The following is a 144,179-nucleotide window of genomic DNA, read 5'->3' on the forward strand; positions in this document are numbered from 1 at the left end:
ATCCTTCGGCAGCTCTGGGCCTCAGTTTCCTTAATCGGTCAGATGTGATCATTCCTGTGCGGTCTACCCACTGGGCTTTTCGGAAGACCACGTGAATGTACGTAATGAAAAGACGTTTAAAAACATAGACCCTTGTCCAGATGTGTAGCATTGTTATGGGTAGAAGAACAGGGTGTGTGGGTCACTGCTGGCAACACGTGACTTGTCAGATTTTGTAGTTCCATGTTCAGTGTCTGAGATCTGTGAGCGGCTTGGAAAATAGGCCAACCAGGCAAAGTGTTTACCTTTCTAGGAACCCACACTGTGGGTTTTTTACGATTAATTGTACATTCATCCATTTTCTCAAACAGAGCAGGGCAGACAAAATGGTAGATCTTAGAGGCCGAGCACTGCATATACGCCTTATCTGTGTCACCTTATTTAGTCCTCATCACAAACCTAGGACGCATATCTTATTGTTTATTCTGTTTATAGTGAGGATACTGAGGCTCAGGCAAGGGAGACAGTGTGCCCCAAATCATGCAGTTAATAAGAAGTGGGATAGCACGTGAGCCCCCGAAATCTGTGGTCCTCTAGTATCGCCAGTAAGTCAGTTACAAATATTTGATCTTTCCTGTCTCCCTTCTTCCTTCCCTCCTTTCTCCCTTCTTCAATAACCCGGTCAAAACTCATTGGGTGTTGGCTTGTCTGGTGATAAAACTAGACAAAAGTGTCAAAGCAACCATTTAAGAGTTCTAGAAACTCACCAAAATCATACTTTTCTGACAAGAACATAAAATGGTACAGGCAACTTGAAAACCAACATAGATTTTGCAGTTATTTACACTAAAATATCCCCCCAAAAAGTTAAACATAAACTTATTATCCAGCCCAATATCCGCTTTTAAGTATCTGCCCATATAGATCTTCTTCAACTTACAGCGGGTTTATAGCCCAATAATCTCATCATAAGTTGTCAATAAAGTAAGTGGCAAGTGCATTTAATACACCTAACCTACCAAATATCGTAGTCAAGCAGACCGTAAATGTGCTCAGAACACTAATATTAGCTTACAGTTGAGCAAAGTCACGTAACACAAAGTGTTGAACATCTCATGTCACGTTTGGATACTGTGCTGAAAGTGAAAAAACAGGATGGTTCTATGGAGACAGGATGGTTGTAAGTTACTGGTGGTTTATCCTCAAGATTGCATGGCTGACCAGGAGCTGTGGCTCCTCCCCCTGGCCCGCACTGAGAGAGTATCATGACTGCATATTGCTAGCCCAGGAAAAGAGTAAAATACAGAATCTGAAGTGCAGTTTCGAGTGACTGCATATTGCTTTTGCACCATCATAAAGTCGAAAAATTGTAATGTGAACCATCTTAAGTCGGGGACCATCTGTATTGGTTTTCTATTATCGCTGTAACCAATCACTACAAACTAAGTGACTGAAAACTACACGAGTATATTATCTTATGGCTTTGGAGGTTAGAGGTCTAGCAGGGGTCTCACTGGCCTAAAATCAGGGTATCAGCAGGGCTGCATTCCTTCTGGGAGCCTCTCAAGGAGAAACTTCCCAGCTTCTAGAGGCTGCCCACCATCCCTTGATTCATGGCCTCCTTCCTGCATCTTCAAAACTAGTTAACAGTGGGCTGCATCCTTCTTAGAGAGCATCACTCTGACTTCTTCTGCCTCTTCTCCTTTGAAAGGACCCTTGTGACTACACTGGGCCTACCCAGAGAATCCAGGGTCATCTTGCTTTCTTCCACCAGCTGATCAGCACCCTTAGTTCCATCTGCAACCTTAATTTCCCTTTGCTGTGTAACATAACATATTCACAGGTTCTGGGGATTAGGACATGAACTTCATATGAAATAATCCAGGATAATCTCGTTTTCTGAGATTGGCTGATTAGTAAATTGGTCATCTTTGGAAGCCGTTATTCTGCGCTATCACACTACCCACAGTGAAAGAAAATATGTGTCCACACAAAGACTTGCACATGACTATTTTATCCATAATCGTCCCAAACTGGTAGCGGTCCAAATGTCCATCAACTGGTTAATGGATAACAAAGTATGACAAGTCTGTAAAATGGGGTAGGATGCATCAATAAAAAGGGAGTAATGATACATGTTACATCACAGATGAGCTTCAAAAACATGATGCTAAGTGAAATAAACCAGATGCAAAAGATACGTAATTCCCTGTGTATGGAAATTCCAGAAGAGGCAAATTCATGGAGACAGAAAGCAGGTGGGGGGGGTTGGTGCCTGGGGCTGGAGAATGGGGCCTGGCTGAAATGGACCCTGGGAAGTTTGTTGGAATGATAGAAGTGTGCTAAAACCAAACTCTGGTGATGGTTACACGGTTGTGTGAATTTACTAAAAAAATTACTGAGTTGTATTCTTTAAGATGGGTTGATTTTATGGTCATTTATAATTCACTAAAGCTCTTTGAAAAAAGAAAGCATTTATGCAGACCCAACAGGGAATGTGACCTGGCAGAGGTTGAAGGCCCCATGAGGAGCATGGCTCAGCGTGGTGGCAGCCTACTGGATTCAAGAATTTGATTATACGCACTGGGACTGAGCAGATAAGTGAATACACTGAGAGTAGAGGAGGCTGGTTTTCCCACTGTTAGAGGAGGGAGTTACAGAGAAGGAAAGGGGAAAATGAGGATGAATACAGTTATGTTGGCCTGTCATTGGAGGTATTTGCGTAAACTTGTGGTTTCCGATATAGATAAATGTAGAGATTAGCGTATATGTAAATATTACATATACATATGCCTGTATATCTACACATACAAATATTGATGAGCTCTTTCCACTAGGAGGGCCTAGCAACCAGGACAAATGGCACACCTGGTTGCTCAGGTAATGGTTTCTAATACCATATTCCACTAACGGGGACTAGGAATCCTTGGAGAAATGGCTGACTCCAGGGCCAGGGCAGGAAAAGTATACGACATGCTAGAAATATGTTCTGCCAGAAAGTCAGGACATGGTTACAGAACGATGGGGGCACGTTCTCAGAACCTGGAAGCCATCTTGAAGGGGCTCCCACTGGTGCAACCTGGGACATTGGAGCATCAGAATATATCATGATAGTAGTAATGGTTGAAAACCCACGAGACGGCCACCCACGAGTCCACACTGGTATAAACGATGGCGTGTGGGAGAAGAGAAAGCTCCACATCACGGTAGAACGCCAACTGACCAATATAGGAGTAACGGGGTTGGGAAAATCTCCATTCAGCAGTCATTGTAATAATAATAATTCAAGCAAAACTAATTAATTAAAATGGTTTCAAATTAAAAATTAAAACAATATACCTGCATGTGATGACATGCCAGGCCTTGTTCTTTGCTATAATTCAGAACAGACTGAGATGGGAGGCACTGTTTGTTTCTGCCCTGAATGGTCACAGGCTCCTTTTTTCCAAGTTTCTTTTCATCTGTGTGATGCTGTGCTTTTTGTGTCTTCGCTGTTGGTGGGTAGCTGTCCCCTTTCTGCTCCTGCCAGTGTGTCACTTGCAGGTCTCCTGATTGTCATGTGCAGTCTGCGCTGGCTGGGATGCCACAGAAACAAGCGTGTCAGGGGCTGCGTCCCTGGCGCTGCACGACTTGCCGTGTAGGGGCGGGGTCTGGGCTTTCGCGAGTGGAGGTTGGGACGTCTCTTTTGTCTGCTCAGATTCCTTGTGGCCTCTTTCCCGGCTCCGAAAATAGTCTGAAAAGGTGAGATTGAGAGTTGGCTCTCAGTTGCCACCACCTTTGGTTTGGGGGAGATACCTGGTCTCTTTGCTTCTAGCAGCGTCGGTTGACAGGTCAGCGTGAGAATGAGCGTCCCCTGCTCAACACTGCAGCCCAGAGGTTGCCGAATGTTAGCAGACTAGCCAACGCCACCTGCAGACTGATGTGTCCACTGACAGCCGCTTGTAGGTGAAGGGTGACTTCAGGGGTGCCTTCCAGGAAAACACCAGTCGATGATTCTTCGTTGTTACAAGCTGAGTAATGGTCTGTCACACCTCCAGGCCCAGACCGTTTTGCCATTTCTTCGCTTGCCAGTCCACACATTCCACAACACTCTTTGTTTGCATGTTGGCTGGGCCCCTGTGAGCCCCAAAGCTGTGTCTCTCCTTCCTTCTCGGGGCCTGGGAGAGAGGTGGTTGGGAGAGCAGATCCCCAAGACAGCTGTCATCTCTGCAGACCACAGTGCCGGGGGCACCTTTGGGCTTGGGGATTTGGGCAGGACAGATGGCCTTGGGCTCTGGGAAGCTGTCCCAGGAAGTTCAGTTTACCACACACAAATGGACGTTCATCATCCTGGAGCTGGAAATTCGGTTTCTGGACTCATTTTTATGTGCTATTTATGTTGGCCACTGTCCTTGGAACAACCTTGGCCAGCCGAGGGTTGAGGGAAATTATGCCTTGTCCACTTGGAGAGGATCATTCAAAAAGGGATGGGTTGGCTGGCCAGGGACTTTTTTGATAGGGTCTGGCATGCCCCTGCTTGTCAGGCCTTGGTTCCGATTTGGGCTGAGTGCTCTCTTGGGAATGGTAGCAGGGGTGTTCCCTGCCATGAGAGGCCCCACAAGTCTGCTTGCATCATGCAGAAGGCACTTTTTTTCCCAAGGAACAACCCTCATGAGCCAAGGAGGGTCTGCCTATGTGGCCTATGCATCAGAGCCTTTGCAAGGCTCTCCTTGCTTCTTCCAGGTCACATGGATTTGAGAAGCACCTGCTCTCTGTGTACACCCCTATACCAGGCCCAGGCACATTTAGCCCTGTGTGATAGAAACCACAGGCTGGGAGGTAGTGCTCTGCCAAGAGAATGAGACAGTGTATGCGGACGTTTCCCCTTTCCCTTTTGGAGCCCACTGTCTTTATCTGTCATTGAGGGGGCCAGATCAGAGGCCCTTGAGGTTTTCCTGCAGATGGTATAATACCTGCAAGGACAGCTGCCTGTCAATTCTCCTCGGTAAAGGGTATAAGTATTTGTTGCCATATGGAGACCCCTTGGCATGGAGCTCATACGGGGCGCTGGCGACATATAAGATCTTTCCTTTGTCTTTGGAGTTAATGCAGTTTCCCTGTAATATGTCTCTGTGCAAATTTTTTTAAATCCTACTTGGGATGCACTGGGCTGCCTAAAGCTGAGGCTTAACACCTTTTTACCAATTCTGGAAAAGTGTCTGTCAGTATTTCTTTTATTTAGGAAGTCTCATGAGCTATATCATAAATAAAGTTTCCCTTTCTTCCATTTAGTTTTTCAGGGAAATACTTAAGCCAGAAACATGTACATTTCGCTCATAGATTTGAGCGTTGGCTCTGGTGGCCCCACTCCACGCTAAGGGTCAGGTTCACATCTGGTCCACGTGGTACTTGTCTCAGGACCCAAGCGGAAGGGGCAGCAAGTACCTGGGCGGATTCTCAGGCACATGAGAGGCCAAGACAGACTACATACAGCAGCACATCTAACCTCGGCCTATGTCACGTCTACTCAGATTCCGCTGGCCAACGGACATGCCATGGCCCGGCCCCAAAGAGCGGGTGGAAAGTCCACTTCACTCAAGGAGGGGGTTGAGAAGAGATGATTATCGGCTGAACACTAATACCCTCTACCACAGACTGTCCTCCTAGGCACAGATACTCACTTGAAGACTCCAACAAAAGGCACTTCCTCATTCCCCAAGACAGTGCCCAGGTTTCATCCAGCCATCACAACAAGCTCAGGATCTTGTAACCGACATCATTTCTCTTGGTCCAGAGGCCTGTGAGCTGAAGGGACAAGTATTTGCACTCCCCACCCCTCAGAAATTCCCCTACACAATATGCAGTTCTTCGAAGAGCAGGGACAAAGTAACCACAATTATCATTCAGCTATTACTGAAAAGTGGAAGAACGGGAGGCCCCAAGCAGTGGTCCAGGGTCGTCTTGCTCCTGGGAAAACGCCCTGAGATCCCCCTCTCATGGGGTTAGGCAGTGTCCCTGGATGAGGCCCTCGTTCCACTCTCTCGGTGCACCGGCCGGGTCCGCAGCAAAAATACCTGCTGCTATAGCTCCAAAAAATATATATATTTTTTCCTCGGGGGTCTGCAGGTCTTCTGTTCTGCTCCAGGCTGTGGGCCAGGTTCAGGTGGTTGTACTCAGGGGTCCCCAGGTTGAAGGGCAGCTGCTGTCTAGGGCATGCTTCTCTCGTGGTGTGTCCCAGAGTGGGAGCCCCGCTAATCATTCTTTAAGCATTTCTCTCATTTCTCTGCTCCCCGGCCCATTCTATCTCTGGGCCACTTTGTGAGTTCTTTCTTTACATCTTTTCCAGTTCATTAATTCTGGTGCCAGCTGTATTTATTTATTAGGTCTCTGATTTCTGATTTCATTTTCCGTTTCTAGAAATTCTAGTTGATCGTTTTTCAAGTATGCCTGGTCAGTTTTGAAATTCTCTTTTTCCATTGGGTTTAAGCTTATAGGCCTTATTTCATATTTCATATGTGTAGACTGGCCCTTGGGGGTCAATTTTGCTGCCCTTCCTGCTGACTCTCACTCACAATGGCTTCTTTCCTTGGATATTTGGTCATTTTTCATGGCGAGCTCATATTTAGCCGATTGTCATCTGCAAAATTCCTGAGGGCCTGGGCTGAGCAGGCGTGCTTTCCGAGAGATTGTGTGAATGCTCATTCGTGGTGTCCAGGGATGCCATCCGCCTGAAATCACTTGAAATCTACCTGTCTGCTTGGAGTTCCCCGGACCAAGGAGCTGTTGTAAGTTCACCCGAGTGAAGGCAGGCTTGAGTCACGTGCTCCCATGGGACACTCCCTGGGTATTTCTCCCTCAGAACCGAGGCTGGACACGGCCATGTATCCTGGTGGGCTCCTTTTCCAGTGAGTGGACTGGAGGAGGTATAGCGTCCAAAGTTCTAGGTCCGGGCAGAGGTTCTAGTTTAGACCTCCCCTGTTTTGTGGGCCAAAGGTTTTTTTCTGCTTCTGGGATTAGCTGATGCCCCCAGGGCATCTGTGCTTTCAGGACTCACATGGTGTGGGCATCTTCAGTGTGAACTTTTAGCCCTGTAGATTTCCCACACCTGTTTCCCCGCCCGCCCGCCTGCCCTCCCTCCCTTCCTTCTTTTCACCTTTGATTAGTCTTTGCATTTAAATTTCTGTTTATTGTGTCTTACCCAGCATATCTGGATGTTTATGGTGGGAGGCTGGCCTACCGCGTTGCCAGGGGCTGGAGGCCTCCCTCTCTAGTATATTTATCGCAGTCCTCCCTGAGCACACAGCACACCCTGTTTTTTTGAGGCCTTGGAGGGCTCAGCCCTGGACTCAGCCCAGGGGCCATCCAGGGCAAAGACAAGACCCAATTTCCCTGTATGAGGTTCTTGTCAGAGAGAGGACAGGGCACACAGACACAAGGAGGTAAAGAGGAAATGATCACCATGCATTTATTGAGCACCAACTATGTGCCAGATCCCGTGTCAGTGCCATGTCTGTCTCCTCATGGCATCTTATTTGATCGTCACGTGAATATTTTGAAAGGCTCAGAAATGTCAAGCGAGATACTCAAGGTCTCACCTCAAGCCCTGTAGACTGGGCTGAGAAGCCAGGTCTACCCCCTTCTCTCTGTCCTGTGCTTCTTCAGAAGACAAGGTACAGGTGGGCCCGACTGTCTGGGGCAGGTGCATGGGGCGCTGTGTGACCCTTCAGGAACCACTCTGTATACCTTGTGGGTCGGAGCGTGTGTGTCGAACCTGGTGGTGGGCATCAGTGAGTGGGGGCTTAGAGTGGATTTCCCCTTCCCTTTTCGTGATGGTTGTAGAAGTTCCAAAGGAATAGACAAGTAAATGTCTTAAATGGGGTGTGGGGATACCGTACTATATGCGAGGGCAGGGGGCTGTGGTGTGGTTGGGGCCAGAGGGGCTGTCAAGCCTCAGTCTTTGAAGCCTGTATCTGGAGCCCCTGGTGACCCAAGCATGGACGCTTTGGGTTGAGAGACAGGTGCGTATGTGTGGATGGGGACTTGGCTGTGAGGCCATGCTCCAGACTCTTCACAGATCTAGCTGCCATGTTGCTGGGTTGCTCCCAAACATTACCTGCCAGGACTCGCTGGAACCAGGACCCCTGGTTAGTTGTGTTTTTAATGAAGAGTCATTCCCAAGGATGGCAACAGCTTCAGCATACAAGTCCAAACTTAAATCTTCTCTCCCAACCCAGTGGTGTTTGCTTACACCTATTCCAGTGAGAAAGTCCCGTTTCCTGTCTTCTCCCTGGCACGGCCCCCAGTCTCCGTGCAGCCACTGAGAGGTAAGGCTCTACCAGATGCTGGGGGCAGGGCAGAAAGAAGCTGCTCCTCAGGGCACATGGGGGCCCGGTGCTGTGCCCCACCACTGTCCCAGTCAGCGGGGACAAGAGCCTGTCATGCAGGGAAGTGTTCCAGGACAGCTCAGCTGCCCCACGCAGAGCCTGGAGCTGACCATCAGTTCAAAAAGGCTTTCTGGCCCAGCTGCCTGCAAGCTGGGACCTCTGGGCAGCGTTCTGGAATGGGAAGGGATCGCCAGGGCAAGGTGGGGAGCAGAACGGTTAAGAAAGTGGACACTGGAGTCAGACAGACCTGGATTCAGGTCCTGGTTCTGTCACTAGCTTGTGACCTCGGGCACGTTCCTTAACTTCTCAAAGCCTCAGTTTCCCCACCCGTGAGAATGTGAGTAACAACAGTGCCCGCTTCTGTGTTGCTGCCAAGGGCCTTCCACGCAGGCCCTGACACATGGTGAGCAGCCAGGAAATGCCCCCTGTGGTTGTCATTGCCGTTCGTGTTGAAGGGACCCCGGAGTCCTTGGCACTGGGTGGTGTTGGCTCTGGTCTGAGTGGCAAGAGGAAAGCCTAGATGAAAGAGCCCAGGCATTTAGAGTTTTGGTGTAGAAACTGAGTGGCCAGTGTTGGTGTGGTTGTGGCCCTCCAGCTCTGGGAGGAGGCCACCTGTCGGCCCAGGGGGGTGACCTGGTGGTTGAAGAGGAATGACCCCTCCCTCAGAGCTCTCTCTGGAAACCTGGCAAGTGAAACCCGTGCTCCCCACTCAGATGGGCCGGTGTGCCCCGTCTTGCCTGGTGAGTCCCTCCTGGGAGGTCAGGGAGGCTGCCATTAGGCACCCATGCCTCAACATGATTTGGGTTTGCAGTCCACCGCTCTTCAGCCGCGTTTCTCTCTGGGTTTCCTGCCTCTTCCCTTGCTACTGGCTGGCACTTGAGATGTTCGCCTTCACGAGTTTGCATTTCCTTCAGGGTTATGTCTAGTAGCACGTAAGGAGCAAAAAGAAAGGAGGATAATCATGACCGACAGGGAATGGTGCCCCTTCTTTCCTACAGAGTCACGACTGTGAGCTTTGTGACAACTCTTTCTCTCCCTTTGGTTGCTTTCGTCAGTAATTTCTGGCTCTGTGTCTGTGCTCCGGAGAGCGGAAGCTCCCAGAAAGGTGAGCGCCAGCCAAGAGACGGGTGCCGCGTGCCGTCAGAGAACCTCAGGGGGATCTCACTCCACGTTCATGACTGTATAGAAAGCCACAATGGCCATGGGATCTGTGAGCTTTTTTCAGAAATGGCTTTGGCATCCTCAGGGAGCAAGCGCTAAACCACCACCCCTTACGGAAGTGAGCCTACAACTGGCAACGGGCTTTGTTGAGCGGAACTGTCAGGTTGTGGGGATGGAGAGGGGGTGAGGGTAGAAGTGGACAGCTTTGGGGTTTTGCTTTATTTAAGGCTTCCGGAATCTTCCATGAACATCTTCTTTGCCCATAGAGGGCCTCCTCCCAGGACCTGGTGGATCCACACATCCCTGGACATTTTAACAACCTAGGAAAACAAATCAGCTCTCTATCCAAAGAGGGATTGAGCACAGACAATTACGACGGGATTGAGGCATTTCAAGGCTGTTACAAAGGAGGCTGAGGCAAAGACAAGAAGGCGGAGAGACGGAGACAGTGCTGCTTAATTCTCAGCACTGACACGGGACTGGTCACTGGCTCTGGAGCAGACCCTCTGCACCCAGACCTCAGTTTCTCTATCTGCTACCGGGACATTGCTACGGGTCCATCCACTTCTGACTTGTAGCATTCATTGATTCCACGCTTGAACATTGCTCCAGGCCCATGCTCTGCATGACTTCACACTGAGGAGTTCTCGATCCATTCAGAAACAAAGAGAAACTATTTTGTGAATGATTGAAAAAAATTCTCTTAGAAAGCAAGAATTCCCTAAGGGCTGGTTAGCAGAGAGTCCTCAGAATTCGCAGAGAGATACCAATCATCCCGATAATTCCGGACCAGGATGTGGCAGAGAGATGCCACCTCTTTGAAGGGGATGCCAGGCCGCCTTGGCTCCTGCCTACAATCCCTCCCCACCCCACCCCTCCCTGAGTGCACAGCCAGAGGGCTCCTGTCTGCCTGGCCTCCGTGGGCCGGGATGCAGCAGGGGCTGAGAAGGAGCTCTTGAGAAGGAGCCACAATTAATAACTGCCCCTGCACTGAGGGGCAGCAGATAATAAATTGGCCCCACGCACTGAACCAATTCCCTGCAGCCCTGGAAACATTGCAGTCCACCCCCTCTCTGCCATCACTAACTGAAACGAAGAAACAACACTCAACCATGATGCTGAAATTAAAATAATTGCTTTGTAGATTTGCTGAGTACAAAATTCTAGGTAGGTTTCTTGACCCTAAGTTTTTCTCGCTGATTTAGGGGCCTCCTTGCCTCCGCGGCCTGGGGTGCTTTACATTCCAGCGTTGATGGTTGTGGCCTGGAGTCTAAAAGAGCTGGGATTGAACCCAGTTCTGTGTCTGTCTCCCATGTGACCTTGGGTCAGTCACTGAATCTTCTCAGTTCCCTTGTTCTCAGAAAGGGGAGAAGGGGATCTTGCTCACAGAGCTATTAGGGCGCTGAGCTGCCATTTATTGAGTACTTGCTGTATGCCAAGCACATGGACTATGTCATTTAGTATTTTCAGTAACCTCGTGGTGGCGGGGGTGGGGTGTGTGGAAGGGTAGTATTGTTCCTATTTTATAGATAAATTGTAGGCTCAGAGAAGCCAAGTGATGCACCCAAGACCACAGCTGGTAACTCCAAGGAGCATGATCGCAGGCATGAACCCTAGATTCCCATGACCTGAGTGTGATGGCAGGCAGGCAGACGGCCTCCTTGGGGATTGTTCCAGGGTAAGGCCAGGCAGGAGAAGGCCCTCGTGGGGGGTCCCCAAGCAGTCTCTTTCTCTTCCTCCTGGGCAGGCAGGCCTCTCTGGAGGTTGAGCCCAGATCCTGGATCCTGGAGGACGGCACAGGGTTGCTGAGATTTAAGGAGTAAGTTCAAAGCAGAAAGGAAGCTCTCTTTAAAAAGAAGGTCAGTGTGAGTGTCGGGGCCAAAGGAGGATGGTTGAGAATTCCTAGTAAAACTTTATAGCTTCCGTGTCTCCGCTCCTCTAAATCTTCCCATGAAAACTGCGCATCTGGGGGGCCGTCTCGGCCGAGTGAGGGCAGGAGCCACCCATTAGCCCGGCCAGGCGGGGCTTTCCGGCTTCATTAGTGGCCATGCATGGCCCCGGTGGACGGTGGCCTGCTAATTGGGGGCCACCACGCTGCAGGCCCACCGGGAGGAGACGTGGCTGGCAGAGCCCGCGGGACCTGGGAGGGCCCTGCCGTGGCCCGCCCGCCCTGCTGGCCTGCATCTGGGCAGAGGAAGCTCCGCTCTTGTCCCTTTTATGCGTATTGACTTAGTGGAGTGCAAACATGTTAAAAGTTCACTTTCTCCTTTATAGGAGTCTATAAAAAGGCTCTTAAACTGGAGTCCTAGGGCTTGAGCGAGACAAATGTAGGATTGGGCCTTGGGGAGGGTATAGTCCATCCCCCTGCCTTCAGCACAGAGGTGTGAGCCCATTTCGGATGTTGCTTCAGCTTGAAGTCTTCAAGCCCCGGCTTGGCTGGTCCAGCCACAGCGGACTCGTGCCAGTGGGCACAGGGCTCCGGATGGGGGAGCTGCCCAGGTGTTCTGCTTCTGGTGAGTCCCTGCGGAAGGCTGGCTGGCCTCCGTGGCCCTCTGGGATGTGAGAGCCAGAGAGGTGGCCTTGCCCAGGGCCTGTGGGGGTGCCTGAGATCCTGGAGTCTCTAAGCAAGCCCAGGAAAGGAAATGTCCCAGGTCCCCAGTGTCTGGCTAAGTGAGTTTGTGATAATCGTCCCTGGTGACTTGGATCCGGGGACGGCCTGCTGGGGTGGGGAAAAGGGTGGAGGCCCAGGATGGAGTTGTACCTCTGGTGTCCTTGGGTGGTCTCTGGAGCCACAGAGCCCACAGTACCCCCTGTCCATATAAAATGCTCCCTTTAAAGAGTGACTTGGTAATCAGCTGATGAACCCTGGGGTCAAGTCTTGGGAGGCAGTGTGCAGGCTTTGGGAAATTGCTTTTGCTCCTCAGCCCTTAGTTTCTCCATCTGTCAGGTTGGGGGCCTGTCCTTGCCCCACCTGCCTGCCTCTCGGGGTTGTTTCGAGGCTGCAGTGGGGGAGGAGTGTTTGGGAATAGTGGGAGAGGTGCTTTGTGGCCCACAGGGGCCTGATCTGTAGAAGGTGACCCTGGCTCAGGGTTTAGCACCTGGTGCGCCTTTGCTTCATGAATGGCTGATGGATGGGTTAGTGAATGAATATGCTGGTGCTCACCCCAAGGGCCGGGCCGGTCACCCTGTCCTGCTTACTGTGTCTCGGTGTATTCCTTAGCTGCGGCTTTGGGCAAGAAGGTATGAGCTGGTCCTGCTCACGGGCACACACCGTGGGGCGTCGCCCTGACACCTGCCGTCTCTCTGGGCCTTGCTGACCTGGCCCCTGCCTAGGGCTGTGCTCTCTGAAGGGGTTTGGCAGCACAGCTGGGGCCTCCAGCCCTTGTCTCCCCACATGGTGCCTGGGCCTAGTGAGCAGGTCCCTCTGGGCACTGGGGGTGGAGGGTGGAGTGAGGGCAGCCACAGTGGTCAGCAGCAGCCTTCACGGCCTGTCCAGTGCAAGGAATTCCACGTGGCAACCAAGGACGAGAGTGAGCTTCGGCCCCAGCTTGAACACGTCTGAGCTTTCCTGAGAGCAGCAAGTGTTCAAAGCTAAGTGAAAGGCAGAAGGCAGACAGATACCTTCTGGAAAGGACAGTCTGGGTGCAAATCTCATCAAAGCATAGGAGGTTAGCGTGGGTTCTGCACCTGAGGGGCAGGCTGGCTTTGAAGTCCGAGCTGGTCTTGCCTCTCTACCTTGCGTCAATTCCTTAGTCGCCCTGAGTCCATTTTGTCATGAGTAAGGTGGGGATATGTCACTAACTGTAGAGTATTTGGGGGGACTTTAATGCAGTGAATGTGAGGCACCCTGTCCAGTGTCTAAAACACAGGACTGTTCAATACATGGATGTTATTGTTTCTACCACCACGATTAGCAATCACCGTCTTTATCACTTTTGGTAGCCTAGAGCCATTTGCTGGTAGACATGCCCTGGCCATGGTTTTTACTCCGTACACTAAATTAAATGGTATGAAAAGCTTGAAGTGTCTTTCTGGAGAGCTCCACAAACTGAGGTTCTAGAACAATGCTGCCCAATACAGTAGCCACCAGCCACATGAGTCTGCTGAGTGCTTTAAAATGTGACGAGTGAAAATGAGGAACTGAATTTTAAAATTTTACTTCATTTTAATAGCCTTATGTGGTTCATATCTATCAAATTGGACAGCACAGTTCTAGAAGATTTCCTGTGAACTGGATACTGCCTAGCTCTTCTCTGAGCTGTGTCAGTAGCAGATGGAGAAGGGTTTGTCAATAATTCCAGCACCTTCAGCTACATACAGTAAAGGTTGGGTTAGAACTGTACATGGTATTGGTAACCACCTGGCCAGGGTCTCTTGAACTTGGCCCACATAGAGATGGGCTAACTCTCAAAAACACTGACCATGGCCAGAGTTTGGATGTTAGCCATGGAGGTCCATGGCTTCTAACCTCTATGGGAATCAGAGCAACAGAAAGAATAGTTCACATTTCTTTATGTATTTGTCCCTGACACCATGCTGCCAACTCTATTTTACAGGCAAGGAGACCCCACCCTCAAGAGGTGGGGTGACTTGTCTAGCCCCTTCGTCCCTTCTGTGTTCCTCAGACCACAGAAACAGAGGACCAGCCAGTTTTCATACTGGCGGAATGCCAGAGGACGGCTCAAGGTCATGGGCCGTGGAGTACTGTTCTCCCAGCCGGAACGGGAAGTAGTTTCCCATTTTATATAGAATGGAAGAATGAAGGCTCACAGGGGCCAGGGAACCTGCCCTGATCCCACAGGGACTTGGTCAGTCCTCCAGGGGCAGGACGGTGCTCAGGGGCTGCTGGTCCCCGAGCCTGCTTCTCCCATCACCCGAGTCCTCGCCGCCACCGTGCTCCGACTTCCTGTGGCTGCTGTCGGAGTGGACAGGCCACGGCGCAGGGCACGGCCGCCCCAACCGGAGCTCGGGCTGGGCCCAGAGTGGGGTGGTCCTGCCTCAGTGGGGCGGGGTGTGTTGGTTGGTGGGGGCGGGGGGGGGCGACAGCTGACAGCCTTAATAGGCACATTGTCCCCTTGCTGCCGAGAGCGCCGCCTGGCCACTTCCTCACACGCGGCGCGCTGGATGAGCTCATGTCTGAGGCTGCGGGCGGCGCGGGGCAGCGGGGCTTGGCTGCAAAGGAGGCCCGGGGCCGGCGGAGCGCGCGCGGCCTGGGGCCGGCAGAGTCGTGAAGCAGAACGTTGTAATGAGTGACGCCGGCTGGATTTATGGGGCTGCGCACGTGCGCCTGGCCTTCCTGCGAGGGCCTCCGCTCGGGAACAAAAACAAGTCCTGGCCCAAGCTCGGCGCGACTGGGTCTTAACAAGAGCCCACTAATTACTGGAAGGCCCCGGCCAGGTCCCCAGCCTGTGGAGGAGCAGAGCTCGGGGCTGGTTTGTGTGTCAGCGGAGGCTTTGCCAGAGTCCTTGGTCTCTACTCGGGAGGCCCAGCCGGAAGCCTGAGGCCTGCCACTTGCTGACGATGGCATTGCATAAGCCACTGACCTCCTCGCTTTTCCTCATCTGTAAAATGGGGCAGTATCCCCTTGGAGGCCACTGGGAGACAGCGTGAGAGAACGAACAACAGTTGACTTCGCAGTTTCCCATTCCTGGTTCTGAATCCCGGTCCTGTCAGCTTCTGCTGTGTGGCTTGGCCAAGTAACTTGACCTCTCTGAGCCTCGCTCCCTCGCCTAGAAAGTGGGGATCAGAATGCTCATTTTGCGGGGTGGTGAGGAGGATTTGAGCGGCGAGCGCGCGCCGACTCCTCAGTGAACCTGGTGCTCACGCCACTGCCACCATGCACGGTCCCGTCTGGCTGTGCCGTGACTGTGGCTTTCTGCCCCGAGCGTGGAAGTGGCAGACGGGTTCTTGAAGGCCCTGTGTCTTTGTGACTCTACTCCTGTGCTGTGGTGTCCAGGCAGCAGAGGGTCAGACCCATCCTGTCAGGGGCCCGCGTGTCCCTGGTGCTCTTTGTGCTGGGACAAGAGCCCGACAGTGCCAGAACCCGGGCCTTGGGCCGGGCGGGCAGCAGGACTTGGCCCTCCTGTCCTAGGGCCGGGGCTGTGAGAGAGGGGTTCCTGAGTCGGGCTTGTGTGCTGGGCAATCAGGAAATGCCGCCGGGGGCCCCTGCCAAGGACACCTGCCCTGGGGCCAGCGCCCTCGCCTGCAGGGCCTGGCACGCAGGCAAGGAGCTCTTGGCTGCAGGAACTCAGAGGTCTCTCCTGAAAGCATTTTCTACCGTTTTCCCTGTTTATTGGTATCGTGGATTTAGCATCTAGCCAGAAAGTTCCCATGACCACTCCCTTTTCAAATCAAGAGCCAAAGAAAGCAGAAACACCAGATGCCATGAGATCCGGGCTGTGGTTAGCAGTGTGGCAAGAGTGTGCTGAGCTGGGGCCTGGTGCCAACATCAGACTCCACTCTGAAGCCACCATGTGCCCACACAAAGCCAGAGATCCGGCGGGGTGGGACTCCTGGCTGACTCGTATAGGGCTGGAGTGTCAGCAGTGATGGTGTTCTCCCCGGTCTTCTCACGGCCTTCTCTGAGTTCGGCTCTGCCTGGTGACTAGCCCTTGTGGTCCTGGTGGACTCAGCTCAAGCGTGATTCACGTAACCACTGAGAGCACACCCCTTCCTGCCCTAGGCCTTTGGGGCGAGTCACCGAGGGTGCTGTACAAAGGTCCTGGTCCCTGGCCTTGCCAAGGGCAGGGTTTCCTTCACTTGCTCACTGCTGCGTGCCCAGGGCCTTGTTGGGTGCTGGGCCCAGAGGGCTCAGGGAATCTGTGCAAATGAATGATACTCCCTGTGTGATGGGGAGACAGCCTTGTCAGCACACGACAGCTGCCCAGGAGGCACAGGGCTGTGGCTGGGGGTGTGCGGAGTGCCCCGAGTGAGGGCATCTAGCCCAGAGAGCGATGGGATCAGGGAGAGCTCCTTGGAGGATGTGGCAGGGAGGTCTAAGAGCAGAGACCTGAAGGGTTGAGCAGGATTACAAATACAAGGTGGCAGAGGCGTGTTCCAGGCTGAGGAACTGGCGTACACAGAGTCCTGAAAGCAAGATAAGAGTGGCCGGAAACAGAATCCATACTGGCGGAAGGAGAGGCAGAGGTGGAAAGGTGAGGCCGGTGAGGCCGAGCAGGCTCCCTCGGAGCCTAGGCCCACAGCAACTTCAGAAGGCAGCTTCTGAACTTGCATGGGTCCCTCCTTCCTTACCCGTTCTGCAGATGGAGACGCTGCACCATCACCCAGGGCGTGGTGAGGACTGAGGCAGCCGTGTGCATGTCCGTGTCTTGCAGGCTGTAAAGGGCTGAGTGGGTGATGGTTTTGGGTGCTGGGGTGATGAGGCCACTTGAGGCCAAGGAGGGCTCAGGAGAGGTCCACCTGCCAAGAGAGGTCTCTCGGGTGTCACGCTCCCTCGAGGGAAGTTTGAGCATCACCGCAGTTGTTTGGACTTGCCTGTAATTACATCCTGGACAGGCTGTCAGTGGCTGTGGGCAAGTGTATCCTACACTAAGGGAAAGTTCCTCACCGTTGGCCGCCCCCCTCGCCCACGGTGGCATTGACCCTACCCGGGATGTGCCACAGGGCCAGGTGAGCTTTCTCCGGGGCTTTGGAGGCTGCCTCGAGGTGGACACCAGAGGCAGGACCTCTGTGGGACCTAACGAGGAGCTGCTGGGGCTCAATTATGCGCCGGCCCCGGCGCCGCGCCGTGTGACTGACAGCTCATTACCCCACTGCCGTTTTGGGCAGTGGAATTTAATCTCCCAGATGGGAAGCAAATCAATTTGCCCATCCACTGCAGCTGAGCCTGCTTGAGGTCTACTCTAATTTATTCTCTTAAGCTTCGGAAGCCGTGCCGTGTCAAGGTACAGAAATATCAGCTTTCCCAGCCAGCCCGGGCTTAGAGTGCACAGGCGGGCATGTTGAGACGGTGGAGCCCGGGGCCTGACTGGGCAGCCGTGGTGGTCAGCCGGGGTCCTGGTGCGGGAGGCTGGGCTCATCACTGCAAGAGTTGTACGTGGGGGATGGAAGTGGCATCGGCGTCCAAGTCATCGAGACCAACGTCGCCTGCCCCAGGGCTCAGGGCCAGAAGGGTCTCCGGCCAGCAAGGCACGGATGACGCGCTTTCGTGCGTTCTAGGGCTGGGTTACCCTACGCTGTGGTTGTGGGTCTGGTTCCAGGGCTTTGGACACAAGATTTGGAGGGTGTCGTTCTGGGACTCTGAGCTTTCTGCCCTCAGTAAAGTGTGGTCAGAAGTCCACAGCCACGGCGGCGACCTTCACCTTGTGACGCTGGGACAGTTTTCAGGGCGATCGGAGGCCTCCTCCCCCGTGATGACATTACCTGTGGCATGTGCGCCAGGGCCCATCATGGCTCCCCCTCGACTTTGGGTGCAGGGCCCCGGCAGACCTTGGAGGGCAGTCTCGGTGCCCCCTGGAAGCATACTCAAGGGGGCTGTTAGCAAAGGTCTGCATTTAACACAGCACAACTGGCCTCTCTGAGGAGAAATTTCAGCAGCTTTGTGGGAGACAGAAGTCCAGATGCTCCCGCTCAAGGTGGACGTTTCTCCGCACGTCCTTCACATCTGCACTCTGCTGACGCACGGCTCTGGAATCTTCTAGATGTGTGTGAGGGACTGTGTGAGAGAGAGAACGTGGGTGTCAGGGGCGTGGAGGGGTGAGAGTCCCTTCGGCGGGAGAAGGGTGTGTGGAGGACAGTGCCTTCCACGGAGAGAGCAGTCGTGAAGCACTCTCTCTCTCTGGAGTTTGACAAAGCGGCCCGGCTGAGTTGATTTTTAGGGGTCAGGGAAAGGCCAATCTATTTACACACCTTTGCTAAGGAGCATGGCGGGGCAGTGATGGGGGCCGGGGTTAATGAGCAGTTTTATTACCTCCTTGTCAGGAGGGTCATGGGATATTATTTTGATATCAGGGGGCCCGCAGAAGCAAACACAACGGGTGAGGTTCTAAATAGAAGAAACGCCAGAGAAAAGGGGGCCTCACCCCTGGCCATTGAGCGTTTCCCTTTCTTCTCAGCCAGGGATGGGCCCAGGACCCTCCTCCCACCCCAGTGCTTTCACGGGGATCCCTCCGGGGCCACACCAAGGCCAGCTCCCAAGATAATGCTGGCCGGTGGCACCGGGCCAGGAAAATTAAACACCGTGGTTGCCAGTGAAGGAAGCAGCCAGGCCACCCCCCGGCCTGCCCAGGGGCACTGACGACACAGCCTGAGTGACAAGTAAGGAAACTGCCTGAGCACTGCCTGCCCCCAGCCCTGACTGGCCCAGTCGGGTCTTCTGCCCTCCAGCCTCGGGACGGGACCGGGATTGGCGAGACTGGACGACAGACCGAAATGACTGCTCCCCTCTTGTTTTCCGGTCTTCGCTTCTCGCCTTTTCTCCGTCAGGGCAGACCGTAGCTGTGACCGAATCTATCCGCCTGACCCTGAACGGGAAGGAGGAATTCTGCCAGATGAACACAGGCACGGACAGACAGCTCCACATACCAGGGGCAGGGCCGGGCTGACGTGGGGTACCTGGCAGCATGTGGGGTGCAGGTCTGGGCTTCTCGGCCCCCGCAGACCCTGTGGCTCCCCCGCCCCCACCCCGGCTGGGGCTGCCACGCCTGTGTGTCGTCTGGCCACTCACCCCCAACCCCTTGTTCTCTTGGCCTAGGAGATTGCAGCCTGTCCTGGGGAGTCCTGGTCTAGGTCTAGGTCATCTGCGGCCCAGAACCCTCCCTGCGTATGGAGCCAGTGAGCTCTCTCCTGAGTCCCTGCGCGTCCAGCAAGCATGGCTCTGGGTCTCCCACTCTGCTGGACAGAGGCACTGTCTAATCTGCCCTTGCAAGAGGCCTCAGTTTGAGGGCTCATTTGTAATAAATACCCAGCAAATCTCGCTGGCCCCTAGATTGCTTTAAATACATATTTCTGCTCGTCTGTCCTCGAACACGTTCTGTTTATGCTGCCAGGGCTGGCCACACGGGACCTGTCAGTGAATAGGCAAGAAGGCCTCTGCCTAACTGGAGCGAAACGTGGGGGTGCATACCAAAGGAGGGGCCACCTTTGGGGGTTCAGATAACATAGAGTGGGGAGAGCTTTGTAGAGTCAGGCAGCTGGGTTCAAATCCTAGCTCCAGCGCTGAGGCCTGTGTGACTTTGGGGAATACGCCTCACCTACAGGGGTGTGTTGTACTTTTCTCATCTGTAAAATAGGGATAGTGTTACCACCATTGCGGGGTTGCCGTGGGAAGTAGCTGAAACGGATGTAGAGGACCAGGGTGTGTTGGGTACACGCACAGTAGTTATCACTGTCACCTTCGTGCCAGTTGGAGCCCTGGAGCTCTGTGAGATCTCAGTTGGGGGAGGCAGAGGCTATTGTCTGGATTATGCAGGGAGGAGCCCCCGCTGCCAAGGGCAAGGACTGCTCCTCAGAAACAAGTTGGGGGGGGGTGTTGTCTGCCTAGTGCCACCACCAGCTCGCAGGGCTGCATGGCCCCCAGGTAGCAGAATAATTTCATTTTCGGTAAATTCCACTAACTGCCAACCAGTCTTTTGAATAGAAGCGTGTGTGCCTGTCAAGTTTCCCTCGCAGTTACGCCAACTTTTCTTTAAAGTAATGAGCTGTTTTCTTTTTTCCCTGTAAACATGAGGCTGACATCAGAGAACAATTTTTGATCCTGGTTTTGAAAGCTAACTGGGTGGTTTAGACATGGGAATCCCAGGCAGTTGGCTGGCTCTCTTTCCTCCGTTTCACTGAAAAGAATTTCTTCAATGAGCCCACATCTCAGGGGCGAGATGCACTTTGGATTAGTGAAAGTTTAGAAACATTTAGGTGATTATGGTAAATAATTCACGCAAATCCTGACAAATGCAACTTACTCTTTTGGGCATGCGGAAGGGAGAGCAGAAACCGGCCCCCTTCCTCTAGTTGCTTCTCAGTCCTTTTGGCGCCATCTAGTGGAGGAGCCCTGCTAAACACAGGATTTGCTTCTGCGGTCCCTTCTTCAAAGTAGAAGAAATGCAATTCACCTAGCACCTTTTTAACCCTGGGTCCCATCTGTGTTTCAGTTAGAAATACCACCGCGGTGACCTGGAATCTCTTTAGTCGCTGATTAGAGTGAGCCCGGGATCGCAGTGGTCAGCATCTCTGCATTTGGATCTGGTTGTCCCTCACGAGCAGCGTGATCACTGGCACGTTACTTAACCTCTCCCAGCCTCAGTGTTCTCAGCTGTAAAATGGTTCTGATAACGGGAACTGCCCAGAGAACTAACCCTAGGACAGAATGGAATGATGCCCTTATGGGGCTCAAGACAGTGCCTGGCACACAGTAAAGGATCACTCTTTCCAGCTCCCGTTAGCCCTGCTTATTTCTCGTCCCCCTGCACACCGCGGATTCTACCTCCAGAATCAATGCTCTTGGGTGATTGGCTGCACAGTAAGGTTTGTCCACACGAGCAGTGTGAAGGTATTCCTTAGGAAGCGATGGCATCTTCTTGAAAACACCACGATAAACTATAAACTTATTATTGCCAAATTCTCATCAAGAAGTAGGAAATCTAGACTCGGTAGAGATCTTGGGTAAAAAAGGTGAAGATTTTAATAACACCTTACTTTTAGGAGAAACTTGGGACAAATCATCTTTCAGGTTTCAGTTAGCAGTAGTTGCCTTTTCATTGAAAAGCGTGGTTGTTTGATGGCTCAGGATGTCTGTTTTGGTTTCATTAGGCACCGTTTTGAAAGGAAAAATGATCCTTTACCTCCATCCATGATATGCAGTGTGCTGCATACTTTCTCTTGGTTAAATTCCATTTTAGAAGCAGGCAGGTCTTTTTTTAATTTTATTCTTTTTTATGTTATGTTAATCATCTTTTTAAAGAGATCTTCTGTGTGTTGTGGGCAAATTTAGATAAAGGCAAAAGTACCTTTTGAAGCAAATAGTGTCTGTGTTTTTGCTAACAGATTTTAGGTAACAAAAAGTTTAGCCCCTCTGGTCCAGCTGAGATCTTTCTAACTATTTCTGACCCTTGACCAAGATGGGTTTGAACTGTACGGGTCCACTTAGGCGAGGATTTTTTTTGATAAATACAGCGCAGTACTATAAATGTAGTTTCTCTGCCCTCTGCTTTGCTTACATTTTTTTTTCTCGAACTTTCTTTATTGTAGCAATACGGTATAAATACTACACGAAATTTACAGAATATGTCCATCGGCTCTGTTATCAGCAAGGCTTCAGTCAATAGTAGGTTACTGGTAGTTAAGTTTGGGGGAAGTCATGAGTATGGGGGGGTTTTCAACTGTGCAGGGGTTGGCACCCCTGACCCCCACGTTGTTCAAGGATCAGCTGTCATCTGCGTCACTAAACACCCATAGCCTCGAGAAAGCTGGCAGCACATCTTGGGAACCTTGGTGGTGGCCCCTTGCCCTTGGAATGTTCTTGGCAGCAGGAACCCTGTCCTATAGGCACAGAAGGCCCAATGCAGCCCGGGTAGAGGACTTGAAGCTTCAGCAGCTCCATTCGGCAAGAGGCCTAGGGACACTGGGCCCATCCATGAGCCGGAGAGAACATCCATCGGGCGGGGGGCGTAGGGGGCGTCGCAGATGGCAGGAGAGAGCTGGGCTCAGAGTCTAAAGACCTGCACTCGAATACTAGTCTGCCGCTTGCCCCCTGCATGGCTTTCGGTAGATCTGCTTCCTCATTCATGAAATGGGGAGAACACCCTTGCCCGGTGTCACAAGGGTGGAAGAAGAGACTTCACATGAGCTCCCCCTCCCAGCCATCAGGGACTGAAGATGCCCGTGTCCGGGCAGCAGTGGCCCGGTGGTGTTTCAGGGGGTGGGGGGTGGATGGCTGCCCCGCCCTAGCCCGCCCCCCCCCATCCTGTGATGAGAGGAGCCCACCTAGGGCTCAAGGGCACAGTAACTTGAAACACGCCAGTCACAACAGCAGTTTAACATTTTACTAAATCAATTCACACAAATTCCAAATTGCAAATATAATTAAGGACAAAAGATTCTGTTCTGCCTTTTAAATCTTTCATTTTCAAATCCATCATTAAGACAAAAAGTAAACAAAAATTAAGTCTGCTGCAAATTCATGATTTTTCTTCTTGAGGGGAAAAAAAAAAAGGAACATTATAGTAAAAAGAACGCCACTGAGTGTACAATAAAGCACCACGACACACGGTTACAAAACAGGCTTCCTGGATTCGGCCACACATAGAAGACACTGCTCTCCCCGCTGTTCTGCGTCAAGCAGGATTTCATTAAAATAAAACTATAAAATCTCCTAGGTTACACTAAAGTCAGACACGGTCTGGAACACAGTGCTTAACAATAGTAATGCCAACTATCAGTGCTAACGTAAAAACATTTTAGAAGGTCAAAAACAATTAAACTGGAAACCAAAACCTTATTTTCCCTAGATGAGCAAAATTGGAAATGAAAGGGTCCCGCCTCCCAACAGGAGTGAAGGGGATTTTTCTTTCTTTCTTTCAAATTGGAGGCGGGGGCACGGTGCAGGCTGGCTCTGTAGTTCCTCAGCCTAGTTGGCGTCCAGCTTGGCCATTTCCTGTACATAGATGCCTATACTCTCGCTGTCAAAAAGCACAAAATACACCGTTTTGATGGAAGAGGACATTGTTGACACGAAGTAACTGGAGATGGCCTTCAGGATCAGCTGAGCTGCCGTCTGTTTTGGAAAACCATTCCTGCAGGACAGAGAAGTGCTCAGCAACCAGAGAGACCACTGCGGCCACCGCCCTGCCCCCCTCCCTCCCTCCCTCCCGGAGGCCCCCAAGGCCGTGCGTACTGCTTTGTCTCACGTTGCCTCAATGGCCCCTCCCGGCGGATTCCCATGGCTGCTCATACAAAGGCATGAGAAAGGCCAGCACCTGCCACACCAGGGAACAAGTGGGCAGAGAGCTACGACGTGGAGAATGTTCTAGGTGCCCTCCGAGAAACGGGACATGCCAGGTGTTCTGAGAGCAACCAGCAGACAGGCAGGATCTGCGTTTTAGGCATTAAGTCTCCCAAGGGTAGCGGGAGCTCCTAGGTTTCCCCTCCCAGTGCCCCCGTGACTGGCAGGGGGCTTGACGCACAGCTGTGCGTCTCACTCCCTGGGACAGCTGGAGGCCGGAGCTTCTCCGGGGCGGGGGGTGGGGGAGGGCTGTTCTTCACGCACACAGGTAGAAAGGTTACACCCCTCACGCAGGCCTGAGACTTCATAGGTGCCGGGGCTGCTGGCCCGGAGTGCATCCCAGAACACACCAGCTTGCACCATCCAAAGGCCAGGGCCCAGGGGAGCTGCGGGTGCAGGGAACAACTCCTGGCCAAGGGGGCTCTGCATCTCGAGGGACAGCATCCGAGTCTCCAGGCCAAATGGCTGGGAATTCACACCTATTTCCACTTAAGATGAATGTCAGGTGGCAATTGCAGCAGGAGTAGGTGCGCAGAATTCTCAAGACTCTCAAATGAGGTCTAGAGAGACTGACACCACTTACTCCAAGTGTGCCTGAGGCTGTTCCTGGTCAACCCTGCAGGTGCAGGACCCAGGTGACCCGGGACAGTGGCAGGAACAGAGCAGCTTGCCTAGTCTGGCAGAAATAACGTGGGCTTTGGAGCCAGTGGCCCTGGATTCAGATCCTTACCGACTGATACTCGGGTGGGAGTCTGGGGCCCGTTTTCATGGGGATTTCTTTTTTCATTGGCAAGTCTACAGCCTTCGAACTCCCCTGAGCCTGGGCGCCCTGTTGGCAGACCAAGTGCTGGGCCGACCCGCCCGTGCTGGCTGCACCTCTCCTTCAGATGGGATACCTGCCCCTAGGTGAGAGGTTTTCAAATGCGTAAGGTGCGGGGTCTCTCTTAACCCTCTGAGCCTTCCTCACTCAGTGCCTGGGAGTTTTGAACTATCTTCGCTGGCTCCCTTGGCGAGCCACACTTACTCCATTGTTGTCGGGACTCAGCAGCTCAGAGCCACAGGTGAAAACCACTCTGGTGACCCGTTTTGCATCAAACAGGGCTTTGCCCAGCTTGAAGATGGGTCCCTAGTGACTTCTGGGTGCCTCGCAAGTGAAGCTCGTTCTTAGCAGACAAGGGATGTCACCCAGGGCACGTGCCCGGCCTGTGCAGAGTGGCCTGTGGGCCACAGTGGGGTGTGAAGGATCCGTCACGGAGGCGGCACTCACAGGGCCGCCCGCACACGCGAGCCTGCCCATGCGGAGCCCGACTGCGGCTGAAGGAAGAGCTGCCCAGGCGTGCCAGCTAGATTCCTCTGGAGCCCACCCTGGGTGCTGGGTCCACCACCAGAGGAGGAAGGGTGACCAGCAGGCGGGAGCGGATGGAGGGTGGTGGAGACCGTGCGTGGAGACAAGTGGGACCCACAAGGCAAGGCATTCCCCCCCCCGCCCGCCATCCCCTCTCAGATCTGCAAGCTCGTTTGGGGAAGCAGCTGTTCTCGCTACACCTGACAGAGGGACCCTGACAGTCTTCACAGGATAGGCTGTCCGGAACAAGGCACGTGATGACAAGTGCTGGAGGACATAAACTTGATCTTCCATTTTGTGTGTGTTGGGGGGGGCGGGGGAAGGCCTCTGCAGTGAGGATGTTGCCAGGACCATGTGTAGCCGTGAGTGTTGTGGGGAGTCCAACTCACACCCACGGTGGGTGCATGAGGGCATAGGGGCTGCCCTTCACCCAGTCCCACTCCTGAGAGTGGGACCAGGGCCAGATTTTATGCAGATACAGGGTCATGGGGTCACTGGAATAAGGGCCCCTTTTGAGTGTCTCACAAAGAGCCAAGATTTATTTTCCTGCTGTAAGTTCAGCTGCTGCCCAAAGGGGTTGCCAGATCACAGCCCCTCATGTCATCTCTGGTGAGAAAAGCCTGGGGAGGAGGCAGCCAGTGGCCCGATCTGCAGGACCAGGGAGCTCGTGGAAGCTGCAGCAGGACAGGAAGTAGCTGGGGCTCCAGCCAAGGGAACACTGAGGGCTTCTGGACCACGCAGAGCTTCGTGTGTGGACGTGGCCTGGCTGGTGGGGGCTGAGCGGGGCCGCGAGGGGTCGATCTCAGCCCTGGAAGCCCAGCTCCCCACAGCGCGGGCGCCCTTCCATCCGTGTCTGCGTCCCACCTGCAGGGTGAGCTGGCCTCAGGTGTGGGCCTGTAGAATTTCCCTGCAGTCTGTTGAGCAGCCGGATGGTCGCCGCCCACCTCCTCCTGCACCTGCACCGCCGGCTGGCCCGGGGGCCCGGCTTTGTTGACTGCCCTCACCCGCATACGGTGGCTGCATCCGAGCTGGGGGACAGGTGGTGCTGTGCAGACACTCTGGTCCCTCTGCCCTTGCTGACCAAGAGCACGCCTGTCACCGCTGCCGGACTCCAGCACTTGGTGACACAGACCTCCCCCTCTAGCCTTCCATGCCCTCCGCTTCGGACTCCTGAGAAGGGGTGTGTGATGGTCCGTGAGGGGAGGTTCTCTCCTGTCCCTCTACGTCAGCCGTTCTCAGTTTTCTCTCTGTCCACATGCAGAGTGCTGGGCTCCACCAGGCGAGTCCGATTCAGCAGGTCGAGGGAACACCTTCTGAGAACACCACTGTTCTCATGGAGCCAGCATGGACTTTCTAATCTGAGCTCACAGGGTGGGCCCCACGGTTAAGAACCTGTAAGTGGGGGAGAGAGGCAGGGGTCCGAGGTGTCAGGCCTGCAGTATCCGAACCTTGTGGGCCCCACGACTGATGGAGCAAGGGCTGGTGTCCTCTTTGAAGCTCACTGTTGGGCATGAATGAGTTTCACTTGTTTCCAGGAACGCCTCCCGTTAACAAGCCCATCCCTCTGTCCTAGGCAACCACGGCCTCCAGAACGCCAGCCACGGGACTGTGGCCGCTCCGGACCGCACAGGCCGCCGGGAAGGACTGGGGAAGGTACGAGCTTTCCTTATGTTGTCAGGGCTTCGGAGTGGATTCGCGAAGCCGCAGTTCCAAGTGTCTGTAGCAAAATGGAACCGTGTCCTCACATCAGGGGTGGCTGAGGCGCACGCGGTGGCCTGGGCGGAGCAGCAGGGCCTTTCGGGGCTCAGGCCGTGGAGCCACACAGGGTGTGAGTCCAGGCCCTACCTCTGTGGTTTGCTGCCCATCCGGGGAAGCGGGGTGGGGAGTCCAACGCACCTACTGTGCCAGGAGGCTGGGAGTGGTGAGCAGGATCCAGCGTCCCCATCAGTCACAGTATCTATCCAGCAGGGAGTCTGGCAGGGACTTCAAAAAGGCTCACGTGGTGGGAAACTGCCTTCCTCCCAGGTCCCGTGACCGTGCTGGCCTCTGCACCTTCCCTGGGCTGACCGTGCGGGCTCAGGCCCCCGGAAAGCTGCTGGCCAGTCTGCGATGCCTAGTCGTTCTGGAGGGCTGTCAGCCGCTCCTGCCGGCACGCACGGTGCGGCAGGGAGACGCGGGGGCCCCGGTGCGGCAGGGGCCAGCTCCAGGAGCACCAATGGCCTGTGGGGTCTTGCCCCTCTCCCGGCTTCCTGGCTGCTTGGGCCCCCCGCTGGTTGCTTCGCTGCAGCCGCCCTCAATGGCCCTCCCTGCTTGGCCAAGTCTTTGGGCCCTCCTCCCCCAGCTCTGGCCTGTTGCCCCTGTGACTGTCACTCTGTCCATCTTCTGAAGACGGGAGACCCCCCCCGCCCCCCAAGACACAGCAGAGCAAGAGGGGGTTGGGGCTTCTGCTCCAGTGTCAGATTGGGGTTTGAATCCCAGCTGCCCTGGGGCAGGGGCGTTAGCCTCTCCAAGCATTAGAGGTATTTCAAGGGTACACGGGGCGGTGATGCCAAGGATGCTGCTGCCCCCCAAGAGGTGGGTGTCCCTCCTACCCCCCCCTTGGGGGCTACGGGGCCTGTTAGGGGCTGTGGGTCCAGCCTGTGCCTTAAGTTTCTCTGCAGCCAGTGTCTTCGACTTCGAGCAGACTAAGGAGATGTCTGAGCTTCCCCTGAAGTCATTCCAGTTGTCTGGGACAGCCCTTCCCAAGGGCCTTGGGCCTCAGCTCCCCTAGATGGGTGCCAGGGGACCACGGGGGCTTTCTTGATCTGGTGCCCTTTGGGTCAGCCTGGTCCGGGGGCTCCATATTGGTTGTCTTTCCATTCTACCTGGATGGCAGGGGTTCTGGGCTCACCAGGGCCACATCAGAGAAGAGGGTTCCTCCAGCACTGCTGAGCCCCCACCTTGGATGGGGCATCGCCAAGCATCCCTGCCATCAGGGAGCTCCTCTGTGGGGCTGGCAGGCACACAGGAAGGACTCTAGCCAAGGGGCGGTGTTGAACAGGCTGATGAGGGACCGTGGAGAATCCTGTGGGGAGAGGCTATGTCCTGGGAGATGGAAAAGGGCAGGCAGACCTTCTGGAGGAGACAGTCTGGGAGCTTGCCTTGGAAGGCAGGGCAGGATTAAAGGTGGATTCTAGATGGACTCGGGTTTCCATGCTGTCTAACTGTCCTGGCAGTCTTTGAGAGGGTAGGGCTGGAGGGCATGGAAGGTTGGGTGATGCTGGGAAGGTGGGCCCCCGGGTGGTCACTTTGCTGCTAGGATTAGGTCCCCCTCACACTGTGCTCCTGGGCCTTTCCCCTTTGCCGTGTTCTGTGTGGCTTTGCGTAACTGCCTGTGTCAAGCTGCCCCACCCGAAGGCCACTCTCTCCGGAGGTTAAGAGCGGGCCATCAGGGGAGAGCAGTGGCTGTCGTTCTGGACGGCATGCGGGCGGGCCAGGGGGCATAGCCCACTGTGGCCTGTTGCTTCTCTCACTCCACGGCATTTAGGCTAGTGATTCCCCCCATTCCGTTTAGTTCCATCCGATTTCTCGTCTAAGGCCCGCTCCCGGGGTGGAGGGAGGCTGAGGTCAGGGAATTCCAAGGTGGGGTTTCCAAGGCTCCCTAAAATCCACTCGTGTAGAGTGCGCTCAAGTAGTGGGGCGACCATCTGCTGGAGGGCAAAAGGGGTCTGTTGACCAACGGGGACAGAAGAAAGGGGTTCCATGTGCCTCATTTCACCAGCACAGATGCCAAGGGCTTCCCCGCAAATTCTGGCTCTACCCAGTCCAAGCTGTGGCACCTCAGGTGAGTGAGTTAACCCCTCTCAGCTTCCGTATTTTTTGGTTTGTTTTTTTGTTTGTTTGTTTTTACTTTGAGTAGAATTAATGCCAGTGGGGCAATAATGCCGACCGGGGGCTTAGCATAGTACCTGGGACTCAAGCAATACCCATAAATGGTAGCTTGAAAAAAAAACCTGGCGGTTCTTTTAAGCTCATAAATCTAAGCAGAGTTTAATCAAAGCCCCAAAGTACCTATTCCCTTTATACTACCCCTCCAGAGACGGGTCACCCCCGAATGTCAAACAGAGCTGACAGAATGGGGGTATCCATAAATACTGTGACCACAGTGCCCACGGACAGGATGTCCAGATGCCAGAGGCGGCTTCCCCAAGGCCAGCCTTGGGCTCCAGTGGGCTCGACGGTAGGCCGTGGGGCCAGTGGGCTGGAAGGAGGGAGCGCACAGCTGCAGTCTTCCTCCACGGGCTGGGCCTTGGCGGAGAGAAAGTGTTCCCACTGCTCTTTACCAACATGTTTGCATTTATACCGTTTTAATTCCAACGGGGCTTTTATGCCGGAGACACTGGATGCCACAAGCAAGCTGTTTTATTTCCCCTCCTAAAACCCACTGTGATTTACGGGCCGGCTCTGGTGTAATCCCAATCTCTGCTCATGAAAGACAGGGCGGCTGTCTACACTGCTCCGTGGGGCCAGGTCTGCCCGACAGATGTGGGGCTGGGGGCTGAGCACACGTGCTTGCCTTTGGCATTCTGCCCTCTTTAAAAGCTTCCAATTGATTGTTTTTAAAAAACTTTTTACTCTGTGAAAACCGTAGAGAATTACTTTTATGCTTCAATTAAAAGTTTCCCAATACCCCTATGAAAGAATATGAAATTGTTGCCTCCAGTAAAGGCTCCTATTGCTTCTTTCTTCAGAAGCACCTTTCATCAGAGGAGATCAAAGTGCATCCGAAGCACTAATTGAGCCTCGGAGCCATCTGTGCGGAAGGGCCGTCCCCAGAGCCCTGCTCCCTGATAAGGCAGGCCAGGGTCAGAGAGGCTAACTCATTTAGCCAAGGTCACACAGCAGCGCAGTGCCGAAGAACAGACTGACTTTTTATGGGAGGTGGGAGAAGCAGGAAGCTGGCTACTTACACTCTAGTTCACAAGCACTTTGTCAAAAATGGTTTTGAATGGTCTCTGGCACCTATTACTCATCTCCCTGGTTCTGGGGAACGTTCAAGCTGCGGGGTGCTTGCTGACCCCTTGGGACGCTCGCTTCTGGCTCTGCCACGTGCTCTGACTGCCCGAGGGGCTTCCAATGCTCTATCTCCCTTAGCTTTTAAGAGGCATTTAAAAGTGTTTTACAGTCACGTTCAACATAGGCTTTTGGCAAAAGAGAAGAGACAGAAAAAGCGTAGTGATTCCAAGTGTAAGCAACTCTCCAACGAGTGGGTCATCACATAGCTCCGGACGTCCCTGACTTCGGCGGTAGAGTGGCACTCCGCATCCACAGGGCGGGGAGCTGGTGGGAGCTTTCGCTTCTCCCCTGCGGGTTCCTCTCCCCCCACACATACTGTGGGGACATGGCGGCTTGGGTGCTCCAGCTTCTTTTTGCTAGTAAGCCCGAGGACACAGCGCACTGCACGAGCACAGAGGACGGAGGGCCCTTCACTTCAGGTAGGACCTGGTACCGGACACCAGGGCTGCTCGGAACTCCAGGACCAGGGAGGGGGAGGGGAGGCCCGTGCAGCCTGGGAGGGCCTTGCGGCTGCTGGAGGTGGGCACGGACGGAGGCGCTAGTCACAGCTCTCCCCCCATATCCGTCCTTGGGTAAGTCCTGCCAGCCCTACGCGGCAGCTGTGCGCTCCAGGAGGCCCTGGGGCACAGGGCCGGCGCCTGTCTGCCTGGGGGCAAGGCCTTCCAGGCGCAGTGTCCCAGGCTGAGGAGACAGGACGCCTGCCCAGGGCTAGCTAGCTCTGTCACTGGAGGGGTAGAACCTCGGTGATGGCAGCGTTCGGGATGACGGCACCATTACAAAGCTTGCCCAAGACGGAAATAGCAAACTCCACTCTCTGTCCTCCTCATGGGTTGGGAAGAGGAGTGCTTTGAAAAGAGGAGCTTTCTAGAAAGGCGAGAAAGGGGTTTGAGGATCCATACTCAGGCTCACCCGGCACAGCCTGCGGGCTCCAGGGAAGTTGGTGTGGTGTCGTCACACAGCCCTGTCGTCCTGGGGCACTGGGAGGGACTGACGGCAGAGACCCAGGGAGGTGCACCGTCCGGATGGGATGCCCCAGGTGCCGCCACGGCGAAGACAGAGTCCGGGGTTCTGGCCTCTGTCGGGCCCAAGATGTCCACACTGCAGCCTCTGAAGGCCCGTTTCCCTTGGCTTCGGTGCCCAACCCAGACAGCGAGCCTTCTGGGACGACCCCGTGATGGGATGGGCGGGGGGGCGGGGCACGGCCTCTTCAGCATGCCACGGAGCTCCCAAAGCCGTCTCCCTTCTCAGAGCTCCTTTAATTTCGGCTAGTGCACACCCAGAGCCTACCGTGGATAGTTCAGGGCTGGGAGGTAGGCTGGGCCCAGCCCTGTTTCACGGTTCCTTAAGTGCCCACTCAGGCCCAGCCCTCCTGAGCTCGACCGCAGGACGGGGAGACAGAGGCGGAGTGCGCAGGGCAAGGACGCTTGGGAGAACAAAGGTGAGAGGCAGAGAATGGTGGGGTTGTGGGAGGGGGCTCTCGTCACGAGCACCCCAGCCTTCACACCTGCCCTGTCCTCTCCACTCACCCCACATGGGAGTTTTAGTGTCCTGCAAGGCTCACTCTCTCAGCCACCATCTCTGATGGTCCCAGTACACCCTGAGGCCCCTTCCCGTGCTGACATTTGCTGTCACGCCGGAAATTTCTATTGGCCTCGGGCTTCCTGTCTCACTGTGTCCCTTCAATTGCTGTTCACCATTGCTTCATGTTTGTATTACTCCCTACCTTCTCAACGCATCAGGTGGCCTGAGGACAGCCTCAGCGGACCTCGTACCAGCCAGAGCTCCATGATTATGGGCCACATATGCAGATCAGTATATCCAGTAATGACGTCACAAGCCGTGTGTCCTTACCTGCCACTGCCAATGGATGGGAACGCGATGGACTTGAGCTTCTTATCGTCGGCCAGGGCCAAGCAGTTCTTCACCGTCTTTTCCAGAAGTTCCTCACACTTGTCTGCACCCCAGACCGGACTGTTACAGTGGATCACAAACTTGGCAGGCAGGCCGTGGCCCGCGCTGACAGCAGCTGGAGGGGATGGGACAGAAACAGTGAGTTCTGTTCCTCTGCGAGGCACACAGCATCAGATGCCCCACACAGACACCTCCGGGGGGCTGCTCCCCAGCTAGTCTTCTTCGGGGAGACACTGGGCCAAGGGCCACCCTTGGAAAGTTGGCATTAGGATGCATCACCACCAGGAATGTTAGCCAAGAGGACAGTGAGCTCTCTCTGTACCCTCCCAGAGGCAGAGTCTGAACCACCTCACTTGACCGAGTATGTCACAATGTTGGCAGCCTCAAGTTTGCCTTTTGGGGACTCCAAGCCCCATTCCTCCAGTGGACTCAAGTACAGATAATGAGGACATAGCTATAAATCCGCCCCCTGCCCCCCCGGCACAGTTCAGAATAAACCTATCAGGAAAGCAGCTCCGTTTCCTGAACCGCTAAGTAACATGACTGATAATAGTTCCGGTGCCCTTCTCCCTCCCCGATCCCCCTTGGTGTGCACAGAATTAAACTTCTTTCCACGACGCTACTGTTCTCTGGTCCTGAAAGAGCTGCTTTGTCTAACTCTCCATGTCCACCCCACAGCCAGCTTCCGCCCTCAGGCTCTGCCCCTCATCAGATCCAAAGAGCCTGGCCTCCAATGTGCTGCCCCCAGCAAGGGTGACACGTCAGTGCGGGGTCTCCCAGAGCAGGTTCTGCAACCCCTGTCCCCCAAGATGCACGGCAGAGCGGGAGGCTGTGGGTCCATGGGTGTGGTGAGTGCTGCCTGCTCTGCTTCTGCACGAGAGCCCCTGAGGTCTCCACACCACCGCTGTCGTTTGACTGTGTGCTGAGCCTGTCTGCTGAGGGACAACCGTCCTCGGGGGTAGGGCTGTCAAGGTTGTGACGCTAGTGGAGACGGGGAGAGCGTGATTTGTGGGCAGTTTCTCACGGGGCGGTAGCAACAGCTCTGAGCCAAGACACGGCTCTGAGTTTGAGTCTTGGCTCTGCTCCCTGCCTGAAGAACTCTGGGATGAAGTGCTGACCTCTGGCAACGGGAGACTGGGGGGTTTACGCACTGGCCGTGGGAGCAGTCACGGCCAAATGACACAAGGGAAAAGACTGGAAGGAAACATCCTAACAGGGATCATCTTTGGACAGTGGAGCAGGGCTGTGTTTTATACAACCTTTCTGAAGTATTTTAAAACATCTTGTAAAACAGATGCTAATATCAAGAACAAAATGAGTTAATAAAACAGGCAAATGTGTCTTCAGCCATGCTAAATGTAAGGGGTTTGCCTCAGCTGTGGCTCAGGTGTCACCAGCTGATTTGGGTGCGTGGTAGCACCAGGACTGCCTCTCGTCACAGCTCCGAGGGTCACCCAAAGGAAGGACCTCTGGGCTGGCACAGAGAGGGGCCAGGAAGGGATTGAGAAGAGGCCAGGAGCCCCTGGGTGGGTAATTAATAATGCAGGGTCCTCCCTTGTTCCATACGGGACTTCGGTGGCAATACCCAGAAGGGCTTGGAAACGCCCTCTACCCTGATGCCATACCCCTCTGACCACCTCATGTTTCAAAATCCAGGCCAGCAGCGGAAGGACGACCTACCTCTAGCTCTTAGCAATCTTTCTTCCTACATCAGATTCCAAGCCATTTTCTTACCCCTGGTATCAGGAAAGGTATGACTGGCAAATGAAGAATGTCTACTTCTATTTTTCCCATTAAAAACACGATGGCTGAATGAAAAGGGTTCATTTGCATGTTTCCCCAGCACTTCTGCAGATGGCTTAGTATTACTATCGACAAGCCTCGACTCTTAGCTTTGCCAAACCCGGCTGCTGTAATTCCTTAAAATGAGAGGTCTAGACATCAAACATTCAAAAGCTCTTTTGAGCAATAAAGAAAAAAAGTGGAAGGGCAGTTTGCACAACCCTTAAACTCCCCCTGACAATTTGCATGTGGTTAAGTCCACGTCATAAAGCTGACAGGCTTCCCTGTGGCTCTAGCTTGGACACAGGTGTGCGTGGCCATGTACCTCTCAACTCCCAAGATGCCTCACGACCCGGTTCTCCTGATGCCACACGAGGCACGCCCTTCCCCAGCTCACCTCCAGCGACTTCCAAGGGCCCGTTCTTTTTTCGGAGCTCCAGAACAGCTTCCACAAACTCCTTGCCACCTTTCTTCTCCAGCGTGTTTCCTAGACAAGGACACGGTGAGGTCAGACGGCCACTCTTGCATCTCGGGGCACAGACAGACACTTAGCATGTCAGGTGATTACAGACTTCCAATGATCTGACCAGCTAAATTTCCATACGGCTGCAAAACACGAACTAAGCCTTGGTTAAGTCAACTAAGTGACATTTAGAAAGGATCCAACTGGCCAATTGCCACCGAGCAGTCTTTGCTGTCCCACATTTGGGGGTGACTCGGAGTAATCCGAGATAGGCCAGAGATGTGAGGGACATGGGACACACCTGTTGCTTGCAAGCGTGCCTGACCTGCATGCTTTTCATTGCTGTGAGAAACCAGGTGGTGTTGGCTTTAGAGGCTTAGGCCTCCCCTAGACTTTCTTCTCTGTCTCTGGAGAGAACCCCTGAGTAAGGAGGCTGTAGGGGAAGCACACCATGCTCCCATTAGGGAGCCAGGTCTGCTCTTGGCAGCAGGCCCAGAAGAAGCATCCAAATTTGGCCACCTCTGGACCAGCGTTATTACCATGCTTTGTTCCTATTTTGCAGCTTTGGCGTCATATGTGAATACAAAAAAAAAAAAAAGGGGGGGGCCTCAGACAGTATTTCCTTCATCACACTAATGACTCAGAATCACTTTAGGTAAAGGAAGGCAACATCAGAAGCAGAGCTTAAAGGCGAGCTTGTACCGCACGAAAGGAAGGTGACTGCCTGTTCGGGGCCAGATCTTCAAGATTAAATCCAGTGGAGGTAGGCAGCCCCTTTTCTTGAGGTAGGGGTCCTGCTGAGTGGTCAGTTCCTGCCGTGAAAGCCGAGTGCCCACACAAGATGACCAGCCTCCATGTCACGCGCTGCTTACAGGGCCCGCGTGGCACAGCCAACCGCGTTCAAAACCAGTGACGTCTTCATCCTCTCAGGTTTGGCCAAAATGGGGTCTCAGTCTTCCTTAAGCTCTGATTCATCAGTTTTGCACATTTTAAAGTACTTTTCCTCACAAGAGGATAAAATACTCCCCTTAAGATTCACCGTTTATCTTGGAAAATCCTAAGCTGCACTTGGCACATTGCGGTGTCAGTCAGGGCGCATCGGAGTGCACCGGCCCAAATTCTCTTTGGATTATTCACGCTTTTGTGACTAGGTCTGTTTATCTTAGAGGAACCTGGCCGACTGGCTCTAGAGGAGCGAACTAACCCCGGGAAGTATCGGGAAGGAAGCACACACAGCCCGGGCACGGTCACCCATCAGCACCAGGGGGAACCGCAGGCACTGACTGGCAGCAAGTCTGGGGTGCATGAATGCACGTGACCAGCAGGCCGTCACCCAGGGGGAGCCCTCAGATGTCTGAGAGAAGGCCCAGCTTTTTGGGGAGAGATTAGCATGGGATGCTTTGGAAGGGAAGCCAACATCCCCCATTAGCCGAGACTCTATACCCTCACGCCTTCGCCTGTGTTGGAAAGCAGTCACGGGCGCTTTAAATGGCACAGCACTCAGGAGGGGAAAATACATCCACTCCAGAGACTTCTAACCACTCTGGCATCTGCTGCACATTCCTGACAAAGGCCAGCATCACAGAGGGTGGCTGAGTGGGCGTGAGGGAGCAGGGTCAGGCCCCATGGCCACCTCCATGCTGCAGGAAGTGCAGACTTGAAGGAGACGACCCGGGGGAGTGAGGCCCAATTACGGGTTCACTCGGGAGATCATGCAACTGAGGAAAATGAACCTTTAAGTCTGAATCTGCTGGGTCCCAAACACTGCTGTCCACCACGCCTGGCCTGGCCTTCCCTGCTGACGGGTTCTCAAGCTCCAGGGAGGGAAACAAGTCTGCTCTACGCGGAGCTATGTTAGGTCTGCATTCTCTATCAGACATGCTCTTTGGGGGCAAACTGAGAAATTTGGAAGGCAAAGTAAAATCAGTACTGTATTAATACTGCCAACTTCTTTCTAAAGCATACGGTATTAAGAAAATGGGCTGATGTAGCATTAAAGGTGTTTCATCTTAGGAAGAGTGTTTACTTTAAAATTTTTACTTGTAATTAAATCTTGCTTTAATTAGAAGTGAAACTTGCAAGTTAAAATACACTCAATGCATTTCCCAAACTTAAAAATTGAACCCTAGGTTGCAGGCAATCACCGCGATCAGGACGGGACCCCTACACACACATATGTATGCACATGTTCATGTAGACACACGTGTACTTTGTAACAAGAAACAGGCCCATTTCAACTGTATTGTCAACACTCATCATGGAAGACTCTTGCTTTTTAGGCTCCACTTCAGGGTTAATCGTAAAGCAATTGGCTTCTTTGCCCCCAAGCGTAAACATGTGTTACTCCCATGAGAACAAGAACATTATTTCATGCTTAGAAAGCAGGCATAAGTATCAGTGTTCAAAACAGCCTAAGCGAAAATTTAGGCTTGGACAAATGTCAGGCTAAGCCTGTGGTCTATTTCACTGTTAGAAAGAACTGTGATGGGAAAGAGTTAATCACGGGGCTAAGCATTCCTGCACTGGCATTCCTTCTTCCAGCAGTCTCGGGGTCTCAGGAATTTCACACCCAGTGGGAGAAATGTCCTAGCTTCCTCTTTTCCCCTCTCACACATCCAAGTGGGAGCTAGCACCAATTGAGACCACGAAGGAATCTGGTTTGTCATTGTTTTTGGAAAATGTAAAAGATAGGTGGGTTCACTACTAGTCTGGACTGGTTCACTGAGAAAAAGCACTGAGGTGAGCTTTGGAAGACCTGGGTTCCAGAACAGTCATTTGGGGTCCTCCTCGGCCAGTAAAGCTGTCTAGACCGGCTGAGGTTCTTTTCCAGCTGTGACAGTGTCTGTGAGTGATGTGACACGTGACCTTGGGCAAGCTCTCGGAGCCAGGTGACAGCGAGGTCACCGAGGCTAATCGTGCCTCCCCTGTACATCTTGGGGGGGGTGGCGGGGGGGCGAGGGCAAGCACATCACAGGGCAAAGGATTAGCACTGTCACGATTCTGAGGAGACCAGTTGTGATCATGGTTCTGGAAGGACTAGGTTGTCACCCCAAAACTCGCTCCTGCCCCATCTCAGAGCCTCCAGCTCTACCTTTTGCCCTGGGAGCTTGCTCATTCCCATTTCATTCCAAGTCCTGGATGGCAGGGTGAACCCAGGCCTTAGTCACTCCTGGCAGAAAGATAAGCCCTTTGCCGATCTGTTTATTTTCCTCCAAATAAGTACTTCCCTCCCATCAAGTTTTCATTTGGTTAAGAAAGGGAGTATCTTTCTCTTAAGCTGCCTGACTTAGGAGCTCTTAAACTCCTCCAAGATCTTGTGAAAGTGGAGTTTATTTTAATTGCCTACAGCCTGATTTCATTTTGGCCAGGACGCCTTAGCGAGTCCCAACTTCCCAGCCAGTGGCCAGTGTGTCTTTTCCATCCACGTCTGAGATCCAAAATGCCCAGGAGAGCAACCAGCCCAAATCGCGGTAGCTAGGGCAGACTTTGCTAGTGACACTAAACAGAGCTGGACAGCCTCAAATGGCTACACTGTTTGTACTTCCAGTGTCTGGGACACTCGGGAAAATCCCGGGAGCCTCAGCCTCCAGGCTGACTTCACTTTTGCCCTTTCTTAGAAAGGGCACTGCGTTAGGAAGTGGTGTTCAAATCTACAGCCAGCGTGCTGCTCTCGGGACAGGCACACCTACTGGTAAAACCCTAGTTGCACATGAGGGTGAGACCAGGCAGGAAGCACCCATCATGGGGCAGGCACAAAACAAGGTGCTTTGCTTATAAGAACGTCCTTCTCATCATGATCACTCTTTCATCGATAGGGAAACCAAGGCACTGAGGAGTTAAGTCACTTGCCCAGCCCTCATAACTGGTAAACGGCAAGGCTGGGATTCAAGCCCCTGCCACCTAGCTCTAACCCTGTGCCTTCTTGCCAAAACATCCGGACCGGCCCCCTGGTCACGGAAGCCCGGCAGCATATTCTTCAAGCAGGGTACTCCCCGCCATTCATGCAAGTCTGCAGCTGCAGTGCGGGCTCGCAGTCTGACCCTGTGTCTCCCCCACCCCGCCCTCTGCTGGTGAGCGCCACAAGCCAAGTGAACAGAAAGGGGCTCTCTGGGTCTAGGATCGTCTAGGGATCCCACACCAGAATGAGATGACTTTTGTGCAGCTAAAGTCTGAGAAGCCCAGTGTGTTCTCAACATGCCCCTGAGGCTTTAAGGCCATCTTCAGGGAAGCGTGCTTCTGACATTGAAGTGGGGGTGGGGGTCGGGGGAACAGAGACCTGTGCCCTGGCATCCGTGTGTGTCTGGTCCACAGACAGCACCGAAGTGGTCTTGGAAGCCACTCGGCCCACCTGGCTGCATCCCCCTCGCAGCTGAAATCGAGGGTGAACCCAGTCTCCAACAAAGCTGTGCCTCGTGAAGCAAATGCCGAAATGATGTTGCCGAACCAGCTCCCAAACCAGAAGTGTGCCCCACCTGGGAGCTGCGTGATGCACCCTGGCTGACAACTAGCTGTGGTTTCTCGTGTTCACAGCCCAGGGACGGGAGACCTTGGGAAGGTCAGGACAGCTGGAAGTGTGAAATGAATGCAGCCCTGCATTAGCTGTCAAAGGATCAAGCTGTCTGCGGCGGCCGACTGACCATGCACACACACACTCGGCAGCACCCGGCTAGGCATTACCTACTTCACCACCGGTGTAGAAGTCAGTGTTTGTCGGGTGAACGACAGCATCACTGTCGATCGAGGCAATGTCAGCCTGTACAACTTGCAACTATAACAGGTAAACAAATGTATATCAACTGTGTTGGACCGAGACCCACGCACAGGCACATTTACTAATGCCCAATGGCAGGGCTGGCCTACCTGGTCGATTCCAACATATGAGCCCAAGGGGCAATCAGTCCACGAAGTGTGCGCACATGTGGATGGGGGTGAGGCGGAGGAGGAGGAGGAGGAGGAGGAGGAGGAGGAGGAATATCAAATGTGACATGTTTAAATTAAACATTTGAATGACATGTCCAAAAAAAGAGAAACACACACATGAGATCATTTCCAAAGATTAAAAGAAATAACAAAACAACGAATGCCCCATTTCACTTCGCAAAAGCCTACAAAACTGGTACCCCGCTGAGAAGACTACTAAAAACATGGCATCTGTTTAAAAAAAAAAAAGTGGACTATCAGGCCAACCACAACGACAAGTTTCTCCATTTTGTCGGCCGAAGCTTTCAGGGCTGCAGTTTTAGTCTTGGGACACGCATCGTTTTGTCTGCGAGGGACATCTCTTGAACACCAAGAAAACAGTATGTGTGCATAGAGAACTGCCTTTATCATCCCCTTCAACGTGCACAAATATTTTTCCAGGTCTGCCATTTATTCGAGTCCATCTTATTTTCATGTATTTTACATATAAAATGTACTTTGGATACGATCCCTGCTTTTTCTAGCTTGTGGCTTTTTTTTTTTTTTTTTTTTTTACAGAAAATATCTGTACAAAGAAAGTATATGGATGGAAAATGAGTTCGGGCAGGGCATTCTTGAGTCCCCGTTCCCTTGTTTCCAGCCCACAATTATACCTAGTTTGTGAGGGTTGGGCCCAGGCTCTAGAATGAGCATCTCTGCCAGTAAGAGATGCTGCCACCTGACAAAGGTAGCCAAAGGTGGGAATGAAAGGCTTTTAAAACATACCTAGGTCAGCATCAGGCAGGAGGCTGCCCCAGCTGGGCATCTGCTCATCTGCTGCCCCTGGCAGGGCTCACAGCTAAGTGGACAGGAGCCTCCACTGAGTCCCTGAGCTGACAGTTCCTCTGTGCAAACATCAAGCCACAGACTGGGACACCTGAGGGGTACCTCTTCGCTTGCCCCGAGCCATGGAGACACCATGGCTCTGGGGCAGAGTTTTCCTCTGTAGGAACTCACTCAGACAGAGATGCTGCCCTTCTGTTTAGTATCATCCTCTAATAATCAAATAATTCATAAAGTTGGCATGCAGCCATATACTGTTTTCGGTTGTAGAAAAAACTGAGTAGGTGGTAAATTTGGGGGAAACCAATTTGCTGGTGGAGTCAAGACAACAATATACGGATGCAGTTTGTCTTTTCCTTTTCAAGTGCGTTCAAGCTTTGTCATTTCTAATTAAGGCTTAAATGGAGAAACTATCATTTTGTAGCAACCTGAGATCTTTCAGTTCTAAAAAAAAACAAACACATTTTTAAAAAATCCCTCCCAAGTAACCAGCAGTCAGTATGATCACTATGGAAGAGAATTTAGATGGCAATCTATTGACAATCAAGGGGAAAGTAGCCAATTGCACTTAATGAAACGTCATCAGACATTTCCATTTGAAATGGCTCGGAGTGAGTAAACATTCAGGGTTTACCCTCCAATGTCCATCTCGGATTTGGGAATTTGGCTTGCCCACCTGAAGTTTGAGATGAGGAGCCTAAATTCTGGGTTCCATAACTTTTCATCTGACAGCTGGCAGTGCCAAACCCCATCCCCAATTACCTAGGTCATCTTTAAGGTCAATGTCAGCATTGGTAGGATTGATTATGGCCTCCACCTCAAAGCCGGCTAAATTACTGATTTCACTGTGAATAAGGTTCAGCTGAAAAGAAAAGCATGAGGTGGGAAATAACAGGACAGCCGGGAAGTCACAGAGAAGTGAGCCTTGGGATACAGATGAAGGGCAGTGGACGCTCCAGGTGCACTGGGCACACAGGGGAATGGGGAGTCGCTGGCTAAAATGAATCCGTCTCAAACAAGATTCGGGTGCTGCTCAGGATGCTGGAAGGAAGCAAGCTAGGCTGAGGGTCCAGGACCTGCTGGGTGAAGCTTGGGGCAAAAGGGAGGCATAAGCCATGTGGACCGGCGGATCCACTCCCCTTTGAAGAAACAAAGTACAGCTGCTAGCAGGACCCAGAATCAAGAGTACTCACTGCCGGGGTGCGGGCGGTATATGTGACCTCCTCTTTGAGCCCCGGGATGGTACACAAGTCCTAGCTGGTTTGGGAAGGCCCTAGTAGCTCTGCTGTTCTCCTCCAAGGGGCCATGGGTCTTTAAGGCTGTTCCCCTCACCCTGACTCCTGGCCGGCTGGCTCCGCTGCCCTGCCCAGAGGGGGCCAAGAGGAGGTAGTCTGTTGCTTAGAGACATCTAATTTTGCATGCCTATTAGTCATGTGATGCTGAAGTTCTGGTGAGAGCCAGGGAGAGAAAGAGCAGTTCTCGAGCGCGACGGTGTCTCCTCAAGTGTTACACTTTGTTGGGGCCCCACTGGGTCTAGGATTTCCCCCAGTTTCATGAGCATGAAACCAACTGGCTCTTTCTGAAGAGCCACTGAATGTGCTCCCTCCTCACAGTTATCCCATTGCTATGGCAACCCTCTGGCTGAGAGGAGCCCTGAATTCTAGATTCAGCTGTCAGAGGGGTAAGAAGAATTAGCTGGCCCAGTACTACTGTCCCGGGTCCTACCCTTGTTCCCTTCCTGTTCTTAGGTACAAATGCCTGCACCAAAGTGCTCGCGCGCGTGCTCGCTCTCTCTCTCTCTCAGTTAAGATGCTTATCCTTCAGTGACATGAATTCCTAACAGCTGCAGCAAAGAGCAATGCCCAAGCAGACCCCAGAGGAGCTGGCGCCCAGGACGAACTGCGATGGAGGCTGGAAGAATTGCCTGCAGCCGCAGGACCCAGCAGGGCAGGAGCCTTTGTCCAGGCGCGCACTCGGACGAGAGGGCCGTGTGCAGACCCTTGGCAGGGAGGCCCTTGGCAACTTGGCTCCAAGGCACTGAATTTCTGGGGCCAAATGTTTCGTTGAAAACAAAACCAAACAGAAAACCTGACACTCTATAAGCACCAGAAATATAAACCCACATTTCTCATTCCCAGAAGCACTCAGCAGATTCTCAAAAAAATGAACCCGCTTAAACCAAAACTCATCCTCTGTGAGAAAGCACTTGGGGAAATGAATCTGGTCATACGCTGGGCTGGGGAAAGACTTAGCCAGGCCCTGCCACAGGGCAGTGGGCTCCATTTCTAGTTAGAGCTGGAAGGTGGGAGAGGAAGAAGTTTTCTCCACGGGGACTTCCTGGGGTCTGGTTCCCAGCACTGCAGGATGGTTTAGGGGCCACCAACATCCCTGAAGCTGGAGGAAGCCCACTGAGGGGGAGACCTCACACAGTGGAGCTATTGGCACTGCAGGCTCTGGGGCAGGGACAGGGGCAGAGAACAGCATCAGGCGGAGGGCGCTAAGTGCTGCATTCCGGGAGAAGAGGTGTGGTTGCGCGCAGACTGAAGGGGGAGGGGGCGCTCCAGGAAGGCAAGTGAATGGTCAGGATTCAGGACAAGGTAAAGGGTTTGATTATGATATCATGTAAGTATTGCATCTTTGCATCTAACTTTAAGCAAATGCTGTTTATAAAAACTCAAATTAAGCTAATACTCCCTGCCTCCCCACCCCAAAAACAACCCCAAAACCCTACACTGTGAAGTAGCAGGAGGTTGTTGAGGGAAGAAGGGAAAGGAAAAAAAAGGGAAAGCAACACTTGACTTGGTGTGGTATGGATGAGTGTATTTTTAAGGGATCTATGAGTTTCCTTTCTTGTTTGTTTAAAAATATACATGTTCAAATCCCTAAAATTCACACGTATTTTTTTTCCCAACAGTATAGATGCTTCTGAACTTATATTTGCAAGTACCTCATTGGAAAACCCGCTATTTCCATGGGCTTTGATTCAGCTAGCTGAGAAGACCCCAGAAGACAGTCTCTGACTCTGCCTGGGGAATGGGATCTCTGGAGAAACTGCAGGGTGGGGTGGGGGCGGGCAGCGGGGAGTTTCATGGCTTTGCTGAAGTGAGGGAGTGGTTGCAAACAGAACAAGTTCCTTGGAGAATTCCCAGTTCCCTCTGGACTCCTCACCTTCCTGACAAGAGGTGCCCCACTCTTGGAAGCCCAGAACACTGCACCTCGGGGGGCCACTACCATCAGCCAGGAGAACTCCTGACTAACCGAGTACTGTCTCATTCGCCCCCCACATCTGACTCTTGCTTTTCCGCCTATGTTCACTGTGCACCAGGCTCAGCACAAGTCCTCAGGCTGAGGGTCTGAGCCGCAGAACAATTTTGCTGCGGTTAAATACATCGAAATATTTTTTTAAAAACCACCTCTGGACTATAAAGCATGTTTGGGGTGGGGGGATTACTGTGTGTGTATGTCCAGGAGAGGAATGGGTTGGGAAGGCAGAGGACAAACTGCTGCAGGCACTTTGGAGAGACACATGGGTAACCAGCTTGGCTTGGGCAGGCAGGCCAGTGGACAGAAGCCAACAGTGAAATGGTCAAGAACAAAGGCCATAGCTCCCCCTGGACAGGAGAAGAAACCCCGTGAGCATGACATACAAATAGGCCATGTGTGCAGAGGTCTGACAAGGATCCTGCAGTCCCGTGGCTACACACAAATCGACCTGGTAGGACCAGGAAAGACGGCCAGTCCTAGGAAGTCCCAGCCGCTCCTCCCCCAGAGACCACGTGGCTGTCTGCAGCGCAACACAGAGCAGGGCGGCCGGGGAGCAAGATTTCCGGGCTCTGTGCATAGTCTCTCTGATTCTCTGGGAGGCTGGGGGTGGGGGTGTCACTGATGATTTCAGAATTTGAAAAAGGTCACTACTCCTTTGTCTTATCATTGGAAATGACGGAAAACTAAGTTTTAAATCCCAGTACGGGGAATTTAAAATATCTGAAGATTGCTGGCCACTGTTGAGAGTGACCAAGGGGGACTGCCAATTACAGAGCAGAAGGGGGTCCTACGTGGCTATGGAACTGGAAGAAGGGGACTTAGCCAAGTGTCCTGTAAGACCCTTCCACTTCTGGGCCCTGATTAATCTCAGCTACAGCCAGTGTCTCCGTCTTTTATGCCCCACATCTTCCCTCTAGTGGTTGGGTCCATGTCAGTCCTTGTTCTCTACTCATGAGTGAACTCATTACTAGAAGCTCCTGGAAGGCGGAGCGTGGGCTGTCTCTCAGCCCTGAGCGCCACACGATGCCTGAGATGGTGCTCAGGCTGCTATAGGCACACAAACAGAGCTGGACTTGAATGTCAAACATCCCAACAACTCTGAGGTGAAATGAACATCTCCCTTCTCTTAAAGTAGGGCTAACGGAAATGCCAGAGCTCAGGACCTGGGCCCTTGGCCTGGCTTAGACCTGAGGTGGCTCAGGGAAAACCTGGCCTCCTGGAAGGAAGGCTGGCTCCCACCACTCCTGGCAGGTCAGGAGGCACCTTGCCAGTGACAGGGAAGGAGCCGTGGCTTGGAACTACTAGACGGACTATGTATGGGCTATGCCTTGACATGACCTACCTGGCTACAGGAATCCGATTTTTTTTATATATTGTTAAAAACTCAATTTTGGGAAATGAAAGTATTTGATAAACAGTAGCTGAGTGACATGTTGGATCTAGCCTGTAATTGTCCAATTTTGGTGTCTCTCATGCCCTCATGATGGACAAGGAAGGGAGAAGACTGACCAGCTGTATTTCCTTGTGCTAGGCCTATAAAATGTCACTCTCTTCCTGTCCCCAAAGTCCACTTAAACCAAGGTAGATAGAAAGGGTGAGGTGTTCCATAAAACCGTTTGTAGCCCCTGATGGCGAACCATGTTTTCTCTGCAGCCCAGGCCTGCCCAGCCTCTGGGATGAAGGGGCTTCCTTTATCTGTGCCCTGCTGCCTACCCTGCACACATCCCCAGCTTCAATTCTCCCAAAGGCCTCAGGTCTGATGGTGGCATGTGGTGGGTCTCTGGCTTAGAACGTGTCACACAAAGACAAGGACACAGGTGGGCACTGCTGGAGGCCCAGGAGTGAGCCAGCACTGTTCATGCGTCTCAGACACCAATCGTCAGCTGTAGGGTAGAAAGAGGGCATCGACCCTTCCCTCCTCACTGCCGCTTTAATTGCTCCCTCTCTCCTGACAGTGCTCTAGCCCCTGGGAGTCAGGTGTGTGTGTCTGTGAGGGAGAAAACCCACGGTACGCCACCCCTGCCTTCCGTGGCCTACAAGCTGCGGCTCGGATCCTGACAGTCTGGGGGGCGTGGGGACTCACTCACAGCCTTCTCATGCTGCCTTCCCTGCTCCTCCAAATAATACTGACCCTACCCAGAAAGCCTGAAATCATTTACTGCCACTGACCCAGACTTATAGAAGTACACATTGGAAGACCCAGGTTTTTAAATCTCTGAGAGGAAGCTGCGAATCTCTGTTGAACCACAAAGCAAAAACATTTGGTGGATTCAGATTCACAGCACTGTCTGCTTTTCGAAAACAATTCAACAACAATGTGTGTGAACACTGGGTAAAAGAGTCATGAGGATGATTATTACTCCTGAGACTTGATCATCAACAATAATGAAATCCCAGACTCCTCAGCCCTGGGCCGGCTTCTCTTGCGAGTAGCTTAGCAACCAGGCCTGGCAGGGCTGTGCAGGGCACCGTATCACCTTTCTCCACCGTCAGCTTGCTTGCAAGATTCAAGCATCGGTTTCACGGTCACAGAGGGGAAAACCAGATTCAGAGAATACCGGGTACTATCCAGTCTTCCTTTTCAGGTACCCTTTTTAGGACATTTCCAAAAATCTAAGTCAAAACTATTGTCTGTAAGAATGACATTTTAAAATGCGCTTTGCGGGGAAAAGTCACGTCAGTGTTAGGACTCTTGCCCTTTTTGCATTATATGCCATGACTTTCACCCCACGGTAATAGCCCATCAAGGGCCAGAAAGTACTGCCGGCAAGTAATGCTCCCAAAGAGCAACACTTGCTGCACGTCACCCCTCAGGGCCCCAGGGATCCAGGAAGGGCTGCTGACACACTGCTTTCTGACGCTGGGGCCCTGGCGGACCTGAAGGGAGATGTGGTTTCCCCTGCTCAAGCGCATGTGCGGTCCCGGATTTGGGGCGACCTTGGCCAGGATGTGCGAACCTCGGGTCATTAATCTGGAAGCACACATACCGTGGAGCGCAGCCGCGCGGTAGCTCAGTGCCTATTCTCCCTGATGACATCTAACTGGGTGACGTGGGAAAGCAGATGGCTGGTCTGTCTGGGTCTGCACTCAGCTCCCTGACAGCTGGCCATTTTACCCCGGGTTTAGCTCAACCCATCCTTCCAGAAGCTCCCTTCCAAAGCCAGGACATCGGTAACGGGCACATGAGTTTCTCTGTCAAGTCTACTTCTTCGGTGTTTGTTTCTTAAAGAACGCTAAATGATGCCCCTGTAGGTTATGACAGAGTATCAGTACTTCTCTAGAGCTTTCTGGACTCCCCACCCCTGAACGGAGTCCCATCAGAACTGGCTGGTTTGTACTTTGTGGGGCTGTTGTGCCTGTGGCAGCCGGTCCTGAGACCAGGTGTCCCCCACACGGTGGGGAAGAGGGTGCTGCTCGGTTGCAGAGGAACTGGCCCGCTGTGTGCGGCCTGTGCCACCTCCCCTCCAGAGCGCCCATGCAGCAGAGCTCGGACAAGACCCCAGTCTCAAGATCGACGAGGGCATCCATCTGCACGTGGACATTGGTGTGGCTGAGTGCGGCTACTCTGAAAATACCTGACTTAGCCAGTACGGGGCGTGTGAGGCGTTCTGAGAGCAGGCTGGCTTTGGGGTGGCCGGCCGGGGGCAGCAAGAACCACACGGGGAAGGGAGAGGCCAGGGTCAGGGCAGGGGAGTGCTGAGGGACTGTGGGGAAAGCGGGAGGGACTGAACTGCTCTCCCTGCTCGGCAGGCTTGCGAGCCCGGCGGATGGTCTGCACCGGGGATCTAAAGCACACTGGAGCTGCTCCTGAGCAGCACGGGTGTTCACACTTGAGTTCACACCACAGCGACTGGGACGACGGTTCACCTTAACGTCCGATATATGACCCAAAGGACATGTTAAAGGGTGTGAAAGTAGACCCAGGTGGTTGCCTTCACTGCTGAGTTGACGTCTTTTTAAATAAATCAAAAATACCTTCAACGAAAACTTTCAAAACCCCAGACCTTAAGATGACAAGCTCTGATTTTTTTTCCTTTGAAAAATGCATACAAAATACAGATAATGGTTATAAAATGTCAGCTGCGATGGTGATTTGCTGGAACACAGGGTCCACCACAGGAATTGCATCATGAGAGCCTGAGTGCAATCAGGACAGGAAGGGGGGGGGGGGGAGAAGGAGCATTTGCAAGGCAGGAGCAGGAGGGCTGTGTCACTTGAGATGCGAAAGAAAATTGACAGTGAGGTTGTAAAAATGATGCAGCTTCAGAACCAAGTTGTTAGCCACAAAGCAATTTACACGGAAGGTCAAATTCATGCCTTTCATTTTCTTTCATGGAGGATTAAAAAATTAAGAGAAGTGGAATTCCCTCTCTCCAAACCCCACCCCCTTTTTTTTGGTGTCAATAGAGAAATATTAACTCTCACTCTCAGGTCTTAAAAGCCTTTGCATCATTTTTATTTTGAACAAAAGTGAATCATCTTTTACAAAACCATGGCGTCCTGGCAAAGCTGCATCACTGGGATGGCTGAAAATACAGTGCCCACGGTTAAAACAAACAAAAGATTGGCTTGAGGAGTCGAGAGGTGGCTCAGTGTACCCGTTACCTAAGGACATCTAGAAACAATCCCGCCCCCGATCAGAGGCTCTGCCTGCAGGGCCCACCACAGTGAGCGGGCTGCCTGCTAGACCTTTCCTTTTCCGAGACCCAGCTTTGACTTTGGGCTGTTTTTCTGGCCGGGGCTACCTGATGACCCGTTGGTCCCACCTTAGCAGCTCCTTCCACAGACCAACCCCAGGCTGTCCAGAAGCACCCCTCCCCGCCCCCCGTCCAGGAGCAGCCTTCCCTCTTCTTAGCACTATCTCCTCATCCCACCCTCCGAGAGAGCCCCCCACAGCGCTCCTGCTGCGGCCCTCCCTGAGGCCACCCCACCAGCCCCGGCCGCCCACTCCTCCACCTGCACCCACCAGGCCAGGCGTGGCCTCCGGGAATCCCAGGGCCTTCCCGCAGCAGAGGTGGCCTCCACCCATCTGTCCCAGGGCCATGAGCCGACCGAGGCCGCGCGTCTGCCTACCTTCTGGCCGAGGAAGAGGCTCTTGGTGGAGAGGACCGTGAAGCCGTCGGCCGGCGTCCCCTCGGTGGTGCTGTCGGCGCTGGCGGCCTTGCTGACTTCCCCCTGCTTCTTCTTGCACAAATACAAGAGTCACTAGGAGGCCCGCACAGGCAGACACCCAAGGAATCTGGGCTGTTCTAACAGGGAGGTGGCTCCCGGGCCCTGCCCATCATCCTGCAGAAAACAGGCCACTACCGCACTACTGGCCTTCGGCCGTTCTGAAAGCGGGAGCCGCAGACTCTGGGAAGTCCTGGAGCTCTACCAAGAGTGTTGTCATTTCATCACTTTGTAATCTCAAAACAGAGCTACTTAAAGGCAAAACTTCACTGTGGAGTGATAATCTACAACAACTATTTTCATAGACCAATTAAATGTCCCTTAATTAAGGGTCTTTACTTTCTAGATGTGTGCACATTATTCAGGTTTGAGGGGAAAAAGCAAACTGTTCCTGATCACGAGTTCTCAAAGAGCTAAACATAAGACCAAGGACCCTAACCCTCCAACCTTCCCCAGCCCAGGAGGGAAGACACCTCCCGACTGTCCTTCAAGAAAACCAGCCTGGGAGAAGGATCCCTACGGTGGCTGTTGGCGAGCCCTGGTGAGCGGGCATGGCTATCAGTGAGCTCCTGGGCCTCTTCTTGGGCCCAACCAGACTCAAGTATGTATACCCTGGGGTTCCCAAGAGCCCTGCAAGGTATACCGTCCAGAGAGGTTTCATTCATTTCCAGATCAACTTTCTAACGGACTTCTCCTGAAACCGATCTGCCCTGAGTGATGGGCACCTGTGACGGAGGTCTCACGCCCCATCTCCCTGCACCACCACCCTTGTCCCGCTTCCCATTACTGGCCTGGCACCACCACCCCCCGCCACCCCAGGAGTAGGGATACAGGGCTTTACAAGTCTTTCATGCATTTCTGTTAAGTAGGAGGACCATGTGAGAAATGGGTATTTTGGCTCATTTGGGGATGTCTGCATTCAGATATGTCATAGACTGAGGAGAGTGGGCACAATGAATGGTAGTCTGTGTTCAGACACTCCACCTTTTCCCTTCCCCCCAGTTATTAAAGTACATCATTCTTGCGGGGTTGCTTGAGTGTGAGCAAACCAAGAAAGCAGGGGTGAGAGGTATTCCAAATGGCCACGCCTTCCTAAGGAAGGCTCTGGAGGGCAAACTCAGGGCAAGGTCTGTGCCCGTCCACATGCCTATTTAGGGATTCACATTCATTCACATATTAACATTTTTGCTTACATTGAAAAAATATTCTAGTTTTACAGTCTGCTTTAACAAGAAGGACTGCTTTAACGTTTAAGTTCTATGGCCAAGCTGGAACATTTTCTGTACATTAAATGAGCTAAATCTGAAAGTCCAAGGTTTGGATATAAATGCTAATACAAAAAACATTTTGTCAAGAGACACAGCATTAGCAAAGATATGTTAAAATGGTCACCATTATGGTTTTCCTAATTCTTTCAGTATACCAGATTTGACAAAGTGAAAGAGAACCCAACAGTGAAAGGTATAACCTACAGTTATGTGGTAAGTCTTAGTAAGCCTTTTTTGATATACTTTCCAGGAAACACGAAAGGAAAAGGCAGGGTGACAAATCCTTTCACTACTCAGATGTTTCTAATTCTGTGCTTTCAACAAAATGGGAGAAATACCAAATTGACTTAACAGCTGAGAGATCACTGAAGAACAGACTGACAGACTTCACAGTAATGTACCAACGCAGTTTCTTAGTTGTGACCAATGTACCAGGATGATGGAAGACGTTACAATGGGGAACCTCGTGAGGGGTACTGAGGAACTCTCTGTAATGTCTGTAACTTTTCTGTCAATCTAAAACAATTGTAAAATAAAACATGCATTTAAACAAATTGATGACAGATTGCTAGGTGACTGTTGGCACTTAACTCAAGAGTTCAGAGGACTGAGAGATGTTGCTTTCACAAAATCCTTTCCATTCCCACTTATTTTTTGTGAACAAGACATTCCCAGTACTTATACCTGTAAATATACAAATACAGGATGCTGAACCCTGTTTCATTTTAGCAATAAGTCACTATCTTATGAACTTGAGTTAATTGTAAAAACTGTATCTCCATCTATCCCATAAGATACAGTTCCAAGAATATTTTTTTCCTTAATAGTTATTAAATTTGTAAAATATTTATTGGTTTGATGAATTATGTATTAATAAGTATGATTACTATCCAGTCCTATAGAATCCATAACATTTAGTGCCTTTATGATCACAAATTTTTTTCCAAGAAACTTTAAATTTATATTTCTTGTAAAGATCAATACAATACTACCACCTACATTAAATGTATGGCATTAGGATAACATTATGTGGGACAAGTGAAAGGGATATACAGGCTCAAGGAGAAAAGTAATGTGAATTTTCCACTTGTTAAAAAAGAGCTTGTCTGTATACTTTTAAAATGATGATGGTATAGACCAGAAAGGAACACAGACAATATACAGTAACAGTCACCTCACGGGCAATACAATAAATTCATATCTTTCAATAGTTACCCTGAATGTAAATGAGCTAAATGCCCCAAAAGACACAGGGTATCAGATTGGATAAAAAAAACATGACCCATCGATATGCTGTCTGCAAGAGACTCATTTTAGACCCAAAGACACCCCCAGATTGAAAGTGAGGGGGTGGAAAACCATTTACCATGCTAATGGACACCAAAAGAAAGATGGGGCGGCAATCCTTACATCAGACGAATTAGATTTTAAACCAAAGACTGTAATAAGAGATGAGGAAGGACACTATATCCTACTCAAAGGGTCTAACCAACAAGAAGATCTAACAATTTTAAATATCTATGCCCCTAACATGGGAGCAACCAATTATATAAGCCAATTGATAACAAAAGCAAAGAAACACATTGACAACAATACAATAATAGTGGGGGACTCTAACACCCCCCTAACTGAAATGGACAGATCATCTAAGCAAAAGATCAACAAGAAAATAAAGACTTTAAATGACACACTGGACCAAATGGACTTCACAGATATATTCAGAACATTCCATCCCAAAGCAACAGAACACACATTCTTCTCTAGTGCCCATGGAACATTCTCCAGAACAGATCACATCCTAGGTCACAAATCAGGTCTCAACCGGTACCAAAAGATTGGGATCATTCCCTGCATATTTTCAGACCACAACGCTTTGAAACTAGAACTCAATCACAGGACTAAAGTCAGAACGAACTCAAATACATGGAGGCTAAAGAGCATCCTCCTAAAGAATGAATGGGTCAACCAGGAAATTAAAGAATTAAAAAAATTCATGGAAACAAATGAAAATGAAAACACAACTGTTCAAAATCTTTGGGATGCAGCAAAGGCAGTCCTAAGAGGAAAGTATATAGCAATACAAGCCTTTCTCAAGAAACAAGGAAGGTCTCAAATACACAACCTAACCCTACACCTAAAGGAGCTGGAGAAAGAACAGCAAATAAAGCCTAAACCCAGCAGGAAAAGAGAAGTAATAAAGATCAGAGCAGAAATCAATGAAATAGAAACCAAAAGAACAGTAGAACAGATCAAGGAAACTAGCTTTGAAAGAATTAACAAGATTGATAAACCCCTGGCCAGACTTATCAAAAAGAAAAGAGAAATGACCCAAATAAATAAAATCATGAATGAAAGAGGAGAGATCACAACCAACACCGAAGAAATACAGAAAATCATAAGAACGTATTATGGGCAACTCTATGCCAGCAAATTAGATAACCTGGAAGAAATGGATGCATTCCTAGAGATGTATCAACTACCAAAACTGAACCAGGAAGAAATAGAAAACCTGAACAGACCTATAACCACTAAGGAAATTGAAGCAGTCATCAAAAATCTCCCAACAAAAAACCCAGGGCCAGATGTCTTCCCAGGGGAATTCTACCAAACATTTAAAGAAGAATTAATACCCATTCTCCTGAAACTGTTCCAAAAAACAGAAATGGAAGGAAAACTTCCAAACTCATTTTATGAGGCCACCATTACCTTGATCCCAAAACCAGACAAAGACCCCATCAAAAAGGAGAATTACAGACCAATATCCTTGATGAACATGGATGCAAAAATTCTCACCAAAATACTAGCCAATAGGATCCAACAGTACATTAAAAGGATTATTCACCATGACCAAGTGGGATTTATCCCTGGGCTGCAAGGCTGGTTCAACATCCGCAAATCAATCAATGTGATACATTGATAAAAGAAAGAACAAGAACCATATGATCCTCTCAATAGATGCAGAAAAAGCATCTGACAAAGTACAGCATCCTTTCTTCATCAAAACTCTTCAGAGTATAGGGATAGAGGGTACATACCTCAATATCATAAAAGCCATCTATGAAAAACCTACAGCAAATATCATTCTCAATGGGGAAAAACTGAGAGCTTTCCCCCTAAGGTCAGGAACATGGCAGGGATGTCCACTATCACCACTGCTATTCAACAAAGTACTAGAAGTCCTAGCACTAGTCAGTGGCATTCCTATACACCACCACCAAGACAGAAGAAAGAGAAATTAAGGAGTCGATCCCATTTACAATTGCACCCAAAACCATAAGATAGCTAGGAATAAATCTAACCAAAGAGGCAAAGGATCTGTACTCAGAAAACTATAAAATACTCATGAAAGAAATTGAAGAAGACACAAAGAAATGGAAAAAACGTTCCATGCTCATGGATTGGAAGAATAAACATTGTGAAGATGTCAATGCTACCTAGAGCAATCTACACATTCAATGCAATCCCCATCAAAATACCATCCACTTTTTTCAAAGAAATGGAATAATCCTAAAATTTGTATGGAACCAGAAAAGACCCCGAATAGCAAGAGGAAGGTTGAAAAAGAAAAGCAGGGGTGCCTGGGTGGCTCAGTTGGTTAAGCGACTGCCTCCGGCTCAGGTCATGATCCTGGAGTCCTGGGATCGAGTCCCGCATCGGGCTCCCTGCTCAGCAGTGAGTGCTTCTCCCTCGGACCCTCCCCTCTCTCATGCTCTCTCTCTCTATTTCATTCTCTCTCTCAAATAAATAAATAAAATCTTTAAAAAAAAAAAAAAAGAAAAAGAAAAGCAAAGCTGGCAGCATCACAATTCCGGACTTCAAGCTCTATTACAAAGCTGTCATCATCAAGACAGTATGGTACTGGCACAAAAACAGACACACAGATCAATGGAACAGAACAGAGAGCCCAGAAATGGACCCTCAACTTTATGGTCAACTAATTTTCGACAAAGCAGGAAAGAATGTCCAATGGAGGGCGCCTGGGTGGCTCAGTTGGTTAAACGACTGCCTTCAGCTCAGGTCATGATCCTGGAGTCCCGGGATCGAGTCCCGCATCAGGCTCCCTGCTCGGCGGGGAGTCTGCTTCTCCCTCTGACCCTCTTCCCTCTCATGCTCTCTGTCTCTCATTCTCTCTCTCTCAAATAAATAAAATCTTTAAAGAAAAAAAAAAGAATGTCCAATGGAAAAAAGACAGCCTCTTCAACAAATGGTGTTGAGAAAATTGGACAGCTACATGCAGAAGAATGAAACTGGACCACTTCCTTACACCACACACAAACAAAAATAAACTAAAAATGGTTGAAAGACCTAAATGTGAGACAGGAGTCCATCAAAATCCTGAAGGAGAACACAGGCAGCAACCTCTTCGACCTCAGCCACAGCAACTTCTTCCTAGACACATTGCCAAAGGCAAGGGAAGCAGGGCAAAAATGAACTCTTGGGACTTCATCAAGATAAGAAGTTTTTGCACAGCAAAAGAAACAGTCCACAAAACCAAAAGACAACCGACAGAATGGGAGAAGATATTTGCAAATGACATATCAGATAAAGGGCTAGCATCCAAAGTCTATAAAGAACTTATGAAACGCAACACCCAAAGAACAAATGATCCAATCAAGAAATGGGCAGAAGACATGAACAGACATTTATCCAAAGAAGACATCCAAATGGCCAAAAGACACATGACAAAGTGCTCAACATCGCTCACATCAGGGAAATCCAAATCAAAAACTCAATGAGATACCACCTCACACCAGTCAGAATGGCTAAAATAAACAATTCAGGAAACGACAGATGTTGGCGGGGATGCGGAGAAAGGGGAACCCTCCTACACTGTTGGTGGGAATGCAAGCTGGTGCAACCACTCTGGAAAACAGTATGGAGGTTCCTCAAAAAGTTGAAAATACAGCTACCATATGATTCAGCAATTGCACTACTGGGTATTTACCCCAAAGATACAAATGTAGGGATCCGAAGGGGTACACGCACCCCGATGTTTATAGCAGCAATGTCCACAATAGCCAAACTGTGGAGAGAGCCAAGATGTCCATTGACAGATGAATGGATAAAGAAGAGGTGGTATATATACACAATGGAATATTATGCAGCCATCAAAAGGAATGAGATCTTGCCACTTGCAACGACGTGGATGGAACTGGAGGGTGTTATGCTGAGCGGAATAAGTCAATCAGAGAAAGACATGTATCGTATGAGCTCACTAATATGAGGAATTCTTAATCTCAGGAAATAAACTGAGGGTTCCTGGAGTGGTGGGGGGGGGTGGGAGGGATGGGGTGGCTGGGTGACAGACATTGGGGAGGGTATGTGCTATGGTGAACACTGTGAATTGTGTAAGACTGTTGAATCACAGACCTGTACCTCTTAAACAAATAATACATTATATGTTATAAAAGAAGAAGAAGAAGATAGCAGGGGGGAATATTGAAGGGGGGGAATCAAAGGGGGAGACGAAGCATGAGAGACTATGGACTCTGAGAAACAAACTGAGGGTTCTAGAGGGGAGGGGGGTAGGGGGATGGGTTAGCCTGGTGATGGGTATTAAAGAGGGCATGTTCTGGGCGCCTGGGTGGCTCAGTTGGTTAAGCGACTGCCTTCGGCTCAGGTCAGGATCCTGGAGTCCCGGGATCGAGTCCCACATCGGGCTCCCTGCTCAGCGGGGAGTCTGCTTCTCCCTCTGACTCTCCTCCCTCTCATGCTGTCTCTCATTCTCTCTCTCTCAAATAAATAAATAAAATCTTTAAAAAAATAAATAAATAAATAAAGAGGGCATGTTCTGCGTGGAGCACTGGATGTTAAATGCAAACAATGAATCATGGAACACTACATCAAAAACTAATGATGTAATGTGTGGTGATTAACATAATAAAAAAATGATGGTATTCCAAATCAACACAGTATTTTGATTTCTTTGGATACACTTAAATGAGTGATGAAGTGGTTTTTATATATCAAAAATTATATCCTTCACAGATATTTATATTTGTTATCAAAAGTTCAGCTGTCAAATTTTTAAATGTGTGAGGTACAAAGGTTTTCAAATTGTTGTAGGAGGTAGGCAAGCAAAAAAGTGTGAGAATCACTGCTCTATCCACTGAACACCAGGCATATAGGAGGTGCTCAATAAATGCTTGGGAATGGAATGCAGTTGATAAGTAGATAAGGATTTAGTGCTTATGCCCAAAAATACTTGGATTTTTTTTTTAGAGGTAAGAAAGCCTTACCTGACAGAATTTCAATCATTCAAGAAACAGAGCTGGTTGTATTGGGAGGAGGGGGCCGTGACAGCTTCCCTGTGTCCCTGGTACGGGTCAGCAGCTGCCTATGAAGCCAAGTTATAAGGCTTAGCCTGTGATGATTAATACTGGAGATTTTCAGCAGTGATTCACTTGCTCATGGCCTCCTCCATTAAAGTTGTTGCCCATATTGGAAACTGGTAGACCACTATGAAAAACAGTATGAAACTTCCTCAGACATTTAAAAGTAGTATCCATATGATCCAGCAATTCCATTTCTAGGAATATAACCACAGGAAACAAAAATACTATGTCAAAGAGGTAACTGCACCTCATGATCATAGCAGCATTATTTATGACAGCCAACACAAAGAAACAATCTAAGTGTCCACAGACAGATGAATGGATAAAGAACTGTGGAAACATTCAGCCATAAAAAATAAGGAAATCCTGACAGGAAACCCAGAGAGTTCCAAAAAAGATGAACCCAAAGAGACCCATGGTAAGACACAGTGTAATTAAAATGTCAAAAGTTAAAGACCAGGAGAGAATCTTAAAAGCCGCAAGAGAAAAACAACTTGTTACAAACAAGGGAACCCCCGTTAGACTACCAGCAGATTTTTCAGCAGAAATCTGCAGGCCACAAGGGAGTGGCACAATATATTCAAAGTACTGAAAGTAAAAAACTTCCAACCAAGAATACTCTACCTGGCAAAAGTGTCCTTTGAAACAGAGAGAAATAATTTTCCAGACATGCAAAAAGCCAAAAGAGTTCACCACCACTAAACTGGCCATAGTAGAAATGTTAAAGGGACTTGTTTAAGCTAAAAAGAAAGGGTGCTATTTAGTAATAGGACAATATATGAACGTATAACTCTCACTAGTAAAGGTAAGTATACACTAAAGGTAGTGACTTAATCTCTTATAAAGCTAATATGAAGGTTAAAAGACAGAGGTGGAATAACAATTAGTACAATAATTAGTTAAGGGACACATGAGATTAAAAGACATAAAATGTGACACCACTAACATGAAGTGTAGGGAGGGTAAAAATGCAGTTTTAGAATGTGTTCAAACTTACATTATCAACTTAAAACAGATGGTGAATCAGTTGTTATATATCAGCCTAACGGTAAACACAAAGCAAAGCCTATAGTAGATACATAACAGATGACACCACTAAAGACAATGATCACATCACAAAGGCAGAGAAACAGAAGAACAAAGGAACAGAGGAATTACAAAACGGCCAGAAACAATTAACAAAATGACAAGTACATATCTGTCAATAATTACTTTAAATGTAAATAGACTAAATTCGCCAATCAAAAGACATACAGTGACTGAATGTATAAAAACACAAGACTCATCAATATGCTCCCCAGAAGAGACACAGTTTATAAGGACAAGACACAATGAAAGTGAAGTGACAGAAAAAGATTTTTCATGCAAATGGAAACCAAGAGAAAGCGGGGGTTGCTACACTTATATCAGACAAAATATTCTTTAAAACAAAGACTACAATAACAGATAAAGAGTATTATGTAATGATAAATGTGTCAGACACATAAGAGAATCTCTCTTTGTATTTTATAAATATTGTAAACATTTATGCACCCAATCCAGGAGCACATAAATATATAAAGCAAACACAAACAGACCTAAAGGGAGAAACAGACAGCAATACAATAATAATAGGGGATATTATACCCCCACTTTTATCAACAGATAGATCAACCAGACAGAAAATCAATAAACACTGGCCTTAAATGACCTATGAGACCAGGTGGACTTAACAGATATATTCAGAACATTTTCCACCCAAAAATAACAGAGTACACATTTCTTTCATAACCACATGGAACATTCTGTAGGACAGGTCATATTTTAGGCCACAAAACAGGTCTTAATAAATTTGAGAAGACTGAAATCATATCAATCATCTTTTCTGATCACAGCGCCAAGAGACCAGATATCAATTATGAGAAAAAAACTGGAAAATTCAAATATGTGGAGATTAAACTACACACTATTCAACAACCAATGGGTCAAAGAAGAAATCAAAAGAGGAATCAAGAAATACCCTGAGACAGATGGAAATACAACATACCAAAACTTATGAGATGCAGCAAAAGCAGTTCTAAGAGGAAAGTTTATAGCAATACAGGCCTACTTCAAAAAACAGGAGAAATCTCACACCAGACGAAACCAGAAAACAAAACAAAACAAAACAAAAAAACAAATGAAGCCCTAAGTTGGTAGAAAGAAGGAAATAACACAGATCAGAGTGGAAACAAATAGGCTAAAGATAGAAAAGATCAATAAATGTAAGAGCTAGCCCTTTGAAAAGATAAACAAAATCGACAAACCTCTGGCTAGACTCACCAAGAAAAAAAACGGAAGATTCAAATAAATAACATCAGGAATGAAAGAGATGTTACAAATGACACTACAGAAATACAAAGAATCATAAGAGACTACTATGAAAAATTGTACACCAAAAAAAATGGACAACCTAGAAGAAATGGACCAAATCCTAGCAACACACAAGACTGAGTCATGAAGAAAAATACAAATCTCAACAGATGGATTACTAGTAAAGGGATAGAATCAGTAATCAAAAACCTCACAACAAACAAAAGTCCAGGACCAGAAGGTTTCATTGTTCTACCAAACATTTAAAGAAGAATTAATACCAATCCTTCTCAAACTCTTCCAAAATATAAAAGAGGAGGACACTTCCAAACTCACTTTACAAAGCCCGCATTACCCTGATACCAAAACCAGACAAGGATGCCATAATAAAAGTAAATTACAGGCCAATATCCCTGATGAACACAGATGCAAGACCCTCAACAAAATACAAACAAACTGAATTCAACGATACATTAAAAGGATCATGTACCATGATCAAGTGGGATTTATTCTGGGGATATAAGGGTGGTTTAATATCCGTCAGAGTGATACACCATATTAACAAATGAAGGATAAAAAGCATATGATCACCTCAACAAATGCAGAAAAAGCATTTGACAAAATTCAACATCCATTTATGATCAAAAGCTCAAAAACTGGGTATAGAAGGAACACCTAAACATAATAAAGGCCATAAATGCCAAGCCAAAAGCTAACATCATACTCATTAGTGAAAATGAGTGCTCAGAGTGTTTCCAATAAGACAACAATACCCATTCTTGCCACTTTTATTCAATATAGTAGAAGTCCTAGCCAAAGCAATTAGGCAAGAAAAAGAAAGAAAAGGCATCAAAATCAGAAGGGAAGTAAAACTGTCACTATTTGCAAACAGCATGATATTATATATATACAAAACCCTAAAGACTCCACCAAAACCCTGTTAGAATAAATGAATTCAATAAAGTTACAGGATACCAGATTAATATATAGAATTCTGTTGCATTTAGCATATGCTAATAACAAATTATCAGAAAGAGAAATTAAGAAAACAATCCCATTTACAATTGCATCAAAGAAATAAAATGCTTAGGAATTTAACCAAAAAGGCAAAAAACTATATACTGAAAACTATATATTGTACACTGAAAACTGTAATACATTAATGAAAGAAATTGAAGAAGACACAAATAAATGGAGAGAGATTCTGTGCTCATGGATTGGAAGGATTAAAACTGTTAAAATGTCCATACCAAACAAAGCAATCTATAGATTCAATACAATCTGTATCAAATTCCAATGCCATTTCTCAAGGAAACAGAACAATCTTAAGATTTATATGAAATCACGAAAGACTCTGAAAGCCAAAGTAATCTTGGCAAAAAACGAAAGAGAAGGCATCATGCTCCCTGATTTCAAATTATATTACAAAGATATAATAATCAAAGCAGTATCGTATCAACATGAAAACAGACACATAGACCAATGGAACAGAATGGAGAGCCCAGAAATAAACCCACATATATATTACCAATTCATGACAAAAAAGCTAAGAATATACAATGAGGAAAGAACAGTCTCTTCAATTAAACAGTGTTGGGAAAATGGGACAGCCACATGCAAAAGAATGAAGCTGTACCAACATTTTACATCATACATAAAAATTAACTCAAAATGGATTAAACATGTGGATGTTAAGTCCTGAACCCAGAAATTCCTAGGAAACAGATCATAAGCTCCTTGTTATTGGTCTTGGTGATGATTTTTTGGATATGGCATCACAAGCAAAGGCAACGAAGGCAAACTAAACAGTGGGACTACAACAAACTGAAAAGATTCTGCAGAGCAAAGGAACCATCAACAAAATGAAAAGTCAACCTTTAGATAAATATGCAAATCATATACAGACGGTCCCTGATGTCCGATGGTTTGACTTTGGATTTTTCAGCTTTACAGTGGTGCAAAAGCAATATACATTCAGTAGAAACCATACTTCAAATTTAAATTTGGATTTTTTCCTAGGATTAGCGATGTGCAGCACTATACTCTCTGGTGATGCTAGACAGCAAGAGCTAGCCACAGTGCCCAGTCAGCCACGCAATTATGGGGGTAAATGACTAATACACTTACAGAATCATTCTGTACCCAAAGAACCATTCTGTTTTTCACTTTAAGTACAGTATTTAATAAACTACTTGAAATATTCCATACTTTCTTACAAAATAGGCTTTCTGTGAGATGATTTTGTCCAACTGTAAGCAAATTAGTGTTCTGAGCACATTTACAGTAGGCTAGGCTAAGCTATGATGTTTGGTAGGTTAGGTATATTAAATGCATTTTCAACTTAAAATGGGTTTATCAGGATACAACCCCATCATAAGTCAAAGAACATCTGTATCTGATAAGGGGTTAATATCCAGAATATATAAACAACTCACAAAACTCAATAACAAAAGGAAAAAAAATTTTTGATTAAAAAGTGGTCAGAGACCTAAATGTGAGATCTGACACCATAAAAATCCTAGAAGAGAACACAGACAGTAACTTCTTTGACATCAGCCACAGCAACTTCTTTCTAGATATGTTTCCCGAGGCAAGGGAGACAAAGGCAAAAATAAATTATTGGGACTATGTCAAAATAAAAAGCTTCTGCACAGGGAAGGAAACAATCCACAAAACTAAAAGGCAACCTATGGCATGGGAGATGATATTTGCAAATGACATATCTGATAAAGAGTTAGCTTCCAAAATATATAACTTATCAAGCTCAACACCCAAAAAAATAATCTAATTAAAAAATGGGCAGAAGACATGAATAGACATTTTTCTAAAGAAGACATACAGATAGCCAACATGAAAAGATGCTCATCATCACTGATCATCAGGGAAATACAAATCAAAACCACCATGAGTTATCACCTCACACCTGTCAGAATGGCTAAAATCAACAACACAAGGAACAAAACGTTCCTCCGAGTATGCGGAGAAAGGGGAACCCTCTTGCACTGTTGGTGGGCATGCAAACTGGTGCAGCCACTCTGGAAAACAGTATGGAGCTTCCTCAAAAAGTTAAAATTGGAGCTACTCTATGATGCAGCAATCACACTGCTAGGTATTTACCCAAAGAAAAAAATGCTAATTAAAAGAGATACACGTACCCCAATGTTTACAGCAGCATTATCTACAATAGCCAAATTATGGAAACAGCCCAAGTGTCCACTGACTGATGAATTGATAAAGAAGACGTGTTATATATACACAATGGATTATTACTCAACCATAAAAAAAGAATGAAATCTTGCCATTTCCAACAACTTGGATGGAGCTAGGAAATTATGCTTAGTGAAACAGGTCAGAGAAAGACAAATACCATATGATTTCATGCATATGTGAAATTTAAGAAACAAAACAAACGAGCAAATGGAAAAAAAGAGAGGGTGGCAAACCAAGAAACAGTCTCTTAACTCTACAGAACAAACTGATGGTTACCAGAGGGGAGATGGGTGAGGGGATGGGTCAAGAAGGTGATGGGGATTAAAGAAGGCGCTCATCATGAGCACTGGGTATTGTACGGAAGTGCTGAATCACTACAGTGGACACCTGAAACTAATATGCTGTATGTGAACTAACTGGAATTTAAATAAAAACTAAAAAAAGTGGTCAGATTCTGAGTAGACATTTTTCCAAAGACGACATACAGATGGCAAACAAACACAAGAAAAGGTGCTCCACATCACTAGTCATCAGGTAAATGCAAATCTAGACCACAACGAGCTATCACCGCACACCTATTAGGCTATAATCAAAAAGACACCTATTAGGCTATAATCAAAAAGACAAGAAATAACAGGTGTCGGTAAGGACATGGAGAAAGGGGAACTCCGAGTGCACTGTTGGTGGAAATGTACATTGGTGCAGCCACCATGGGAAACAGTATGCAGGCTCCTCAGAAAATTAAAAATAGAACTACCATATGACCCAGCAATTTTTACTTCTGAAGAAAACAAAAACACTAACTCAAAAAGATAATATGCACCCCCATGTTTACTACAGCATTATTTATAATAGCCAAGTAATGAAAAGAACCTAAGTATCCATCAGTGGAAACATGGATAAAGAAAATATGAAAATTTGATAAAGATATTTATATATTACATATACTAACATGTTTTATATTCTAATATATATGTCCTTACATATGTCCTATTATTTTTATGTCTTATTACACATATCTCCTAAATTATTTTATGTATACATATATACACGTTTATATACATTTATATATAATTATATAAAATACAATGTTATTAAACCATAAAAAAGAAGGATGTGACCTTGAGGGCATTATACTAAGTGAAATACATCACAGAGAAAGACAAATAACTGTATGTTCACACTTATAGGTGGAATCATAAAAAAAAAAAAAAGAAAATAGCCCAGTTTCTAGATTCAGAGAACAGACTGATGGGTGACAGAGGCAGGGGATGGGGGTGGGAGGCAGGTGAAATGGGTGAATCAGGTCAAAAGCTACAAACTTCCAGTTATAAAAGAAAGAAGTCATGAGGAGGTAATATAAAGCATGGTGACTACAGTCAGTAATATGTATTGCCTATTTGAAAGTTGCTAACAAAGTCAACCTTAAAAGTTCTCTTCCTAAGAAAAGTAACTTGGTAATTACGTATGGTGATAGATGTTAACAGGACATACTGTGGTGATCATTGGCAATATATGTACAAATTACGCCAAAGACACAGATGCAGTGAAAAGAAGGGCCATATGCACCCCAATGTTCATAGCAGCAATGTCCGCAATAGCCAAACTGTGGAAAGAGCCGAGATGCCCTTCAACAGATGAATGGATAAAGAAGATGTGGTCCAAATTCATGGAAACCAATGAAAATGAAAACACAACAGTTCAAAATCTTTGGAATACAGCAAAGGCAGTCCTAAGAGGAAAGTATATAAGCAATACAAGCCTTTCTCAAGAAACAAGAAAGGTCTCAAATACACAACCTAACCCTACACCTAAAGGACCTGGAGAAAGAACAGCAAATAAAGCCTAAACCCAGCAGGAGAAGAGAAATAATAAAGATCAGAGCAGAAATCAATGAACTAGAAAACCAACAGTAGAACAGATCAATGAAACTAGGAGCTGGTTCTTTGAAAGAATTAACAAGATTGATAAACCCCTGGCCAGACTGATCAAAAAGAAAAGAGAAATGACCGAAATCAACAAAATCATGAATGAAAGAGGAGAGATCACAACCAACACCAAACAAATACAAACAATTAAAAGAACATATTATGAGCAACTCTATGCCAGCAAATTAGATAACCTGGAAGAAATGGGTGCATTCCTAGAGATGTATCAACTACCAAAATTGAACCACGAAGAAATAGAAAACCTGAACAGACCTATAACCACTAAGGAAATTGAAGCAGTCATCAAAAATCTCCCAACAAACAAAAGCCCAGGGCCAGGTGGCTTCCCAGGGGAATTCTACCAAACATTTCAAGAAGAATTAATACCTATTCTCCTGAAACTGTTCCAAAAATAGAAATGGAAGGAAAACTTCCAAACTCATTTTATGAGGCCACCATTACCTTGATCCCAAAACCAAAGACCCCATCAAAAAGGAGAATTACAGACCAATATCTCTGATGGACATGGATGCAAAAATTCTCACCAAAATACTAGCCAATAGGATCCAACAGTACATTAAAAGGATTATTCACCATGACCAAGTGGGATTTATCCCTGGGCTGCAAGGCTGGTTCAACATCCGCAAATCAATCAACGTGATACAATACATTAACAAAAGAAAGAAGAATCATATGATCCTCTCAATAGTTGCAGAAAAAGCTTTTGACAAAGTACAGCATCCTTTCTTGATCAAAACTCTTCAGAGTATAGGGATAGAGGGTACATACCTCAATATCATAAAAGCCATCTATGAAAAACCTACAGCAAATATCATTCTCAATGGGGAAAAGCTGAGAGCTTTCCCCCTAAGGTCAGGAACGCGGCAGGGATGTCCACTCTCACCACTGCTATTCAACATAGTATTAGAAGTCCTAGCCACAGCAGTCAGACAACAAAAAGAAATCAAAGGCATCAATTGGCAAAGAGGAGGTCAAACTCTCACTCTTTGCAGATGATATGATACTGTATGTGGAAAACCCAAAAGACTCCACCCCAAAACTGCTAGAACTCATACAGGAATTCAGTAAAGTAGCAGGATATAAAATCAATGCACAGAAATCAGTGGCATTCCTATACACCAACAACAAGACAGAAGAGAGACAAATCAAGGAGTCGATCCCATTTACAATTGCACCCAAAACCATAAGATAACCTAGGAATAAATTTAACCAAAGAGGCAAAGGATCTGTACTCAGAAAACTATAAAATACTCATGAAAGAAATTGAAGAAGACACAAAGAAATGGAAAAACGTTCCATGCTCATGGATTGGAAGAACAAACATTGTGAAGATGTCAATGCTACCTAGAGCAATCCACACATTCAATGCAATCCCCATCCAAATACCATCCACTTTTTTCAAAGAAATGGAACAAATAATCCTAAAATTTGTAAGGAACCAGGAGAGACCCCGAATAGCCAGAGGAATATTGAAAAAGAAAAGCAAAGCTGGCGGCATCACAATTCCAGACTTCCAGCTCTATTACAAAGCTGTCATCATCAAGACAGTATGGTACTGGCACCAAAACAGAGACATAAATCAATGGAACAGAATAGAGAGCCCAGAAATGGACCCTCAACTCTATGGTCAACTCATCTTTGACAAAGCAGGAAAGAATGTCCAATGGCAAAAAGACAGTCTCTTCAACAAATGGTGTTGGGAAAATTGGACAGCCACATGCAGAAGAATGAAACTGGACCATTTCCTTACACCACACACAAAAATAGACTCCAAATGGTTGAAAGACCTAAACGTGAGACAGGAGTCCATCAAAATCCTAAAGGAGAACACAGGCAGCAACCTCTTCGACCTCAGCCACAGCAACTTCTTCCTAGAAACATCGCCAAAGGCAAGGGAAGCAAGGGCAAAAATGAACTATTGGAATTTCATCAAGATAAAAAGCTTTTGCACAGCAAAAGAAACAGTCCACAAAACCAAAAGACAACCGACAGAATGGGAGAAGATATTTGCAAATGACATATCAGATAAAGGGCTAGTATCCAAAATCTATAAAGAACTTATCAAACTCAACACCCAAAGAACAAAGAATCCAATCAAGAAATGGGCAGAAGACATGAACAGACATTTTTCCAAAGAAGACATCCAAATGGCCAACAGACTCATGAAAAAGTGCTCCACATCGCTCGACATCAGGGAAAAATCCAAATCAAAACCTTAATGAGATACCACCTCACACCCGTCAGAATGGCTAAAATTAACAATTCAGGAAATGACAGATGTTGGCGGGGATGCGGAGAAAGGGGAACCCTCCTGCACTGTTGGTGGGAATGCAAGCTGGTGTAGCCACTGGAAACAGTATGGAGGTTCCTCAAACAGTTGAAAATAGAGCTACCATATGATCCAGCAATTGCACTACTGGGTATTTACCACAAAGATACAAATGTAGGGATCCGAAGGGGTACGTGCACCCCAATGTTTAGAGCAGCAATATCCACACTAGCCAAACTGTGGAAAGAGCCAAGATGTCCATCAACAGATGAATGGATAAAGAAGAGGTGGTATATATACACAATGGAATATTATGCAGCCATCAAAAGGAATGAGCTCTTGCCATTTGCAACGACGTGGATGGAACTGGAGGGTGTTATGCTGAGTGAAATAAGTCAATCAGAGAAAGACATGTATCATATGACCTCACTGATATGAGGAATTCTTAATCTCAGGAAACAAACTGAGGGTTGCTGGAGTGGTGGGGGGTGGGAGAGATGGGGTGGCTGGGTGATAGACATTGGGGAGGGTATGTGCTATGATGAGCGCTGTGAATTGTGCAAGACTGTTGAATCACAGATCTGTACTTCTGAAACAAATAATGCAACATATGTTAAGAAGAAAGAAAAAGAAGAAGATAGCAGGAGGGGAAGAATGAAGGGGAGTAAGTCGGAGGGGGAGACGAACCATGAGAGACGATGGACTCTGAAAAACAAACTGAGGGTTCTAGAGGGGAGGGGGGTGGGGGGATGGGTTAGCCTGGTGATGGGTATTAAAGAGGGCACATTCTGCATGGAGCACTGGGTGTTATGCCCAAACAATGAATCATGGAACACTACCTCAAAAACTAATGATGTAATGTATGGTGATTAACATAAAAATAAAAAAATTAAAAAAAAAAGATGTGGTCCATATGTACAATGATATTATTACTCAGCCATCAGAAAGGACGAACACCCAACTTTTACATAAACATGGATGGGACTGGAGGAGATTATGCTAAGTGAAGTAAGTCAAGCAGCGAAGTCAATTTGTGGAACATAAGCATGAAGGACATTAGGAGAAGGAAGGGAAAAATGAAGGGGGGAAATTGGAGGAAGAGATGAACCATGAGAAACTATGGACTCTAAGAAACAAACTGAGCGTTTTAGAGGGGAGGGGGGTGGGAGGGTAGGTTAGCATGGTGATGGGTATTAAGGAGGTCACGTACTGCATGGAGCACTGGGTGTTATAGGAAAACAGTGAATCGTGGATCACTGCATCAAAAACTAATGATGTATTGTATGGTGACTAACATAACATAATAAAAAACAAATATCAAATGATCAGATTGTACACCTAAATGACCAATTTTTTTTAAAGATTTTATTTATTTGACAGAGAGAGACACAGCGAGAGAGGGAACACAAGCAGGGGGAGTGGGAGAGGGAGAAGCAGGCTTTTCCCGCTGAGCAGGGAGCCCGATATGGGGCTCGATCCCAGGACCCTGGCTAGGATCATGACCTGAGCCGAAGACAGAGGCCCAACAACTGAGCCACCCAGGTGCCCCAAATGACCTTAATGTTAAAAGCCAATTCTATCTCAATAAAAAAAGAATTCATATCCATATCTCAATAAAAAAAGAATTCATATCCATAATATAAAAAGAAGTACTGTGTAACTCATTTAAAATAGATAGCTAATCCTATTTTTTTTAAAACTGCACAGAACACTAGAACAAAAGGAATTATCCAAAGGGCCAAAATTTGTTTGTGCAGATGCTAAGGCTAACTGGTCACCAAGACAGTGCACACCCACCAGAATGGTTAAAATTTAATTCTCAAATTAGCCTGCCTTGGCAAGGATGTAGAACTGGAATTCCCATTTGCTGCATTGGGACCACATACTTTTACCACCACTCGGGAAAACTATTTGGCACTCTCTACTAAAGCTGAACATATAAATACCCTGTGATACCACAATTCCACTTAAAGGTATTCTCCCAAGACAATACAACATGTGTGCACCAAAAAGCATGTACTTTTGTGCAGGAATCTTGGTAGGAGCCTCAAATTGGAAACAACTTAAATATCTCCAGAGCAGAATGGATAACCACATGGTGGTAAATTCCAACCATGAAATGCACTGACTTAGTGCTATCTGCTACATACAATAACTTAAATGAATCAAACACAACAATAAAGAAAGATATATACAACGCAATGAAGTTAAATGTACTATGAAGACAAAAAAAAAAAAGGTCCCTTAACTTGCTCAGATTCCATCTAAGGCCCTACATCTCCTTTTTTTATTCATAGTTGTGTACTTATGGGGGACTTGGATGTCAGTGGTCAAAAGGTACAAACTTTCACCTAGAGTTCCAGTTCAAGATGGTGATAGCGGAAGACCCTGAACTCACCTCCACCACAGACACCCCCACATCTACACCTATTGATACAGCAATTCCTTCTGAAGAACTGAGGGCTGACAACAGCTTCTACTAACAAAAGATAAAGAGACCACATAGAGAACAAATAGCGAAAGAGAGGGAGACATGATAATGAAGGGAACCCCCACCCTTGCTGCTGTGAACTGTGGTAGGAAGTAACTGAGGCACTGAGCAGCAGATTTCTCTACCTCGGGGCACTGAAAAAAATAGCCTTGGTTTAAGAGAGCAGCTAGAATATAAAAGATCCAGCCCTAGAACTCCACCAAATGGCAGGGAGCTGCTGGAACTCTCTCCAGGTCAGAGGAACTGGTTAGTGCCATGGTTTACATTTCCCCCAAACTTTGGTAGCACAGGTGGATGGGAGCAGGGTCCTGGTGCCCAAAATCCAATATCCTTGATGAACACAGATAAAAAATCCTCAACAAAATATTAGCAAATTGCATTCAAGAATACGTTAAAAAGATCATTTACCACGATCAAGTGGGATTTATTCTGGCGATGCAAGGATGGTTCAATATTTGCACATCAAACAACATGATGTACCACATCAACACAATGAAGGATAACTATTATATGATCGAGAGGATCAAAAGATGCAAAAAAAAAAAAAAAGCATGTGACAAAATTCAACATCCATTCATGATAAAAACTCTCAATAAAGTGGGTTTCATGAACAGCCATTTTTCCAAGGATGACATACAGTTGGCCAACAGACATGAAAAGATGCTAAACATCACTAATTATCAGGGAAACACAAATCAAAACCACATTGAATTATCACCTCACACCTACCAAAATGGCTGAAATCAAAAGGACAAGAAATAACTGCTGGCGAGGATGTGGAGAAAAATGAACCCTTGGGCACTGTTGGTGGGAATGTAAATTGGTGCAGCCCCTATGCAAAACAATATGGATGATCCTCAAAAAATTAAAAATACAGTTACCATATGATCCAGTAATTCTACCACTCGTTATGTACCCAAAGAAAAGGAAAACACTAATTTGGAAAGATATATGCACCCCTATTGTTTATTGCAGTATTATTTACAATACCCAAGACAGAGAAGCAACCAGGTGTCCATCAGTAGATGAATGCATAAAGTGGCATATGCATATATTATACACATGCACAGACAATGGAATATTACTCAATCATATAAAAGGATGAGATCTTGCCATATGCAACAACATGGATGGACCTAGAAGATAGTATGCTAAGTGAAGTAAATCAGAGAAGACAAATATCGTATGGTATCACTTACATGTGCAATCTAAAAATCCAAAGAGATGAAGAAAACAAAAAGCAGAAACAGAATCATAAATACAGAGAACATTAGGCTGCCAGAGGAGAGGTGGGCAGCGTGGTGGGCAAAATGGGTGAAGGGGCGTAGGAGGTACAGGCTTCCAGTTACAGAGTAAGTCAAAAGGATAAAAGGTACAGCACAGGGAATAAAATCAATGGTATTATAATTAAGGTTGCACAATTGACAGATGGTAGATACACTTGGGGTGAACACAGTGAAATCTACAGAGAAGACAAATCGCTATGCTGTATGCCCTGAAACTAACATTGTAGGTCAACTATACTTTTTTTAAAAAATACTACAAAAAAAGATACAAACTTCCAGTTATGAGATAAAGAAGTACAGGGGATGTAATGCACGGCACCCCAACCATAGCTAACAATGCTGCATGGCACATCTGAAAGTTATTAAGAGAGTAAGTCCTAAGCGTTCTCATCACAGAGAAAAACAAACGCCTTTTTTGTATCTACATGACACAATGAATATCATCTAAACTTACTGTGGTAACCATTTCATAACTGATGTGAGTCAAGTCCTTATGCTGTGTACCTTAAATGTATGTAATGCCGTATGTCAAGCATATCTCGATAAAACTGGAAAACAGTGCTACAGAGGATAGAAAATGGACGTTTTAAGCAGAATGTGTATCACGAATGCACAAATATATTCAAAGAGAGTCCAGATGTGTTATTAAAAATAAAAATGTTTTTAAGCTATTGCCCCGCTCGCCCTACAGCAGTCGGCTGTCAGCCCTCCACCTACAGAACAGAGGGGCCTCTGCCAGGGCAAGTAAGTGGTCCACAGTCATAGGACACACGAGGGACGTGATGTTTGAGCTCTGAAATTCTGCATTTGATTTCTGGTTCTACTAGTGACGTAACCTAGAGCACACTGCTTAACTTCCCTCTGCCTTCGATTCCTTGGGGGGAAAATGAATCTAAGATGGGAGATCTGCTAAACCAGTGGCCTTGAGAGAAAGCTGCCAAACCCTGTCTGTGTAGGACAAGCCATTCCTCCTGGTTCTCTCCAGTCTGGCCAAGTCTCTTCCGTGCGAGGTTCCTAGCCCACAACAGAGTAGTTGAGGTGCACTCAGATGCCTCGTGAGAGGTCACTACATTCAAATCATAGTAACTGTTCCCCTAGGTTTTACATCAAGGCTATAGTCAGGGATTACTTCCCTTCCCAGTCTTACTGATTCAAATGCCATTTTCTTCTATGAAATGGTGACAGTAGCTGGTAAGATTTTTTTCAGACCCTGGCAAGAGGGGAAAAAGCTAGCAAGCAATACTCTTTGTCCATCTCCAAAATGATTGACTTCGGGGAATTTAATATTATTCTACAAATCCAAAAGCTCCCATGTATTGTACCTGCACCCAGCTTCTATTCAGTCAAGAGTCAGAGGGAGACCTATTTAAGAACAGGCAGGGCTGAGTGTCCAAAAAGCCTTATGTGAAATCATCAACCCAAGATGACCTATGTCCAGTCTCTTTCACCCAGATGTCAGCCTGCTAGGAAGCTCAATAAAAGGCCAGCAAGATTTTGCAAGGATGGCAGCTTCTCACAATAACCAATGTCTTTCTCTGGCATCCCTTACCCAAACATTCATCACTCAATTTTCAGTTTAAATATTTCTCTCTCAAAAAAGAAACAGGTACTCAACGAAATTCATCGTGGGCTTCCTGCCAGGCAGTAGGAAGCAAGCATATCTTCATGACTCAGGGGGTGATTTCCACATGGGGGTGGAGTTCAGTTGGAGGGTTATGCGGGTTTATGTTTGAAAAGTGCTGGGTGAGACTGAATCACTATATTGTACACCTGAGACTAACAGAACACTGTATGTTAACTAACTGGAATTAAAATGAAAAAACAAAGAAACCAGAAAAATCCTAGGTGAGAGAATTTTTTAATCCAGACTTTTGGCAAAACGGTCTTCTTGCAGATCCCCTAAAGATTATCCTATGGCTCTCAGTAAATATTCTGACAAGGGGTCTTAATCTGGATGATTTAAGCATAAATGGCTTCCTTCGAATCTTCAGTATTTTATGCATTTGAAAACCTAATCTTACGAAGGGTTCTGAAACTTCTCTAATTGCCAGAGGTGTGCGTGTTATAGAAACATCGGAAACCTCACATCCAAGTCCTGTCAGGTTCTCTCTGGGAGGGGACAGGCAGGCTGGTTGGTCCTCTGTCACAAGCGCTTTCCCGCCAGTCACTTGAATGCCCAGACAACTTACTCTCGAAGGCCTCTCTGTTCCAGTGTCACCTTACCAGAGAAGCCTCACCCAACTGCCTCTGTAAAGTAAGGCTGCCTCTGGCATCCCTGCTGTGTTTTTGTCACGGCACCCGCTTCCCCCCAACACCCCTTCTGTAATGACTCTGCCCCCCTCACTAGCCCAAAGCTCAGCAAGCACCCACAGAGGGCAAGGGCCTGCTTTCACTGCCGTACCCTCACCAGCAAGAGGAATGAGGAGCACATGCAGATGCGATGACTACTGACTAAATGCAGGCATCTTCTTTCAACAGCTTTGGTGTTAACTGTTAAAAGGAGGCGGCAGAGTTAGAAATTTCTGAACGGGAAAACATGCTCTGTACGTGAGCAACAGCCCTCAGAAATCTGTCTGCTGCAGCAAGCTGCCGTTGGGGACTCTGTCCTACAGATCCAGGAACATGGACACCCACATACAGTTAGGGTCCCTGTGGCACCGTTGGTCGGAACGCTCAGAACAACCGCAAGTTCATTCGCAGAGAACTGGTTAAAACGGTTTTGCGTACTATCTAGGGCACCAGAACCACACCACGGAATTCTCAAGAGCCAGCTCTATGCTGAGAGGGGCAGAACAAGGGAGTCAGAACAGCAGTGAAGGTGTGTGCCAGGCACTGTCGTAAGGACTCGACCGCATTTTCTCCTAAGCCTCCCAAGCACCCTGTGTTCGGTCTCCATTTCACAGATGAGGAGACTGAGCTACCAGAGAAATTAAGTCACTCACTAAGGTCATGCAGCCAGAAAATGGCAATTAGATTGCAAAGCCAAGTAAGCTGGCACCCTTCACCACTGTGCCACCCTGCCAAAACAGTGGGTAGCATCTTTTATATGTGTTTATATCTAAAGGCAGGGACGACGAGGAGGGCTTTACGGATCTCTATGCTTTTCCATGCATAGACTTTCTGCAAGGTGCAGAGACGTTCATTACAGAGACTGCTCTGGGGAGGCAGGGGGGGCTGTGCTGAGAATTCCTACAGCATCCTCCTTTGTACCATCCCCACTCTTACACACATTACTGAGGCACAAACACAGTGCAAAGATTCAGTCATTGAAATGTGAGCCTGGAATGGACCCCATCATTTTTATGGGAGGGGGTAAACTGAGGCCCAGACTTGCCTGAGGCCACCCAAGTAGGCAGGAGGAGCCCCAAGGCACCATCAGGGCCCTGGACTCGCAGCCCCAGTGGGTTCTGCTGTCTCCTCTCTCTGGTTCCACGATAGCTGACTCAGTTGTCACAACTGGAGACTTTCAAAACCTCCCAATTACATCGAATTGGGGGGAAAATTATGATTTGGAATTCAAGTGTTGACACTTGAAAAATACCAACTCCCTTTTACTCCAAGTGCTTTAGCATGTTACTAAGGCTTTCTGCTCATGTCTCTGGAAAGGTTATTTTCAGAACATTCCACTTAAACCTGGAGATGCAGGTTCTCTGCTGTTTCTGGGAGCTGACACCACAATTTACATTAAACAAATGTTTTGAAAATTAGCTGTTCACGGTTCCAATTTCAGCTTCCCCCAGGGTTTAATGTTAGCCAAATACTGGTACAGTAAGCAGACAATGTGTTTTATTGTGTGGAAGAAAAACAGACCACCATAACAGACTTCCTGCTTTTGTAATCAAGGGGAAAGCTGAGTGTTTGAGTGATTATTGGCGTATGGTTATTAGAAACAGTGAGCTCCAAATATAGCTACTAGAGCTACAGACAGACAGACACAGACACACACACACACACCCCCTTCATTTCCAGTCCAAAAAGAAAGAAACAGCATTCCTAGTGTTTGGTCAAGTGGGAAGGCCAAAAAGCCGTCAGACAATTCCTACTCGGGGAAGATCAGCGGTGACAGGAGCAGGGTTCAGCCCAGGGTTGCCCGAGGCACACAGAGGGGCTACTCCGCGTCAGTAAGCAGTGGGTCTGCATGAACAAGGGCCACGCTCGGGCCACAGCTGGAGGAACACTAAGCCAAGCACCAAGGGCCCTGCTCTGCGGGCAGCCAGCTTCCTGGGGCCTGTGATCCAGAGATGAGGGACCTGGCATCTTCATCTTCTAACACTTAGAAAGGCTTGCACAGGCACGTCCCCCTGCCTTCCCTGTCGTCCTGTTCCTCCCCGCAAATGTAAATGTTGAAAGGAGAGAGAGAAACAGTTCAATCTGCTAATTTTATACTTGGCAGGAACGAGTAAGGGAGCATTCTGCGACATCCCCGCCTGGCCGTGAGCCTCCCCCTAGGACTTGTGAGCTAGGTGGGGTGTACGGAGCTGGAAAAAACTTCCAGGACACTCTTCAGTTACAGGGTTCTCTCTCAGAGAGTTGGGAGTGATTCTCAGCTAGGGGGTTGGGGCAGGGCGGTGGCCTGTGGGCAAGATGATTTCAGATTTTGTTGTTTTCAGGGAAGCATTTGTTCACACCCAGCAGCATGTACAAAAACTACAGCTTCTTCCACCTCAACTACCAAAGGCTGGCAAACAGTGTAGATAGGAAGTTGGGGGGCTGGAGGCCTGCTTGTGGACCGGCTCAGGGTGGGGGGACATGCTGGGAGGGTGGACGAGAGTGGGGTGCAAGGGCAGTGCTCCTGCAGCCTGGCCTGGCAAGGTGTCCTCACCATCTCAAATGGGCAAAGGCTTTGGGTTCTGGTGGGAAGAATGTGCTGACACTGCATCTGACCCACAAGGCATCTCTAAGGAGCTACTACTGAGGGTCTCACAAAATAGGCAGGTCACCTTCTGCCAGAGGTAATTTCCACCTAGTCTGGCTGGAGACCAGAAGGATCAAACCTGAGGGGGTGCCCCAGGGCAGGGGGGAGCAGGACAGCTTAAGATTCCATTTTGTTAAAAGGAGCTCTCACTGTCCGGTCCCTGGCTGGTTGGCCCTGGAGGCTGTGACAAGAGCTCACAGGCTGGGTCCGGTGAGGCAGGAACACAGAACACCTGTTCCAGTTGCTCTGGGGCCTCCCGCCGTTGCTCAGACAAGGGAGCGCAACCACCCGCAGGCCCAGACCTCCCAAGGCTGGGCTGCCGCTCCTCCACCACGAGGATCGGGGCTGGGGATTAGCCGGCCTGCCCCACCCACGAAGACATTAGGTCACACTACTGAGAGCGCTTCACTCGCCACAAAAAGATCGGCACCTGGGACCTCATCTCAGTCCAAGCTGGGTCTGGAAGGAGCATCTGAATTCCTCTGTTTTCTTCCTTAACAAGGCAACCATTCTGAAGAGCTAACTGCCTGAACCATCCTTCCTTGAAGATGCTCAGAGGACATGCAGGCATGGCAACATAGTGAGAATTCTGAGAGCGTCAGGGGCAAGTAGGCAGCCAGCGCCCTCAGGTAGGACTCGATGGCAGCCGCCCCAACACAGGAAAGCTCCTACACCACCCAGGTCCCTTCCCAGAGGTGTAAGCCTCTGCCTGGCAGGCCAGGAATGGGGTCCTTCCAGTCTGGGGCTATCTGCCCCAGCCTCCTCCCCACATCCCCCTTGCCTGCAGGAATCCAGTTTTTCACTCAGATTCTGGTCACTGGAGCTGGGCTAGCCTCTCTGCAAGCAGCTCCCACACGTTCCTTAGTCCTTGGATAAGCCCTCAGCAGGAGGGAGCCACTCATGACCTCACCGACCTGCACCTGCCCTGCCCCAACCCACATACACCTGCCCAATCACGTACCTTGGATTTCCGGGCCCCTTTCTTGCCTCCTGCTTTCTTAGACACGGGCTTCTTCTGGGATGGAGACTTGGCCTTTTTGGCTGGGGGTGGCGTGATGATGGCTTCCAACTTCCCTTTGGATCCTCGTTTCTTTGCTAGCAGCTCCGGGTGGATGTTTGGTAACACCCCCCCGCTGGCTATGGTGACTCCTTTTAGCAGCTTGCAGGAAAATCAAGGTAGCAGATGGTTAGCCTATCTACCCTGTCTCTGACCTTCAAGAAGTCTGCCCTGCCCATTCACATTCTTGCTTTACTTGGTCGAGCTCCTTCCTCCACGGCATCTCCAAGGATGCTGACAGGACTCACGCTCAGTATACAGGGAGCAGGTCCTCAGAGTCCCTCACTCCAGTGAAACTTCACTATCTTTCCTCCAGGGAGGGCCAAATACCTTGTTTCATTCCCTCCTGTCCCAAATAAAGCCTTGAGGAAAAACTGGCATGGGGGTCAGAGAAGCTGCTAATAGTCCAAAACGCAGTGCCTACCTCTGACAGCCAGCCAAATGCCAACTTCCCTGTGTCTCTCGGGCAGCAGGACTGCCTGCCCAAGCGTCTGGCAGGGGAGGGAGAAGAGTGCCCCATACCTGATTCAGCTCCTCGTCGTTGGCCACAGCCAGCAGGATGTGTCGGGGCGTGACCCGTCCCTTCTTGTTGTCTCTTGCTGCATTGCCCGCCAGTTCCAGAATCTCAGCTGCAGGGAGCAGAGTGGGAGAGCATCCGGTCAGGTGAGAGCGTCAGAGAATCTCAGGCAACCTCCCGGGCCCCACGTTCAGGGCCCTGGGCACGGGCAGCAGCCTCAGGAAGCAGCTACCCCGAGGCATGAAGCTGCAGGTGCTCTGCCCCACCACACTCTGAGCTGAGTCGCACAGGTGTTGAATGGGACCAGGAGGCCCCTCCGCTCCATCCCCTTTGTTTTGGAGATGAAAACATGGAGGTCCCCCAGTAAGAAGTGGTGGAGCGCACACGTGACCCTGTTTCCCACAACAGGCTGCCTGCAGTCAGCCCTCCACACGCCACCAGGACCAACCCTGCAGAGCCAGCAGTGCATGCGGCCCCGAAAGTGAGCCGTGCATCCTGAGCAGTGGGTCATGCCTGCGTTTCTGGGACGGCAGGGGCTTGGCCAATCTCTGTTGACAAAAGCAACATCAAACACCTAGATATTCAGACTCAAAACTAAAAGCATATGATGGGATTCCACCAAGTCAACATCCTAAAAACATAAAGAGAAAGAGGCAGGATGCAATAGAACAGGCTGAAGAAGCCTAACAACCAAACACAACGTACCAAACCTATCAATGCTTGATGGGATACTGATTACAAAAAAAAAGAAAAAAGAAAGAAAAGCGAGCTATAAAAGTCATTCTGGACAAAACTGAGATCTGAACATAGACTGCATATTAGATACTAAAGGATTATTAATTTTCTTGGGTGTGACCATAATGTCACTACTCTGGAGAGACCCCTGTTTACAGGAGATACGTGCCTAAATACTAGGGGCTGAAGGATTTTGACGTCTGCTATTTACTCTCAAATACTTGCAACAAACTCCACAGAGTAAAGCCAATGTGGTGATATGCTAAGTGCTATTAAATCTAGGGGTGTGATGTAAGTGTCCCTCATTCAGCATTCTGTATGCTTGACACTGTAGAACTTTCTAAGATTTTATGTGAGAGAGAGAGCACACACAAGCAGGGGAGGGGCAGAGGGAGAGGGAGAAGCAGACTCCCCGCTGAGCAGGGAGCCTGATGCGGGACTCGATCCCAGGACCCTGGGATCATGACCTGAACCGAAGGCAGACGCTTAACCAATAGAGCCATCCAGGCGCCCCAACACTGTAAAAAATTTTAAAAACTCTCGGGTTCATTTGCCCGGCCTTCAGAGCAAGCCCTCACGGGATAGGATGACGGCTCTTCCACAGCACCAAAGATGGGCAGAAATAGCAAGTGCCCTTTGGCAAGAGAGTTTTTCCACCTCCGCAGCATAGTTCTCTTGGGAAACGTCGACATCAACCTTTCCTCATTTTTCTTAACCCAGATTGTCCTAGAACGTATCTTACACTCCCCTCCCCACATCAGCAATTCTGCCCGTGCCACCCGTGCCACCGCCCTGCCTAGGACCACTCCCCTGGGGACCAGGCTCAGGCCGGACCGCCTCCTGGTACTGAAGAATTCCTTGTATTCCGGGTTGTCAGTACTAAAGATCTCCAGCAAAGTCAGAACTCAGAATCATTATAAAGTAAGGAACAGATCCCGTATTTAAACTTGACAGGATTACATAGCGCACATGAAGGAGTGCTAGCGGCTGGGTCTGATGCAGTACCGACGGCGTAGAACGCTGAACAACTGCTTGGCTACTCCCGTTCCTAGTGGCAGTGGTGGGAACCAGTCACACCTGGCACAGGTTTCCACTAGGAACCCAAGGCAGGAATACAGTGACTCAGTAATCACGTCCCACGAGGCCCATGTCTACGTGGCACTCCCAGGCCAGAGTCCCTCACCTTGAATTTCCCATTTGAGAATCACTGGAGGGAGGCCCTGTGAGGTCAGGGTGAGAACCAGTACATTTCCCACCCTTAGCCATTAATCTCAACAGGACTGTTCCCCCTGCAGCCTGAGTGCAGATGGAGGGGGAGATGGCCCACCTGCCGGTTCCACTGAAGCTTCCCTGTAAGTGACGGTGGCAGTGTGCTCCAACGTCCAGCAGAGACGGACCTATCTTGGCCAAGCAGGAAAGGGTGCCTGGGATATGCCCAAGTGACCCTAAGCGCCAGATGCCATGATGCAGAAATGGGCCCAGCCTGGGCTTCTTCCTCCTTCACTCCTGGAGGATGCACCACACCTGCAACACTATGGTCCTGCCCATGGCTGGGGAGGAAGCTACAGTAGGAGCCTCACCTGATGTGAGCACAGCCTCGAGGGGTAAAGGCAGAGAAGAGAGCTAGCCATAGCAGTTCTGGGGGGAGCCCAGGGGGCCAGGGAGGAGCAGGTGCGACCACAGAGTTGTAGCCATCTGCCATTCCCCCTGGCCTCCACTATCCCCTCACCTCCTCACCATCCCCTGCTTTCTGGGGCCACAGGGAAACATGGGCCAAACAGTGTCTGCAGAGCCAGGATGTACAGGAGTCTGGTGGATTACCACCTTTTCCCAGTAACATGCTAAGAATGCTCTACCTGGCCTTCATTAGACAGAGACCCACAAGGGTGCCCTAAGCCCACCCCTCTGGCATGCTCATGGGAAATTATGGTTTCTCAGGCAAGTGGACGTGGCTTGTTTCCTCTTACTGCCCGGAGTGGTAGCGAAAGGCTCTCTCCCAGAGAAGGTACATGGCCACTGTGGGGAGAAGCTGTGGTCTTATTTTAGGCACTGCTCCTTTAACTTGTTCTGAGCACAGTGATGGACACAAAGGCCCGGGGGGAGGGGAGGGGTCACCGCAACTCCGAGTGGCCTTGGGCCGCTCATTTGGGTGGGACAGAGACAGCCTGTGACACAAGGATATAAAGCACAGGAGTGACCTGTGAGGAGCGCCCAGGGCTCAGGAATCTGGAGATCAAGTCTCCAACAACCCCCTCACTTCAAGAGCTTTTCTTCCCCGACCGCCCGCCCAGCCCCCAGGCTCTTCCTCTGTGGCTGAAACCTCAACGGCCAGTTTCTCCACTTGGGAGCTCTCCAGGAGTGTGCTCACCTACTGCTAACTGGGCCTGGATCCACCCGGGAGTGAGCCTGAGGGGTCGGTGTCAGGTGGGACGAGGAGCCTTGCAGCTCCTCGGAAAGAGCTGGGCAGGGGTCTCATTCCTCTGCCTTCTTCACCGAGGAGCAGGGAAACCCACGACTCCGCTCTTGCTGCAAACCCCAGCTCGCCTTCCATCTGGACACGCCCAGAGGACTGGCCCTCCCGCCCTCTACCGCCCAAGGGTGGGCCCTCAGCTCCACCTGTGGGGGAGGGGGTGTCAAGTGGGGCTAACAAAGAGGGGCACAGAGCCACACTGCAGCTAGTTGAGCAAGAGCCTGATCTGTTTATTCCTGCGTGTTTTCCAGAGGGTAGTTACCATAGCAACTCCTTTGTCCAGGGACACACGCGAGACAGAGCACCTCGGAAGCACACCTTTTATGAGAAGCACGTTCCACGCCCGGCCGTCTGGCACACATCTGGTGGCAGAGAGCTGGGGTGCTTTAAGCAGCCCAGAAAGATGGAGACTGCATCTGACAGTGAAGAAAGGCAGGAACCCAGAGCACGAGCTCAGCCATTGCCAGGTCTTCAGGAGTGCCCACCCTCTCGTCATCAGGCCCGTTTTGGCATCAGCCATCACAGGGGCTTTCCTGGCCGGGAGAGGGCTGCCTGCTGCCGAGGGAGAGGGGAGGTGGGCGACACCAGCTGCTCGGCAGGACAGAACAGTTCCCCTCGGCTCTGGACGGGGAGAGGGTGCTGGCTGTGAGGAACGGGGGCAGGGCACAGGCCCCCTCCAAGGAATTTCCTCATTCACTTCCCTTCCTAGTAACTGATCCTCACCTCTGCGAATGACAGCAACGGCAGGGTCATAGAAGCCCCAGGCTCAGGGTTGTACACAGTTCCTGCCACCGCCCCACCCCACACACCCGGTGGGAAGGGCCCACAGGGCCACAAGCAAGGGGGCAGCCCCCTGGGAAAGCCAGAGCCAGCTTCAGCTATGCCTCCACTTGCATGGAACCCATGCCTTCCTGCAAGGGAGGGCTTCTTACACCTGATTCATCTTGAATTTTGGAAGGTTTTATGCATCTCTTAACACCTGCCTGGATTAAGGGAAAAGGATTCTGGGAAAGAGAATCGGGAAAGCACCACACCTACAGACGCAAGTCCTTTTCATGGTTTCCAGAGCTCAGTGCTTGGTTGGATTCTCCTTTGGAGGGAGCTTTCAGGAGCCACAGCCCTAGGGGCTACAACCAAAACAAATGGAATCTGCAAGAAACCACAGGAGGAAACTGGGCAAGAGCAGTTAGGAAAGAAGAAACAGACCCCTCACCAGGTTCTCCACCGGCTCAAGCCAAGTCTTCCTGGCCAGCGACAGGAATAGTTTTGTTACCAATGACCAACAGTGGACAGGTTTGGGGTCCAGAGCACTTGGGGTCAGCTCTGGAGAGGACTCTAAGTGTGGGAAGGTTCCCAATGATAAACTGCACGGGGACAAACTGAATGATGAGCAACACTGGCCAGCTTATGAGCTATTTCTTTTTTTAAGATCTTTTTTAAGATCTAACTTGTAAAACACCCAAATATCTCTGGTTCCCACTCCTGGCCAGGGCCAGTCCGGCAAGTAGGGAGCCACTGGATCCATTATCTGTAGTGACCGGGGCGAGCGAGGCAACCTTATTCTCTCCTCCGAGCAGCAAGCACTACCGAGACACCCCTGGACCCACCATTCCCCAGGCCCACGGAGCATGATTGCTTGAAGGCCGCTTGACAAAATGCCCACAGCCGTGAATAATGGCATTACTTGGAAGCGTTTTCAGCTACAGACCAGCTGTCTGAACGTGAATACCTTTGACAGGTCTCCTTTCCAAGTTCACCCAGAGACCAGAGGCTTAGAGTCTCCCTCCCCCGCCCACCCCAAACATCTTGAACTGAACCATATCTGTTGTATGGAAGCATTCCGTCTATCTTCCTTGAGGGAGATGAAGTCATGGCTTACAGAATTAGATGCCTAACAGCTAACAGGTGACGTGTGGAGGCTGCGCCAAGCTCTAAACACAAACCTTGCAAAGGCAAGAGTCGGGGGGCTTCTCTGGAGCTGTTTGAAGCATCTCTGCTAACAAAAGAAAGATTGAAAATAACAACCAGAAATCAAAGGAAAGCAAATGTTCACGTAATCCCAAGGAGAAAACACATATTTGCTATAAAGCCAACAACATGACGAGCAAACTGTTTATTGTATTTCTTTCAATGCATCGGGCTTCCATCAGCAGTTCACGGAGTTCAGAACTGTTTTACACCATTCTGGAAAGCCTTAACCCAATCAACCCCAATCGGAGAGTGATTGCTCAGAGTTTCCTGCATCCTGACTGTGCCGCACTTTCCTCCAATTCCCCCGGGGGGCCCAGAATCCACTGGCCCACATCTCACCTTTTCAGGAGATGAGCGGCAAGAGTCTGAAACCTGCCGAGCTGTCAACCTGAGGCTCCGGGGCCTCACTCATGGGCCATAGCAAAGCTCTCCAGTCGGCCTGTCCTGGGCCTCAGAGGAACCAGGGATTCCAAAGAGAGTCAGAAGGTAGCATTTGTGTGTATTTGTGTGTGTGTGTGTGTGTGTGTGTGTGTGTGTGTGTGTGTGTGTGTGTAGGATACAAGGTATTTTTTAACGATAAGCCATTCTGTTGCTCTTCTGCAGATGTTCCGAGTCTGACACACACTTGACGCTTGCTGTTAAGCCCCACGTTACAGATCCCCAAGAACCTGGTCCAGCATCTGGTCCAGTCTCCCACCTTCCCCACGTCTCGCAGTAAGAGAGAAACGCGGCTTAATTGGGGAGTTTCTAAAGTAAGCTGTTTATCCGATTTCAAAGTAAAAAGTAAGTAGTTCTGCATTATACACATTAACAAAAAAGAGGATTCTTGACCAACACTACCTTCCTCTTACCCACCAACCCAGCCCAGGGCGTGAGTCCCTTCCCTTTTCTGCAAAGCTGTCCTGTGTCTTCCCCTGAGTCTCCAGCGCTTCTGCATCAGCTTACCCCCTCAGTCTGTCTTCAGTTGGGGGGTGGGGGGCAGCCACCAAGGGCGCCGTGGCAGAGCCGGGGTCTGCTGTCAGACAGCCCAGGCGTGAATCCCAGCCTGCACTTCGCTGTAGACGTGCCAATACACACCTGAGGCTGCTTTCCCTTTCTATGGAAGGGGGAGGATCATGAGTTTGCAAGTTACATGCTTACCACGGTTGGTAGGTGTCTGATACTGTTTCGGAGGCTACAACCACACACTTCATCTCTTACAAAGTACAGCAGGCTCGATTTCTAGGGGAAGAAAACTATTCTTTCTTTTCCTCCGGTTCCTCTATCAAAATAATGGGCTGGCTAAGTGGATAGATGCTCTCACGTGTGTGAGAGCCACGGGGAGGAGAAAAACAGTATAGAAAACCTGGTGTTTCCTCCCCGACAGTTTACTCTTTGCTGTTAAACTTAACAGTTTACATATGTTTGAAAAATGCACTTGAACCCGATTAACCTCGGGGCTGCCAGACTTACCTTGATAGAATGCAGCACACGGGGCGGCCCCACAGGCGTTCTCTGCCTTGGGATGGGGTCTGGGGCTTTTGTCTGACCCCCACAGGGTGTGTGCCAGGGCAGGGGCAGAACTGAAGCCAGCTGTTGAGCCAGCGCGAGTCAAGGCCCAGGAAGGAAGGGGGAAGGACGCCGTGCCTGGGGCAGGCCCAGAGAAACCTGCTCTCACCCAGGGCCTGGCTGACAGCTGAGCAGGACCCTCTGCCCTGCCACGCACTCCCTTTCAAGGACTGAGTTAATTCACAAGGAAATGAATAATATGTGTGTTTGTTTGGATATGGAAAATCACAGCCATTTGCTCTTAATTCATCGCGGGAAGGGATGAACATTCAGAGAGGTCTGCTGAAATGAAATGATTTGAAGAGTGTAATGTAGAGGAAACTCATTTAAAGAGCCCTGACACGGTGCCATTTCCCAGATGGACTTTTAAAGAGGAAAACAAGCAGAAAGGTGCATATGGCGGGCTGCCCTGTGTCCGGGGGCAGAGGAAACGCCTGTCCTCCACACTCGTGAGATGGGGCGCCCTGGGGACTCCTCTGAGTGGAATCGGGAACTCCATCAGAGGGAGACACTTTACCCTCTTTGGTGCTGTTTACCTTGTGCACAATTTAGCTTTTCAAAATGTAAAATGAAAACGCAGTGTAAACGAGAAGAGACAACTATGGTATATGCCCCCTATCTTCGAGACCCCGTATCACCCTCCTGCCCTGACATCTGTCCCCACCTGCCTAATCCTGCTTCTCACAAGAGTTCTGAGCATGTGGACTTTTTAGGTTCTTTCCATGACTGTTTTTAGAGCAGTATGAGTGTGCCATAGCAGAGGAGGCTCTGGCCCTGTGTGCTCAAATGGATTCCCGAGGCTGAGGGCCACGAGTCAGATGCAAGTTGCGTCACCCAGGATTCTACCCCCTCTTTCCTAAGCCGGGGTGGGGGGGATGAAGGGACATCAGGCAAAAGCTCCTGGCCCTTCAGTCCACCCTCAGTGCCACTGAGCCATAAAATCTCCTCATGGCGGACAGGGCACTGCCCTCCCCTCTCCAAGGACTCTGTGGCTCCTCTTTCCCCCGGAACCTCACTTGTCCTGCTGCTGATACAGCCATTACCCCCGACACTGACCAGGCTGCCCTTCTCTCTACTCAGGCACACGTCACCCCAACGGCCACCAGCCCTCTTGTGCTCAAACCCATCTCCTTCCTGTCAGTGACTCCTTGTCTCTCCAGGCCCATCCCTGCACGACCCCTGTCCCCTCTGCCCAGGCCAGACCCCAAGACCGTCTCCAGCCCTTGCACGTCACCTGCAACTGCTCAGGGCCTGCCCCTCTCAGGAAGCTTTGCCTCCTCGGCCAAGCTGTGGCTCCACTGAGGACCCAAGCCAGCCTTCCAGGACTGGGCACATACCATCCTCCTGCAATGTCCACTGGAGACACAGGAGATGCAAAGTGGACCTAGGATCCCTGAGCCCCGCCCCCGCCACCCCCCCCAGCTCTCCTGGTAACCGCTAAGGTCCGTGCTCCAGAGGAGAGCCTGCAGGGGGCGCTCTTCTCGAGATGGGTTACTATGTGAGTGGCCTTGCAGAGGTTACTTAGACTCTAAGCCCTAGTTTCCTTCTGGGGCTTAAAATAGGCAGTTTGAGGATTCCGTGAGTTACCAAATGTAAAGCACATAGTAAGTGCTCACTAATAAGACAGATGCTTCATTACTTATACCGGTCTGCCTCTGACTAGTACTCAAAGGACTGGCCCCCATGCCCCCAAAACTTACATAACCACAGGCCACAATCTCCATCTGGAATAGGGACCGCCAGGGCCTGGGGTGGAGGTGGAAGGGCAGGGAAACCGATGCTGCTCAAGGTAAGTGTCCTCATTTTCTGATGCTGACTTTCAGCAGTCAATCCCCAGATTTACAGAAGCAGCATATAAATGTTTACCAAAGACTACCTCAGTTACCAATTACCACAAGGAGCATCCATCAGGATAGCCATGGCGAGGGAAGCCTGCGATTGGCCTTTTCCAGAGGCCCTGGATTCCCACAGAGTTCCCACCATCCTGCAGACAAAGCATGTGAGCTCTGGCAGAACAAGAGCCTCCTTCTAAGGCAGACAACATTTCTAAATGTCTTCTATAAAGGCCACTCTACACACGTTTCCCTGTGTACATGGGAATGACAGCCATCCCGCCGGACAACCCATCAGCATCGGGCACCACCACAGGCCTCTGATGTACCAGGTAGCACATGCCTCTTGGCCACCAGACGGAAGGCACTTGCCTAAAAAGGAAGGTGGGATGTGAAGTGAAGGAGGAAAGACATCAAGGAAGGGGAGGTGGGAGCCAGGGTCAGAGCTGAAGGCGGGCTGAGCAGCCTGGCAAGTCCAAGCCGAGGCTGTGTTATATCTTCTTGGCAACCAGCACGGAAGGGGGAGGTGGGGAGAGACAGAGAGATGGGGGGAGGCTGACTGTGGCTAATACCCTTTGGGTCTGACTTCTTGCTATGACATATTTATAGCTCTGAGGAGTGGCTTTTTGCTTTCACCATGTTTTATTCTGGGTTGACTAGACATAGAAGCCTTCAGGCAGGCAAAGAAAGCAAGAGGACTATAAATATGTTTTATTAGTTGATATCTTTCTGTTAAAATACCAGCAAGAGAGAAGATATTTGTAGAATTCTCATCTGTTCCTTCTCCTCTCAGTAAGTAAGTAGTTCTTTAAAACCATTCCTGCTGGTCATCCACAGAGAGACCCTGGGGCACAGCTCGCACCCCTCCTGGGATGCTGCGATTTAAATCAGGTGAGTAGCTCCTGGCTTCCTCTCCTTTTCAAGGTATAGGTGAGACATCCTCAGTGGCTTTGGTGACAGAGGTGAAAGAGCAACCCTTGATAAAGTTCCCACGCCTTCCTGTTTGCCGCCCACTCGCATCCTGCCACTTGCCTCTCCTCGGGCAGGTCTGGCCATGCCCCGGTGTCATTAGCATAACCCTAATTCTGCTTCATTGAAAAATCCAGGGGTCTAGGTCAGCTCCCATCTCATCAATGTCCTGGCCGCATCTGACATTACCAACATTCCATCCTCCTGAAATTCATCACCCTCTAACTAGTCTTCTGATCCTTCAGTGAAAAACTATTTACGAAGCAGCTGCACAACGTGAGCCCTCGTGCTGGCAGCTGAGCTCACGGTGATGAGGGAGAAGTGGGGAAGGCATGTTCCCAGCCCTGGGGTCGTGAATATGGCCTCCGATAGGTCAGACCCATCACAGGCACTCACTACAAATCTGTTGAAATGAACACTGATTCTTTCGATCCTCAGCGTGGCACCTTGCACCTGGCCAGAGCCTGGTAACTCTTTCACAAATAGGTCATTACAGATGGATCACTAAATGAGTAAACCAAGCCCTGAAGCATTCAGACCATGACTGAGGATGGAAGTGCAGGCACGTTCTCCAAGGCACTGGCCTGGTTTCATGTATTAGCCAACGCTCAAGCTCCGTGGCAGGCAGTGTGAACTATAAAGACTATAAAGCAGTCATCCCAGGGGAAGGCAGCCCCATGAGGGCCTAGAGTCCAGGCAGGCCTCCCCTCACAGTCTCAAGTCAGGTCTTAGGGTTGGCAGAGAGGGCTGGAAGCTCTGGGGAGATGTTCGGGGCAGATCAGCAACCCTCAGTTTCTCTCAACCAAGATTTGGGCTCAAATATAAATGTCAGTCTCTGCATATTACATGTAACCATTACCCTGATTAATTATTTCTTGGCATTTCATTTTTAAGATTTATTTTGAAATGACAAGGGAGAAGGAAAATATCTTTAGAAAGATACAGAACATACATAAGAAGCTAATAACACTGTCTCCTGGGAGAACTGGGTAGGAAAAAGAGCAGGAAGGGAAATGCAGGTCTTACTGTATGTCCTGTGGGGAGATGTGGGTTTTGCCATTGGTATATATCACTTACTAAAGAAAATAATTAAAGACAATGAAAGACCCACAAGATATGAGAAACATAATGTAACTAGGTAGACCGATGAAACAGAAAATAAAGTCCAGAAATAGTCCTAAGTATATCTAGAAATCTCATGTATGGTAAAGGTAGCATTTCAGGTCACCAGGGAAAAGATGGGACAGTTGGCTGTGCTGAGAAAACTGGGTAACCATCGGGAACAAAAGTCAGTCAACCCCTATCTCACACTATGTATCAGCATTAATTTAAAATGGATCAAAGTAAAAATGTAAAAAACTTAAACCATAAAAATACTGAGCAAAAGCATAAGGGAATTCCTTTGTAATCTTGGAGAGAAGTAGACTTTCTGAACAATGATTCAAAATCTGGCAGAAATAGATAATAAAAGACTGCCATTATTAGGATTATTCAGATAAACTTGGTAATTATTCCACAATGTATATGGATATCAAATCATCAGGTTGTACACTTTTTTAATATATACAATTATATGTGTCATTTATTCCTTAATAAAACTGAAAAAAGCAAATTATTAAATAAATGTTATTATGCATAACATACTTAAAGAAAATTTTGAAAATGAAGAGAAAACAAGAAGTTATAAAGACCAACCAAGCAGATTTTTAAAAAACCCAACAGGACTTCTAGAAATAAAAGTTTCAAAGCTGAAATAAAAAACTCATTGACTGGGGGCACCTGAGTGGCTCAGTCAGTTGAGCGTCCGACTCTTGATTTTGGCTCAGGTCATGATCTCAAAGTCAGGAGATCCAGCAGCAAGTTGGGCTCCATGCTGGGTGTGGAGCCTGCTTAAGATTCTCTCTCTCTCTCTCTCTCTCCCTCTGCCCCTCCCTGCTGCAACTCAGGTGCATGCACAGCATTCTCTCTCTCAAAAAAAAAATCAGGGACTGAATTAAATAGCATATAAGATATAGCTGAAGAGAGAATTAGTAAATGGGGAGATAGTTCTAGAAGACAGAGCGGAAATAATTATTCACAAATAGTTCTGCAAGACAGAAATGAAAACTATAAATGAGATGAACAGATATGGAAAAAAAATGAGACACTAACAAATGTTTAATTTGTGTTTTATAAGGAGAAAGAGCCTAGAATAGAGACACTGAAGAATTAACAGCTAAAAACTTTATAGATGTGATAGAAGCATGTTCAGGGGCACCTGGGTGGCTCAGTCAGTTGAGTGTCTACCTTTGGCTCAGTCATGATTTCAGGGTCCTGGGATCAAGCCCTGCATTGGGCTCCCTGCTCAGCGGAGAGCCTGCTTCTCCCTCTCCTTTTGCCTCTCCCCTGCTGTGCTCTCTCAAATAAATAAATAAAATCTTAAAAAAATAAAAATAAAAGAAGCATGTTCAAAACCACAGCCTGAGAAAATTTATCACCAAAAGACCTCACGAAATGAAATTCTAAACGATGTACTTCAGTCACAAGTAAAATGATCCCAGATGGAAGGCCTGAGATGAAAGAGGCACACTTAGTTCGGGGCATACCTTTTTCCTTGCCTGAATCCAGAAACAAGTTTGGTCTTGCTGTGGGCTTTTCCACTGGCCCTAGCGAAAACAGAACCCTTGCTAGGGAACTTGCCTGTGCATCTGCAGACCCCAGTGGCAGAAATGAAAGTGGCATGGGACTCTTCGCGGGGAAATTGTGAAGCAACAGGGAGCCTCCCTGACCACTGGGCATTCCCAGGCAACGCAACGCATCTTCAACGGAACAGAGAGGACGGAGCATATGGACATCCACATGCAAAGAAGTGAATCTAGACACAGACCTCACATCCTTTGCAAAAATTAACTCAAAATGGATCACAGACCTAAATGTAAAACACTAAACTATAAAACACCTAGAAGATAACATAGGAGAAAATCTGCATGACCTCGGGTTTGGTGACGAGGTTTTAGATACAACACCAAAGGAGCAAAACATGATACGCTAGACTTCATTACAATCACAAACCTCAGCTCTGTGAAAGACACTGTTAAGAGAATAAGAAGACCAGTCACAGACTGGGAGAAAATGATTGCAAAAGAAAGCAATGAGGCCTTTCCCTTCTCTGAGCCCAGTGACACAGTCCACACCCCAGCCCCGAGAAAGCAGGGGAAGCGAGGCCACCGTTCCACAAAGTGGGCCCAGGTCACGCTGACACTCTCGTGGACCCCCTCATGGACTCTTCGGAAGGCCTGGGTGGTGGACAGATAAGAACTCAGTGTTTGTGCCCCACGGCAGGTGCACGCACCCCTGCTGTGCTACCCCCTCCACATCTGGGGTGGGGTCAGCGAAGCCCTGGGAATGCCACCCCTCCCCTCGGTGGTTTCCGGGCTCTCTCCTCCAGCCCTGAGGCCTGCGCCACCTGGGACTGCTCGCTGGCTGGCCATCCAACACGACGTGATGAGGGAAAGGTCAAAGGAGTGTTGTGATAAACTGCTTCTTCAAGCACTCCTCAGACGTCTCCCTGCCCCAGAATCATCTATTCCCCTGGCAGGCAGAGGGACGACTGCCCGTGAAGCATGGGGGGGAGCCCCTCCCCAATTACCCTGCGATTTGCTTTGCAAGATGATATGCGGTGATGATTTTCTGTGGCTATCAGTGAAGACCAACAATAGCCCATATTAATAAAAACAAACAACTGGGCTAAACTCTAACTCCCTTTCATGCACGTACACACAAAAGGCACTCAGTGCCAGCAGCTACCTCTGGGCGGTGGGACCATTAGTTTCTTACATTTTTAAACACAAATTGTTCATATAACCTGAAACAGGAATACGCATTTAAATACTGTCTGCATGCACTGGGTATCTAGCACATTAGTTCCAACTTCAGGGTTTCCAACTTTTTTCTAGTCGCAGCCCTCTGGCTCATTAAAATCCCTAGTCCTCCCTTTCGTGTGTGTGTGTGTGTGTGTGTGTGTGTGTGCACGCGTGCGTGTCAGAATGTGTGTATGGTTTGTTTAGGAATATGAAGCTGGTAAAGGGCTCTGCAGACCAGTGAGCACTGTGGGGTGCTGAGAGCCCCAGGGCAGCATGAGTGCCCAAGAAGGTGCTTGCAAGAGCTAGCTGGGTCCTGGCCTGAAGTGTTAGCCTAAGATAGGGGTGGTCAGGCAAATAAGCCAGAGATACAGGAGGAACTCAGGGGGCCTCCGACCATCAGGGAGCCAACCTGACTGTCCTTCTCTTCCTGCCCTATTTTTAGCTGTATGAGTACAGGACACACTCAGGTGTCCTGGATAGGAAAGTGGTAAAGAGGCCAGGGAAGTGACAGAGCCAAGTGCAGGTTCTGCCTACCCCAACCTGCCAAGCTTGTTGGGCCCTTGCCCAGGCCAGAAACACCGAATGCGATGGGTGTTTGCTGAAACAAGTATGTAACAGGGTGTGCTGCTGACGGGGAGGGCTCCCCTTCCCGCACTTAGAAGAGACACGGAGGGCCCGGAGTGCAGCCCAACCCCTAACACCAAAGGGATATGCAACATCTGACCCCGGCCCAGTTATGGATCAGAAATCAAGCAAGCTGAAACTCGGGGAGAGGATGATCATTTCGTCAGCCAAACCAGACAGCAAGGTATATTAAGAGTCATCCCTTTTCCTTGAGCTTTTATTGTAGGACACAGTCAGGCACAAGGGCCAGGCCCCATTTAGTCTGCAAAGTGGCCGTAAGGTCACCCAGGGGACCGTTTGTTCCCCAGGTCAGGAGCTGGTCCTGTGAACGTTACCACAGCAGCTTCCCATTACAGCATCTGGCGGGCGAAGGTGCCAGGTGCTGCTTTGAAGAGGGGGAGGCTCTGGTCCCTGACAAGACCAGGAGAGGGATGACCAGGTGTGAAACGTGAGCGCTGGGAGGGGCAGGGCCTGGGAAAATGTAAGCAGTCGGAGATGAAGAATACAAAAATCCGGGGCGCCTGGGTGGCTCACTCAGTTAGGAGACTGACTCTTGGTTTCAGCTCAGGTCGAGATCTCAGGGTATGAGATCGAGCCCCGAGTCAGGCTCTGGGCTTATCGCAGAGTCCACTTGGGACTCTCTCTCCCTCTCCCTCTGGCCCTCCCCCGCCCTCCCCCACCCTCCCGTTCTCTCTCCGTTTCTCTCCCTTCCCCACTCTCTGAAATAGATCATTTTTTAAAAAAAGAAAAGAATACAAAAATCCAGAGGTCTTCATCATTTTGTAGATTAGATCCAAAGAAGACAGGAAAAAAAAAAATTTCTAGCCACAGCCTTACCTTGTAAGAGGTAGAAATGCAATCCTCCAACACTGGGTTTTTAAATGGATCAAAATTTAGGTACCCCAAATCAGTGGCTATCTTGGGAGGGTCTATACTTATCACAAGGTATCAACATTCAGTCTTGAGAGCTTTCCATCCTCCCTAATGTTGAGAAACCCTCTGAGAGTGGATTAGATTTTTGCAAACAAGCGTTAAGTCCTAGGAGGTTAAGTTGGTAGAATAAGGTTTGTGATCAGGCTATGGGATAGGGTTTCTGTACCAAAAAAAAAAAAAAAAAAAAAAGATGTCACTGCACATCTTTTTGGATTTGACGAACAGGAGCCAGGCCTGCTCTCTCCGGGGGTTGGGTAAAATGGCTCCAAAGGTGCTTCTTTTCCAGGAAATAAGTTCCTTGGGCAGGGATTTTTGTCTGGCACCTGAGTGTCTTGCACAGGGCCTGGGGTCTGGTAGGCCATCCCCGAATTAATACCTGAGCAACTCAGCTTAGTAGAATACGTGCTAGGAGCTTCCCGAGACACCACTGCACCTAGCAAATGTTGAGGCACCTTCTGTGCATCAGGCCCCTCAGAGCCAAGCTTTGCATCTCAATGTCACAAAAACCAAAGCCTGCTCTTGGTGGGACCTTTTGGTTTTATTTCTTCACTTAGCCTGCCTCACAGTGCTGTTTGTTATGGGTGTAAGCCATACCAGGGTCCCCTACACTGCACTGTGCAGGGTGTTTTAAAGTGTTCCTTAAAGGACTTTCGTGATAAAAGTTTGGGAACCACTATCAATCACAGTTCCTTCCCGTGGGGATTCACAGTGACACCAACATGTTCAAGAGTCCTGCAGTAAACACAGCTACTTCTTGGTGGTTCCCACACTAAAACAAATTCCTTCCCTGACAAATTCATCTGAGGAACTCATGTATCCATCTCAAAGGAGGGGATGTGAATCTAGCCATCTCCCTATCTCAGCCACCGAGCTGTGTTTTTTGGTGGAATACCTCTTAAATTTCATCATACACTTAGGTTCTGCTAAACTCAGAACAGTGCTGACCCACAGTGCCTTGACCCATGACTTAAGACCAACAAATCAGGGATGCCTGGGTGGCTCGGTTGGTTAAACATCCGACTCTTGATTTCGGCTCAGGTCACGATCTCGGCTCAGGTCATGATCTCAGGGTCCTGAGATCGAGCCCCATGTCAGGCTCCATGCTCAGTATGGAGTCCACTTGCGATTCTTTCTTCCACCCTCTCCCTCCCCTTCTGCTCCTCACCCCCCCCCCCCCGCACCTTGTGCTCTCTCTCTCTCTCTCTCTAAAATAAATAAATAAGTGAAATCTTAAAAAAAAAAAGACCAACAAATCACAAGGGTGCTTGCTCTCTGCTCTTCCGCACAGTTTCCAGTTACCACCCCTCCTCCCAACTGTAGGACTCAAGCACGTTTAACTTCTCCCTTCGTCTGCCCTATTCCTTTATTGGTCTCTGGGCTGGTGTGTCCCCAACATGAATGGACATTTCACTGGGGCAAAAGCCATAGCACATGTTGCTCATCTCATGTCTCACACCTATACCTTCCAACAGTGCTATGCTGGGCGCAGGAGAGAGATTCCAACCTGACTCAAGTCAAGTTTCCTTTTCCCTTAAATGTTATCATTTAGATGTCATGGAAGAGACAAGTACCACAGTACCATGGGGGTGAAGATGATGGCTGGGCAGGGGCTGCCCTGACTGCCTCAGTTTCCATGCGGTAACACTTCCACCTACCATGTGTTGCAGGGTTGGTATGAATGCTGGTTAAGTGCTTTAGGTGCAGTCAGTCTTCCTGGTGTAGAATGGAGCAAGGCCCAGCTGGTCCTGGCCACTGAGAGGACGCGCGGACAGCGTCACATTCCCTAGGAAGAGCTCCAGAGAGAGGCCAGCTGGGAGGCAGAGCCAGGCACAGGCAGATGTGGGGAAGGAGCTGTCTGGTGGCCAGGCCCAAGCTTGTTCCAGATGTTGTCTTTTCGTCTTAAGTACAGCAGGTGATTGGGCTCTGGACCCAAGAGGAGAAACAGAGGCCAAATTCACATTTCAGAGCAAGATGCAAGGCTACAACCTCCTCCCCACATCTACTCTAGCCTGCAGCAGGCCGTAAGGAGGAGAACCCTTGTGGTCCCTCACCCCTGAAAACATGCTCTGCACGGTGGGGGTGGGGGGGGTGTCACTGGGCTCCGATGGCCTGTGGCCTGAAGGGCCCCTGTTGGCCACTCTTAATGCTGGTGCGGCCTCAGCTCTGGCATGCTCAGCTCCTGGCTAACTGAAACATCCTTCAAGAAGCTGTCCATGCATGTGCCAGGTATCAGGATAGAAGGGGCTGCCAACATCAGACAGAAGAGTTTGGTAACAGGACATCTTGGTGCTGAGGCTGGTACAGGCTTTAGGAGGAGGAGTTAAGTGCCACTTGAAACAAACCAGGGAGAGGAGGAGCTGAAGCTGCCAAGGCATTCTGCAGGTGCCAGCGAGGCTCGGTGGGCTGTGGGCCGCTGAAGGACGACATGCACGAGGGGGCAGTGACTGCCCCCGTCACCACCCCCAAGGAAAGTAACCTCAGCTGCCAGAAGAGGGGTACTAGGGACTTCCTCCTCTCTGTGCCTTAACCCCACTGCTAAGGGTTAGATTTGGGCCCTTACGCTGTGTGCGTGTGGGATGAGCGCTTCCCCTGCGTCCCCTCACCGCAGCGTCTATAACCCTACGGGACGGTCACTACTAGCCCCATTGTACAGGTAATCAAACCGCAGCCCAGAAATGTGAGCGACTGGCCCGAGGCCACAATTATGGAACTGTGGACACCTAGGTCCACATCTTCACCGTCTAGCTCTACTGCCTCTACGTGACAGCCACTGAATATTGTGGCATCCCACCTGGTCCCTAGGGCTGGCCACCGAAGAAATGTCACCTCCCTGCTCCACAGCCACCTAGTCCCAGAAGGACCCTGGTAGCTCAGCTGTCCCATTAGCAACCTCATCCAGACCCCTCATCTCTCCGCTGGGGCTTGCTGAAGGCGGAGGCCTGGCCCAGCCACGTCAAAGGGCATCAGGTGGCACACCTCCATCACCGGGCCTGCAACTCTGTGCACCACCTGTGAGAGTCTGAACACAATCCCTCTACGGGGCCCTTCGGGTGACAGCAAGACAAGCAGGGGGGCTTTGGTTAACAAGCCTCCTCCGCCTAACACAAAGCTACAGCACCGCCTGCTTCCTGCCTGTACCTGTCCTGGACAGAAAGCTCCCTGGGGAGAGGAAAGGTCTTGCTTGGGCTTCTATCCCAGGACCAGATACATGTTCAGTGAGGACCTGCTGAATGGCTGGGACTTGGCTCACACACCTCACGCTATAGCACCATGTCTGCGCCACATCCTTGCGAGGCCCTGAGCTGCTCGAGGGCTGGTGCCTGGGCTTCTCCCTCGTTGCCCATCTTCCCCAAGCTCTGGGGTAAGGCTGGCACCCAGCCGGCTCCTGGAGCATAGGTGCGTGCCTGGCACAGCCCCACTGACAGCTCTCACAGGGCTGACGGGCCCCAACTCCTTCGCCAGGTCACGGCCGAGAGCTCCTCCTCACAGAAGCCTTCCTGAGCCAGTTCCTCTCCAGAAGCCCCGGCGTCCAGGCCGCTGCTTTGGCCAGCTCATGCTCTCCACGGCATCTGTCATGGGCAGTAACCATCTGGGTTGGTTGGCTCTTTCTCCCAGCCCAGAGCATGAGCGGCACAGAACAGAGACCATTTCTGCTGCAATCACGCTTATGTTCTCGTACAGAGCCTAGCATGGTGCCTGGTACACAGCAGGTGCTCAACAGTTTGTGGAACGAATGAGAAAGTGTCTTCAGGGAAGCAAAATCAAAGAGCAGAGCAGAAAGAGGGACTGTCCACCTTTCCTTCTCACTCGTGGAACAAAACCAAAGTTCTGAGTGGGCAAACACTCAGAACTTCCAAATGGTCACATGCTGTCACATCCCAGCCCAAGGTGCTTAGGGCTGGTCAGTCAGTGTGGGCTCACAGCGCTGTTCTGAGGGGTGGAACAGAGCAGTGTTTTCACCGGACATGGCCCCCGAGCCCAGCTACTACCCGATCTGGCAACAGGGCACAAGTGACCACAGCAGTGACTGAGCACAGCACTCATGTCTCAGGATGTTCCTGAAGTGTCCGTCATGTGGGCTGGGCACCACGGTGGGGGCAGGCATAGGGCAATGGTCAAGCCAATGACAGCACTGCATGCATGCAGACAAAATGGCTCGGATTCCAGCTCTGCTGGTAGAACTTGGTAAAACGTAAAAATATATATTATTCTTAACATACAGGGGTTAACATGGCTGACAGCTGAGCAAAAATTTGCCTTGAGCTACTGTCCAGCACTAGTGATGGGCTGCCCTGACCATTCCCACACCCCTCCGTGACCATTACCGTACACCCATGAGAGCTGGGGAGAGGCACAATGGGTGCGGGTGCAAACAGAATCAAAGTCCATGAGAATGGGCCCGCTGACCTCAAACTCATGAGCACTGTGCTCAGTTCCAGAGCCAGCCAGGCACAGACGAGGAAAACGTCCAGATTTTCTGTGTGGCACACACAGTAATTGCCTCAGATATGTTGGAGCGATGGTATCCCCTCACCCCCACGCCACACCCTGCAAACTAAAAAACAGAAACTTGATGGAAGAAATGAAACTGATGTGGTACTTGACCTAATGGTAGTGGACATCCCAGTGACAAGGACATCACGGCATTCGGGAACCAGGAATTACGGCACATCAGCTTCCCCATCATGCTCAAACAAAGCCCTTTGGGTGTCACAGCAGCCTGGAGTTGGTGGAGCACGGGCTATGTCAACATTTGAGTTGAAAGGAAATTGGGGCCCAGAGAGGTTAAGTGAATCACTCTAGGTCACACAGCACGTAAACTGGCAAGCCAGAACGAAGCAATGTCCTCCGCTTCCTATCTAGTAACTTCTCCCCTGACTGCCAATGTTCTACATGGCTTTCCTGGGTGTGTCATAAGCTCTGGGCCTCTGGTTCCTCATCTGTAGAAGGAGAAGAATCATGCCTCGCTCATGCTACACCTCTAAGAGTCTCTGAGAAGCAGGGGGTTAAATGTCCCAGAAGTGCAAATGCCTCCCAACTACAAGCCACCAATGACTTCTCGTGCCTAGGTGCTTTCAAAAGAATACAACAACTTCATGTCCCTCATGATGGTGTTCTTTATGGAGGAACCCTTGATCTTGCCTCACTGAGAGACAGGAGAGCAAGAAGTGATCCAGCTGTCCTGCTGCCTATTACCACTTCGGAAGAGGCACCTTATCTTGCTGAGTCTCCCTGTCTGGCTGCAAGAATGGAGGGGGCCCTTCCTGCCACATACCCTGAGGTGCACAGAGCACTAAGACGTAAAAGCGTTACAACGGCCCAGCAGGATCTGGGTCCCTTCTCTACTCCCTACTTGGCCATATGCCACCCCAGGCAAGTTCTCCTATGCTTTTAGGCTGGTTTTCTCATCACTACAAATGGGGGTGACATCCCTGCCCACGTGGGTTCCCACAGTGGCCATGGAGCCACCAGTGAGACCAGTAAGGTTATTTTCGGGAAAAGGACCACCTCCCCCTTCCCGAAGAGAGAGCTGATTTCGAGATTGGGGCTAGGGAAATTCAGGGTGAGACTAGAACACCTCATTGTGGGGGAAAGCAAGAAAATGTGTAAGAATGGAAGAGGCCATCGCAAAGGACAGCAGAACCGGCTTGAATGTCAAACGTGAGATAATGTGAGCAGCGTACTGAATAATGATGTCATAGTGTATAACTCATTAAATTAAGCCCATGAAGTAACATTTCGAATACAAAAAACAGAAAGAGGAAAAGGGCAGATGAAAAGTAAGTTCTTTACAGAAGAGTGCCAACTAATACACGCAGAAGAGATGACAGAAGTAGAAAAATCACTCTTTTGTAACCACTGTAGTAGTAACAGATTCGGGAAGGATCATCCAGGAATGCCAAAGCCACTGGGTGAAGGCTGTGCAGAAATCCAGCAGATACCACCTCAACCATATGACCCGAGTGAATCACCAATGGCAGGACAAACCCACATCACATGCCTCCTGGCATGATACTAGACAAGGATGCAACGGCACTTAGGCAATCCCCCTGCCAAAACGTTTAACCCAAATCCAAGCATAGGACCAACCCAGACTGCAGGACATTCCACAACACAACTGGATGCACTCTTCAAAAATGTCCACGTCATGGAAAAGTTTAAAAAAAAAAAAAAAAAAAACAACCAACCAGAGGAATTGTTTCAACTTAAATAAGACTAAAGAAACCTGACAACTAAAGGAAATGCAGGATCCTGAAATGGATCCTGGATCAGGAAAGAAAACCAAAAAAACTATAAATGCCAATATTGGGAGATTAAAGAAATTTCTAAATGGACTATATAACAGCCAAAAATCAATGTATCAACGTGCACACCTATGCATATGCACATACACACCCAGGTTGGGGGAAGAAAAGCCAATGGGGCAGAATGTCAACAACCGGGGCACCTGGGTGAAAATGTTCATCGTACTACTCCTGTCACTTCTCTGCAGGTTTTGAAAAGTTTCAAAATAAAAGAAACCACGCAGATCGGATCAGTCCCTGGAAAGTGTCCGAACCACCACGATGTGAGTCCAGTGGTGTCCTCGGGGGACGTGGACCTACTCACCTGTCAGGTACTCCAGGACGGCGGCCATGTACACGGGTGCCCCCACTCCAATCCTGTACTTGGGGTGGCCTTTCTTGATGTAGCGCAGCATCCGCCCCACGGGGAAGATGACTCCCGCCTTGGCGGACCGGGAGGTTTTGGTGGACTTCTTCTTCCCACCCCGGCTTGACATGGCGGTGGCCCTGGAGGTGAATCAGTAAGCACACTGTGGAGGCAAGAGGCACAGATGTCAGGATCCTGGGGACGGGGTCCCACCCCCTTCCCTGCACTCTCTGGCCCCTAGAAGAAATGCCACTGCCTGCAGCCACTGAGTCCTCCGAGCCCAGCTGATGCACTCCGCTGGAGCACTTCGGCCCCTAAAAAGAGAACGGCGATGCTCTTCACATTTTATACCATAACATCAATTTTAGTGGCCACCTGCACTTAAAACGTTACTCTGACAATGAGTGCTCTTAAGTGCCTTGCCTTTATGGCACATGATGTAAAAAAAAAATGAGATTTCTTGACTACATCCTATACACTTGTTTAACAGTTGCATTTTCATACCCTTGAGAGCAGGGTGGATAAATGTGCTGAAGCCTTCATGAAAGAAAACTATGTACCCTGCCCCCAGAATGATGTAAAGCCTGATACCTAGGCCCTCTGATGAAAGCAGCATCTCTACCTCATGATCCTTTCTCTGTTGGGGGCGGGGGGGCAAGAACAGCTCACAGGAGTTCAGCAGATAGCTGGGCTGCAATCACAGGCCCTCAGAACACTTCCAGTCCACTAGCTAGGCCTGTCCTTAGAGAAGACGGAGAAGTACTTGTCTTTCCCTGCTCTTCCTCCCCATCCCCATCCAAAACACCACTCAAGTCCAGAGGATGCTCCGTCTCCATCAACTCTTGGAAGGCCTCTCCTGTCCACCCCGATTGTGACTGAATCCAGGTCATCATTAACCAAATGATCACAAACATCTCCTGAAGAGGTCTCCCCACCGTGGGCCCTACTCTCCAATCCACCTGGCCTCTGAGGGTGGTACATACAAGTCTGAATACTCAATGCCCCTGGTCTGAAAGCTTTCCCTGGCTGCCACAGTTCCCAAGAAAAATCAACACCCGTGGCCTGTCATGCAATGCCTCAGAAATCTAGGCTTGGCACATCCATCCAGCTTCACCCCATACCTCCGGTGGTCCAAACTTGGACACAGCGGGAGTCACACACAGCTCCTGCAAATGGCCTCCCCTGCAGGGGCTGGGCCCTTCGGCCAGGACCACCACGATCCCTCACACTTGCGTTCTGCCCTCTGCCAACCCTTCCCTGAGTGCTCAGATACAGCCACTCCATCCTCTGGGCCCCTTTGCACTTCATGCCACAATGATGTGCACATGCCCCCGTCTCTCCCGTCAGAGTGCAGGCTCTCAGAGGGCTGCCCCTGGCTGTACTCCTGGCAGAGCACCACTAAGGTCTACATGTGTGCTAAGAGCATTCAAGTTCTCAAACGTTTGCTGAGAACATTCAAGTCATTCATGCATTCACTTCAGGAGGTAGGCTGGGGAACAGGGACAGCAGGGCACAAGGCAAATGGGATCCCTGTTCTCCCAGAGCTGGTGGGGAAGAGAGAGAAGAAATAACCCTACAGTCATTTAAATGATCATCATGAAAAGCAGTGAGGGCGCTAGGAGACGGGTTGTGAAGAGGCTGAGGCCTATCCTTGGGCACCATGCAAGCATTTCCTGGCGGACATCTATGCTCAACCACTGAACCAAATGGGCAAGACTCCCATTTACTGGTAAACTGAGGTCAGGCTGTGTGGTGTGTGGGCCACTCCAGCTCCAACAGGCCATGCCTCTATGCCAGCAGGGGCCACAGAGTTAGGAGTCCTTGTTACTCTCACGCCCAACCCTATATTTGGAACACACCGCAGTCCGTACCTAACATCAGTGCGACCCCTAAGATCATCTCAGTTGTCTGCCTGACACAGATGGCCAAAACAGCAGACAGCAGAACTCTTGGGCCCTCTAGCAGAATTAAGGTGGCCCTGGATAGATGCTGGGGGGTGGGGGTGGGGTAGCTACAGACAATTATGATGAGAACCTTCTATTTCTCATCAAGGGGCACCAAGTCTTAATTGATCACTGAATGCTAAAGAGAGTCCCAGAAGGGCCTGAGTTTCTCTGGAACAATTAAATGGCTCCATTTCTTGCTGTGAGGAGCTCCATTCTGAAAGGTTCCCTACAAACAGGTGTCCGTGCTGACTCTGAGCAGGAAATGGTACCTGCACACATGTGTGCATGTGTGTGTCTGCAGGGAAAGCGGTCAGTGGGCTTCCCAGCAGTCTTTTGCTTGGCTACAAATATGTTTCACAGACCAACCCCACGCCTCTGGACTAGGAGTTTGCAGATCTGAACACTTCCCCTCCTTTAGCAGGAGAGGCCTATGGTCGTGATGATTAGTCAGCTCAGCCCCATTCTTACTGGAGTACAGGCGTCAGCTCCCATCCCAGGCAGAGCTGTCTGGGTATGTCTGGGGCTGCCTCTGTGGGATTCGGGCAATGTCCTGCCCCAGAGACGAGCCATCAGCATGCATGGACCTGATGGGCCCTAGAAATGCTCATTCCTTAAAACTGATGCTCCTGGTGCTTCCCTTCCACTCTAGCTGTTATGTGGACAGGCCACGGACTCCCAGGTGCACACCTGGCTGTGCAGCCCCAGAGATCTGATCTGCCTGTGGCAAGGAACTTAAAAGTCCCATGGGCACCTGGAACTCCCTCCTCTGGGTTTCTCAGCCCCAGCAGTGACAACCTCATGCGCCAAGCCACCAAGCAGCAGTCAACCTGGGCCCTACTTCTCTGCCCCCCTTCACAGTGCCCTGCCATTAGCCAAGCTCTGTTGAACCCACGTCATACCTTCTCGGGCCTCTTCCCTTCTCTTCGGCCTCCCTGGCTTGGTTCAGCTCTCTCTCCTTCTTACCTACCGTGCTCAGGTCCACTGAGGCCAGAGGATGTGTGCCCCCTTGTGGGTTCCCCATCACCCTGAGCCGGCCACAAACAGCATCCTTCAGCTGCTTCCACAGCACTGCTTCCTGCCACGCCTGCCCGGGGCCCAGGCTCCAGGCCGCCCCTGACTTCCTGCCCTGCGGTGCAGGGTCCACAATGTCTCTCCTGCCTCTGACACCCTTTGTCCTTTTGCCAGCCCGCTGAGCTGATCTCTTTCGATCCCTGTCCTCGGGCCCAACCACGGACTGGCGTCACTCGCTGCTCCATGTTCTCAAAGCCCGCATTCTGGCATGTCTCTGTGCATCTGTCTCCCCAGCCTGACTGCATTGCAAGCTACTTGAGGCCAGGCTGTGGTCAGCTCATCCCTAACTCCCTGGGTCCCAGGCAGGACCTTCAATGTCATGGATCCTCAGGTGCCATTCTGCTGAGAGAACACCTTCACACCTAATTTTCAGTCAGGCTCCTGGTAACACGGCCCCACGTCTTCATATCCCCCCCACCCCAGGGCTGGTCCTGCAACTCCTGTTCCTCACCCCTCCCATGTTCTTCCCGCACTTCTAACTATAGGTCCCCAAGCTGCAGTCACAGCTTGGAAAGACTTCTGACAGAGCCATGCAGCCTCCTGACATCCAGTGATGTGTGCTGACTTTAAAAATATCCAGGCAAACCCCCGAGTGTGCCAGATAAATCCCACTCTTCAGGGGTCTATGGAGACAAGGGCGGCCACGCCCAGGCACCCACGTCAGGGGAGAGTGGCTGTGGTGGACGTGACTGTTGAGTGCTGACTCAAATTCCAAAGTCAGCCCGGCCTCACTGAGGTTGTGGCTCTGCCACTTACGCCTATGTGTCCTTGGGCATGTGACATAATGTTAACCCTTGGAGCTTATTTTATCATCAAGCGGCGACGAAGACAGAATGGACCCCAGACAGTTGGTGGAAGAACTGAATGAAAACATGCATATATAGGGCCTGACAAGCATTCACTCAGTGGAGTGCTCAGGAAAGTCAATAAAAATAACAACAATGTGTATAATTTGAAAAGAGGCCGCCTCCTTGAAAACTGATGTTGGTTATTTTTATTGGCAAGGACAGCACTAGCAGCTATAACAAACAAGCCCCTACAGCTTATTTCTCCCTTGTGAAAGTCCAAAGTGGGTCTCCATGATTGGCAGGTGCTGCTCCACATGATTCATGGACCTGGACCCCTACCATCCTTCAATGCACAATTCCCAGGGTTACCGCAGAAGGGAAAAGGCCATGGAGGTCTTCAAGGGCCAGCCCTAGAAGGGGGGCGCACACCAGTACTGACCATGACCATGATTCATTGACTAGAACTTGGGCATATGGCCACAACTAATTGCAAGAGAGGTTGAGAAATGTCCTTTAGCTATTTGGTCAGAGGGAAAAACAGCCAGTCTCCCAGTCTCTGTCACATAACAAACCAAGTTGAAAGCTGACCATGAAGCCAGGGTGTGAGCAACCAGCCAAAGCCTATTGGGTCCTGTGTGACCCATGTCCTGTATCCAGCCTCTTCTGAGAGATGGACGGTCCTCTATCACAGAAAAAGTGGCTTCTAACACACTCGGCTTCAACACACTGACGTTGCTCAGAAGAGAAACAGCTATACTATCTTGTCAAACGGACAAAACTGTGTCCTTCCCTCCTTCCTGGACTAATACTCCAGGAGGGCACCCCATTCAAGAAACCAGAAGTCCTCACCCCTAGAGAGGGCCCCACATGCTTCGAAGACAGCAACACGGCTTTAGGCAACCTTGGCATCCATTCATCAGGGCACATTAGCTTAGCTGGTTTTTTTGACTGTTACCAGGCCAGGAAATGAAGATTCTGTGGTTGATCCTGAAGGGATCTCTGCGGTCTTTACCTCTGCAACTCCTCCAACTATAAATCAATCACAATAGACATGAACCTTGCTTGCAGAAACCCAAAGCTTACCCAGAGTCACACACTGTTGGAGAAGGGCTGTATGGAGAAGTGAGCCAGGCTTGAGTGAGAGGCAAGTCTCTGACCACAGGCCTCCCAACAACTGAGACGGGACCAGGGCATGTGGCCTGTCCTCAGTGCACAGGACTAGTAAGAAGACTGTGAGGATCCTGTGAAAAAGATGGACATGAGAGTGACAAGCCCTCTACTATCAGGAAGGGCAAAAGAGGTCAGAGGGGCACAGGGCTATCCTACCTACTACCACACTGTTCCGCTCCTCCCCAACAGGGCACCCGAACAGGCTCCTCGCTGCGTTACAAACCGCCTTCATTCCTACCTTCACTCTTCAGCACATGCCACGATCTCAGTCTAGAACACCCTCTCCAGGCCTCTGGGGCGATCCTACCTAGCGGTATGGTGATGCAGCCCTATCACGTGGCTCCCTCCTCTGTGTTCCTGCTGCAGCTGTGCCTTGTGCCCCCCAGTCACAGTCTAGTTCGGGGCAGCCCTATGCCCAGACTCCAGCCTTGCATGCAAGGTCCCACAGCCCCTCTCTCCCTATTTCCAGCAACAAAGTATCCACCAGGCCAAACTGCTCCTGTTTCCTCAGTGGACATTCCTGCTGTGGCCCCTGAGCTCAACTACAAATCCCCTATAATGTTCCTTAGCCTGCCACCATTCTTTAATATGTTCAAATACTTTTCTCAATCTCATATAAAGGGTTCTGTAGGGGCCCCTGGGTGGCTCAGTCAGTTATGCGTCTGCCTTTGGCTCAGGTATTAATCTCAGGATCCTGGGATGGAGCCCCAAGAGTCAGCCTCTCTGCTCAGCGGGGACCCTGCTTCTCCCTCTCCCGCTGCCTCTCTACTCCACTCGTGCTCACTCTCTCTCTTTCAAATAAATAAATAAATAAAATCTCCATAAATAAATAAAGTGCTCCGCAGATGCAGTTTCCAGGCCTTTCTTCTAACCTGACTGCTACTCTAGATCCAATGTATATGAATAGTCTGAAACCGACCTCCTCAACCTTAGCAGTTGCTATACTCTATCATCACTGCCAATTTCCTCGTCTGTAGTGATGGGATGCATCAGTCGGCTCTGCTCACCAGTGTACCTCCAGGACCCCACCCCCCCTGCCTGTTACCTGGTAGGCTCTCAAATGCTGGCTGGATGGTGACTGTTTAGTGGGCATTTACAGTGGATGGGGTTCTCTTGACAAAAGATGAGGGCAGCATTGCCAAAGGCCACAGGCCACAGGACTCAGAGATGTGCCAAGTGGGACACCAGTCAGGGACCTTCAGTGAGACCATTTGTGGACACATACCCAGCCAATCCCTGTGGGAACTCAGACCCTCGAAATTCAGCAAGCTTGTGGGGCCACCTTACGCATTCCCAGGAAGGGAATACCACAATTGCCCCGACAGCTAAGGTGGGAGCCACGAAGAGGCCTTCCCACTCCCTGATAATTCTATGGCTCCAGCCGCCTCTTTTGCCACGAGACTAGCTCAGTAAAAGACGAAAGAGACCAGAGGGAAACACTTACCTTCCTCACATCTGCAAGTGACTGACCTCTGCTAAGGCCACAGCATACAAAACTCTTATAATCAGGGCACTTACAAAACCACTGGAACCGGCAACTGTGAAGTCTTTTATTATCTAAGCAGTGAATTCGCGCATATCGATCCCGAATGAAATATTGACCAGAACTGCTGGGGAGCTGCTAGTCAGACGGGCCCTATCTCCAGCACCCGAGGATGAGGGGAAACTGAGCAATCTGTGGTTTAAGTCACTGTTGCCGGGGGAGGACCGCACCATCCACTCCCTGCAGCTGGATAAATGCCCACATGTCCACATGCATTTGCCACCTTCCCATCAACTCCAATCATGACAGCAAACCTGAGGCACTTAATTCTGAAGCATAGGACACTAATCCTGTTTACAGCATTCTCTTCCATTTACTCCTATCATACCAGATGATTAACAGTATCACTGCTGTCAAGTCCCCAGAGGCATGAGGATCTAATACACAACTATCACTCACAGAGCTGAGGTTCAGAAACAGCCCTCTGATTGGCTGAGAAGAGAGACTTGTTCTGGTACTCTAGCCAATCAGGAAAAACATCTCTCTCCATTCATAAAACACTACATCATCAAGCGAGCAGATGATTAAAGAACTTACAGTCTACCCTCAATGAACCAAGGAATTATAAACAAGGAGAGAAGGACAAATTGAGATAATAAATAAATCCTAAGCTGCAAATTTTGTTCCAGCATACGTATCTTCCTCGTGTATTAGGTTTTTAGTGGTGGGGAAAAAACAGAAGCTAACACAGGTGTTATTCAGGAAAGAGTTTACAGGAGGCTAGTCTGGGATTACAATTTCACCTCTGTAAAAGCCCCAAGCTCGGGAGCTGCACTGAAGGAATCAGCACTACATTTCAATGGCAAGGCACTATCTTCCTACTTCAAGAGGAAGCTTTCCTTCACACCTCCTCTCTCTTTTAAAGGTTGTGCCAAACTCTAAGATAGCCATTTCAATGGAAGGCTGTCAAAGGACAAGTTTAAATGTGAGCTTCAACAGAGGAGGATCCTGGTTGGTTGGGCTTGGCATCTAGAAGCCATTCAGTATTTGTTGAATAGATGAAGTATTCCCAGTAAGGATAAAGACCATCTGGCCATGTCTCTCTCCTGCTCAGAGCCTTCAGTGGCTTCGTCTAGGTTTACCTGACTCCCTCCAGGATTCAGCCATCCTGAGCCTCTGGTAGTTCCCCCATCTGACCTCTATTCTCACTGTTCTAAGACTCCATACGTGGGGCTCCCCAGACCTCAAACACTTGTCCGCTTCTGCCCTCCTTTGCCCAGCCAACTCGTACTTGGCCTTTCTGTACCCAGGACGGGCTTGCTTCTGCTTACGTCACTGTTCTGGGGGCTACCATGGGAGCTACTGTGGCCTTCTGCACCAACCTTGCAACAGCCACTTGCCTGTCTTCTCTTTGCATCACTTTCCCAAGGATGAGGACTGGGCATTTCTTGATCATGCTCCTGTTCCCAGTGCCTGACTCATGAGTTGATTCTCAGGAATTATTTATTGAAAGACTGTAGGACACCAATCTGGCAGGCTTGATCCAAGCAAACAAGCTATACAACTCTTTGGAACCCACTTGGGCTCACTCGTAAGAGCTAGGGTGGGCCCCAATGTACTTCTAAAATGGTAGAATGTGGGGAGAACCCACAGGAAAGGTGTGGGCCCCTCTCAGCCCTGCTCCTTCCCAGCATATGTGCCAGGAACCGAGCTGTGAAAAACCTACCACAAATCCAAAGGCACAATCCAACAAAGAGTAGAAGCTGCTGTAATTCTGATCAATAGCATATATAGGTTCTTATTGTGTTTTGCCAGCTTGGGGTTTGCACTTTGGTTTATTTCAATAAATCACCTTTAAACGACCAGAGGCAGCATTAGCTCTGAAGGTATTAGAGGCAGGTCCCAGAATACATGTACTCGAAGCCCCTCTATGGGAAAGGGATAAGGGGTCTTGGAGTTCTGCTGTCACCAGGGCCAGAAGAAATGGCAGGCGGAGATGTACCACTCCCTGCGCCTGGCCACTTTGGTACAGACCACGCCAGTGACTTACGGCTGTGTGTTATAGTGTCACAAGTGATATTCCAGACCACTCCTCATTCTAAAGGCCCTACCTCAAATAATTTTCACTTAAACGCTTCCTTCCTTCCTAAAGCCTTCATCTAGCGATCAGCATTAACAATGGTGACAGGCTATAAAACAAAATAACAGAATGAAGAGATTTCCCGCTCTCCTCCTAAAACTAGAGGGGGGAAGAATTTAAAGACTCGAGGGTTTTTTGGTTTTGGGGGGGGTTTTACGAAAAAAATTAGGTTTTAAAGCAAATTTATCCCCACTGGAGACTGGGATGACACTGCCCAACTTTATTCAGTTGTGTACAAGGGGTATAAATTCCAGTTGCAGGCATGAGGTGGCCATTTCAGAGCCAGTAACTCCTCTGAAGGTAGACTGGTACACTAAAGGAGGCCTGCAGTAGGTGGATTCCACCTAACTTACAACTAGAGTCTCCCACTCAAACCTAAAGCTGTTTGAAATTCCCCTAGTCCACAGAGCAGGAAGCCTGAGACAAAGTACTTTGCCCCCTCTTTAACGGTAAAACCTCAAACCACAAAGGTGGAAGAAAAAGAGAAGCCAACAAGAATGCCCCTCTAATTGTCTATTTTTATATGCTGTTTATTGGATCGTTAAAATCTTACAAGGATTTCATGGTAATTGTAATTGCTGAATTCAAAGTTTGTCTTAGCTGTCCGTACAGACGTTTCTCGCTTTCAGACTCAGCAATATTCTCCCTAACATTTGGTCTAAAAGAACCTTCCAATCTACTGACCAGATCCCTGAGTGATCCGCGGCCCCTGCAAGAGTGGAGGCGGGGCGCGCCACCCCGCACACCTGTTGTCAGGTGACACCGCCAGCAGCAACCAGCGCACTCACCACCCCACTCCACCCCACCCCCAGCGAGTCCTTCCCTCCCGGCCTTCTCCACCCTGGGAGCCTACAGCCTTCCCGAGTTACCTTTAAAAAAAAAAAACTCCCAGCCACAAAGCAAACAAAAGGCCGATCAGAAGATGAACGAGGGCAACGGGGGGTTCCCGCGTCCCCTCTCCAGCCAGTCCCTGGACAACCCCCGCCCCAGCCCTGCCTGGCTCCAATCCCACGAGTATCCCCCAGCGGCCAAGCCTCCCCTCTCCGCAGAGACCGAGCCAGACGCCTACACCACCGCCACCTGGCTCTCGGGCCCGACTTATTGTGCGGGGGCCGGCAACTCGCCGGCGGGCGGGGGCCTCACCAAGTACAACTCCGCGCGCCGCAGCTCCGGGTCGCCCAGGCCCAGGCTGGCCGGCCAGCGCCGCGGGGCCTCCCCGGGGCCTCCGGCTCAGCCCGCCCGCCCGCCCCGGGAAGGGTCGCCGGGGGAGGGGCCAGCACTGTCGCCTTCCCACAAAAGCGCCCAGGCGCGGGCCGGAGGACGCGATTTGGAGAGAAGTTGGCTTCCGGGTTTGCTGTTCGAACAAAACCAAAGAGAATCCCGCGCGGCCGGGCAGGGCCTGGGAGGGCGCCGTGCGCGCGCGAGGCCCCGCGTGGGCCACGCGGAGCGCGGCGACCCAAGCCCGGCCGAGCGCCGCCCGTGCGCGCCAGGCCCGGAGGCTCCCGGGCCCCCGCGGTCGGAAGAGCGCGGCGACCGGACCGGGCGCGCGGCGAGGGGGCCCGCGCGGCACTTACGGGGCGGCTTGGCGGCGGCGGCGGCGGTGGCAGCAGCTAGGTGTCCGGCCCGTGCCCTCTCGGCCGCTCGCGCCTTTTCTCTCCGCGCTTGTCGCTGGCCCGCCCGCCCGCCTCCTCGCTTCCCGCCCGCGCGCCGCGCGCTCGCCCCCTCCGCCCGGCTCCGCTGCCGAGTGAACTGGAACCAGTTGCCGCGGCCCCGGGATTCCCACAATGCACAGCGCGCCGCTCGTCACATCCCATGCCGTCCCCGCGCGTCCGGCCACCCCTCCCGCGCCACCCGGGCGCCCGGGCGTTGACCCCAGCCCCGCGGCTGCGCGCGCCGCGGCCTCCGAGCTCCGCCGCCCGGACGTCGGTCGGTCTGTCCGCCGGCCGCCCCGAAGCCCTGCCCGCGGGCACCCCGCCTCGAGGCTGGACGTCAGACGCAGGGTCGGGCCCGAGCCCGGGCGCGCCCTGAGCCCAGCGCTCGGAAGGGGTCTGTCCCCCGCAGAGGTGCTTCTCCGGCGCGCCGCCCAGCCCCTGTGTCTCTAGCGACACTTACTGAGCACCTACTGTGTGCCTGAGCACGGGACTGTAGCTGACTCAACCCTAGAAGCCTTCCCGTTAATCCGGGGAGGGGGAGGCGTAATTGCTGTTACCAGCGAGCAATGCAAACCTCCGCGCACCTCAGAACTTGCCGCTGTCTTTTGGTGCAAGCCCCCTCAAGCCCTTTTCTGCGCCATGACCAACTACTGCACACCATGTTCCCCTGGGCTTCTTTACAGTGACCCCCGGAAGTCTGGAACTGCTTTGCCCTTGGAAACGGTTAGCTACTTTGATTCAGCCAACGTTCACTACTGGACCCAACTTGGGATTTACTGACATCAAAAGTGATTATCACACACACACACATTTTTTTTTTTAACCGCAGACAAGCAGAAAGAGAAGGAACCCCCTACAAAGCCCATCTATATATTCCTAAATTGGTTTCTTGCCCGAAGGCGTTAATGCCCCATCCAGGGTACCTAAATAGGGGCCTTCTTTCTACTTCCTTCCCTTTCCTGGCCAAATTGCGATGGGGAAGCTACCTCAGCACCCAGCTGTGGATCAAATTTAAATAATAATACACGCGGGACCGGAAGAATTGTGAAGTTTAGTGTACCTTGCTGCAGGTGATGGGAAGAGATTAGGGAATTAATCCAAAATCGCTCCCAGATCTCAGTCTGTCCCTACAGCAGCAGTGGTAACCTCCTCCCCTCGCCATGCTGCTTTCACCCTTTAAATAATTTGCAAAGTGGCTCAGCACTTTTAAGCCTCCAACGCTTGATCTGGGCTCAGGTCATGAAGTCAGGGTCGTGAGATGGAGCCCTGCCTTGTGGGCTCTGCATTGGGCGTGGAGCCTGCCTAAGAGTCTTTCCCTCAAAAAAAAAAAAAAAGAGTCTTTCCCTCTACCTCCGCCCCCCCCCACCCCCATGCTGGCTCGCGGGCTCTCTCTCTTAAAAAAAAATAAAAATTGAGATATAAACTGACCTATAACAAAATTTAAGGAATGCATTGACTAGATACATTTATGTGTTGCAATATGATTACCACTTCTATTACATCACATAATGATTTCTCTTTGTAGTAAGAACACACTAGTTAGTCCTTGGCCACTTCAGAGACATTTCTGCCTCAGGGCCTTTGCACTTCCTCTTCCTCATCTTGGAACACTTCCCCCCTCCCCCATCTGCATGGCTTGCTCCTTCAGGTCTTTGCTTAAATGTCACCTTCTCAGGGAGGCCTTCTCTAAAATTTGAAACCCCACCCCATCTTACACTCTCCCCCTTCCCTGCCTTATTTTTCTCCATAGGATTTACACTGTCTGGCATGTCAACTCTTTAGCCTCTTGTCTTTATTTCCCTACTGGATTTCAAACTCCTAGAGGGCAGGGATTTTTGACTGTTTTGTTCACTGCTTAATCTTCATCACCCACATTGGTGTATGGCACAAAGTATGACCTCAGTACCTAATTGGATTAATGAATACATGAATGGCTTGTATTGGACACTGCTTTGCAAACTTTTTTTTTTCATTTATTTTTCAACCCTGAGATCATGACCTGAGCTGAAATCAAGAGATACTTAATCGACTGAGCCACCTAGGCGCCCCATATCTCAATTAAAAAAAAAAAAAGGAATAGTGAGTGTGAGGTTGGAGTGAAATGAGTTAAGGGGAGAGTAATAGGAGATGAAACTGGAGAAATGAGTATTCTTTGTGTCCCCTATGAAAGCATTAAGGATGCATGAGACTCCCTCAGGGAAGCTACAGAGGGGTGTCAGGGAAGGTGCAGAGGCTGCCTGCCTTGTTGCTTTGTGCTTCCCTGGGTCCTTGGGCAGGCCCCTCAGTTTTGCAGGGGTCAGCCACCAGGTGAGGCTTCTGTGGGCTGCAGCAAGACAGAAGGATGCCAGACTTTATTTATTCAATCAACAAGCACTTGCTGAGCAACTGCTTTGTGCCAGGCCCATGCAAGACTCCTTCCCAGAGAAGGAAACCTTCTAGGTGTGTTGTCACACTATCTAGACCCTGGTCCAAAATGTAGAAGGCACTCCCAGAAACCTTAACAAGAGACAACATTGGGGCTGAAGAGAAGGCCAGGCCTGTGTGGAGAGGGGGAGACTCCTACAGCCTGCTGGTGTCCTGGCAGCAGACAGACCTGAGGCTTCTTCTTCCCCAGGTCCTCAGTGATGGCCAAGGCCAGATGCAGAGGATGACTGTCCAACAGATCCTAATCTACAACCCTAGGAGGCCAAGAAGTAATTCATTCACGTCCACCCCAGCATCAGTTCTGTCTCAGGGAAGAGCATGTATGCCCCATAATTTCACCCTCACCGCAGGCAGGCTGTTTCTCATACATTTCTATTCTCATTTTACAGATAAGGACACTATAGATTCTGGAAGCCAAGAAATCTGCCTGAGATCACAGAGAGGGCGGGCACTGGGGTTCAAGCCCAGGTTCACCCAGGCCCTGAGTTTTTGTGACTCAGGCCCGAAGGACCCCTTCTGGGGGTTTGGTTTCCTCTCTGCGCCCATCCGGGCTTCCATGTCCCCCAATGCAGAGTGGGTCTTTTTGTCCCCACTCAGTCCCACACCGCCATCCATGGGTTAGAGTCTATACCCCCCCCAAGGGGTGACCTCAATGCCATCCCACCCCCAATACCACTCTACAGTACACTGTTCTCGTAGAACCCACTGGCAATATTGTCCCCCACAGCTGCTCAGGCAGAGGCCCTCTCTCCTCCTCTCTCCAGAAGGCTCCGCCTTTTCTCTCTCTCTTCTCTCCTCCTGATTTCATATGCCCTGTTCTTTCACCTCCTCGGTGACCTGTCCCCTCACCTAATCTGGCTCAGGGAGTTTCACCAGCTTTTTTCCCTCCAATTGCAAAATAAATGCATGTCTACAATGTGGAACCTGGAAAATAAAAATGCACAAAATATAAAAATCTCCTTAGTACACCACTAGGAGAGGACCACCACTCTTCTTCCAGCTCTTGTAGCCACATCTATTTAATATTCAATGTATTTGGGTTTCTACTGCATTTACTGCTCGTAACCAGCTTCTCAAGCTTAACAGTCTTTTCTGAATATTTTACCAGGTAGTTATTCTACAATAGACGTTCTCAAACTATTTGGGTTCAAAACACTTTTATCCTCTTAAAAATTAGTGAGGACTCTGAAGAGCTTTTGTTTGTGTAGGTTGTAGGTATCAAAATTTGCTTTATTAGAAATTAAAACAGAAAAATTTAAATATTAATTTATTACTTTTTAAATATATAAAATATATAAATAATGTATTTGTCTGAAAAACTATTTATTATTTAAACAAGAAAAGGAGTAAGAGTAGCATTGTTTTGCAATTTTGCACATTTCCTTAAGGTCTGATTTCATAGACGATAGCTAGATATTGATAGCTATGTGTACTTGGGGGAAAAGTAGAGGATTTTAATAGCCTCCTCAGATTCTTTTGTATGTTCTTCTTTGATATTACACCAAAAGTCAAGAAGCAGTAGTTTTTTAAAGGTTAATTGCTATGCAGAATATGAAACTGATCAATAAACTTGGTAACATAAAAGTCCATTAATCTGTCTTATATCTGTTTTATATATGTTTTAGCCAGGCATGATTTGGTAAAATCATACATTGGTCATTTGGAAAACTGTTGTTTCAATGGAGTTGTATAGCTCTTCTTATCTTCCAAATATGAGCACCTTTCATTGTACAATATCAGAAAATCACATTCCTTAATATCAGCACTGATACCATCAAAAGACTCCATTGTTAAGTTGTTAAGCTTATCACAGCAAAATACAAGTATCCCAAAACTGTAATTTTTGTTTGAAAGTTCAAATTTATCATTGGCAACATAATGTTAGTTACTTTCCTTTAAGTGACAGGTTCATTTCATGCATTTTCAAGAAAATGCCTACCACATATTACGATTTCTGTGGGCCTTAGGCGTTTTGCATTCATTGGGCCCTTCCTCCGTTAAAAAAACAAAACAAGGGCGCCTGGGTGGCTCAGTTGGTTCAGCGACTGCCTTCGGCTCAGGTCATGATCCTGGAGTCCCGGGATCGAGTCCCGCATCGGGCTCCCTGCTGGGCGGGGAATCTGCTTCTCCCTCGGACACTCCCCCCTCTCGTGTGCTCTCTCTCTCTCTCTCTCTCTCTCATTCTCTCTCTCAAATAAATAATCTTAAAAAAACAAAACAAAACAAAACCAAAACCAAAAAAAAAACCCCAAAAAACCCAAACAAAAAACCTGCATTGATATAAAGACAAATATATTAACACTAGATATTAAAATTGTGCCTTATGGAGAATTCGGCCCTGCACAAACCGGGTCTGAACAACCATAGTTTGTTAGTCAGTCAGGCCCAACTTCTCCATCAGGAACATTGCTGAGGCTCACAGGACTTTATGGGTCCACAGAAACATTTTCTTTTTAAAATGAGAAAAAGAAAATGCAAGTTAATTCTTTTAGATAGAAGAAAATACTTTAATTTATAATATTAATATATCTATCTTTATACCAGTGTGGTCATAAAATGTAATTTTTATATGTTTTATACAGAGAAAAGGATTCACAAAGGCAAAGTGCTACAGGCCAGTGAAAGTATAAGCAAAGCGCTGTGGTCAGTCATTGTTTCAAGTACAAATATGGTGTCTGGTGTGAAAAACAGCTAAGTTGGCTCACAACTTAATCACACTAAGGCTCTTCCTTAAGGCAACCGTCTTGGTTTGTAATATGGTGAAGTGCTTTATCCATGCTTCTCATTTGGTCACCTAGAATGTTTAGAAATGTGTCCTAAAGGATCAAGATTCAATTAATACTTTTTATTGCTTCATCAAGGACATTCTTTTTTTTTTAAGATTTTATTTATTTTTTGACAGAGAGAGACACAGCAAGAGAGGGAACACAAGCAGGGGGAGTGGGAGAGGGAGAAGCAGGCTTCCCGCTGAGCAGGGAGCCTGATGGTGGGGCTCAATCCCAGGACCCTGGGATCATGACCTGAGCCCAAGGCAGACGCTTAATGACTGAGCCACCCAGGCACCCCGTCATCAAGGACATTCTTAAGGGAAACATTTTTTTTTTTTTCTGCAAGTGCTTGGCAATAAAGAACAAAATGATTATCAGTGCAATCTGGTGCCCTTGCTGATCTCTACTAAGTCACCAACAGTTCTACCCACTATTGTGTTTGCATCATTGGTGCAAAGATCAAGACAGTGAAATGTCTAAATAATGTCTTAGTATTATCATGAGAAGCTTTGACTTTGTGGACCCCCTGGAAAGGGTGTCAATGACCTTCGGGGCCCTGCAGACCCCATTTTCTGAACCACTGTTCCAAACATCCTGGGGCTGTCCCATCGTTCATTTAACAATTTCCTTACTTCCCCCCCCCACCCCACGCTGATTCCAGCTCTCTTTTAGAGACACAATGACTCCCCTTAGAGATACATTATTGTGCACATCTGACTGTTGAGGATAAATTCTCACAAGTGGAACTGCTGCATCAAGGAGCCCCAGCTTGAAGCTTTAACACCGGCAGCCAAATGGCCCTCCAGGGAAGGCGGGACAGGGTGTCCCAGGGGGCAGGCCTGAACATTCCTGCATTCCCCAGCACCTCCTTGCCCCACCCTGAATGTTCTCCAAGACCTCTAATGATCTGAGAGTCAAACAGTGGGGGTCACTCTTTCCCTTGGTTTACCTTGATCTTTTTTGTGGAAGGGCAGCAAATGAGTCTCCAGTTAATTCCTAAGCTTTTGATCAACACCTATCACACTAAGAAGAGTGTGTGTGTACTCGAGGGAGTTGGGTGCGGGGGCATTCCAGGAAAGAAAGCCTCTGGTAAACCTCTCCCCCACCATCGTCTGCCCCCACAAATGAACAGATGGGCTCTTTCCCATCGAGCAGGTGTATTTGTCATCTCTGCTGGCTGGAGTCTTTCTTCCTTACTTGATTACTTCAGAGATAAGTTCTCTCTTTGATCTGCAACTGGCGGCAATATCTGACACTTTCTCTTGTTTTCAACAACCCACACCCCATCTCATCTTTGTTAAGCGTTTAATGTCCTTCTCCAAGAAGAGTACAGGTGAGTATTTACCCTCAATGAGGTATCACAAAAGGGCTGAGGAAAACCATCCTAGGGTGTATGTCAGAAAGAAGAAGGGCTTAATTCCCTTTTTCTGGGCATCTCTAGATTTAATATCCTTTCCCTGAAGTTAGTGCTGAATTGAAAATTTAGACAACCTGTAGAGCAGTGGTCTTCAAAGTGTGGTGCATGGACCACTGAGGGGTACCTGAGACACTTTAATAGCATCTGCGCGTCACAGGTACTTTCATAATAACGCTAAGGCCTTGGGGCACCTGGGTGGCTCAGTCGTTAAGCGTCTGCCTTCTGCTCCAGTCATGATCCCGGGGTCCTGGGATCGAGCCCCACATCGGGCTCCTTGCTCATTGAGAAGCCTGCTTCTCCTTCTCCCACTCCCCCTGCTTGTGTTCCCTCTCTCGCTGTGTCTCTCTCTGTCAAATAAATAAATAAATAAAACCTTAAAAAAAATTAATGCTGGGCGCCTGGGTGGCTCAGTTGGTTAAGCGACTGCCTTCGGCTCAGGTCATGATCCTGGAGTCCTGGAATCAAGTCCCACATCCGGCTCCCTGCTCAGCAGGGAGTCTGCTTCTCCCTCTGACCCTCTCTCCTCTCATGCTCTCTCTCTCACTCTCTCTCTCTCAAATAAATAAATAAAATAAAATAAAATAATATAAAATAAAATTAATGCTAAGGCCTTACTTGCCTTTTCCACCATGTTGACCTTTGCACTGATAATATAAAAGCACTGGTGGGTCAGCTGTTGGTGCCTCAGGATGCATCGAGGCAGTGGCCCCAAACTGCTAGCAGTCATGGGATTCTTCAACACACACACACACACACACACACACACACACACACACACACACAGTGAGCTAGTTTCACTTATTTAAAAATGTCCCAAATGAAGCAGATTTAAATATTTTTATATCTGCCACCATGATCTGACAGCTTCCCAATACTTAAAAACTTTCCGATGAGATTGGTGATGGCATTAACAAATACAGTTTTTTGATATTGTATAATAAAATCTGCCAACACTTGGAAAGGTCTTATATATTCTAGTGATATATGATAGTACAACTTAGTGAACTAGTATTTTCCAAATGACTAATGTATGATGCTACAGCATCATGAGTAGTATGAAAAGAAAATCCACTCAAAGCGCAAGAGAAACCAATGAATTTATTGTCACAGAGTATGAAAAGTTCACTGATATGTTTTAATAATCTATGCAACTTTAAGGATCTACCATTTGTCAAGTTTCAGTATAGAATCAGAGAACAATATGCACAATTATTTGAAAGGTTATTATAATACTCCGACCTTGATTACATCAAAAATAAAATAAAACTTTTGCATACAAAAAAAATCCAACATAAAGAAAGTCAAAACAGGGGCGCCTGGGTGGCTCAGTCGTTAAGCGTCTGCCTTCGGCTCAGGTCATGATCCCAGGGTCCTGGGATTGAGCCCCGCATCGGGCTCCCTGCTCAGCGGGGAGCCAGCTTCTCCCTCTCCCATTCCGCCTGCTTGTGTTCCCTCTCTCCTGTCTCTCTCTCTCTGTCAAATAAATAAATAAAATCTTAAAAAAAAAAAAGAAAGTCAAAACACAAATGACAGACTGGAAGAAAATATTGGAAAAATTTAACACGGATAAAAAGTATTGTCCCTGCCTTAATCTGCTCGGGCTGCCATAAGAAAATACCCTCGACTGGGTGGCTTAAAAAATAGAATTTTTTCCGGGCTCTAGAGGCTATCAAATCCAAGGTCAGGGTTCTGGTTCAGTTCAGTTTCTCTTCCAAAGCAAAGCTACTTGCCCTCACATGACCTTTCCTCTGTATGCCTGTGTATAGGGCCAGGGGTGCAGGTGGGGGTTTGAGGGACTCTCTGGTGTCTCCTCTTGGATCAGGGCCCCATCCTTCTGATCTCATTTAATCTCCATTACCTCCTAGAGGCCCTATCCCCAAATACACTCACATTGAGGGTTAGGGCTTCAATATGAACTGTGAGCAGACATAATTTAGCCCATAGCAGTCATATATATATCATATATATCTTGTGAAAATTGTGGGGGGAAATTAAAACTATTGAAAAAGTGCACAAAAGATGTGAACAATTAACAAAAAGATATAAAAGTAGTGCTTACAATATGAAAAGATGTTCAACTTCGCTCACAAGGAAAGTGCTCATAAAACTATACTGAGATATCATATCTACTTATCAGACTGGCAAAGGTTCAAAAGCTGGAAACTGTGCTCTGTTAGCAGAGCTATAGGAAACAGGCTCTCCTACATTACAGGTAGGAATACAAAGCACTACAGCTCTATGGGGGGGGGGGACTTACACAGTATTTGATAAAGTCATCTCTGTATTTACCCCTAACCAAGCAATTCTGCTTGTAGATTTTACCCTGAAAATGCACCCCAATGACAGGAAAATACAAACCCACAAGATTATTCATTGCTTCATTATTTGTAATTGCAAAATATTGCAAACACTTAAATATCCAAGTGTAGGAGATTTGTTGACTACACTAGGATGCGTACGCAGAGTAAGTACTACACGCTGTAAAAACGAGTGGTGAGGATCTCTATGAACTGATTATGGAGTGATTTCCAGGAGACGTTAAGTGAAAACCGCAGAGGGTGAGCATATATGGGATGCTATGTTTTGTGTAAGAATGTAGGGAAAATAAGAACATGTACATATTCTCTCTACAGAGGGCAATGCTGTGGGGGTGGGGGGGAGATAAACCAGAAAACACTGAGGAGTTACCTATGAAGGTGAGGGACAGAAACAAAAGGACAGAGAGCTATTTCTCTGAGTATATTGCTTTTGCACACTTCTGGTTTTTGGAAGCAGGTTAGTGCTCTACACATTCAAAAACTAGCCTTGCATCTGTAATAACAGACAGGGAGAAAATTTCTAGAACTGAAATCAAACTAAAACCAAGGAACCCAAGCATACGTCAAGTGAATGTCATAATCCTCCTGAAGTTGAGGAGAAAGAAGTAATCCACTTTATTTATGAACACAATATTTTTTAATACTGCAGTCAGTGTTGAGAGAGGGCATGAGGGAAGAATTACAAACAAATCCTGAACCACTTTTACTGACTTTGTTTTTTGTGTTGGCATGGGAAAATCAGTTCTAAGACAACTCTAGATCTATTACAGGTTTTAGCAAATGAGTAAATGTGTTGTTATTGGGAGTCGGGGTTCTCACTAGGGGAGAAGGGACATATAAATATGGAATGGAGGAGGGGCGCTCCGGTGGCTCAGTACGTTGAGCGACCGACTCTTGTTTTCGGCTTGGGTCATGGTCTTGGGGTCATGGGATGGAGCTCCGTGTTGGGCTCCACGCTCAGCCAAGAGTCCACTTGGGATTCTCTCCCTCTGCCTCTGTCTCCTTTCTCTCTCTATCTCTTTCTAAAATAGATGAACGAATCTTTAAAAAAAAATATGGAATGGAGGAAGGCAAGAAGGAGCCCTGTGAGGATGAATTGGGATTGGAGGTATTGATGTGAACTCACTTCTAAAATATACATAAATATGGGGCACCTGGGTGGCTTGGTCCGTTAAGCGTCTGACTCTTGGTTTCGGCTCAGGTCATGATCTCAGGGTCCTGGGTTCGAGCCCCACATCTGGCTCCTGGCTCAGCAGGGAGCCTGCTTCTCCCTCTCCCTCTGCCTCTCACCCTCCTCATGCTTTCTCTCTCTCTCTGTATCGCTGTGTCTCAAATGACTAAATAAAATCTTAAAAAAAAAAGGTGAAGGGAAGAAGTCCTCTTGCTTTAGTAGAATATTGAAACAACTAATAAATGTTGAGGGAAGGCTGGAGTTGGAAAAATCAGCATTTTGCAACCATGATAATAAAGATTCATTTTGACAAATATCCTCAGTGGATACTATATTAGTTTCTGTTTACTGTTACAACAAATTGCCACACATATTACAAGATGTGTCCTTGATATTTTACCAAGAAATTGTTTTTTCTATCTTCCCAATATAACACCTAGAATATTTTAACTCTCTCAACTTTTCATTATTCTCATGAATCTCCTATATATATTTTAAACTCCACTACATTTCGAGGATTATTTTGTACAGTTCTACTCATTTACATTTACCCTTCCTGGTGCTCTTCATTCTCCCCTGCTGTTATCATGTGGATCATTTTTATTTTTCCTGAAAACACTACCATTAGTGCTGGCAAACTACTTCTCTGCTTTTTCTACTTTAAAGAAGTCTCAAAACCTCTTTGTTGCACCTTAACTAACAAGAAATTTTTCCATTATGGAAAAATTCAAACATTTACAAAGGGAAGAGGAGAGTGTAACAAATTCCAATGAACAATTACCAAATTTGGCCATTCTCACATCTTCTCCCAACTACGCCTCAACTTGACGGTCATGATGATGACGATGATTTTATTTTTAATGAGGAATTTTGCACAATGGTCTTTAATGTTTTTTCTTAAAAAATGAGAAAAGAGGGGCCCGTGGGTAGCTCAGTCAGTTAAGCATCTGACTCTTGATTTCGGCTCAGGTCATGATCTCAGGGTGGTGGGATCGAGCCCATATGGGGCTCTGCATTCGGTGCAGAGTCTGTTTGTCCCTCTCCCTCTGCCCCTTCCCCACCAAATATAATATATATATATATATATACACACACACACACACACATATATACATATATATACACACACACATATATAAAATCTTGAAAAAAAGATGAGAAAAGAGAAGAAAATGCAAGGCATTTCAGTGTATTGACTACATTATAAAGTCTGCTTTATGTGTATAAACCAAAAGATAAAAGAAAGAAAAGATTGTGTGGCTACAGACAAAACAGTATTAAAGGAAATGCAAAGGAAGGAAAACTTTCATGAATCATGGAAAGCACCAGCCTGACAGCTTGACTTGTGAGTGTTCTTCAGAAGATGGAGTGTAAACCTGAATGACTATTTTGTTTAGATTGGTTGGAAAAGGAGGCAAAGGCAATCTGACCCTTCAGAATCTCTTGTACAAAATCAAACACGGAAGAATCCAAACCTCTAAAAGTAAGTATCTGGATACGTAGAAAAGCAAGTGTTTTGACAAGTAAAACAGGTTTTCTGTTGGTAAAATTAGTTTGTTTTTTTTTTTTTTCTCAGCTGCTTCTTTCTGGTGGAGACTAATCCAGTTGTTTTCCGAGGAAGGAAGTTAGGAGGTACAGTTCTAACAGTCGTGAAAAATACTCCACTATGCTCTCGTGTAATCTGTAACTCATAGCTTTTGAATTGAAGTTTTTTTTTTTTTAAAGATTTTTTTATTTATTCATTCGAGACACAGAGATACAGAGAGAGAGAGAGAGAGAGAACATGAGCAGGGGGAGAAGTTTTGGTCAGTTTAGATGCCCAGTTTAAACCGATTTTTAAAAGCTGGGCAGTGGGGTGTGGCCTGACCAATAAAAATGATGATAATTATTTTTAATAGTTCTTTTACTTTAAGGTAAAATGTACATACGTGGAGGTACACATATTTTAGCTGTGTCATTGTGATAAATGGATACCTCACTTGATTGTCTCCTTTATCACAATCACATTTTTATCACCTTAGAAAGTTCCCTTGAGTCCCTTGCCAATGAATCTCTACCCCCAGAGGCAAATAAGGTTTTGATGTTTTTCACCTCAGATTGGTTTTGCCTGTTTTAGAACTTCGTAAAAAGGAATTATGCAGGGTATCTCTTTCACGCTCCATTGTTTTTGTTCTGTGGATCAATACATTTTGCTGTGTGGGCTAATACTTCATAAATTTTTATTGTTGAATAGCATTACATTGTATAAATATATCATGATTTGTTTATTCATTCTCCTATGGATGGATATTTGATTTGGGGGATTTTTTGTGAGTAAAAGTGTGATGAGCATGCTTTAACAAGTTGGTTCACAAACACATGTTTTTATATCTCTTGAATAAACACCTCGGATTGGACTTATTGGGTCAAAGTGCAAGTGTACATTTAACTTGCGAAGAAATTGGTGGAGTTTTTCCAAAATAGTTGTACCCTTTTATGTTCCTACCAGCAACAGAAGAATTTTGATTGTTCTACATCCTTGCTACTTTCCATTCAAATATTTTCCTTTGTGAAATGTGTGTCAAGTGTTTTGCTTATTTTTATAGGATTGTTTGTTCTTTTAACTGTTAAATTGTAAGTGTTTTTATATATTCTGGACACTATTTCTTACATATCTTGCAAATATTTTCTTCCAGTCCATGGCTTGCCCGTTTCTTTACAGCCTTTTGATAAACAGATGTTTTTACTTTCAATAAATTCCATTTTATCAATGATTTCTTTTATAGTTACGTCTTTCCAGTTTTATCTAAGAAATCTTTGGCCCCAGAGCATGAGGATATTTTCCTTAATATCTTTATAGTTTCAGCTTTTATATTTAGGCCTACAATCCATGGCAAATTAAATCTTATGTGTAGTGTGAGGCGGAGAAGTCAAGCTTTGTTTTCGCTCATTTGGACCTTCAGTTGTTCCAGCATCAGTTGATGAAAAAATTTCATTTGATTTGTTTTGGCATCTTTATGGAAAATGAATTGACCATATATGCATCTTTCAAAAGGAATGTATTTCCTGCAGTCGTTTGGGGAAAGTTCTCTCCTCAGCAAAATCGTACTTCCTGTAATTGCCTCTGTAGTTCTCTGATGCTTTTGAATATATGATTTTTATAAGTTGTCTGATGTTTCTAGGTTTTTTCAGTGGAGGCATGCCACAGACTACTTCATCTACCTGGAGGAGGAACTCTTTGAGTTGAATTTGCTGTCGTCATTCTAACTTCCCTCCTTTCCTTGCTTACGTGACTTCCAGGGTATAGATTTCCCTCTAAGCCCGGGCTGGCCATATCCCTTAGGGTCTCAGCCAGTTCGGGAGGCTGTAAGAAAATTCCATAAATGTGGGTGGCTTACACAGCAAACATTTACTGTTCATAGTTCTGGAAGCTGGGACTTCAAAGATCAAGGTGCTAACCCTTTTCCTGGTCTACACACAGCCACCCCAACTTCTTGCTGTATCCTCACATGGCGGAGTGGGAGGGAGGAGTCTGGTCCCTTCCTCTTCTCATAAGGGCACTATTGTCATACATAAGGGCACTATTCTCATCATGGGAGTCCCACCAGTGTCGCTTCAACTAAACCTAATGACCTCCGCAAGGTCCCTCCTCCGAATGCCATCACATTGGAGATTAGTGTTTCAACACAGGAATTTTGGGGAGGTGCAAGCACTCCTTTCCATGGCACACAAGTTTTAGTGTGCTGTGTCTTCATTGCTATTCAGTAGGTTTCTCCTCTCTATTGAGATTTCTTCTTTGATCCATGACTTATTTAGAAGTATATCACTTGATCTCAGAACATTCAAGTATTGTTCTAGTAATTTTACTGTTACTGATTTCTAGTTTAATTGCACTGTGGTTAGAGAATATCTTCTGTATGATTTCAGTTCTTTGAAATTTGCCTTGTGGCCCCACTTGTATTCAATTTGCGCCAATGGTCATGCGCACTTGAAAAGAACATACATTCATTCTCTCACTGTTGGGAGGTAGTAGCCTTTGTATGTTAGTTAGGTCAACATTTTTTATTATATAGTTTAATTCTTTTCAATCCTTACGGATTTTTTTCTGCTTGTTCTGTTACCAAGAGAAGTGTATTAGTGCCTCCCACTATAGCTGTACGTTTGTCTCTTTCCCTTGCAGTTCTTACATGTTTTGCTTTTTATATTCTGGGCCTCTGTTATGAAGTGCCTACAAATTTGGAATTGTTACATATTTCCCATAGATTGACCCTTTTAATATACATTATCGTTCTTTATCTCTAGTAATGCTTTGTTTTAAAGTCCATTGAGCTACACCAGCTTCCTTTTGATTACTGTTTGAATTGAATGTCTCTTCCATCCCGTTACATTTTTTTTTGGATTTTTATTTTATTTTATTTTATTTTAATTTTTAGTAGGCTCCATGCCCAACATGGGGCTTGAACTCATGACCCAAGGGTCACACACTCTACCAACTGAGGCAGCCAGGGCCCCCCCAACCCCATTAATTTTTAATAATTCTGTATCCTTACAGTAAAGGTGTATATTTAAAGTGGCATTTGGTTAATGTTGTTGTTTCTAAGTATACTCTTAGACTTTTAAATGGAACATTTTCATCATTTATATTTAATGTTACAGCTGATATTTGGGGCTAAGCATTGCAACTTACTATTTATTTTCTATTTGTCCCACCTGTTTTCTGTTCTATTTCCTTTCTTAGTCTCTTTCGTATTCTGTACTTTTATAATTCTATTTTTTTCTCTGTTAGTTGTGAGTTACCTATTTAGTAACTATTCTGTTAGTGATGAACCTAGAGGTTACAATGTGCATTTCTGATTTATTAAAATCTAATATAAATGAATATGTTTACAGTTTCCTGGACAAGACGAGGAGTTTAGAACTTCTTAACTTCACTGATCTCCCTCCTCCTGCCTTTTCTGCTATTGCTGTATGTTTTAATTATACACATAATAGAATACAATTATGTGTTTTAATTATGTACATAATAGAATATAATTATGTGTTTTATGTTTATTAATATTTAATATGTGTATTATTTAATTACAAGTAATGTTAAATATATATTTACAATCCCACAAGACATTATTATGGGTGCTCTCAAAGTGAAAATTCATTTGGTTTAAACTACTTGTTTAAAAAAAAGAAAAAAGAAGAAAAATTTAAAAAATAAACTACTGTTTACTCTTTTTTTTAAATAAAATTTTGTGTTCGCTTTAGGTTGACAGAAAAGTTGCAAAGATAATGAAGAAAGTTTCACAGACCTTGCACCCACTTTCCCCTATTACTAATGGTTTATATTACTGTGGTGCATTTACAACCAAAGAGCCAACACTGGTACATGACTATTCCTTAAACTCCGTACTTTATTTGGATTTCATTAGTTCTTCCCCAACATATGTTTTCTGTTCCAGGATACCTCTTCGTGTTTGGTCATCGGGTCTCCTCCTGCTCTGGTCTGTTATGGGATCCGATTTTCCCTGATTTTGAGGAGAGTGCTGAGGAATGCTGGTGTTCTGTGGGGCTGAGTGCCCTCGCCTGTACCATGTTCTTCCTTCTGCTCTGCCTCGCTTCCCTTTCTCCCTCACTCCAGCCTCCTGCAAGTGCATTTCTTAGTAAAGTGTCCGCATGCAAGCTTTTGCCTCTGGCTCTCTCTCCTAGGAAATCTGCGGTAAGACCGTCTTATTCTAGGTTATCAGTCTTTGGGACCCCAGCTGAAAACCTGAGTGGCTCATCACACCCTCTCCTGATTGGCAGGTCTCCACTCCATCTCTTTCTCCTGCAAACTAATGAGAGGCTGTCAGAAGTCCTACTCAGCTGGGCGCCTGGGTGGCTCAGTCGTTAAGCGTCTGCCTTCGGCCCAGGTCATGATCCCAGGGTCCTGGGATCGAGTCCCACATCGGGCTCCCTGCTCAGCGGGAAGCCTGCTTCTCCCTCTCCCACTCCCCCTGCTTGTGTTCCTGCTCTCGCTGTCTCTGTCCAATAAATAAATAAAATCTTTAAAAAAAAAAAAAAAAAAAAAAAAAAAAAAAAGAAGTCCTACTCAGCTTTTCAGCCACCACTTTCTGATAGCTTTTCAACCCAAACTTCTGAGTTGGGTAATATCTCAGGAGGAAGAAAACACCATATATCAGGCTCAGATTCCTGGGCTCCCCTTCTCTCTGAGATCTTGCTTCTAGAAATCCTGTGTTGCTCTTTACTGCCATCAAACTGTTTAAAAGATATATATTTTTGTCTTTCTTTTTCTAGTTATTTTCAGCTAGAAGCTTGGTCTGGACAAAAGCTAGTTCTCCATTCTAAGAAACAGAACCCGAGTCTGGGTTTTCATAGGAAACCACAGGCTACTGCTAGAGAAACTGCTGTTTCCTTACAGAATCTGGCAGGCCCCAGGCCCGGCAGAGACCAGAGCACCCTCTGCCCCTCATATGCCTCTTGTTTTATTTCTGTTTTTATTCAGTGTCTTTATTTTCTAACTGCTTTCCACGTCTGAGTGTGTTGGTGGAAGGGAGCTTTAGTATAATTTTCCTTGCCACACGCAGTTGGATCTTTCAGCCGGAGATTTTTTTTTTTTTTTTTTTGCTAATATATATTTTCCTAGAAAATTGTCAAGGTTTTGAAAAGTTTTGATGGAGGATCAGACACAATATTTACTTATAATTTTATTTTTTATTAAGTTTGTAATTTTAATTCCAGTATAGTTAACATACAGTGTGGTATTAGTTTCAGATGTACAATATACTAACTTGACACTTCCATACATCACCCGGTGCTCTTTACAAGCGCCCTCCTTAACCCCATCACCTGTGTCACCCATCCCCCCACCCATCTCCCCTCTGGGAACCATCTGTTTGTTCTCTATAGTTAAGAGTCTGTTTCTTGTATTGTCTCTCTCTCTCTCTCTTTTTCTTTGCTTGTTTCATTTCTTAAATTCCATATATGAGTAAAATCATTTAGTAGTCTGGAAAACTTTAGTATCGGTGGGGGAAATGCAGAGAGTTAGTCCTTGGAACAATTGCAAGGGAGATAGAAGTGGGGGATGTGCATCTCAAAGATGTTTTCCTCACTGTCATCACCCAGGGACTTTTCCACAATCCTGGTGTCTGCCTCCTGCCCCTTTCCGTAGATGTTGACTCAAAAAAAAAAAAAAAAAAAGTGCTCAGGGGCGTCTGGGGGGGCTCAGTGGCTGGGCTGCGCACTCTTGATTTTGGCTCAGGTCATGATCTCGGGGTCCTGGGATGGAACCCCATGATGGGCTCCAAGCTCATCAGGAAGTGTGCTTCGGGATTCTCTCTTCCTCTCCCTCTGCCCCTCCCCACCTCCCTGCTTAAAGGAGCTCACTCTCATGCTCTCTCTCTTTCTCTTAAAAATAAATAAATAAATAAATCTTAAAAACAAATGTTGACTCTGATTCTCCCTTTCATGATGATTCAGTTATCATCGTGTGCACCAGCTATTATATAGCATTGCCCTCTGGTGGTACAGAGCTGTTAGCCCCTGCATAGAATGGTCTAGAATGCTGCCATTTTGAACCCTGTCAGCAAAGGAGGAGACAGAACAATTAGAGGAAAAACAGGACTGCCAACTCTCACATCTTGTTATAATGAGTCTTTTCCTTTGGTCTCTTGCCCTAACTCACCCGGGACTGGTGAATTGTACCTGTTACAACTGTTTCTGAATTAAGAATCAATAAGTAACAGGCAAGACTCCATTTTGGCCCCTCAGATTTTAAAAAATACTCTGTGGCTGGCTCAAAGTTGAGAAGGTTGGGGTGATTTGGAGAATGATTTGCTGAATTTCAAAATGACTTGTATTTTTCAGGGTAGGCTAACTGCTGAAACAAATAAGCTGCACATTTCATTACACAATAAAGTTTATTTCTTGCTTGTGCAGTGTCCCATCAAAGGTTTTCCTGGTCAGGTGACTCTCCTACATGGCTCTCCTCCACCTGATGTCACAGGAACTCAGGTTTCTTTTGTCTTACAACTCCACCCTCTTCTAGGGCCTCAGAGAACTCTGTAATTAGCCAGTAGCTTGGAAAAGGTAGTCAATAGTTGCACAGGGGAAAGTTCATGGACCAGACTTGGAATTTGTCTCTATCATTTATACCTATTTTAGACATTTCATTGGCCAGGATCCAGTCAAATGGCTGCACTGGGAAGTATAGCCTAGTGGTTGTCCAGGAGGAATAAGTAAATGGTTGTGAACAGCCATCAAGTCTCTGCCACAGGTCTCATTTGTGTGTGTGTTTGTGTGTGTGTGTGTGTGTGTGTGTGTTTCTGTCTTCCAAAGGAAAAGTAAAAAGAATGTCTCCGCTTTTGCAGAGAGCCCCCAAACCTCCTTGGATTATTCAACCTCTCAGTTTATTCAAATCCCGAGTTGACAGCAACACTGCATATGATTTTTTTCAGCCTCTTAAGACTAAAAAGAAGTTGCTTCTCAATTAAAACATGGACTATTTTCTTGGTCCTGGGGGAGCTCTAACTGGCCAATATTATTTTTAAGTTAGCTTTTCACTGAAGTTTTACATAATATAGAAAAGTGAAAAAAAAAACCCATAAGTAAACCGCTCAGTGAATTTTCACAAGGTCAGTATAGTCATGTGACTCAAAAAATAAAACATTACCACCATCTTAGAAACCAGCAAGTAAGGGTGGGTGGCGGAGTCCTTGGTGACGAGAGAGGATATTCTAAGGGTACTGAATTGCCAGTATGTCATTTGGGTTCTCCTTTAAATGTTAGTTCCGAAGTGAGAAGGTGCTAAAGCAGCCTGGGGTTTGCCCTCCCCTTGATTCCAGACATCTGTATTATTACCTTTGACAGGTTACTTCCTCTTTTCTAATCTCTGTTTCTCCGTGTGTACAATGGGTGGTTTGGATCAGCAAGACACCAAAGTTTCTCAACTGGGAACAACTTGGTTTTTAGGCCTTGCTCCAAATCCTCCAGGATGGGGTGTGGTGGGGAGAATACATAATAGAACTGGAAAGAATCCCTTGTGTAGAGAGATGCCCTGGCCCCAGCTTGTGCCCAGGCCTAGGTCCGTCTTCACTGAATTCTCCAGACTGGGGCACTGGGCATGGTTCACCAGTACTGTGCCGCAAGTAGTGTTCACCTAACTGGTGTTCAGTTGTTTTTGGCTTGATCCAGCTCTGTGTGTGCTGTGAGGGGCAGTGGGAGCTTGTGGAGTCAATGGGGGTGTATGCACAGCCAGGGGCTAAGGACTTGGACAGACTTGAGTGCCGATTCTGACTTGGTCACAGGCTGGCTGTGTGACCTTGGGTGAGTCATTTAACCTCTTTGAGCTCAGCCTCCATATCTATGAAATTCAAAGGAGACAGTCACCTACCTTATAAGTTGTTGTGCGGACACAGTGAGCTAATCCTTGATGCTTGGCGTCTAAGTGTCAGTAAGCAGTCATGAGTATCACCCTTCCATGCCAACCCTTCACCAGCAATGTGCCAAGGCTCCTCCGGGCTGCCTGTGGCAGCGGGCCCCGTAGCCTGGAACGGGGATCCAGGCGGAAACAGGTTTGCCCTGCAGCTAAGTCCAGACTAGTCCCATTTCTTTTTCTTCCACACATGCCTTGTTTATCCTCTCACCGCAAAACCGAAACGACTCATTTCTCATAATTGCCAGTGTCATTATCTTTGTACAATTCCGAGTAATCTCCTGGCAATTTAATCCGAGATCTGATATTAGCCCCCAGTGTAGTTATAATTAACAGAAATGCTTAGAATGTGTAGAATGCTTTTTCTCCTCATTGCTCAGAAATCCGTGGGTAAGAACGGACTTCACCGTCCCGCAAACTTGAGCTCCAGTCATGGCTTCCCCACCCACTAGGTGTGTGACCCTGCACAAGTGATCTAACCTGTCGGGATGCAACTGAATAATGGGGATGGGAGGTGCTTTCATTCTCCACCCTACCCTCCTCCTTCAGGAAGCCCGGAAAGCTCCCCAGACTCACTTGCAGCTGGAGTTCTGGATGGCACGGAAGTTCTACTAGTTGATGGTGCTCATGCGAGGTCTGGAAGGTGGAGCTGAGGAAGGCCTTCCCCCTCCTGCTGAGGTTGCTGGCAAGCTTAGTGGTGGTGAGTTGAGGGGTGCACAAGGATGATGGTCACCAGCCTCAGGCTGGGAGAGGCAGTTGTGACGCTAGCTACGGCGGTAGGTGTAGGAGCTTCCTGAAGTCTCAGCTAGGTGATGGGTCCTTCTAGCGGACAGCTGGTTGTCACCCCCTTGCATATGCTCCTCCGGCCCTTACCAGAGTCTTGGAAGCATTTGATTCCCTGTACAAAAACCCCCTTTTGCTGGAAACATCCAGAACTTCTGTTCCTTACACTGAACCAAACTGACAGAGGATGATGGGTACTGCTAATTGTTTAGAATCACGGGATTAGGCAAAGCTATTAAATAGAAAATGCCTGTCACGGAAGAAGCCCTCGGCCCATGGTAGTCACTAATGATTGCAAGAAGACTAACTGTTGAGCTGTTGGAAACTCAGGAAAACCAGTTCTGTAAATTGCATCTTGCCGCCCACCAGCACTAGCAGGATTTTTTTTTTCCCACTTTGGTTTTTCCAAGCAGTCAGCAGGCATCTATAACAAGAGGAAAATGATCCTTGGCTAATGTTGCTTTCCCCTTATGTTCTCGCCAACAATTCATGTTGCCTTAAGAGATTAGGCTTTTTTATTGCTTGCCTCATTGCCCTGCTGTCTGCACCGAAGTTATGTCTTGGCTGGCTGGGCGTGTCCTTCTGATGGAGTCCAGGCCTGTTGCATAGGGAGCAAGGGGGTTATTTGATCTCTTGACTGTGGCTCTTACAAGTCCCATTGAGAGTGTGCTTACCCACAGAGCTCTGCTATGCTAATTGGTCCGGGGTTGCCGAAGAAGCAAAATTCTCCCTAAAGCAGTGAGTGTTTCTTCTGGCAGGATTTGACATTTGGGAGAAGGCAGCCTCTGCAGGGGCTCAGGGGTCAACCCTGAATCTCACCCCACCCTTCCCAGACACTCGGCTAATGGGCAGTCGTTTCTTGATCAGGGTGACGGAGGGTCATAAGGGGCATCCCCAGCCTCCAGAGAGATTTTCATTCAGGCTGGACTTAAATCCTGGAATGCAAGAAACCCCCCCTGATTATTTGACCCAAAGCCTGGTATCTTGCCCACCAAGTGTTATTCCACAGACCCTGTCAGGGAGAAGGATGGAGAAGTTTGGTCCCCACACCTGACTCACGTGGCCACTGAACTGAACTGAACCCTAGGAAACAGTGTTCGTTTGCAAAAGAAGAAGAATAGGAAGAAGAAGAAGAAGAAGAAGAAGAAGAAGAAGACTCACTCTTTGAAAAGTGACCCAGATCCCCTTCCCTTTATTGTGAGTCCCTGTCTCTCTCTACTGAATGTTCAGCAGAATTACCTGAAGGGAAACCACAGTAAGATACCATGTCACACCTACGAGGATGGTTATAATCAAAAACGCAGAAAATAACAAGTGTTAGTGGGACGCCTGGGTGGCTCATCTGGTTAAGTGTCCAACTCTTGATTTCAGCTCAGGTCATGGTCTCAGGGTCCTGGGATGGAGCCCCGCATCAGGCTCTGCACTTAGCAGGGAATCATTTTGCGGATTTCTCTCCCTCTTCATCTGTGCCTCCCCGTGCTCGTGCATGCTCTCTCTTTCACTAAAGTAAATAAATAAATCTTCAAAAAAATAAAGAAAATAACAAGCATCAGTGAGGATGGGCATGGAATCCTCGTGCACGCTTTGTTGGTAGGATATAAAATGGTGCAGCTTCTGGGGAAAATAGTTTGCTGTCCTTTGAAAAGTTAAACATAGAATTATGAGACCCAGCATTTCCATTCCTAGGTACATTCACCAAAAAAAAAAAAAAAAAAAAAAGGAAACCAGGGGCTTGAGCTGAGACCAGTGCACCAATGTTCATGGCAGCGTTATTCACAAAAACCAAAAGGTGGAAGAATCTCAAGTGTCTATCAACAGAAGAATGGGTACACAAAATGTGGTACAACCATACAATGGAATGGTCTTCAACCATAAGAAGGAACGGAATTCTGATACACGCTACAATACAGATGAACCTTGAAAATATTTATGCCAAGTGAAATAAGTCAGACACAAAAGTACAATTCCACTTACACATACTATCTAGAATAGGCAAATTCATAGAGTCAGAAAGTGGATTAAGGGTTACCAGAGGCTTGGGGGAGTTACTGGTTAGTGGGGATAGAGCTTCTGTTTGGGGTGATGGAAAAGTCTGGGCAACAGTGGAGAGGATGATGCAACAGTGTCGAGGTGATTAATGCCTGCCACTGAATTGAACATTGAAAAATGATTAAAGTGGCATATCTTATGTTGTATGTATTTTACCACAATTAAATAAAATTACCGGAAGAACTTGCTGAAATGTGGGCTCCAAGGACCCGCTCCTCGACGTGTTGAATCGGTAAGACCAGGGTCGGGCTCCTCAGTGTGCCCTTCTAGCAGCTTGCCCACGGTCTCCAGTGGGGGTAATCCAGGGGCCTCCTTTAGCATGCAGATATGCGGTCAGTCATGCCACCTGCCTTTCTTGGGAAACACAAGGAAACAAGAGAGAAGGGCCTGCTGCCCTTTCCTGAGGCAGGACACTCCCATTTTACACATTGGGACGAAGGAAGGTAGGCCACTCCATGCACCAGCTGAGCGAGGATGGGCACACAGGTCCCCCCAGGCTGTACCTGAAGGTGGCAGTCTTGGGAGCAGAGGACTGACAGGGACCCTGCAACCAAGCCTGTGGCTCTGGGTTGCAGGGCCTTGCGGTGGGATCTGCCCACCTCTATGCCAGCCTTCGGAGCCCTGTTCCGCATCCCTCTCCAGCCTGCCCCTTCCCAGCCAAGCTTGTCTGCGGGCTCCAGCAAAGGCCAGAGACAGGAGGTGGCTTGGGGTTCCGCCCCCTTCTGGAGTTGGTCATGCTGTCTTCTTTCTCCCTAATTCTCCCAGGACCAGGGTCAGGATTGCACTTGTCTCATCAGTGGGACATGATCTCAGTACTGGCATTCTCCTCCCAGTGACCAATGCGACTTACTGTATTTATTGACTCTGCCTTTCCTTGCATGTGAGCAATCAGATTACTAGTAAAGAGAACGACCCTGAGCAATTACAAAACATCTCTGGGCTGATATTTGAGAGTTTGTGCTTGTGTCCTTACGTTGCCTGGCAACTCAAGTATTTCTTGAGCTTGGTTTATACTTCTACTCTGAGTTCCTGAAACTCATTTTCAGAAACGATTCTAGTCATGTCCCATCCAGAGAAAAGCACAGAAAAAACCCAGCCTGGAAAACTCAAATGTAATTATTGTTCATCTCCAGGAGGGAAAGAGGCTCACTCATTCACTCCCCTGACTTCTACTGAATCCCGACCAAGTTCTGGGAATGCACCAGTCTTGGGAAGTGGGAGTGAGCAAGACATAGGTCTCCCCCACAGGGAGCTTGGTCCCCAGGGGGGTGAGGGTCGGATGGGGGACATAGGACAACCGGCCACTGTAAAATAGTTGATCGGTAGACAAGGCAGGGGTGTAGAGGGAGGGCCAGAGGCTTGGCCTGAAGGGTCAGAGACCGGAGGACTCAGGGAAGATCAGAAATGAGGGGACACTTTGAAGAGACTCTTGGAAAATGAGTACAGTTTTGTAGGCCAGTTTTGTAGGCAGAGAGGACAGGGTTAGTCCCCATGCTCCCATGCAATGAAGAGGATCATCCGTCAATGTGGGGACAGATGAGGGCACAGGAGGCTGGAGAATGGAAAGTGGCCTGACCCCTTGGGCTGGTATGACACATTTACAAGGTCAGACTGGATCCTCTAGGCAGCAGAGAATACCGGAATATTCTGAGCAGGAGAGCGCTGTGGTCAGGTTTGTAGGGTTTTTTTGAAAGTATGACAAATTCCATAAAAAGTGGAGAGAAGAGAATAGTGAACCTCCACAAGCCTGTACTTAAACTGAACAATTATTAATGTTTTTCCAAATTTTCTTAATGTATTTCTTCTTTGCTAAAATATTTTAAGGCAAATCAAGTCACCCTCTTTAGAAAGTTCAGGGTACATCCTTTATGAATTAAGATTTTTTTTTTTTACACAACTACACTACCATTGTTATCACCCCTCACATAATTAACAGGAATTTCTTAACATCTAATACTGGGTTCAGAACCAAATTTCCCACATTGTCCCCAAAATGTGTTTGTTTCAAGGTTGATTTTGATTTTTATGAATCAGGATTCAAAGCCAGTCTACACATTGCAGTTATGATTTTTGTTTTAGAAAGCTCACCCAGGGAAGGTGAAATATGGACGTTTCAAGTCTTCTAGCTCCAGAAAGAGGCCAAGTTACATCTTTTCCTTTGAAAACACGGGTCTCAAGTTGGGGAAAGCAGGCTGGGCCGGAGTTACCCTTGCCCCTGGGTGAGAAGGGGTGGCATCCGAGCCCTGGGAGGATGGGCCCTGAGGGGTGGTGGGCTTGGGAATCTCTGGCAATCCTCTCAGAGAGATGGAGGTTGGGGAGCTTGCCGATGGCAGATGTGGCTGAGGGTCGGGTGCACTGAGCATTGAAAATCCATATTGATGTTTGGTTCATGGAGGGGGGCCCTGTAGTATTCTGACGACAGTCTCGGTGGAGTGGTGAGCATCGGAGGCTTCTGCGATGCCCTGAGGGGGTGGAAAGAGACACAGGTCAGGGGAGAGGGACGTGGACCACTTTTCCAGGAAGTTTTAAGAGAAAGCGCATGGGCCCTAGTGAAAGAGGGCAGCCAGGCAAAGAGGGTCAGCTTTAGGTGTGGGATGTCTGTGAGCTTCTAAAAGGCTAAAAGTCTCTAGTTTATCACTAGAGACATGGAGGAAGGGTCAGGTGGTCAGCGTAAACTGAGGCCACTTTCAGGAAGATAGCCCAGAAGCACATATCAAGCTCTTTCAAGTGGCCATAGCATTGAGCTTGCCCCCAGAAACTGAAGCTAAGGAGGAAGAGATGCACAGAATGATTTATCTAGGAGGTGGGTTGGTGCTTTATTCCTGACAGGAAAAGCTGAAAGTAGCCTGTAGGTATAACAATACGGATAGGATTATACAAGGGATTCTCAGCCTCAGCTGTTGACATTTGAGGTCAGATAATTCTTTGTAGTGGGAGCTATCCTGGGCCTTGTAGGATGTTTAGCAGCATGATGAGCAGCATCTAGATTACTAGGTGCTAGTAGTCACCACCCCACCGCCAAGTTGTGACAACCAAAAATGTCTCCAGACTTCGCAAAATGCCCCCAGGGAAGAGGCAATTTTCAACTGCGTTTGGAACCACTGGGTTAACGCATGATGTGCCCATCCAGTGACGTATTACAGGGTCTTGAAGATCACTTTCAGGAGTGATTAAGAATGCATGCAAGAATCCTTACAATATAATATTAAGAAAAAAAGTTGTACAAATAATTTTCTATATAAGAATAGTACTGAATGTATAAATAAGCATGCATTATTCCCATAAAATGGGAAGAGGTGAAGGAAAAAATACTAAAATATTAAAGGAACTAACTCTGGATGGTAAGAGAGGCGACCTGTTCCCAAGTTTTCCCTTTTTAGGAGAAAAAAAAAACCACCACATTTTCTACACTGATCATTAGTGTTTTATATCTATTTGTACACACAGTGTTGCCGCAGACCCACTAATTTATTTTCAGGAAATTTATTACTGATATAACATACATGCAGTAAAGTTTATAAGCATATATAGCTCAGTGGAGTTTCACTAAGTGAACATACTTGTGAAAACCAGCACTCCAATCAAGAACCAGAACATCAGACCTCTTAGTAGTCCCCCTGTGTCCCCTTCCAGTAACCCCCACCCCCAGGATGACCCATTTCCTGATTTAAACCCCACAGAGTCCTTTCGCCTGTTTTAAAGCTTTATATAGATGGAATCATGCATGCAGTGTGAACTCTTTTGTATCTGGCTTCTTTGGCTCAGTGTTGTTGGTGAGATTCATTTAGGTTATGGTGTGTAGTTGTAGTATATTATAATGAGCCTATATTATTTTTAAAATCGTAAAGCTATTCTAAAAAGATGGCAGATGGCGGCTATTAAAAAGCTGGGATGCTTTCCATTTCCCAATGAATGTTCTGCAGTTCTCTGCCAGGGAGCCAGTCATGGCCTCCAGCCCCTGGCTGCTTGCCCTAGCGGTTGCTTCTCCAGGTCTAGGAAGGATTTGTACTGATCTCACCATCCCCTGGCTCACCAGCCCTCATCAGTGATGCATCTTCGTGTTTGACCCCCTCGATGAGGAGACCAATCAGAAAAGATGGGGGGGGGGGGGGCTGTGCGTCTTGCACACAGGGCTGAACAGGAAGTGGGGCCTGGGATGTCCAGAAAGGGGCCAGATGCTCCTGAAGAGAGGGTCTTCACCTCTGTTTCCCTGGTGACTGTCGCTGACCTGCCACTGGCAGAGAATCCGACAAAGGTTGCCTCATCTGGCGTCCTGGCTTGTCACATTCCTCAGCGTAAAGCGCCTCCGGATACTCCTTTAGTGCTCCCAATCTTACAGAGGGGGGGTTGTCGTGATTTCCCAGTTGAGGCACCAAGGGCCTGATGCTGGGAGAAGTAACTTGTTAAGGGCACACGCTGGGCTATGAGACCGGGTCTGTGCCACCTCAGTGTTGCCTCTCAAGGCCACTCTCCTGCCCCTCCCATCGCTGGCTGAGATGGGGGGGAGAGAGTCAGGACTCCATCCAAGCGGCATTCTCAGTCTGCTGACCTGTTCGCAGGCCGGCTGTGCGGTCGGGCCGATCATGATCGCAGACACCACTTCAGTTGGAATGACCATAAAATGGGCAGCTCAATACTGACCTTCTTCTTGCCCCAGGCCCTCCTCCTCTCCCCGGCAGGAATCGCTGGAAAAATGTTCTGGAAAAACGGAGGCATTTTTACGACGCTCTCCTCACCTAAACCTGCTGGGCCAGGACAGAGCACAGACCCTCGGGCTCTGACCATTATCCTACACTCTGGCCCCGGGTGCCTCGGGCTTTGATGTTGTCTTGGTAAATGCCCCCGAGTCACCGGTGGGCTCTGATCTCCCCAGCACCTAATAATTCAAACAGCCTGGGGCAGTGAGCCGCTAATCAGCTGGGCAGCCTTTGCAGCTGCACAATGAGGTTGAGGGAAAAGGGGTCCCTTTCATTCTTAGGGTCTCATTCCACAACCTGAGGGCCAAGGCAGACGCCACCGTCCCTTGGTCCCGGGGGGAGGTGAATTCCTGCGAGGACCCGAGCGGGCATCTGCCGGGCCGAGGCGGCCGGTTGCACGGTTTGAATCATGGCTGTCCCGGCCAGGCCATCGGGTGGGAATTAAAATTTAATTTAGAAAGTCCTGTCTCTGCGGCCCTGGTGGCCGTCGTCTGGGTGATTGACTGGCTGGTTTCTTTCACCTTTGCACGCCTTGCGTTTTTACTGGCGGAGGAAATGAAGGCTGAACTGGGGCAGGAAATTCCATGTACACAGGTGTTTCTGGTTAGCCCCGTGCACCTCACCCAGGGGCACAATTGGGGGCCAGGGATGCCTGTGAGCCCGGGGCTTCTGTGGCCCGGCAGCTGTTGCGGCTTTGCCTGCAGGGAAGGCTGGACAGGGCACTCGGGCCACGGCAGGACAGACAGGGGTACCAGCGAACGGTCCCGCGCCTGGCCCTGGGAGCCCCATGACTGCCCAGCTCTTGCCACAGGATCCACACGGGCGACTTGGGAGGAGGCACCCCAGCCCCTGTGCCTGACCCAAAAGATTAGCAGCGCCCCGAGGTGGGGTTTACACATTGTAGCCAACACTTCATGTGGCTGACCTGCCCCCATTTGCACATCTTCCGAAGGGCTTAAGGATCCACAAAGCACGCCCTCCCTTGTTTAAAGGGTCTCTGGAGGTGCTGGGGAGGCAGCCTTGGGCTTGGTCTGAGACAGCCATCTGCAGGGCTTGTTCCAGAGGCTAAAGAAGCAGCTTTCCTCCTTCCATAATATCTTCATGCCACCATCGGGGCATTTCCAGCATCGGTCACTCACTGTGCCAGGAAAGGCATTTGGGGGTCCTGTCCCACCCAGAGTGTGCCTGGAGGGAGGGGCATTCTGAGCAATGGCACAGGGAGATACACTGGGTGGCTCTAGGCAAATGTTCACCCCCACTCCACCCACCTCAGTTTTCTAATGGGCATCACAGGACTGAACTCTGCTGTGTTGGCACGCAGATTAATGAGATACCCACGCTCTGTGATGAGCGCACAGAGAATCTTCACGCGGCTCTCAACTGAGTATCCAGCTCCTGGGAACAACCCCAAGAGAGTCACTCAAAAGGAAAATTATATTTTGGACAGTGTAGAGTAATTTAGACATAACAAAAAAAAATTGTAACCAATGAAAATGCCCATCAATTGGTTGTAGACTGAGCTGTGTCATTGATGTAATAAGGAATAGCCAATAAGATCATGATGACGAGCATGAAGCCATGTACAAGGCCCAGGAAGAAAACAAGTCTTGCACCCTAATTACAATGGTCAGAAGATGTGTACCTTGAGGGAGATCGGAGGGACATGCAAGTAATTGTTTATGTAAATATATTTAAGTCATTTGATATTTAAATGCATAATTTAAAATGAAAATGAGGGCGCCTGGGTGGCTCAGTTGGTTAAGCGATTGCCTTTGGCTCGGGTCATGATCCCGGAGTCCCGGGATCGAGTCCCACATCGGGCTCCTTGCTCAGTGGGGAGTCTGCTTCTCCCTCTGACCCTACCCCCTCTTGTGCTTTCTCTCTCACTCTCTCTCTCAAATAAATAAAATAAAATCTTTTAAATAAATAAATAAAATAAAATGAAAATGAAATAAGAACAGGGAGAGCTATGAATGTGTGTCAATTATCAAGTTCCTACTGGGATGAGACCTCGTGTCATCTGTCCAGCACAAGATATATGTGATCTCAAAGGCTGGAGAAAAGCCTGTAGCTGGTGCTCAGCCCCTGTGGGGGACATAGACATGGGGTCATCAGAGTGTGTTCGGCCACCTTCATGAGGTTCTGGCATTGGTTAGGGTGTCCTGGGCAACCTGGGGAAAATGGGGTTAAGTCTCCATCAGGACATCACGTGCTGCCCTGGGCCCCTGAGGAGGGTTGGAGGGTCCTCAGGGCTGTCCCCAGGGCTCTGACTGGCACACGGTTGCCCCTAGCTGTAGGGTGAGAGAAATGTGTTTTCACGGCAGTGAGGAGCTCTAAGGCTGGGCACCTGAGCAGCACTATAGCCGGGACCTCTTGTTCTTCGTGAAGCACAAATGAATGGCTGGCCCAAGTGGCTGTGTAGGTTGAGGGCTAGAGAGGGCCTAAACTGAGACCCCTGAGAGCCAGCCGCCTTGTCCCGGGACCCCTGCCTGGTAACGTCGAAGGCACCGAGAGTGGCCATCTCTCTTGTTCAACATACTTCCCATCATTCAAGGCGTAGCTCCATCTTCCTCCCCCCAGGAACCTCTTCTGACCAGCTCAGCCCTTGCCAGTCTGCGCTCAGAGCACTTCTAGAATCTGGATGTGGCCCTGAGTCCCTGGAGGGCAGGAGCCCGGCCTCACCCTTTCCCAGTGGCACCTCCCTCTCCCCCCGAGGGCTTTCAGAATGGCTCTCCATTCCTTCGTACTGGGTCGCCCCAGATGCCAAGTAACCGTTGGAATGGCAGCAATGACCTGTGAATTTCAATTCCTCTTCTAAAACCACTTGCAGATATTTCTGCCGCTTTCCTCCACTCCCCCATCCTGCTTCTTCCTTTTTTTTTTTTTTTAAGATTTTATTTATTTGAGAGAGAGAGAAAGCACATGGGGGGGGAGGGTCAGAGGGAGAAGCAGACCCCCCGCCGAGCAGGGAGCCCGATGCGGGACTTGATCCCGGGACTCCGGGATCACGAACTGAGCCGGAGGAAGTTGCTCAACCGACTGAGCCACCCAGGCGCCCCCCCCCCGCACTTCTTCCTTTCCCCCACCCCCCCGACAGGACTTACGAAACAGTAACTCACACCCCCGTCCTTTGTATCTCTGCTCCTCCTGTGGTTATCACTATGGCTTCTTCTGGGGTAAGCCTGATTCTGACCCACCTCCCGGCACCCCTAGGTCCCCGCAAGAACCATCACACAGGGGCCTGGCCAGCTTGGAGTTCCAAACCCTGAGCACTCACGATACGTCAAGCGCTGCACTCAGCGCCCCGCATGCATCACCAGGTTTCATTCTCCCAAACACCCCACGAGACAGGCAGTATTCCTGCTTACGGATGGGAGATACTGAGGCTGGGAGAGGTTTGTCTCTTGCCCAAGGTCATGGAGCTAGTAAGGAGTACAGCCAGGATCCAGACTTTGGCTGTCTGATTCCGAAGTCTAAGCTTTTCTTTGCTCTAAATCCCTCCACTCGACCTTCTCTTTTGTCTGCGGAATTCTAGGAAGTGTTGGTTCTGTTTCTCATCAGCAGGGCCTCGTGCTCCCTGTGGAGCAGGGTCTCTGGGCATTTGCACATCATCCCTACAGGCAAATGTTGGGTGTGCAGAGCCTCATCTCCAGGTCCAGGCTGTCCAGAACCAGCTGGAATCAGAGGCATTCTGGCCCTTTTCCCCACCACATGGAAATGTCATTTGCAATCAGCCGGCTGTAGTTGGAGGGCTGCCTTTTACGTACAGTAAGTAAAAGGACCACATGGAAACACTCAGTGCCTCAGCCAGCACCAGAGAAGCCCTGGCTCATAGCCATGAATGGCGGCAGGTCCAATAATGTTGAGCTCCAGGCATGCACGTTGCCAAGACGCCAGAGGGGTTTTGGAGACTGACCAGCTTCTCCAGCACGCAAAAAGACTGAGCATGGTGTCGGGCATATGGGTGCTTGAGAATGTAGGTCCGTGTTCTGTGACGGAGGGGCCATGGTCCTGTGGGCTGAGTGTCTTGGTGATAAAACGTTCCTTGCCATGGCTATCTTGGGACTACGGGGCGGTCTAAATCAGGGGACCACGGGCTTCTGAGGTTGTATGCAAATTCATGCATGTTCCTGTGTCCAACAAGAGCCATAGCTTTCTCTGCATTTTCAGAGGTGTCCAAGACCCACAAAAGGCCAAAGACCCTACTATCCACGATACTGCAGTGGGGGCCAAGGGATTAAGCCATTCAGCATGTTCAACTATACCATCACGCCTGGGACTACTGCCAGGGGGAGATGTGCCAGACGGGCGCAAGTATGTGAGGATGGGGAATGGGCACCCAGGTCAGGCTGACTCTCCTTCTGACTCCCTTCCCACTCTGACCACACAGACTGCGGAGAGCAGAGCCCCCCACCCCTCGGGTCTTTGGGGAAGATGGCCTCCCCCACCATCATCTGTGAACCTCATCTCCAAGTTTAGAGCTTCCTCCCCAGGTGGGGTTGCCCCCTCTCTGAGCTCCAATTTCCCCATCGGCCTGTGGCCATATATCTTCTCCTCTTTTCTCCTGGCTGCTTTATAGCTTGCTGGAAACACCTTCCCTTAGCACTTCGAAATGCATCACTTGAAAGCATCTTAACGTTAACCAATGTGATTCTTTTTTAATTTGAAGGGGCTTATTTCTCTGAACAGCTTTCCTGATCATATAGGAGGGCATGCTCCCTCATATTAAACTTTTTCTTTAAAAAGAGCAAAAAATGACTCACATCTGTTTGATATTTAATTCAAATTGAATGGCAGGACAGGAACAGAATTACGCTGCAAACGGCCATAAAGCGCCAAGCATACCAAACCTACATGCCAGAAAATTTGAAATGACAGAGGATTGAAGGGATGTGGCCTGGACAACGGGACATTTCCTACCCAGAAGCCAGAGCTGTAGTAGTCAAGCCGGCAGAAGGTGGCAGGTGCGAGAGGGGCTCACTTCACACTGGAGGATTTTGTAGGGACTGGTTTCCAGCCACATGTGAGTTTGGCTCTGGGATCCAAGCCTCCACCAAGGGTCCTGATCTCATTGGGAATCCGATGCCTGTTGCTCTGGGTTGTCGTGGGGTGGGGGTGGTGGCCTGTCTGAGCCCCCCAAAGGGATGCTGGGTAATGCTCAAACGCAGCCTGGGTGGCTGACCAGATACTGCCCTGCTCTCGGGGTCCTGGAGGCCCCGGGATTTGGCTACAGCCCAGAGATTGAGCTGGAAGTCTCCAGCTCCCAGCTGATCAGTTTACCAGAGACTCCAACATCTGGTGTCTAAGAGGGCAGAGGGATGATGTGGGGCCCAGAGAGATGTTTTTCCTTCCTTCTGAGGAAAGAAGGTGACCTCAAAATGCCAGGCGACCTGTACTGCCGTGAGCTCTGAGAGAGAGATCCCAGGAAAGAAGTGAGCATGACCTCTTGGCTCATACCCTCTGGCCCCTTTTGAAGCCAGGGGACTAATTCCAGGATCCCGGCACAGCAGTGCCATCGTGAACCGTGTCTGGTCACATCGGCTAGGTGGGCATTGACAGTGAGGCTCTGCCAGAGCTCGTGGGCTACCCCGCACCAGGCACGCACCGATGGAGGGGGTGGGGACAAGAGCAGGAGCCCCACACTTCCCAGCTCGGTGGATTTGGGCACTCTTCCCCTCCGTGCATCTCAGTTTCCTCATCCGTAGCAAGGGATCTTTAAGATCCTCTCAAGATTATTTTAAATGTTTAACGTTATAATTATAAACGCATTCACTTTTAAATGGCCAAACATTGTACGGTTTTCTTAGAAGGCTCACCCTGACCTCCCCAGCCCTTCTCCGTAGGCACCATAATCATCTCAAGGCATTTTCACACTGGTTTTTTGTTCCTCGGGCCCAGTGTTCTCAGGGGCTGCAACTTTCTTCATTTGGCTGTGCTGGAGCTGCCTCTGACTGTCTTGAAAGAGCTGATTATTAAACAGCTACTCTGGACAACAGTATGGAGGTTCCTCAAAAAGTTAAAAATAGAGCCAGCAATTGCACTACTAGGTATTTATCCAAAGGATACAAACACAGTGATCGGAAGGGGCACCTGCACCCCAATGTTCATAGCAGCAATGTCCACAATAGCCAAACTATGGAAAGAGCCCAGATGTCCATCGACAGATGCATGGATAAAGAAGAGGTGGTATAAATATACAACGGAATCCTACTCAGCCATCAAAAAGAATGAAATCTTAACATTTGCAGTGACGTGGATGGAACTAGAGGGTATTACGCTAAGCAAAATAAGTCAGCCAGAGAAAGACAGATACCACATGATTTCACTCATATGTATAATTTAAGAAACAAAACAGAGGGGGCGCCTGGGTGGCTCAGTCGTTAAGTGTCTGCCTTCGGCTCAGGTCATGATCCCAGGGTCCTGGGATCGAGTCCCACATCGGGGGTCCCGGCTCAGCAGGGAGCCTGCTTCTCCCTCTGACCCTCTCCCCTCTCATGCTGTTTCTCTCTCTCTCTCTCTCTCTCTCTCTCAAAAAAATAAATAAATAAAATCTTTAAAAAAGAAAAAAGAAACAAAACAGAGGAACATAGGGAAAGGGAAGGAAAAATAAAACAAGACGAAATCAGAGAGGGAGACAAACCGTAAGAGACTCCTAACTCTAGGAAACAAACAGGGTTGCTGGAGGGGAGGAGGGTGGGGGATGGGGTAACTGGGTGATGGGCATTAAGGAGGGCACATGATGGAATGAGCACTGGGTGTTACATGCAACTGATGAATCACTGACCTCTACCTCTGAAGCTAATAATACACTATGTGTTAATTCATTGAATTTAAATTAAAAAAACCAGTCATTATTAAAAATTAAATTGCATGAACTTACAGTCAAATAAATTATATTAAAAATATAGTTAAATAAATAATAAAAAATTCACTGTTTCCTAAACATTGTACCGTATCTTGCTGTATCTGTGCTCCGGAGGTATTGACAGATATTGTATCTGAGTGTGGAAATGCTACAAGACGGTGTGCTCACTGTGCATCTCTTTCCAGCTCCAGGTGCAGTGATGTCATCCTGATACCTTGAAACTGACCCTGGTGTGAGAATTTCCATCACAGAAACCAGAAATTGTCAAGCTTTACAATCAGAGCTCCCCCACCCCCCAGAGAGCTGGGGGTTAACCATTTCCCAGCACATGCCTGACATTAGAGATTGGCACAGTGAGGGCTGCAGAGCCTTTGGTGGCTTTCTCCAAGTCTTTCGGCCATGCCCAATGGAAGATTTCAACCCCCTGCATTCTCCATCAGACTTAGCTCTTCCAGCATCCCCAGGACCCTGTGTCTAGGGTATATGGCATTTCTTCATTCAGAACATTCTGGCCTCCTCCAAATACCCCTTACCATTCTTATAATGAGATCTCTCCTCAGCTTCTGTTTCCCCTGAGCTGAGCCAGAACATTCGCCCTGGTTTTGTAAAGCCTGCTGAGAATCTCCAGTGGAGGTATTGTCTATTTCTTTAACTGAGGGAGTCAAACTCACAGCTCCTAATTGTTCTGTGGGTTTCTAACCAACGCTTTCCCCAGGGTGCTTGACAGAGACCAGAGGCAGGCATGTGTGTGAGTCTGTGTGTGTGTGGCGGGGGTGGAACAGGGAAGGAGAAGTCAAACCATAGGAGGTTTCCTGACGTTTCAACTTGAAATCTGCACGGCAACCGCAGGCCCAGGGGAAGCGGAACACAAAAGTGAAAGATGGAGCCCCCTGATTATTCACTTCCCTCATTGGCCTCCAACGAGTGTCCACAGGGGACCATGTGTTCCTCAGTAATGAGGCCCAAGGCTGATTCTGGAAACCTCTGACATTAAGCATCCAGCCTGCTTGCTCCCAGTGCTCCCCGGGGCAGAGGTCCAAGTCTTGGGAGCACTGCACCTCATGCGTGTGTTTCTGGATGGTGGTGGGCTGGGCACCTGTGGTGAGCCAGGGAGATCGGACTCATCTGGAAACAGGAAAACCTATTGGCAGAGAGCAGAAGAATCAGGGGTGTGGGCCCTGCATGGCCTTGCGGGGATTTGTCCTTGCTTCCTGGGCTCAGGGTCCAATAGATACAGTGACTCCATTCACTGAGCAAACCACTCACTCTGGCCTCTTCCCCTCCTGAGTAATTAGTTGTTTAAGGTGCATTTTACCCTGTTCAACCGGCCAGTTTGTTGTGATTTGAGGTTCTTCTCAAAGCCTCATTCCTTAAAGGTCTTTTACCCCACCCGAATTCCTTCTCCCAGCTTATTTTCTTGTCGTTCAGGCAACAGACTCTTACTGAGGACGTACTGTGCACCAGGGGGCTGTTCCATCCACAGACAGGTCTGCACGCTTGTGCCTCACTCGGGGCTGTGTTGGCGGGGAGGCCCTGGCATGGCGCAGCGTGCACAGCAAGAACACGTATTCCCAGCTGAGGAAATACCTCTCGTGGTTGATACCAGGGATCACTGCCCGAAAACCCCTCTGAGTGTCCCCAGACAGGCTTGGAGCTAGGAGGGAGGTGATTCCTTTGTGGAAAGAAGCAGGAGAGGGCGCCTGGGTGGCTCAGTTGGTTAAGAGTCTGCCTTCGGCTCAGGTCATGATCCCAGGGTCCTGGGATTGAGTCCCGCATTGGGCTCCCTGCTCAGCGGGGAGTCTGCTTCTCCCTTGTCCCCTACCCCCCCACACTCGTGCTTACTCTCTCTTTCACAAAAATAAATTTAAAAAATTAAAAAAAAGAAGAAGAAGAAGAGGCTGGAGAGCTTTCCGGAGGAAGAAATATTTGGGGAGAGGTGGCAGTCAACATTAATAGCTGGCATTCATTGAGCATTCCCAAGGTGTGCATGCTGAGCTCCATTCTCCACATATGTGTGCTCCAGTCTCCACGGAGGGGAGGGAGGCGCGGAGAGCGTTCCCATTTCGTACCTGAGGATCAGTGGCTTGGGGGATGATGCGAGTTTTAGAGTCAGTACCTGGAGGGCAGTGGGGATTTGGCCCCTCCTCTGCTGCCCTGCCTCTGGGATGGGAAGAGAGGGGGTTTCAAAGCAGGCACCCCTGGAGGATCGTCTGGGCTAGGCCAGGACGGCTGCACCCAGCTCTTCTCTGGACCTCACTGGACGGTTCCTGTCCTCTCGCGTCCCCTCTTTCCTTTCTTACTGACGCCAAAGGTTATGTGGTTGGGGTGACCTATGGGAGGGTGATCTGTGTTTCCCTTTTGCCTCCAGGAGGCCCCCAGGCAGTGGAGCGGAGCCCTCCATGCTGGGCCCCCTTTTGTCTCCCTTTCTGGTGGCCCAGGGCTGAGGCGGGGGCTCAGGCACATTGCAGTGGGCATAGTCCCTGAGCTGGCCTTGACTGTTGGCCCTCAGGCCCGTCTCTCTCTCTTCTCTCCCCTGCTTTGTACTGCAGGGGGTCCACCCCTCGGGGTGCATTCCCCAGGCTTGCTCGTCAGCTTCCTTCTGCTGCATTCAGCCCACGGGGGGTGGGCAAGGGGAGAAGCCAGGAT

General features: G+C 48.6%; 1 protein-coding gene across 6 annotated transcripts; it reads right to left on the reverse strand.

Moving 5' to 3' along the window:
* Positions 1-22,483: 22,483 nt before the first annotated feature.
* LOC113928700 (core histone macro-H2A.1) lies at positions 22,484-107,721 on the reverse strand. Of its 6 annotated transcripts, XM_027604609.2 has the most exons (10): positions 107,564-107,690; positions 102,046-102,225; positions 97,350-97,554; positions 75,822-75,928; positions 75,204-75,401; positions 48,093-48,203; positions 40,518-40,617; positions 33,948-34,037; positions 31,709-31,883; positions 22,484-23,248 (listed from the first exon to the last, which is right to left on the reverse strand). In XM_027604609.2, exons 3-10 carry the CDS (start codon positions 97,519-97,521, stop codon positions 23,083-23,085), a joined length of 1,119 nt encoding a protein of 372 aa, XP_027460410.1. In that variant the 5' UTR covers positions 97,522-97,554; positions 102,046-102,225; positions 107,564-107,690; the 3' UTR covers positions 22,484-23,082. The 6 variants fall into 6 exon arrangements, with proteins under 6 accessions (XP_027460410.1, XP_027460416.1, XP_027460414.1 ...); XM_027604615.1 differs by lacking the exons at positions 40,518-40,617; positions 102,046-102,225 and adding an exon at positions 38,691-38,781 and having other exon boundaries at positions 48,093-48,200; positions 107,564-107,721; XM_027604613.1 differs by lacking the exon at positions 102,046-102,225 and having other exon boundaries at positions 48,093-48,200; positions 107,564-107,721.
* Positions 107,722-144,179: the final 36,458 nt, after the last annotated feature.

This window comes from Zalophus californianus, chromosome 5 (genome assembly GCF_009762305.2).
Source record: "Zalophus californianus isolate mZalCal1 chromosome 5, mZalCal1.pri.v2, whole genome shotgun sequence".
NCBI classification, from domain to species: domain Eukaryota; kingdom Metazoa; phylum Chordata; class Mammalia; order Carnivora; family Otariidae; genus Zalophus; species Zalophus californianus.

Bases quoted from the DNA above. Each gene is read 5' to 3' on its own strand.
- LOC113928700 (XM_027604608.1), bottom strand. From the start codon at position 97,521: ATGTCAAGCCGGGGTGGGAAGAAGAAGTCCACCAAAACCTCCCGGTCC. The intron at 75,929-97,349 runs GTGAGTAGGTCC...TGCTCCCTGCAG, and splicing joins CGTCCTGGAGTACCTGACAG to CTGAGATTCTGGAACTGGCG. The intron at 48,204-75,203 runs GTACGTGATTGG...TATTTGTGCAAG, and splicing joins AAGGGGCCCGGAAATCCAAG to AAGAAGCAGGGGGAAGTCAG.